At 33.6% G+C, this 144179-nt stretch overlaps 11 protein-coding genes across 12 annotated transcripts; 7 read left to right on the top strand and 4 right to left on the bottom strand.

Moving 5' to 3' along the window:
- Positions 1-13450: 13450 nt before the first annotated feature.
- Positions 13451-14564, bottom strand: LOC116140438. Its single transcript, XM_031426068.1, has one exon. It carries the CDS (start codon positions 14298-14300, stop codon positions 13800-13802), a length of 501 nt encoding a protein of 166 aa, XP_031281928.1. The 5' UTR covers positions 14301-14564; the 3' UTR covers positions 13451-13799.
- A 3560-nt stretch (positions 14565-18124) lies between these two features.
- Positions 18125-21385, top strand: LOC116140442 (peroxisome biogenesis protein 7). The gene is made up of 3 exons (XM_031426071.1): positions 18125-19627; positions 19718-19780; positions 21285-21385. Exon 1 carries the CDS (start codon positions 18402-18404, stop codon positions 19353-19355), a length of 954 nt encoding a protein of 317 aa, XP_031281931.1. The 5' UTR covers positions 18125-18401; the 3' UTR covers positions 19356-19627; positions 19718-19780; positions 21285-21385.
- Positions 21386-27038: 5653 nt separating this feature from the next.
- Positions 27039-29171, top strand: LOC116140391 (F-box/LRR-repeat MAX2 homolog A-like). The gene has a single exon (XM_031426032.1). It carries the CDS (start codon positions 27093-27095, stop codon positions 29169-29171), a length of 2079 nt encoding a protein of 692 aa, XP_031281892.1. The 5' UTR covers positions 27039-27092.
- A 13668-nt stretch (positions 29172-42839) lies between these two features.
- Positions 42840-43368, top strand: LOC116140445 (abscisic acid receptor PYL11-like). The gene has a single exon (XM_031426074.1). It carries the CDS (start codon positions 42868-42870, stop codon positions 43360-43362), a length of 495 nt encoding a protein of 164 aa, XP_031281934.1. The 5' UTR covers positions 42840-42867; the 3' UTR covers positions 43363-43368.
- A 21383-nt stretch (positions 43369-64751) lies between these two features.
- Positions 64752-65529, top strand: LOC116140439 (abscisic acid receptor PYL12-like). The gene has a single exon (XM_031426069.1). It carries the CDS (start codon positions 64819-64821, stop codon positions 65422-65424), a length of 606 nt encoding a protein of 201 aa, XP_031281929.1. The 5' UTR covers positions 64752-64818; the 3' UTR covers positions 65425-65529.
- An 11979-nt stretch (positions 65530-77508) lies between these two features.
- Positions 77509-81118, top strand: LOC116140432 (low-temperature-induced cysteine proteinase-like). The gene is made up of 5 exons (XM_031426062.1): positions 77509-78099; positions 79404-79636; positions 79715-79852; positions 79951-80469; positions 80634-81118. Exons 1-5 carry the CDS (start codon positions 77604-77606, stop codon positions 80778-80780), a joined length of 1533 nt encoding a protein of 510 aa, XP_031281922.1. The 5' UTR covers positions 77509-77603; the 3' UTR covers positions 80781-81118.
- Positions 81119-86745: 5627 nt separating this feature from the next.
- LOC116140427 lies at positions 86746-90541 on the top strand. Of its 2 annotated transcripts, none has more exons than XM_031426057.1 (4): positions 86746-87092; positions 87711-88932; positions 89042-89992; positions 90093-90541. In XM_031426057.1, exons 2-4 carry the CDS (start codon positions 87949-87951, stop codon positions 90129-90131), a joined length of 1974 nt encoding a protein of 657 aa, XP_031281917.1. In that variant the 5' UTR covers positions 86746-87092; positions 87711-87948; the 3' UTR covers positions 90132-90541. The 2 variants fall into 2 exon arrangements, with proteins under 2 accessions (XP_031281917.1, XP_031281918.1); XM_031426058.1 differs by having other exon boundaries at positions 87615-88932.
- A 2398-nt stretch (positions 90542-92939) lies between these two features.
- LOC116140428 lies at positions 92940-106099 on the bottom strand. Its single transcript, XM_031426059.1, has 8 exons — positions 105820-106099; positions 97385-97450; positions 95072-95480; positions 94837-94913; positions 94694-94730; positions 93800-94013; positions 93387-93684; positions 92940-93298 (listed from the first exon to the last, which is right to left on the bottom strand). The coding sequence occupies exons 3-8, from the start codon at positions 95448-95450 to the stop codon at positions 93158-93160; spliced, it is 1146 nt and encodes a 381-aa protein (XP_031281919.1). The 5' UTR covers positions 95451-95480; positions 97385-97450; positions 105820-106099; the 3' UTR covers positions 92940-93157.
- Positions 106100-113101: 7002 nt separating this feature from the next.
- On the bottom strand, positions 113102-115302 carry LOC116140446 (plant cysteine oxidase 4-like). Its single transcript, XM_031426075.1, has 5 exons — positions 115122-115302; positions 114846-115009; positions 114540-114696; positions 113478-113681; positions 113102-113364 (listed from the first exon to the last, which is right to left on the bottom strand). The coding sequence occupies exons 1-5, from the start codon at positions 115219-115221 to the stop codon at positions 113270-113272; spliced, it is 720 nt and encodes a 239-aa protein (XP_031281935.1). The 5' UTR covers positions 115222-115302; the 3' UTR covers positions 113102-113269.
- A 6284-nt stretch (positions 115303-121586) lies between these two features.
- Positions 121587-127677, top strand: LOC116140441 (protein MALE DISCOVERER 2-like). The gene is made up of 13 exons (XM_031426070.1): positions 121587-121977; positions 122069-122201; positions 122382-122453; positions 123204-123347; positions 123429-123572; positions 124231-124332; positions 124431-124492; positions 124584-125054; positions 125986-126176; positions 126308-126440; positions 126537-126694; positions 126787-126978; positions 127063-127677. The coding sequence occupies exons 1-13, from the start codon at positions 121878-121880 to the stop codon at positions 127321-127323; spliced, it is 2163 nt and encodes a 720-aa protein (XP_031281930.1). The 5' UTR covers positions 121587-121877; the 3' UTR covers positions 127324-127677.
- Positions 127678-131946: 4269 nt separating this feature from the next.
- LOC116140408 (protein DOG1-like 4) lies at positions 131947-132675 on the bottom strand. The gene has a single exon (XM_031426047.1). It carries the CDS (start codon positions 132673-132675, stop codon positions 131947-131949), a length of 729 nt encoding a protein of 242 aa, XP_031281907.1.
- Between the last annotated feature and the right edge of the window lie 11504 nt (positions 132676-144179).

Genomic DNA, 144179 nt, shown 5'->3' with positions numbered 1-144179 from the left:
TCTAGGGTACCCTGTAAAAAATCAATTACCCCCCTATTAGTTTAAAAAATAACAAAAACACCTTATAGTTTACAATACACCCCTAACAAATTTTCATTATTCATTCATTTGTGTCCATGTAACTCATAACCTGTAATCTCTAAGCACACTTGAATTGTTAATCATTAATTAAGTATTGTAATATTGTTTATAATAGAATGTTAATTAATTAAATAACATACCATAAATTTATACATAATGTTATAATAATTTGATTAGTATTGTGTAAATTAATAAATTACTAAGGTTTATAATATAATGTCATAATCAATTAAGTAATCATTAATTATGTATGTTATATTAATTATATGATTATACTATAAGTATAATGTAATGTTATAATGAATTAAGTAATCATACTTAAATCTATAATTTAATATTATAATTAATTAAATTTCAAATCATTTAATTAATACACTAATGTTTATAATGGACTATTATATTGATTAAGTAATCATATTACAAATATATAAGTAATGTTATAATTAATTAAATTTTTAATCGTTAATTAAGTTATGTAATAGTATAGTAAATTACTAATATTTATAATGTTAATGTTAAAATTCATAACTAATTAAGTAATTATGTAATCATTTAACTATATAATGTTATAATTAAGTAAGTGATCATAATATAATGTAATATAATATTATATTTTATGAGTAATTATTTAACTATAATGTAATGCTTAATTAATGTATAAGGTAATGTTATAATAATTAAATTTCTTATCATTTAATTATTATATGCTAATGTTTATGTAGTAAATTAGTAATTACTATATTTAAAACATAATATCATAACTCATAATCAATTAAGTAATCATTTAATTAGTAATGTTATATTAATTATATGATCATACTATATAGTATAATGTAATGTTATAATGAATAAGTAATTTATTATAATCTAAAATTTAATATTATAATTAATTAAATTTCAAATCATTTGATTAATATACTAATGTTTATAATGAAATGTTATATTGATTAAGTAATTATTATAAATATTAAGTAATGTTATAATAATTAATTTTTAATCGTTTAAGTAAGTAATGTAATAATATAGTAAATTACTAATGTTTATAATGTAATGTTATAATCATAACTAATTAAGTAATTATGTATCATTTAACTATGTAATGCTATAATTAAGTGTGATCATAATATATAATGTATATAATAATATTATAATTTATTGAGTATAATTTAACTATAATGTAATGCTTATTAATGTTTATAGGTATGTTATAATTAATTAAATTTCTTATCATTTAATTAAATATTGTGCTAATGTTTTATTTGTAAATAGTATTACTAATGTTTAAAACATAATATCATAACTCATATCAATTAGTAATCATTTAATTATGTAATGTTTATAATTATATGATCATACTATAATAGTGTAATATAATATTATAATGAATTAAGTAATCATACTTAAATCTATAATTTAATATTATAATTAATTAAATTTCAATCATTTGATTAATATACTAATGTTTTATAATGGAAGTTTAATTGATTAAGTAATTATATTATAAATATAAAGGTAATGTTATAATTAATTAATTTTTATCGTTAATTAAGTAAGTATAATATAGTAAATTAGTAAATTACTAATTTTATAATGTATGTTTAAAATTCTAACTATTATGTAATTATGTAATCTTTAACTATGTATGCTATAATTAAGTGTGTCAAAATATAATGTAATAAATAATATTATAATTTATTGAGTAATTATTTAACATAATGTAATGCTTAATTAATGTTTATAAGGTAATGTTATAATTAATTAAATTTCTTATCATTTAATTAAGTATTATGCTAATGTTTTGTAGTAAATTAGTAATTACTAATGTTTAAAACATAATATCATAACTCATAATCAATTAAGTAATCATTTAATTATGTAATGTTATATTAATTATATGATCATACTATAATAGTATAATGTAATGTTATAATGAATTAAGTAATGATATTATAAATCTATAATTTAATTTATAATTAATTAAATTTCAATCATTTGATTAATTACTATGTTTATAATGAAATGTTATGATTGTTAAGTAATTATATATAATATATGAGGTAATGTTATAATTAATTAAATTTTAATCGTTTAATTAAGTAATGTAATAAATAAGTAAATTACTAATGTTTATATGTAATGTTATAATTCATAACTAATTAAGTAATTCTGTAATCATTTAACTAGTAATGCTATAATTAAGTAAGTGATCATAATAATAATGTAATATAATAATATTATAATTAATTGAGTAATTATTTAACTATAATGTAATATTTAACTAATGTTTATAAGTAGTATGTTATAATTAATTAAATTTCTTATCATTTAATTAAGTATTGTGCTAATGTTTATGTAGTAAATAGTAATTACTGATGTTTAAAACATAATATCATAATCATCACAATTAAGTAATCATTTAATTATGTAATGTTATATTAATTATATGATCATACTATAATAGTATAATGTAATGTTATAATGAATTAGTAATCATACTATAAATCTATAATTTAATATTATAATTAATTAAATTTCAAATCATTTGATTAATATACTAATGTTTTAATGGAATGTTATCATTGATTAAGTAATCATATTATAAATATAAAGTAATGTTATAATTAATTATTTTTAATTGTTTTAAGTATGTAAAATATATATTACTAATGTTATAATGTAATGTTATAAATTCATAACTAATTATGTAATTATGTAATCATTAACTATATAATGCTATAATTAAGTAAGTGATAATAATATATATGTAATATAATAATTATAATTTAATTGAGTAATTTTAACTATAATGTAATGTTTAATTAATGTTTATAGTGAAATTTTATAAGGTAATGTTATGATTAATTAAATTTCTTATCATTTAATTAAGTATTACGCTAATGTTTATGTAGTAAATTAGTAATTACTAATATTTATAATATAATGACATAATCAATTAAGTAATTATTTAATTATTTAATGTTATAATTAATTATAATCATACTATAATGTAGTGTTATAGTGAATTAACTATTAAGTAATCATACTATAAATTTTTAATGTAATATTATAATTAATTAAATTTTAATCATTAATTAAGTTTGTACTAATGTTTATAATAAAATGTTATAATTGATTAAGTTAATATCTATAAATCTATAACGTAATGCTATAATTAATTAAATTTCTAATTATAAGTCAATTAATTAAATATTTAATTTGTTAACTTATAAAGTCAATTAATTAAGTAGTAATCATTAATGTAATGCTATAATTAATTATACTATAAATCAATTAAGTAATGTTATAAAATTATAATTAATCAAGTAATCATTTAACTATAATGTAATGTTATAATTGATTAAGTATGATATTTAACTAGTAATAAATTTATAATGTTTATCAATTTATCATATATAATTAATTAATTACTAATTTTATTTAGATATACTTAGAACTTGATAATTGAAGTAAATAACTAAATATATTATTACTCAATCAAATATACTATTTTATTCAAAAATAATTCTTTTAATAACATTAAAAATGTAAAACACTTTTAATTGGATCATAATTTCAATTATTCACTTAATTGATCAAAACTTTAATATTAATGTATTATAATTATTAAGCTTTTAATATGGTATAATTTATATATAATAGTATAATTGTATTCGTTATTTAATTAGGTTATTCTAAAAATTTAACTTTTTCTATTTTAATTTTTTTTATATGTAAAATAATAGAAACTCCCTCATATTTACATTTCACAAATATTTCATTATAGTCCGGTTCCAAAATAAGTTCTAAACAGGTTCTAAAAACGGTTCCAAAACGATTCCAAACAGGTTCTAAAACAGGTTCCAAAGCAGGTTCCAAATAGGTTTCAAAACAGGTTCCAAATAGGTTCCAAAATAGGTTCCAAACAGGTTCCAAAACAGGTTCCAAACCGGGTACTCCCTACAGGTTCCAAACAGGTACCCTTTTTATAGTTCTGGTTCCGTTCCGGTTCCTCCACATGCAAGAACCGGAACCGGAACCGCACAGTAGCGGTTCCAAAAAATTGGAACCAGAACCCTACCGCACAGTGCAGGTTTGGTAGATTCCGATTCCGGTTCCGGTTCTTACCCCGGTTCCGGTTCTACCCGCTACCCGTGCTCACCCCTAGTAGCAAATATGACAATAAAAAATTAAAATAAAAAAAAACAGTTCAACTACATTGCCATAAGGCCCATAACCATGCCATTGCTCCACGTCCATATAATATGATTCATGCTCAATGTGAGAGCAGATTCAAACAAAAAATTTGAGTTCATTAAGAGTTAATATGATTCATACCAATATGATTCTACTTAAAAAGAAGAGAGAAGCAAGACTTCATCTGCAAGTATTAACTATCCATCTCTAGGTAGTAACATTATGACCATAAAAAAGACAGTTCAACTGCACTGCCATAAGCCCATAACCATGCCACTGCAAATGTAATATCTTTTCTAGCTATTATACTTGGGAGGTATAAATGAAAACTCACTAAATATATCATAGAAAAACATATATGGACATATGTTTAAGGTAGTGGGCCCAAAAATAGCATTACTTTTATATACAAATCTCTACATCAAGTACCATACTCACAAAAATAAACTCAAAAATACAGTTCGACAGTGTTGCCTTTCTCCTTCGCTACTTGACGTCCCATTTGACCGCATCTCATCTACTACTTGCAAAAATAGTGAGATCAACGGGGTGAACACTAATTGCTCAGTAAGTAAACCCACAACACTTCTATTCTTTCTCCGTTACTCAGATTCTGAATTTGCTTTCCTTACACCAAGCTTCTCTATTCTTCTTTGTTTTCCACGATTCTAGTTTCTCACTTACTGATATATAAGCACAAATAGGAAAACTAACTCGGGATAGTAGAAATGACATGATGCATATGCACAGATGCATAAACTTTTTCTATGTAATGCATTTTCTTTTCTGTTTTTCTATTTTCTTATCCCGTTTTTTTTTTCTTTTTCTGTTTCTCTTCTTTCTTTTTTGTTTTTCTTGCTTTTCTATTCTTTCTTGCTTTTTCTATTCTTTTCTTTCTTTCTTTTCTATTCCTTCTTTGTCGATCGGACTCGGTTGAGGCATGGATTTGGAACCGTGGCCATGTGAGTGTATTCTCAAATTCTTTCTTAGGTACAATCCTCATCCACATGCACTTCTTACGGACTGTACAAATTCTTCTTTCTTATTCTGAGGCCTCTCACTAAAGGTGGCGTGCATGGGGGGTTATTCTTCTCTGTCACTCACGGGCTCCCCATCGCAACAACCTTCTCTTCTCTTATCTTTTTATATTTCTTGAACTAAAATTTCAGATTGAATTGTTCTTTAATTATATGTCTTAAAACAATAATTCTACATTTAATTGCTTTTCTTTCTTTTTCTTTATTCTTTAATGTTCTCATACATGTATATGTGCATGTAAATATGCTCATTCTTTACTATTCTTTCTAAATGTAAATGCTCAAATGTAAGAATGCATTATGGCATATAAAGATATCATCATGGAACTAGTATTCTCTACCAACAACATTTCCATAATAAAGTAATAATCCAACATACTCTTGTATATGCACTTTCTTTGACATTTCATCAAACACCTTACATGCACATACAAACCCTAAATTGGCTACACTTCCACATATCTCTCAAGTCACCAAAATTGGAGCAAACAACTCCCTAAAGCCAACAATCAACCTAGCTGAATTTCATCCTCCACCTTTCTACATCCATTCTTTCATTTTTCATCCAAAATCTCATCAACTCAACACATACAAATACATCACTTCTCATCACATACCAATAAATAAATTCTCATTATATACTAATAAATCAATTCTCATCACATACTAATAAGTCACTTCTCATCACATACTAATAAATTACTTCTCATCACATACTAATAAATTACTTCTCATCACATATAATAAATTACTTCTCATGGCCATGAAATTCACATATCAAACAACCTCAATTTTCATTCCATAATTCTCATCATCCAAACACACATAAAACATATAAAAATTTCTCTACACAAGTATTTATCTAATCAAAGGTAAAGTTGGATTTACTTACCTTGAATTTGAGCAATTCCAACACTATAAACTCTCTTTGGTAGAATTCACTTTCCTCTTAAACCCTAAGCATATAAAACCATAAGAATTCAAAACTTTAAAATTTAATCTCATATCTTGGTGCAAGAATCTTACCTTTGGATGCTTAGGATTGAAAATCTATCAAAATTGAACTAAAANCAATCCATAATTCTCATCATCCAAACACACATAAAACATATAAAAATTTCTCTACACAAGTATTTATCTAATCAAAGGTAAAGTTGGATTTACTTACCTTGAATTTGATCAACTCCAACACTATAAACTCTCTTTGGTAGAATTCCCTTTCCTCTTAAACTCTAAGCATATAAAACCATAAGAATTCAAAACTTTAAAATTTAATCTCATATCTTGGTGCAAGAATCTTACCTTTGGATGCTTAGGATTGAAAATCTATCAAAATTGAACTAAAATCCTATGAATTTCCTTGAAAATTGAGTTAATAAATTTGAGATAATTTAGGGTGAATGTGGCGTGAACTATGGGTAGAGTGGCTAGGGTTTCTCTTCTTGAACTCTTATTACATAATAATATATATATAGTTTTCCATTTTACCTTTGCACTTTCTAAAAATTCCATCTATGTCCCTTAGTCAATTACAAAAATATGCTCATTTTTATTAACTTCTCCATGTTATTCTACTTCTTTTCACTCCCCACTTTTTCAACTAATTATGAGTGAAAAGACCATTTTACCGCTAATGAAGGTATAAGGAATTTTTTTCATACTTGTTCAAGATAACTTTAACAAATTCAACTAAGGGTATTAGGGCAAAAATAAAGCTACGTACCTTGATGTAGGCGTTGTTGAAATCATCATGCAACACAGGGTATTAATGAAAATCAGCTTTATTTGCTCCATGTCTTATTCTAGTCTTAAAAAGGTAAACTATGATGCTTAACCATATACATGAAAAATTAATGTTCATCATTAGAAAACAATAACTTAAAAAAAAAACAATTACACGAATACAGTGATTTGAGGACTAACCTTGCAATAATGGTATAGTTACCTCTTCTCCACCAACTCTTAAAATGTTGTCCTTCAAGTCAATCATATATTGCAAACAATGTCTTAGTTAAAAACAAATCTAGGAAAGCATTATCAAAGGAAGCATGAAAATGTACAGGCACATCAGATATTAAATGGACTGATACATCAAATAGATACTAAATATCTATTGGCTATCTCAGCCTATCCCATAATTCAGGGAAATGTGACATTTGCAATTAGTTATGTAGAGGCTATTATTCTTGTCTTCTCATGCTCTAATGCTAACAATTTCAATGCTAATAAAAGAATATTATGAAAAGATATAGAAAAGCAATTTTAAATTCTTACTTTATTGGCTTGGTTTATTTTCTTTAGAGCGTTTTTTCTTGATCACGGAAGACATCTCATAATTTCCAAACCTGATTGGGTGATTAACTCACTACTTTGTATGTTTAGAGGGAGAAACTTGAAGACCTGACAAGTGAGTTCTCTTCCTTTTTCTAAGGAGTTGCTTAACTTCACGATCCTCACCCATATTAGACATGCACGATGATGGACCAAAAAGCTGAGGACTTCCACTCTCTCCTAAATCTTCTTAAAAGTTCAAACTTGCTTCAACGTCATCCATAGCCACCTCAGTGTCACCTATAGCCTCATCCCCCCAATTATCATCTTTAATAGCATCAACAGATAGCCTCTTCAGCAACCTCGCCAATAGCATCAACAGGATCACCAACAACATGTTCTATAGCATTGTCAGTAACCTCGTCAGCAACATCATCCTGTTCTTTGACCAGCCATGCCTGGTCTTCTGTAGAGGTTCTGACAAGTGTCTTGTCACACCAATGTTTAAGATTATCTATCATACCTACAAATTTAGTGGGAGAAAATGATTAGCTAGCATATGCAAGAACCAAAGAAAAAAAATTAAAAAAATGGCAGCTTTGATTAATAAAAAAATGCAACAAAATTTCTTTTTTAAAACAATTACAATCTAACAAAGATTTTTTTTTTTTTTTTTTTTAAATGCAGTTTTAAGAAGAAAAGATGATAGATTTTCCCAAATAAAGAAATAGAATACTTACCCGAACCCCTCATTCCTTTGCCTAGTTTAAACGGGATTGAGTCATGCGCATTAAACCATTGCTTCATAGCAGAAACCTGATCAGGCTGCAAATCATGCTATAAATGAGCCTTGTGTGGCACATGATACAAACGTGCATCGAAGCAAAATAGCGGGAGGACAAACAATGTCATGTATCTTTATTGCCTCAAACGGGCTAGAAGAAACGTTTCAGACAATCTATTGTATGGCCTTCATGTAATATCTTGCACAAAAAAGTAGTATCTTATTATATATAACATCTCATTTCATATTAAAGTAATTTATAATTTGTTCAAATTAAATGACATTATGTATATATTTCTATAGAATGTATACTAGCTCTTTGAAAAAAAGGGTATTACCTAAAAAGTCATGCATTTAGCCTCAGGCTTGACTAGTTGAGTCGAGCCAAGTAGATTACGCCCCTAGGGCAGTCATGTATGTTTCTTCAAATCAAACCCTCTTCGAAGGACAAAAATCCATTCATATTACACTTGCAAGTGACCGAATCCACTCTCTAAGCTAAATACCCTTTAACTTAGAGAGTAGGAGACAAATTGTATGGGCCAAAAATCGTATTGGACCAAAAATCGTATTGGACCTTACAAGGTCCAATAACGAAATAAACATGTTGCGGCCCAATGCCTTAACTCAATTTTGATTGGGTCTACGCTTAATCCATCTCACTATTTTAAAACTTGGCCTGGCCCGACCTGTTTAACCGGAACCTGGGAGCTTCACCGGGCCAGGTTAACATTTTTCCTATTCACCCAAAACCCTAGAATTTGGGATGATTATCAATGAACAATTGAAGGCTAGGATGTTGGGGCTTTTGAAGAGGAAGTGTTGATGAGTGCAATGGTGGTGACAAAGTTGATTTCCGATGAGTGAATTGATCAGAAATAAAAAAAAAATGGCGGTGGCAACAATCGGCTTTTGCCAATGATTGGCGAGGCTAATAAGGGTGGGGTGAGGGGGTTTTGGTCGAGAGGAGGAGGGGAGTATTTTTGGGGTGATGGTGGAGGTTGTTGATGTAATAGCTTCTTTCTTTACATTCTTATGCATATGTAAATATATGCATGTGGATGACTCATGCTCATAATTCTTTCTTAAACCATCCATGATTGGAGTAAAACTCCCTTGAATCATCACAAATCCTGGCTAGGAAAATACACTTCAAATATTCTACTCAAATTCTTTCTAAATTCAACCAAACTTCACTTGGTCACCATTATACCAACTCCACTTCTCATGGCTTAAATCTACTCATCAAAAGCCATATACTTAACAATAGTATGATTCTCAACAATCAATTTCAAACTCATAGCATATCCATGCATATCAACACATTTGCTCACTTCAATCTTAGCTTAGGTTGGATTTACTTTCCTTTTGCTTGAGTAGTTCCACAAAAGCTCTCAATCTTTGTGTGTTCTTTCTCTCAAACCTTGAGCATAAACTCTATAAGAATTCAACACTTGTACAAAATTAATCTCATAACTAGAGCAAGAATCCTTACCTTTTGATGCTTAGGATCAAATCCCTATCAAAATCCAACCAAAAGCCCTCAATTTCCTTAGCAAATTGGATGAAGAGATGAGAGAAATGGAGAGTGGAAGTAGTGTATGGGGTGGAGAGAATGGGAGGGTTTATGAGACTAAGCCCTTAGTAGCTCATATAAATAAACATCCTTTCCTATTTTGCCCTTACACTTTCTTGCAAATTCCATCTTTGCCCTTTAATTCTTTACAAATATACCCCCATCTCCAATGCATTCTCCATAAAATTTCTTATATTTCACTCCCCACTTTTCCTGCTAATTAGGGGTAGAATGGTCACTTTACCCCTATGAAAAATTCCTCTAGAAACTTCACAAGAAAATCAGTCGACTCTTCGCCCTAGTGAAGATTTTTCTTTGCCTCGGCGAAAAAATACAGAACATACGTTGCTACGGCAAGGCTTATTCTTCGCCCCAGCGAAGTCTATAAGTCCCTAATTCGCCAAGTCTTCACCAAATTCAGGGCAACCACACAACAATATCACCATACCAATTTAACTAAGGGCCAACAAACAACATTTAAAGGCAAATAAACATGAATAAGCTATATACCTCAAAGTGGGTGTTACAATCAATGCCAGCGTCGGTGAGATCTTGAGTAGATTTTTAGCGAAATGGGCTCAAGGGATGATTGGGATTGCATTTGGGGTGTCACCACCGCCAACCACTCACCGGCCAATTTGTATTTGGGGTGTGTTTGTTAAATTTCAAGGCTATAGAGACTTAACTGTAATTTTTAGGTTTGTATTTGCTGAATTTTAAAGTTTTTGTCACCCGGTTTGACCGATCAGTCAAACTAGTTAAATAGGTCAACCCAAGACCAGTCAACTTTGCGGGTTTTGCCTCGGTTTGGGTTTTAAAATATTGATTTATCTTGTGAACTGACCACTCTATAAGTTGGGCTATACTGCGAGTTAAGCTCAATCGGGTTCTAGCCCATTAGCCCACATTCATCCCAAATTAGGAATCAGAATCCTATTTACTTTCCACTTTAGTCAAGATCCAGAATCTTACTTGAAGTGGTAACCCTAATCCGATAAAAGCAAGTCTCAAAACTTCCTTCCTAATCGGAACTCTTCTACCAAATAGGACTCAGAGTCCTACTAGGACTCCAAACTACTTAGTTCACCATATAATCAGGGGCAAACCATCTCATTATTCATTTAGAAATCACTCATAGGTTTAGCTTCTAAATTCTTACTCTCAAGAATCATTGTTTTCCCCTGCTATAAAGATTAGTTCTGACTAACTTTACCATCTTCAACGTAAAGTTGTGCTCCGGTCACTTTGTGTTAGTCTGGCCCTAGCGGCATTATAACAGTAAACCTTTCTTGCTCTCAACCCTTACTAAAATACCTTCAACTTCGCTACAACTTCGCTAACTTGAGCATCAGAGTGCCTATGACAGACACCACACTGGTGTCACCTAAGCCTTCACGTTCTTTTTGTCTTTTTGTGCAGGTCTATCAGATTACTAATGGCTCGCTTCTCACAAGATTCGTCCCTTTCGAATCAACTATAGATTTTACCGTTTACACATATTCATAGTCTTGAGAAAATTATATTAGGATGTCTTGATTAGAGAATTTTTGATAATTTGATATGAATAATTTATATACGTGTGGGAAAGAATGAAATGATCTATGTATATGAATCAATTCAACTGAGAATAATATTAGTAGGATTGTTGTTTCATTTGATATATGATTTCACTTGGTAATTCTCTTCCATAATATTAGCAATATTTAACCCCTAAGAGGTTGGTCTGACGATCGAGAAGGTTTGCTCCCTTCATTAATTTATTGGGTTCAAACCATCTTGGGGCCATTTATCATATTTCTTTAGAATATTAGGCTTATAGGGTATTTAATAGACCTCAGAGATCAGTTAAAGTGTACGCAAGCTGATTTGGACACCCCGTTATTATAAAAAAAAAAAAAAAAAAAAATGGTTAGCCACATTAGCTCTAAATAGAGGTGGAGCTTAGGTACACCAAAAGAAAAGTTGCCAAGAGGAGTAGGTTAATACGATGGACCCATCACCTGATCTGCCACATGTAAAGACAACACGTGACGACAAATTTGATAATCCAATTTTGAATCATTTCATTTATCCAATATCTACCATATATGCCAATTTTAATAGGTACAATTTATATTCAAATTATGCATGAGTGCTACTGCTACTGCATATAATAATATAGGTATATATACTCATATCAAAAGGTTGAGATTGCGACCTTTGCCCTTCCACTTGATGCTCTAAGTGAGTGGCGCCGCTTGAATTATTACTATTTTATTCCACTTCTAGTATTGCGTACCACAAAAGGAATAAATAATCTCTCCCATTAATTTTATAAACTTTTGGAACCAATCACAGCATGGGTCGATTTCAATATTAATATTTATTATATAGTTTTTAGGTTGTTAATTACAGTGGGATGAATTATTTTAAGGTTTTAAGAAGATTATGATTTGCAGGGTTCCAGGGATTTTATTAGCATAAAACATGCAATGTTATTTGGATGATTCTGCATGGAGTAGCGTCATTAAGTTTAGATTAACTGATTAATATTATTGTGATTCTATATTTATAATTTAATGAAATAGCCCAGCAATTAAACTGGATTTTCCAATCAGTGAATAATTCCTCTCACAATGTGGCCTCCAACCTATGTCGTCGGCAAAAGAATTTTGAAAGAAGAATACAACAAATCAGAAGCTGGGTGTCACTTTTCATCCAGCTTCATGGGAAAATTCTGCAGTAAATTAATTTATCATAAAGGAAAAAAGAAGTGAGACATTTACATCTGGTAGTCTGACATGGCAGAAGCTGAGATATATCTAAATTCTAATGGAGGAAATAATAATAAGAATGCTGCAGGGGAAATGTACATATAAGGTCAAACTCTACTGTAATTCGCTTTACAGGATGCTACGGGAAAGAGAAAGAGGAAAGATAGAATTTACAAAAAAAATGCTTAAAGACATCCCCCACTTTGTTAGTGCAACTTATAATTGTTGTTATTTATATTCTACGGTGGAAAGTTATGTGGGGACTATTTATTCCATACACCTCAAAATCAATTTGATTTTCTTTTCATTATATATTACATCCTGGATCCTCCTCTATCAACATCCATCACATGAGCTGTATGTATCTTCACTATTAACCTTTTAATTCTTTCTAATTATTCATAATTAATCTTATTACCATATTATACAAATAGAATTATAATTAATCTCATGATTTTGATATTTTTGAGATGACATAGGCATTGCATCATGATTGGTAGATAAGGATGATGACAAATACCTAAATTTCTTTATACTTAATAATTAGGGTTTAATGGCACATGCATGGGTACAATGGTAATTATACAATGGTAGAATGCCATCATCATCATCATCATCATTATCATATTGTTCATAACAGTTCAAATACTAAACAGTAGAACTGGAATCTCAGTCTCTCAATAACATCACTTCTCAGCAACGACAACAATAATATAATCTATTTTTCTAATATAATCAAAATCAAAATTCACAATTCACAAAACCTTCTTTCTCATCAACATTACAAAATTACAGCTTTCATCATCATCATCAGCATCAATTTCTGGATAATTGTGACTCAAGATTCAATAATTCAATATCATCATCGCTAACCACGTACCATTTTGAAGCCATAATATGGAAAGAGTTTTAACATCGATATTATTTTTAATTTCTCTATGCCTCTATATATACACCAAAAAGGAGAGAAAGGATAGAAATTACAGGAACAAAGGAGATTTTTGAGAACCCTTTTGGATATTGAATCTATTATAAAATGAATCATAAGAAGTTGTAGAAGAAGAAGAAGAAGAATGGAGATTTGAAACCTGCTGATGTTGATATTAAACATCACTAGGTGACTCAGATATGCTCTCTAAATGAGGTCTCCACACGCCAACACGGCCTCTTCTTCGATCCCTCTGCGTCGATATTTTTTCAGATAGTATCTCACTCAAGTACTGATCAGATACAAGAAGATTCGTGGTCGTCATAGAAATATTGTTGCTTGTATTATTATTATTTTGGGACTCTCTTCTTTTCTTCTTGGAGGAGGACTTTGATCGAGTTTTTTCAGGCGCTGAAGGTACAGGAATGAGAAAATAAATCTTTCCACGTTGAAGCTCAGCATCCGGCGGGACAATAACGATCTTCGGAACAACCCCGTCATCGGAGGGCGAAGAGGGTTTCTTAAGGACGTGTTTTGGATGAGCCTTCATGATCTCGCTCGCTCTGATTGTGCCACTGATTTCTTCCACGCGGCCATTAGAGTGAACTATTCGAATCACGTCAAGAGCTCCACAGGGTAGAATGCAAGAGATACAACACCTGATCGTGTTCTTCATGGCGCTCTTTTCTCTCTCTCTAAAGGTCTCTCATATAGAGAGAGGGAAAGAGAGAGAAGAGAAGAGGAGAAGAAAAGAGAATACTAAGAAGAGAAAGAGAAAGAGAGAAAGTCTCTTTTCTTTTGAGTTTTGGGTAGATAGGTATTTCAAGTGAGAATTCTCTTTTGGTACCAAATGATGATTTTATTATAAGTTCTTTTGCTCTTTGCTTTTTTATTTATTTATGCGTGTGGGGAGAAGAATTTTTACGATCTTTGCTTAGGAAGAAATTCATGGCATGAATAATTGCACCTCACTTGTGTACTTTGCCTTTTGGATCCATCATTCAGGTCCCTCCTCCGTCTCCCTTCCCCTTCCCCTTCACTAATTTCAATAATTTGGGTTGGTTTGGGAGAATTATGGGTGACACATGTTATTGCATGATTGGAACTGTCAAGTAAGCAAAAAAACATATACAAGACCCTCTTGAAGAGGGGGTGACTTTGTACACGTGCTTCAATCATAGATTGACATGTGTCAAAATGGGGCCAAATAAGCCAGCAAGATTAGGTAAAGGAGGGCATGATTGTGGGTCAATTGATGAATAATAAGAAGAATGGAATGGGTTTATCGTTTAGAGATGTGAATTGGGAATTGGGTGAAAATGGGGTATGGAGAAATCTTCTTTTGAGGGGTGTTTGTGATCTTTCAATTTTCAATATCCCCAAGCAAGATCATATAGTGTTGTGACTTTCATTGGAAAGTGAGGTGTGACATAGACTTCCTTTTACTTTATCTCTTCTGGTTTTAGGTTTTAACAAGTGCTTTGACTCAAAGTGATCGCACTTGTCTACTTACCTTCTTTTGCTTCAAATTGAATGAATTCTCAATTCTCTAACCCTAACTTGAAGCACTTGCACATTTTAGACAAATGAAAACAAGTAAACCATTTTTTNCACGTCAAGAGCTCCACAGGGTAGAATGCAAGAGATACAACACCTGATCGTGTTCTTCATGGCGCTCTTTTCTCTCTCTCTAAAGGTCTCTCATATAGAGAGAGGGAAAGAGAGAGAAGAGAAGAGGAGAAGAAAAGAGAATACGAAGAAGAGAAAGAGAAAGAGAGAAAGTCTCTTTTCTTTTGAGTTTTGGGTAGATAGGTATTTCAAGTGAGAATTCTCTTTTGGTACCAAATGATGATTTTATTATAAGTTCTTTTGCTCTTTGCTTTTTTATTTATTTATGCGTGTGGGGAGAAGAATTTTTACGATCTTTGCTTAGGAAGAAATTCATGGCATGAATAATTGCACCTCACTTGTGTACTTTGCCTTTTGGATCCATCATTCAGGTCCCTCCTCCGTCTCCCTTCCCCTTCCCCTTCACTAATTTCAATAATTTGGGTTGGTTTGGGAGAATTATGGGTGACACATGTTATTGCATGATTGGAACTGTCAAGTAAGCAAAAAAACATATACAAGACCCTCTTGAAGAGGGGGTGACTTTGTACACGTGCTTCAATCATAGATTGACATGTGTCAAAATGGGGCCAAATAAGCCAGCAAGATTAGGTAAAGGAGGGCATGATTGTGGGTCAATTGATGAATAATAAGAAGAATGGAATGGGTTTATCGTTTAGAGATGTGAATTGGGAATTGGGTGAAAATGGGGTATGGAGAAATCTTCTTTTGAGGGGTGTTTGTGATCTTTCAATTTTCAATATCCCCAAGCAAGATCATATAGTGTTGTGACTTTCATTGGAAAGTGAGGTGTGACGTAGACTTCCTTTTACTTTATCTCTTCTGGTTTTAGGTTTTAACAAGTGCTTTGACTCAAAGTGATCGCACTTGTCTACTTACCTTCTTTTGCTTCAAATTGAATGAATTCTCAATTCTCTAACCCTAACTTGAAGCACTTGCACATGTTAGACAAATGAAAACAAGTAAACCATTTTTTCCCACCCAAGTAATGACTTAATGACACTTTCTTATCCACAAACTTTTAAAATATTATTTTATTACTCAAATTTATATTCTGTTTTCGATTCTAGTATTGTTATGACCCAACACCACCACCATTCTCTTCTCCGGTCATCATTCATCAAAACCCTTCAAACCCTACTCCAGCTAACCCTGTTGATCACCGAAAATTGAACAATTAGGGTTTGCATAACTGTTCTTCCCAAGTTAAATTTCAATCAATCACATCCATCAAAATCTAACATTCTGCTACCAAAAGACTCATTGTCCTTCACTCTTCAAAAGCCTCAACAGTCTGGATTGAGTTTGCTCTCTGTTCACCACTGGAATATAAATTTGGATAATAAAAATGGTATTTTGAAAGTCTATGGGTGAAAAATTATTATTAAACTATTATTTAGGTGATAAAAAAGTCGTTAACTCAATCAAAATCCTTCAAACACTTGAACACTACCTAAATTTTCTTAAAATTTCATTTCACTTTTGCAAAGTAAATGATAAAATTCAAAAGTAGGATGATTAGACCAAGAGAAATTCTTCATGTTGATCTCTTGAAGAAGATCTTGATTGGTTGATTTGATGGGTATTGACAAATTAAAGAGCCCATATTAAGTTTTTATTTTTATTTATTTATTTCTATAAGAAAAGAGGGTAGTTAAAAACTGTTTAAGTAGTTTGATTGCTAGTTTAATTTGAGTAATGTCCCATCCATAATATGGCCCGCCCATTTAATGGTTGTGATGTAGATGTTAGTGGGCAACATGTGAAGTATGGAGATGGAGGGTCCATATGTGGGTTATTTTTTTTTTTTTTTCTTTTTTTAGTCGTGGTGGTCGTCTTAATTTAACTTATGTTTATTTTAATTAATTTATTAATTTTTAAAGTTTATTGGACACTTTATAAACTTAAATAGTCAAATAAACCATAATGTTATTATGATGAATAGTCTCAAGATTTGAACTCAGAAATTTAAAGAAAAAAGTAGATTTCCTTGATTACCCGATCAACCGTTTTTTGGTTGGAGTTTTGATTTTCTATTTCTTTCTTTCTTCTCTAAATTACAAAATTCTATCAACTTTGAATGTTGATTCATCTATTAACCTAACCTTTTATTATCTGTACAATGTTCAATCTTCATAAAAACAGAATCAAAACAATCACGTGTGTGATTGGACAAATGAATTCATCACCACACTGTGGGTGAAAAATAATAACAATAATGGAAATGGAAATGGAAATGGAAAAAGAAAAGGTGAAAGGATATTAATGAGGGTGATTGAGAAGGGTCCAAAATATGGCCAGCTTGAATCCAACCGAATTCTAAAAATGCGGGTTATGTGTGTTTTAGTGCCCCCACAAGTTGAGTACAAGTATTTATAAAATCTCTTTAGAAAGCCAATTATTATGGCAACCCAAACCCATTCTGCCCGTTTGCTTTTATTTCTGTCAATTTCTTCTACTGTACAAATACAAAATCCCTTTTATGCCCACTGAAGAAGTTTAGATTAGATTAGATATTGAAGCAAATTGGCATTTCCTGTAACTTAGTTCTATCATATCTTCCCATTTAGATACAGAGTTATTAATGGCAAAGAAAGCAACATTAACCCAAAACAATAATTTAAATAATTGAATGATAATTTATAATTTCCGGTAAACCTGAGCTTGAATTGGACTGAGAATTCTTAATCTTCTTTAAAGCCCACTAAATGTCGTGGGCTTCAACTCTTCAAATGGGCCACAGTCACCACCACTTGTTGTTAGGCCTAAAATTTCTTGCTAACTATACTAAGTTTAGAACTCATTTTCTCTTAACTTTATACGAAAAGTTAGATTAAAGCTAACGAGATTGTGTTTTTAGGTCAAAATGTGACTTTGTTAGTTGAAGTTGTTATATACGAAAATATGATGTTAGAGTTAGAATGTGTTTTGTATGTTGAAAAAGAGGGTGTATGTATAATTAATATAGAGAAGAACTGAGTCCAACTAATATTGTTAAAAGGCGTGTAAACAGTGAAAAACTCCATTTACCATAATCCTTTTCCCTCGATGAAATCGAAATCAACTTACCCCAAAATAGATCCTTATTGAAAATCGAAAAAGTCAATCAACTCAACTCAATTTAATCCAATCCAAACCAAACTCAACCATGCCCGTCTTCAAAACTCCCTTCAATGGCTACTCGGTCAAATTCTCTCCCTTCTACGAGTCCCGCCTCGCCGTCGCCACGGCCCAGAACTTTGGTATCCTTGGCAACGGCCGTCTCCACGTACTCGACCTTTCTCCCACCTCTCCCACTCTCTCTGAAATCGTGGCATTCGACACTGCCGACGGCGTTTACGACGTCGCCTGGTCCGAATCTCACGACTCCCTACTAATCGCCGCCGTCGCCGACGGCTCCGTCAAAATCTACGACACCGCCCTCCCACCTGCCGCCAACCCCATCCGCTCACTCCAGGAACACACTCGCGAGGTCCACTCTGCCGATTACAACCCTACGCGCCGCGACTCATTCTTAACCTCCTCCTGGGACGACACTGTCAAACTCTGGACCGTTGACCGTCCAACCAGCGTCCGTACTTTTAAAGAACACGCGTATTGCGTGTATAACGCCGCGTGGAACCCACGCCACAGTGACGTGTTTTGTTCCGCGAGTGGGGACTGCACGCTTCGTATTTGGGACGTGAGAGAGATGGGGAGTACAATGATTATACCGGCTCACGAGTTTGAGATTCTGGCGTGTGATTGGAACAAGTACGATGATTGTTTGCTGGCGAGTGCGTCAGTCGATAAAAGCATTAAAATTTGGGACGTCAGGAGTTACAGAGTGCCCATAGCTATTTTGAACGGGCACGGCTATGCGGTTCGTAAAGTGAAGTTTTCGCCGCACCGGAGGAACTTGTTGGCGTCCTGTTCGTACGATATGAGTGTGTGTTTGTGGGACTTTATGGTGGAAGATTCTTTGGTGGGGAGACATGATCATCATACTGAGTTTGCTGTTGGGGTTGATATGAGTGTGCTTGTTGAGGGCTTGTTGGCGAGTACTGGCTGGGATGAGCTCGTTTATGTGTGGCAACAAGGAATGGACCCGAGAGCGGTTTGAATCAAACGAGAATACTTGTTTTTGTTTTTGTTTTTTGATTTTGGTTTTGTTATACATTAACATACTTTTATAAACATGTTGAATGTGATGCTTAATTGGAGGTTAGCAATTGGACCTCAGTAAATTGTGATATATATATATATATATATGAAACAAACAAATTGCAGCGCTCTTGTTGAAGTGAATAAACCTTGATGTCATAACTTTGTTTAATGTTGAATGACTTGTAGTTGTAGATTCTCAAGTTCCAAAGTCTAAATTGTCAATGCCAGGTACAAGAAGTGAGTTGGATTTTTTTGTTATTAGTTTCTTGTTTAATAATACAAATTTATTATGGGTTCATACACTAGTTTCTTATGCAGAATGGGGTTTCTTATTGTGTGACTTTCGGCTGTTGTATGTATGCTACAGAACATTTGTAACTTGTAAGTTCTACCTGAAACCTGCTTTTATACCTTGTATTGAGTCTTGAGAAATAATGGTTTGTTTGATAAACTGCAACCACCAAATCATTGTCAAACTTTAACATGAATGCAGCGTATAGAGCTCCAATTAGTTGCCGAGTTTTTTGCTATTTATTTGTCATAGAGCTGTGAATTTCAGTTCCTGGTTCTTTAGTTGAAAGAATTTCAAGTTTGAGAGATTGAAGCATACAAAAACCTAGTTGTTTGTTAAGTACTCTTCTTATTATAATTATTTGACTTATGTTGGTTGTCCTAAATGTTCAATTCTGGTTTGGTTTGGACACATTTAGCCGTGTATAAAGTACCTATTAGGGTAAACAATGTTAAGGTTTGTACAGTTTTGGGGTCTTTTTAGCTAATCATAAATGATTGGATGTGTTCTACTTTTGAATAGCCTTTCATGGTGAAAAGAAGACTTGCTCTTTGACTGTTTTGGGGTCTCCCTTCCCTGGGTTCTTTAGGGTTGGCATACTGCTGGTAAACAATAGTGCTGCCCCCAATTTCATCAATTTCTAGGCAATGAAATGCTGATATGGGTTTGATGTTTCATTCTTTGACTATCAAGTACAACTTCAAAACTTCAGAACTTTGAAACAAAAAAATCCTTGTTTTCTTTAATATAAAGGAGCGTTACTTGGGAAGTGCTTGGAAATTCTAGGATAACTACCTACCTGGATTTACAGCTGATTGATAGTACTAATTTGTAGAGTTATTCAATTTAAGAATAACTTTACATCGAGCAATCTTTAGTTTTGATGGTACTTGGAGGCTTTTCTAATGATCTCAGGCTAGGTTTGACTGTCTTGCTCTCTGAAGTTAAATAGGTCTTGTTGTACCTATAAAATGTTGAAGCACTCAAAATATAAAGAGCTTTTACAGGTTACAATTATGGAGGGTGCACTAATTTGAAAACCGCCTACATATAAAATTTACTGTTAAAGCAGTTTTCCTCTTGACCAATAAATTCTATCTTATTTCTGAGGTGGTCAATTGAAGCTTATGTTTGCTTGGTTTAGCCTGAGTGATCACTTTTTTGGGTTGTGCTCTAGTCCTGTCATGAATCAGAAAAGCCAAGAAGTAATTTTACTTCATGTTACTCAAATCTGCCAAAGGAAAAAGGTTTTCTGGTTCATTTAATTGTAGTTCATGTTCTATTGAAAATGTATATGTCTAGCTGCTCAATTGAAATTTATTTTGTAATCCATTCTATGGTGTGTCTGTGTTTTCTTGGGTTGAATTAAATAGGCTGACGTGTATATATATACAAACTCCTATAGCTTATATGGCAAGTCGCTATTTTCTTGGAGGATTGACCTGTGATTGTGATATTAGACGTGTCTTAGATATGAAGGTTTGAGTACCATCATGATTTTGAAATACCAAGTCGCAGGTATAAAATTACAAATGTTGATAAGATACTTTGATGAACTCATAGTTGTTTCTACTAATTGTGGGATTTTTTCAGCGAACAAAGTTATATGGGCATGTGAGAATTCAGTTTGGAGTGGCTGTTGTGAGATGTAAGTTCTGGTGATAAGAGGTCTTGGCTTGAGAACTGACTGGTGAAAATAAGGAAAGAGGTTGTAAACTCTGTTGTTGGATATATTCTTGCAAGTTGGATGGTCATCCATAAACAATTGGGTATCTAAAAATGCTGAAATAGATTGGAGTTATAAGGAGGCACAAACCTTGTTTTTTCTATCACCATTACCAGTTTCTTATTTTCATGGTATAGGCTTATGTGGATTGAGCAAACTCTGGTTGTGCTCTATGTTGTAATACGAAAAGCCTTCTGTAGTGACTGCCTCCTACTTGCAGCGTAGTGACTGCTTCCTACTTTTAGCAAGGGGACAAGAGTCTTTTCAAATTGTAGTATGTGATTTTACCTAACAAGAACTCTAAATGTAATTCTACTAGTCAATTATTTGTTGGTTGGACTGTTTCCTGTAATCATTCTTTTCCATCTAACAATCAGTGAATTTAAATATTTGAAGGATTGTGATAGGAACCTCTCCCAGCTCAATCCAACCACAACAAGAACAGTGAACTGCAATCAAGATAAACCCAGCAAAAATATCATCAAACAGTAGCCCAAAACCCAGAAAATAACAGTCACTTGTATTGGCTGCGTTTTTTCCAGTTTTGGGAATACTACTTTTAGTATTTCCAAAAAAAGTTAAACAGTAAAATACCCAAAAACTCAGATTTTTAGGAATACTACTCCCAAGTCCCAATATTATTCAACTTTTTTTAAACCCCTTAAATTTGATAATTTAATTAAATACCCCTAAATATTTTTTTTTAAATTACAAAAACACCCCAATAATCCACATTTACCAGATTCCGGCCACCACCACCGGAAAATGATCTGAATCTGGTAGGATGGCGCACTACCGGCTGAATCTGGCCGGTAGTGCGCCGATCTAGCCTTTTCCGTCCAGATCCACGGTGGATCTGGCCGGAAAAGGCCAGATCTAAGGCCAAAGATCTAGCCGTTGACGACCAGATCTTTGGCCGTAACAGTCGGTCACGACAGCCAACAAACGGTTGTCGTTGACCATCAACGATGACCGTTTGTTGGCCGTCGTTGAGAGCAAATATGGCCAGATCTGGCCGTCCTGACCGTAGATCTGGCCTTTTCCGATTAGATCCACCGTGGATCTGGTCGGAAAAGGCCATAGCGACGCATGACCGGCAAGATCCAACCGGTCATGCACCCATACGGCGACTCCAGCCACCTCTGGTGGTGGTCGCCGACTGGGGGTGTTTGAGGGTGGGTTAGGGGTATTTTTGTTAACTTTTAATGTTTTATTATAGGGGGTATTTTATAAAAAAATAAACATAAAGGGTATTTTATTAATATATAAATTCTACATCGTAATACCCGCCCAATTCAATTTTTTTTTAATTTTTTTCAAAAAACTTTTCTCAAAACCCCCAAATTTTGAACCAAACGGAAGCCATTGATATTCTAACAAACAAACTACAGAGTCAAATGAACTAACAAAAACTATCAACTACACAATCAAAACTCAAACAAAAGAACCCAAGATAGTGTTGGACTTTGAGGGCCAGCTCCTCCCTATTTACTAGACTCTGAGCGCTAGTTCCTCCCCAATTTCTTCTCTGCCCTAGTCTGCTTTCTCTCTCTCTTTTTTTCCTCCAGCTCTCTCTCTCTCTCTCTCCCTAACTGAATTCATTTGCTGTCCCAACCCAGAATCGCCACCTGTCTCCGTGAAAACCCATGGAAATTTCCTGGTAGCTCCTTTCTATTTCCCACACCCTCATCATATGGGTCTCATCAGATTGCAACTTGCAAGTACCCTGGGATAGAAATTAAGAGTTTTAGCCTAGCAACTTCTAGAATGAGTCTGTCTGTCCTATAGAATGTTGTGTTATGTTAATAGGCATTTAAATGATGAAAAGTTTGAAAGTTTGAAGTTAAAGTGAAGGATTCTTCTTTCTTTCTTGTTTTTTTCTTAAAAGTGAAGGATTCTTATTTAAATTGTGCTTAGTGTTTTTTTCTTAAAGTGAAGGATTCTTCTTCTTCCTTCTTTATATTATGTGCTGTCATATCGTTGAAGAGAAATTGACAGCATGATCAAAAATTGGTTGAAGTCTCTATCCCTGTAGAACTTGTACAGAATTTTATTGGGTTCCATGTTTTGAAATTTTCCGAATCTCTCAAGCCAAGTTGTGAGCTCATTTTTACAAATACAAAAATTTGTTGTTTATCTTTCAGTATAATTCTGTATGATGTGCGATAGCTCCAAGTTGACAGCTAGGTGAAGGTGATTTCTCTATTCTATTTTCCTGCCTGCTAACTCAACTTTGCAAATCATAGCAATAAAATTTAACATCTTAAACAATTACGCTTGCACATTCTTATGGAAGCCAAATTCTGATGCTCAAAAGATACGAATCAATTATGGTGTAAATGTTCAATGTGCAGAATTTTCTTTTATGCAGATGCCAAACGGTTCCTCTCCTCCATTTTGACAACTACTTGGTGGGTATCTTCTAGCCTCAGTTCAATCCTCAAAGAGAGAGAAAAAATAATAACAATAGCAAATGACTATGGTTCAAGTTTTGTATGCAAGTTAATGTGAAATATAGGTAATACCATCCTCACTAACTTTTTTTTCACAAACACTACTTGATAGCTCACAATTAGTCAGTTTATAATGAGTTTTATCTCTCCAATAATGAATCATGTCTAACTAATTGTGAGCTATTATATCACGTTTGTGAAAAAAAGTTAACGAAAAAAGTTTATCAACCTATCTTTATTAGTAAAATATTTGGTGTAAGCCTTCTTTATGAGTGGAGCTATTGATACTTTATTAATATACTAAAAAAGCACCGTTTCTTAAGACACCCCATTTTAAAGTTTTAAATTTTTTTTAAAAATTTTTTACACCCCATAAATTATACAAGTGCCCTTCATTCCATTTTTTTTTTAATATATTTTAAAGAGTTAACATTTTATTCCTTTTAATTATGTGATATAGTCGCCATCATCTTTATTCTTAAAATAAAATTTTAGATAATTAAATTGAAAGTTTAGAAAAAAATTAAAGCTAAAAAAATTCTTAAAAAAATCCCAAAAACATAATACAGTTAAACAAACATAAAAAATATAGATTAAAAATAGATACCAATACTTTTAAGAAAAAATAACAATAAATTCATATTGAAGCTATTAAAAACTTAAAATTTTGTATCCAAATCCCAAATCTTCTCTCTAAACTTTTTGCTCGAAAATGATTTGAAAATAGCATAAAAAATTAGGGTTTATGAGATAATAGTGGGATGTCCAAAACATTTGTAAAGAATATAAAATTATAGTTGATTTTTATAATTTACTATAGGGACAAATTTGTCATTATAAAAATTTGAGGTTTTTTAATTAGTACATTAGTGCAGTGTCAATAGATCCGTTTTTATTTTATATATGTTAGATGTTCAGTGTGGAGTATTAATAAACCTATTTTTATTTTATATATTAGATATTCAATCTCATCTTTTCATCGCAAAATATAAATAAATGAAAAAAAAAATAAACTTTTTTAGTAATTTCTCAATGTGTATTGGGAAAATAAAAGTTAATTCCTAAGGTATAGGTTCAGTACCATTTTAATCTTATATAATATTTTAGTAACGTTTTAATCCTCATTAATCGTCGTTTTAATTATCTAATAAGTGGACAAAAGTCTTTTCATCAAAATTAGGGGGTCAAAATGTCTTTTTCTATATCTACTGTCCCAAAAAGTAAAGAAAGAATCTTCGGCTTCGTTTGGTTGGATTTTAGGAATACTACTTTTAGTATTCCCAAAAAAGTTAAACAGTACAATACCAAAAAACTCACAATATTATTCAACTTTATTCAATATTTTTTAAACCCCCTAAATTTGTTAATTCAATTAAATACCCCTAAATATTTTTAATATTTTTGTTACGGCGACTCCGGCCACCCTCCGGCGGTGGTGGCCGGTTGTCCGTATTTGAGGGGTGGATTGGGGGTATTTTTATTAACTTTTAATGTTTTATTATAAGGGGTGTTTTATAAAAAAACAAACATAGGGGGTATTTACAATTTGTAAATCTTACATCGTAATACCCGTTCAATTCAACACATTTTTTAACTTTTTTCAAAAAACTTTTCTCAAAAACACAAAATTGTGAACCAAACAGAGCCTTAAGGTTTCAAATTTGCTGATATGTTCTTGAACGGTTGAACCAATACAAAATAAGCAAAGGGTCCCCACCCTTATAGTTTCGAGGGTTGCCACAAGATTTATGATATTCACACATTCTTTCAGTATTTTGGTGCCACGAATTGGTCCTTACTCATAAAGTTTTGACACTCGTATTTTTACTTTGTTAGATTCTATACGTGTTTTTGATATGTAATGACGTAGAGTTGTATTTCATTATCGAATAATATTATTCTGTTTATCTATCATTGGGCTATGATCCAATAGTTTGGAACGAGAATTATGGTTATGATACAACCATATAAAATTGTAGTATTATAAATTTAATAAAGATTAACTCACAATCAAATCTTACAAATTTTTTTTTTCACAAACTCAATGTGATAACTTATAATTGTGCTCATGGGATCCATAACAGACAGGCAAAACCCATTTATGAGTTGAATAATTATGAACTGTTACGTCGAAAGTTATAAAAAAAAATACGTGAGATTTGGGTTATAAATGTAATATTACCCTTATAAATTTTATGTTTTAGTTTACAAGTTTCATGCCAGAATATTAATATGATAATGTAGTGTAATGAAACCCTGTAAAAAGATATACATAACCCTGTAAAAATCAAAGTCCAAGATGATAATTGTATTGCAAATCTTATCATATAATTGAACAAGGTCCGTTAAATTAATAATCCCAACAAAGTTTTGTGTGATGAATTAAAGATTTTGAAGGTTAAATGAAAAAGAAATATAAAGTGGAAAGACTAGAGATATTATCTTCATCCTCAGGCTTACAGTCACATGACAAAATATACGTAATATGTATGTATTTGCTACAACATATGAACTCTTCTTTTCTTAAGGCCACCAGTTCCCACGTCCATTCTCTCTCTCTCTCTCTCAGCTCTTAAGGCCACCAGTTCCATAAGTGTATCTTTATCTTAAACCCTTGAATTACATCTCATATTTTGCATATCAACATCTTTTCGTTTCTTCAGTCCATCAGTTTCCCATAACCCGTATCTTTATCTTCATTTTGATTCCTTGTTAATTGATTCTTTCTCTCTCTGTTCTCCCATTAACCACTCGTCTTCTTTACTCTCACATACTGTAACTGTCCTCCTCTTCTCTCTCTTTTCTCAAGTAGTTTTAGTTTCTCTCTTACGCTTACGTTATCTTCCTTTCCACATCACATAAAATATATACGTACCTTCAGCATCTCTCTCCCCCCTGCCACCTATTTTTATTTTCTTTCTTGAATCCTTATCTTCCTTCATTCTCATTCCTCCTTTTCCTCCGTACTAATTCTCCTTATCCCCTTGTATATAAAGACCCTATGTCTCAGTCGTTGAATATTATTTTATCAAAGATATATATGCTCACTTTCTTTGCTATCTCTCTGTCCTCTCTCTTCATCACTACAGAGAAAGATAGTATATTTATTAACACAGGAGTCTCAAGATCTTCATCAGCTTGGGATTTCTAACCTGTTTTACAGTTGAGTTGTGTTTATTTCAAGAGTGATCAGCCAAAGGGCATGCAGTAATATATGCCAAAATGGCCGCAACCCAAAATGAAGTTCATTTCTGTGACATACCCGATGCCATTCTCTCAAATATATTTTCCTTAGTTTCTGATACCCGTACTCGCAATGCCATGTCTCTTGTGTGCCGTAAATGGTGCAAACTAGAACGATCAACTCGCAAATCCCTCGTTCTCCGTGGCAATATTCGTGATCTCTACCTTGTCCCTGTCTGCTTTAAAGCTATCACCAATCTTGACCTCTCTTTGCTCTCCCCTTGGGGATACCCTCTTTTAGACGTCTCCAATCAACCACTTCTCCTTGCCAAAATCCTCGGTAATTCCTTTCCATCAGTCGTTTCTCTAACCGTCTATGTCCGAAACCCTCCAATCCTTCATTTACTTGTTCCTCAATGGCCTAATTTAACTCATGTTAAACTTGTTCGCTATCATCAGCGGTTTAATGCTCCTCTAGGTTCTGACTTTCTTGCATTGTTTGAGCATTGTCATTCACTTGCTTCACTTGATCTCGCTCATTTTTACTGCTGGACGGAAGATGTACCGCCAGTACTTGAAGCATACCCCACCATTGCAGCTTCTCTTTCTCATCTTAACATCCTCTCTCTTTCTGAGGGATTTAAGTCCAATCAACTTCTAGACATCACTGGTGCTTGTCCTAATCTCCGTGAATTGCTTGCTACATGTATATTTGATCATAGATTCATTGGCTTTATTGGCGATGAAACTTTGATTTCTATTGCTTCAAATTGTCCCCGTCTTTCCCTTCTTCACCTTGTTGATACCACATCCTCATCTAATACCGGGGCTGATCGTGACGATGACGGCTATGCACTTGAAGATGCTATGATCCGCCATACGGCACTTGGAGACTTCTTTACAGGTCTTCCATTGCTTGAAGAGGTAGTTCTTGACGTTTGTAACGATGTTGGAAACACTTGGCCCGCCCAGGAATTGCTTAATTCCAAGTGTCCACGGCTTAAGTCTTTGAAGCTGGGACACTTCCATGGAATCTGTAAAGCTTTAGATTGCTGGCCGGATGGGGTTGCTCTTTGCAGAAGGCTGGAATCCTTGTCAATCAAGAACTGTGCTGATTTAACCGATTCTGGATTGATTGATATTTCTCTTGGCTGTTCTAAACTCACTAAGTTTGAGGTTCAAGGTTGCAACAGGATCACAGAAATAGGAATGTGGAACTTTTCTCACATTCTTCGGAGAACTTTGATTGATGTGAAAATATCTTTCTGCAAAAATCTCAGTGCTGTTTCCTCATTGAAGGCTTTGGAACCAATTCAAGACCAGATACAACGATTACACATAGATTGTGTGTGGGAAAGTGTTAACCAACCAGAAGGAGAAGCGAGCACCTCAAGCAAATTACCTGCCGAATTCAAGAATTTCCAAACAGAAAAACGAAGCATCATATCGGAAGAAACAAGCTCGAATAAGAAATCCAAACATTCCGATAGAAATGGTAATGATTTCTGTTCTAAAAATTGGGCCAATCTGCAACATCTTTCGCTTTGGATTGCTGTTGGTCAGCTGCTGATCCCATTACCTTTAGCAGGACTACAAGAATGTCCTATGCTCGAAGAGGTTCATATAAAAATTGCAGGTGATTGTAGGTATCAACCTAGACCTTCAATGCCTGCATTTGGATTAAGCTCTCTTGTTTGCTATCCTCAACTTTCAAAGATGAAATTAGACTGTGCTGATGCCATAGGGTTTGCACTTACAGCTCCCGTAGGGCATGCAGATTTGAGCTTGTGGGAGCGATTTTACTTGAATGGGATTGATGGTTTGAATCTCAAGGAGCTCAACTATTGGCCTCCACAAGATATAGATGTCAATCAGAGAACCCTTTCTCTTCCCGCTGCAGGATTGCTTGCACAATGTCGAAATCTTCGAACACTTATCATCCATGGGACGGCCAATGAACACTTCATGATGTTCTTTCTCAAAATACCAACTCTCAGAGATGTACAACTCAGAGAAGATTACTATCCTGCACCAGAGGATGATACCACCACAGAGATGAGAGTATATTCGTGTTCTCGATTTGAGGATGCGCTCAACAGGCGTCAAATTCCTGACTAAAATTTTCAACTTATAGCTTACTTAGCTTATGTTGAATTACTTTCTGCTTAATAAAGGGTGTAATGAACGTAGAATAAGTAAAAAAATTGGATTCCATACGTCTGGGAAAATACTCTGTATTAAAAACACAATTCTGATATAAGCTTTTAAAGTCAATCCAAAATCTAGGAATTGAAGTTTGCAATAGAATCTCCCACAGGTGGTTGTATATATAGGTTTCAACCATTAAATTTGGAATAAGAATCAATGGTATATGAGCGTGTTATTGTTTTTAGAATGTTCTTTGATGAATGACTGGAGCATCCATTGGTTTTGAAAGCATTTTAATTATAATGTACAGAAATTTAAGTTACAGTCTCAGCACTATAGTACTACTAATTTGGTTTAAAGCTTATACATTAAGCAATAAATTTCTCCAAATTACTAAGCTTACACATCAAATTGACTTGTGATTTCTAGTTGATGTTGCTGTATTCATATTCAAACAAAACTGGGATTATTGGTGCATCAAGATTAGGTTTCATGTATAAATATATTTTAGATTTTAATTCAACAAATTCACCTTTAATGATTATATTAATTGTCTAACGTTACCGGGAAGAACATTCTCTAACCGGATCGAAGTCCTGAAATTTCATGGTTAAAGCATTGTTTTGGAAAGATAGAATTATTGCCAAGGAACAACGAAGAAAATAGATAGAATTCAAACATTCAATAACCAATAGAGCAACCAGGGCTATTCTTCATTGTATATATGCACAAAAAAAACAAAACAAAACATTAAAGAAAAAGCTCCTCATTCTCATTCCAACTTCCATAACCTTGTAAAGCTATATGAATAATCAAAGTTTAAAATGTGAAAATTTCACCATCAAATTGAAAATAAATACAAAATAACTATGTTTTTTGTCGAAAAAATTAATTAAAAAATATTAGTCAATATTAAGAATTAAAGATAGACAATTATTAATCTTCATCCAAAGTATTTAGTACAATAAACTAAAGCATTAATACAAACATAAAATAAACCAAAACGGTTTTCTAATGAATGGTAATTAGAGGTATTAAATATCATTAATTACCTTAGTAAACCTTAATGAATTGTAAAATATATACATATTTAATAATATTAGTACTATGGTCAACATTAATATCCACTAACTTAATGTCATTTCATCAAGATATAAAGTACTAAAAATTCATTCAATTGGTAACATGTTATAAATATAAAGTTAAAGTCATAAAGTGTTGATAGATACTAGATGTCTTTATTTCCCTGTGTTTAAATCATATTTCCTCTCTCATTTATTGTATATTTTTTTAATGAAAAATGAAGCCTCAATTTATAGTTTATTGACAATTACAATTATCAAATACATACAATTAATATAACAAACTCCCATTTAAAACCAAAAAAAAAAAAAAATCATTCAATAATACACAAAATCTAAACTTTGCATCATCAACTATCTCTAAACACATCAAAATCAAAACTTCACCTCATCCTACATCTCCAACCACGTCACAATGATAAAAAATATAAAATCAAAATCCAAAATTTATAGGTCTAGAACCCAAGCAAACCTAAAATATGACAAAGAAATCATGGTGACTAACCAATGGCCTTGTAGTGTCCTTGCTGTAGTGTAAGCTGCATCAACCATTGCCCAGGCAACTGCCGCGAAAGCCTAGCATTGGCTGCGCGGCTGCCGCGATGGCTTGGCCTTGCCTCGCGGCCAACAACATTGGCCATTATCTGGATGGTCAAGTTTAAACGGTTGAAATTTAAAATAGAGTGGAACGTTAATAGTTTCAAAACTTGGATGGAAAGAGTTGATTCGTCAAACCTTAGGTGGGAAAATGCGTTTGGCCCAAAATGGGGTATCAGGCTATGTGATATAAAGTTTAGACCCAGAGCATTTTTTTTTTTTTTTTTTTTTGATAGTCTAGTTTCAACGTATAAGAGCCACTGGACTTCTGGGTTTGTCCTAACTTTTTTAATTGATGGATGCTGCTGTCTTCACTCCTAAATTATAATATAAAGTTTTTTTTGGTAAGTCACGTACAGAAATAGGATAACCTAAACAGTGGTTTATACTTTATATTGATAGTCTAGTTTCAAAGTATGATGAAGAGACTTTATTGAAGAATCTGTTAAAGAAATAAATAAGAACGTGTTCATTTGAAAGCCACACAAACTGATGGTGTAAATTGATGACAACAAAACTACAAAATTTTGCTCCCTCGGACACTCTATTACACGTACCCCAATGCTTTGCCACGTTCTTTGCTTATTTGGGCAACCCTACTTCTTTAGTATTGAATTATATAGATTACATAAAGGATATGTTTTTCATTTGTATAATATTTGATATCTTTGGAAGATTTATTAAACAAATTGAAATGGTTGATGAGATAATCATGCATGACTGTCACACTAGTTTGTATTAAATTAATTTTTATAATATTATGCAATATCTAAAAAGAGATGTTGATTTTATTTAATAGCAACAATGTCATTATTACTATACTATATAGAAACGGTTTTTTTCCCACCCAAGGTTTGCCTAAATGACATTTCTTGCCCAAAAAATTTCAAAATACCATTTTTTACCCAAAGTTTGTATTCCGATAATATCCAAAATACATTTCACTTTCTTAGTCGGGCGTTCGATGAGTTATTAGGAGCCAAGATAAGAGAGATTTTGTAGAGTGGAGGCCTATAGATCTAATGGTAGTGACCAATTGAATATTTGCCATCTGGATCAGTCAAAAATCAACTAAGAACAGAAAACCCTAGTTTTACGATAACCGACAATTAGCAAGAAATCAGGTATCAGAGTGAGATGAGTTTTGTAGAGAAGAGACAGAAGACTCAATTGAATATTCGAAGAGAATTTTTGTTGTTGGCAACAGTTGGAATTGACTTTGGGGACATTAACGGACTATAAACTTTGGGTGGGAAAGTGATATTTTTAAACTTTTTGGGTGGGAAAGCGTCATTAAGGCAAACCTTGGGTGGGAACAGTTGTTTACTCTTTTATATCTAATAAAATTCTTAGATATAACACTAATAAATAAAGATTCACTTTTATTTCCTTTTTATAAGGAAAGGTTCTGAGATACTTGCGCAAACTGATCCGGCAAACGCCTTGTGAAATTAAGTCTAAATTTTATCATACACATATGAGAATTTAGAAAATAGAAAGTTTATGTCCAGGATGTCCATGAGGGAGAAGAAATATACATTCATCTCTATAGTTTTTCCGAATAAGAAGTGAAAACTTTGCCTTTTTTGTTTGGGTAAACTCGATAATTGTATAAAGAATAAAGAATAATATACAGAATCCAAACTCTTGGATAGGGCCAAGAGATGATCTGTACAAACAAAAAACAAAAGGAAAGAACCCCAATCCTAATTCCCAAAAGCAGCCTGACAGGCACCAAAAAACATTTGCTTGAGTCACCAACTCTAGGGGAGAACAAAAAAGCACAAGCAAAGGAGAATAAAATAAAACACAAGCTGAAGGGCAACCAACAACGGCAAGCCAAATCAGATATTTAAGAATAGCCAGCAAAGAACAAGAGGCAGCCCACCATCATAACCATATCTATCAGAAAAATCTTAATCCAGTCATCAGCTATATCCCCTTTAAACCTCAACAACCTAGTGTTCCCAAACCACCAATCTTCAGAAAATCTGAAGAAGCACAGCCAACAAGGAAACATTATAAACCTGCAAGTAAAAATCTGATATATAAACATAAGAGATTCAAAATGGATAAGTAAAATTAAGAGCATCAAGTAACCCAAAAAAAACATAAAGGCCATAGTAGTTAGCCAAAGTGTCAAGCATCAGCCCACTAAAGATCTGAAGGCTCTCATAAAATATCGACTTTATAGCATTGGCAATCTTCAATGTTATCACCAGCTTAAGCATGACGCAAAAGTCACCTCTTGTACAATCTGCCTATTTCTTTCAAAAATGCATCTGCAAATCAGTGAGACCTATGAACTATTTCATAAACACATTCCTTGGGAAGATTTGATTCCTCCACCACTCTCTAGATTCTTCCCGTATTTTTAAAATGCAAGCTGCACAATCGAAGTCTAACAACCTCTATGACTTGTCGCTTCACTAACTCAAGGCTCTTGGCTTTTCCTTGAAAAAGGCGTAGATTCCTCTCTTTCCATACTAAGTACACTGTCGCCACAAGCAGAAACTGACTTATAATAGCTCTAATGTTTCTCCTTTTGAAATTGTTTGTAGACCAAGTGATAATATTGTCCCAACTAGTCACCGGAGTGAAAAAATTACCTTTGGTCCGGGCATTCCTCCAAATGACCTGGGAGAACGGCACTCGAAAAACAGATGGTTATGGGAATCCATGACATTGCCACATAATACGCCAGCAAGATCCTCATATCTACTCCAAGTTTGCATCCGGTCCTCAGTCAATAATTTCTTTCTGATGGCAAGCCATAGAATAAAAGAGTGATGTGGGATACAAGTACTATTCTATACAATAAAACACCAGGGCCCCGCAATATTCCTTGTTGACAAATCCCTCCATGTTTGGCATGAGGAGCATCTAGTTTTTCTTCCATCCGCGGTCTTCCAAAAGATTTTATCAGACCATAAGGGCCCCGAAATAGAAGGGACTTGGTCCACAATAAGAGGGAATCTTTCCCTAAAAAAATCAGGCCATCTCCATTGCCCTACTCTGACGTGGCCCTATGGCCCAGTCCTGACTCATAAAATATCTGTTGTGATTTGATCCAATTAACTATCAAGAACAGTTCTTGCAAACAAATCAAAGCAAACACACAAACAACACACAAGAATTACCGTGGTTCACCTATTCAAGAGTGAATAGGGTACGTCCACGTTGAGCTCCGCAATTGATAGGGCTCTCTGCACTAATCGATTCAAATATCCATATTACAACTCAATCAAGACTCAATCTCTTTACACAAGCCCAAATCACTCTTCTCAAGACAAAAAACAGATCCGTAATCAAACCTAGGAGAAACTCTAACCTGGAGACCCCTAACCCAAGAGTAATCTACCCACTAAGAGTAAATTTCAGCCACACTCAATTGATTATAGCAGATCTTTAGGAAGAGCAGAAAAATACAGAGCAAGAATCACTCAAAAAACACAGCAAAAACGTGAGCAAAAGTGAGAGAATATATGATATTTTGTTAACTTGAAATCTGGGAAAAGTAGGCTACTTTTATATTGCTGTAGATGTGGCTGAATGAGAGGTATGAGATCTTATTGGGAATCAATGGCTGGATGTGTGTTTTAACTTTAGGCAGATATGGCAGCATTTCCTGACTTCACTTACAACAATCTCCACCTAGAAGTCAGATCTCTTGAACTAATGTAGCAGTTTTCAGTAGTGCAGAGGACCAAATCATCAGATTTCTTCTCAGCTCTTTCCATGGCTTCTAGGCAATATGCAATAAATCCAAGCAATGCTTGAATTTTGTAGCTATAATCACCTTGGTGCCCATTTCAGCAAGGTTGTCTTTGGTTGGAATTTTCTTGAGGTCAATTACCCCTTTTGTAACCAGATCCTTTACAAAATGAAATCTGACATCTACGTGTTTAGTTCTCTCATGGTAGATGGGGTTCTTGCTCAGGTGGATGGCATTCTGGCTGTCTGAATACACAGTGGCAACACTACCTACTAGCTTAACTTCCTTCAAGATTCTTTAGAGCCATAAGACCTCTTTAAAGACATTAGCCACTGCCACATAGCCACTGCCACATATTCAGCCTCTGTTGTGGACAAGGCTACAAGTGGCTATAGTTGTGACTTCCAACTAACATAGTTTCTCCCTAGGGTAAAGTGATAGGATGTTGTAGACTTCCTTGTATCCCTGTCATTTACAAAATCAGAGTCTACAAAACCTACAAGATCAAGTGAGTCACTTCTTTTAAAGTAATTTAAACCAACATGTGAGGAACCATTAAGATATCTCAACACCCATTTCAATGCAACCCAATGTTCATTGCCTGGATTTGACATAAACCGACTAAGTAATGAAATTGCAAATGCTAAGTCAGGTCTTGTACTAATCATGACATACATTACAGACCCTATAACATTAGAATAAGGAATATTTTCCACTCTAATCATCTCTATGTCAGATTTAGGGTACTATAATTTACTTAGGATAAAATGACTTGCTAACAGCATAACAAGTTTAGAATCAGATATGCCAAACTTCATGACCAGTTTTTTTAGATATGACAATTGATGAACCTTTAACTCATGCATTTTTCTATTTCTATCTATTATCATTCCCAAAATCTTCTTATTAGACCCTAGATCTTCCATATCAAACTCATAATTCAGTTTTGATTTCAATTCACTTATCCTGGATTTAGACTTACTAATTAGGAACATATCATCAACATATAAAAGCAAGTAAATAGGCATATCATTAGTGGAAGCATAATAAAAGCAGCTATCATACTCACTCCTAGAAAATCCAATACTTAATATAAAGGTTTCAAACCATTTATACCATTGCCTAGGTGATTGCATTAGACCATACAATGATTTATGCAACATGCAAACATGATTAGGCAATTTTTTGTCCAAGAATCCATCAGGTTGAGTCATAAAGATTTTTTGTTCGAGTTCACATGTAGAAATGCTGTTTTAACATCTAGTTAATCAATTTCTAAATCATGGTGAGCTGCTATAGCAAGCATTAACCTAATTGTTTTAAATTTAACAACAGGTGAAAAAATGTCATTAAAATCTATTCTAGCCCTCTGAGTGTAGACCTTAGCAACCAAACGAGCCTTATGCCTAGGAAGATCAGTAGGAGACATACCTTTTTTGTATTTAAATAGCCATTTGCATTCCACAAGTTTATGGTCTTTGGGTTTAGGGACCAAAGACCATGTGCCATTTACCTTTAGGGACTGCATCTCCTCCTCCATTGCTGATTTCCATTTCTCTTTCTCTTTGGACCTTATGGCCTCATCATATGTTTCTGGTTCAGACTTCTGGACTTTTGTACCTGTAAGCAAAGTTGTGTAGAATAAATCTGCATATGAAAACCTAGCTAGGGTTCTTATTTCCCTTCTAGTTCTGTCTCTTGTCAGTTGGTAATGCGACAGGTCATCTTGTTGAGGTTCTTCTACATCTTCAGCTTGAACAAGGTCATGTGATATGGTTTCAGCCTCTGGTTCAGGTTCCAAATCTTGGTGAGATGGTTCAGTTTGCTGTGGTGTTGACTCCACCTTAATTGGAGTAACATCCAATTGATTTTGTTTAGTGGCATTATCATTTAGATCAGTTTTAGTCTTGATAGTAGACTTACATGGAAAAATATTCTCATTAAACACCACATCTCTACTAATTATGACTTTAACCACTAATGTATCTCTATCTCACAGCCTATAACCCTTGGTTCCTTCTTGGTATCCTAGGAATACACACCTTATAGACCTAGGTTTCAACTTCCTATCATTTGTGTGTGCATAAGCAACACACCCAAAGATTTTCAGATAGCTTAAGTTCAAATCTCTCCTTAACCATTTTGATTTTGGGCACTTAAAATCTATGGCACTAGATGTGCTTCTGTTTATTAAGTATGTAGCAGTGGTAAGGGCTTCTCCCCAAAAAGACTTAGGCGGACCCGAGGTAAGTAGGAGACATCTTACCTTCTCTAGGAGAGTTCTATTCATTCTTTTAGCAAAACTATTTTGCTAGGTTATTCTCCTAATTGTCCTATGCCTTAGGATTCCCTGGTCATACAATACTTATCAAATTCCGCATTACAAAACCCCATACCATTATCAACCTAAGAGCCTTAACCCTCGAGAGGAAATAACTATTTTCTCCATGGGACCTAACCTGTTCAGGTCCCTATAAATCAGCATTAAGCTATTTTAGACAATTAGTAACTAGATGGGTTCCTTTTGTGAAACTAACCCTGTGTTGCTTGCCTAGCACGCATGTTTCGTAGAAATCCAAAGATTTAATAGTATCTTTGCCAAATAGCCCTTGTTGACCTAAGAGATCCAACCCCCTTTGACTCATGTGACCTAATCTTAGATGCTATTTTTCCATTACATTCAGGTTTGAAGAAATCAGTGCACTATTGTTTTTCCTAGAGTAATAGTCCCCACAAAAAATATACAACCCATTTCTTTTCAACCCCCTTAACACTAAGTTGTTATTCCTGTATACATTGATGCAACCATTTTCTGCCCTATAACAATAGCCAGCTTCATCTAAAGTTCCTCGGGATATTAAGTTTCTTTTTAGTTCAGGAATGAACCTAACCTTAGACAACCTTATTAGTTTACTATCTTCCAGTTTTAAGGTTCTGTTACCTATTCCTCTAAACTTACATGCATTATTATTCCCTATGAAGATAGTCTCGTGTTCATCATCCCTAAACTCTTGAAACCATTCCTTATTTGGGCTCATATGGAAGGAACACCCTGAGTCTTGGACCCACTCTTAAATCTGGTCTAATCTAGACACGGTGAGGACATCCGAGACAACAATGTCATGACTAGTGGAGGCTACATTACTCTCAGTGTTTCCTTATTTTTGCTTTTTAATCCACTTAAGATAATTTTTCTTTAAATACCCAATTTTGTTACAGTAAAAACACTTCATAGTCTCCCCTTTTGTTTTACTAACACCTTTCCCTTTCTTCTTATTCTTTGAGCCATTATTACACTGCATGTTATACCCTGACTGCCCTAAGTCTACTTTACCCTTCACAAACAAATTATTGCCATTCCTCTTCTGGACCTTTAACTCTAATTCTCTAGCTTTTAATTCATCAATTATTAGGTCAACACTGGGTACAATATTAGTGTATTGAAGTGCATTTTTAACAACTAGGTACTTATCAGTTAGGGAATTCAATAAAATTATTGCTAAACTAGTATCACCTAACTCATGATCTGTTCTATTTAGAATTATAGTCATTTTCAGAAATTCGTCCAAATTATCCTCTAAAGACTTTGAGTTATCCATTTTATAAGAGAAGAATGCACCTTTAAGAAAAACTAAATTTGAAGCATACAATGTTTCAAGTTTACCCCATAAAGTGAGAGAAGTTTCCATACCGTCTACCTTCCTCAGCACATTGTTTGAAAGGTTCATCACAATCAGATTGTAGGCTTTCTTATCAACCTCAGCCTTTTTCTTTAGTTTTTCCTCTCGCCACTTCATTGAGTCTTTCTCCAGAGCAATTGCAACCTTGTTATGCGACAACAATGCCTTCATCTTCTTCTTCTAGCTGTTAAAGTCAATTTTCCCATCGTATTGGGAAATTTCCATCTGTGTGGTACTCATAGTGAGGTGTTTGTTAGACAATGTTGATCACTCTAAGAACCCTATAATCTACAAATTGATTCTGATCTCAAACGATTGAAACACTAATTGAACAAAGCAAGAACCCTAGATTATCTAAGAGTAGTCAAATTTCAAAGCCCCCAAAAAATTTCAGTAAACCTTAGATCTTCAAGAGAAATTTTTTAATTGGAGAATCTTTTGACTTAAATATAATATCTAAGAGCCCTATAGTGCTAAGGAACAATCAGATCAAGAAAGCCCAAAATTTCTACGAAACCCTAAAATATGAGAAGCTCAATTTGATTTACCCAAAAGAATTCAAGAAAGAGTAACCTTAGAAGTTCTAGCTTTGATACTACTATTGTGATTTGATCTAATTAACTACCAAAAACAGTTCTTGCAAACAAATCAAAGCAAACACACACAAATAACAAACAAGAATTATTATGGTTCACCTATTCAACAGTGAATATGCTACGTCTATGTTGAGCTCCACAACTAATGGGGCTCTTTGCACTAATCAATTCAAATATCCAGATTACAACTCAATCTCTTTACACAAGCTCAAGTCCCTCTTCTCAAGACAAAAAAAAAAAAAAAAAACAGACCTGTAATCAAACCTAGGAGAAACTCTAACCTGGAGACCCCTAACCTAAGAGTAATCTACCCTCTAAGAATGAATTTCAGCCACATTCAATTGATTACAACAGATCTTTAAGAAGCTACAGCCACGAAGCCTATATGTGTGAATCCATTTGACTAATAAGATATCCTTCCTAAACACCACATTCCAAACATGATACGTCATTAGGGGCGCATTCCACATAGCCAAAGGTCGAATGCCCAAACCTCCCGCTGATTTTGCAGAACATAAGTCCTTCCAAGCCACCTTAGCTTTACCTTTCCCCAAATCAGAACCTGCCCATAGGAAATTTCTGAGGATCTTCTCTAGAGCCCTTGAAACAGAGGAAAGAAGAATGAAAACTGAAGCCCAATACACCTGCATGGAAGACAAAATAGAGACAACCAGCTGAAGTCTGCCAACATATGAAAGGTACTTGTTCTTCCCAGAGGATACCCTTTTCTCCACTTTTTCAATAAGAGGAATACAATCTTTACGGTACAAGCGAGTAGTGACCAAAGGAAACCCCAGGTATCTCACAAGCAATTGAGCCATTTCAAAACCCATAATGGTCTTAATACAAGAGCCATCATGTTGACTAATGTTACACATGAACATGGAGCTTTTGGCATGGTTAGGGTGGAGTCCCGATATGGCCAGGAACTCTCTCAAAGCATCCTTAAGAGTCACAACCGATAAAGGGTCACCATGACAAAAAAGAATAAGTCATTGACAACACATAAATGAGTAATTTCCTGAGTAGCCATCTAAAATGATATTTAAAATCTACTTTTTCTCACACTTTCCTATGAATAATCAAGGAGAGCACTTGCATCACCAACGTGAAGAGATAAGGGGACAATGAATATCCTTGCCTCAATCCTCTTTCCCTGGGAAGAACCTATAGAGCTCACCAGTAACAAAAATAGAGAAAGAAGTTGTTGTAATACACTCCCAAATCCACTTGATTATCTATGGAGGAAAACCAAACATATGAAGAGTTTGAACCATAAATCCCAAATCCACACAATCATATGCTTTTTGGATATCAACCTTGAAAGCACACCTCGAAACTCTACCATTTTTATGATAATTCCTAAAAAGCTCCTATGCGAATAACACATTATCACTAATCTGTCTTCCCCGCACAAAAGCAATCTGAAATTCATCCACCAGGTCAGCCAAATAGGATATTATTCTATTAGCAATGATTTTTGAAATGCACTTGTAAAGGACATTACAACATGATATAGGCTTGAAGTCACTTACTCTTAATGGCACCTCCACTTTCGAAACAAGAACGATAACTGTCGCATTCACTTTTTTAAGCAGCCTGCCATTGTTAAAAAAATCAATAATAGCTTTAGAAGTCTCCTCCCCAATAATACTCCAAGATTCTTTGAAGAATTTGGCCAAGTAGCCAATATCAAAGATGGCTTTTTCTGACCTTTTCCATTGTCATTGGACGTGTCATATAAACGCACTGATGCTCTTGGACTTTCTTGGTAAACATAACTTCTAAACCTTGCATAGAAACCACTGGATGGGGCTGATCCAAGCAAATTTTAGTAAAAGGAAATGAAAGCACTCCCCAACTGGGTACCCTCAACCATCTCACCCGAATAAAAAAGAATATGATTCACTCTTCTAGAATTATGATAAGATTGGAGAGATCTATAGAAGAATGTCATGTTTTGGTCTCCCACACTTAACCATTGGATCTTAGATTTCTGCTTCAGGAATCTCTCCTCATCTAATAGTGCTTCCCTGAAAGCTCCATAAAAAACAACCTCACAATCTCTTAGATCTTGGTTATGAGGATCCATATCTAAAGCCCTTTGAATTACCTCCACTTCCTTACGTAAAACTGTGACTTTCTTACTTAGATTCCTTTGTTGTTGATTGAGAGCTCGAATGTGTGGTTTGAGAGCCTTCAGTTTTTTGACAATCGAGAACATGGGCACACTAACACTTCCCATGGACCGAATTCTTTGCACTAATGGTAGAAATTCTTCTTTATAGGCCAGGTAATTAAAAAACTTAAAGGGTTTTTTTATCAACTCACCATGCATGGGAAAGGCTGTGACTAAAGGGCTGTGATCACTGATTCCCGGGGGCCAAAACAAGGAGTTGAGTCTCGGGAACCGAGCAAGGAAATGAGCATTGCCCATAACTCTGTCTAGTTTTTTAAGGACTCCATTTCCTAAACTCACTTGACAAGTAATGCTAAAAAATTTGTCAACACTCATAAATTCTTGCCTAAATTACAACTTTTAGACTCAATTGTAGATTAATTTGCACCTAAAATCTGAACTATAGGGAGAAAAAATATCTTGATAATATTTTTCCACTTTTTTAAAGACGAAAAACGTGTTCCAAGTTTTTATATTACTTTATAAAGTGATATATGTGAAAAATTTTAAGTGCAAAACCTAAATTTTGGAGTTAAAAAGTACAAACGAAACAAAACTAAAGGTGAAGTAATAAACATTTTCAGCTTTGATTTATGTGTAAATTTTTTAGGCGACGAGTACCATTAGACTTGAAAATTACTAAATAAACAGTACATATGCGCATGGACTTAGCTAGTATATAAAATATGGGTTTAATTGAACCCTTTCAAACTTTGAAAAAAATTAAAAAAAAAATTATATTTTATCTTATTAACAATTTTGATCCCACATAAATTTATATTGATCCCACAAAAAATTGTATTAATTAACAATTTTTCACCTTTTCTCTCTTCTTTTTTTTCTGTCTTTTTTTTTTTTTTCATAGTTTCTTCTTTTTTTGGTTGGATTACTCAAAAAAACTACTCATTTAGAGGTTGCAAGGTAAGATGATGCTTTTTTTTTTTTTTTTTTTTTTAATTTTGCTTAAAAATCTTTTCTTTTAGTTTTCTTAATTGATAAAAAATCATGAGCTATAAGTTTTTGTTGAGTTTAATAAATGAGTTTAAAATTGGAAGATTAAATTCCTGGATTTTAATGTGAGTTTTGATTTAATATTGTTTATGTTGAGGTATGTGTTAATTAGTTGTTGTTTTAAGTTGGGTTTAATAAATTTTGGTTAATTTTGAATGAGTTTAAAGAATTGATGAAACTTTAAGTTGTAAAGATTTGAGTATTTGGTTTAATTTTGATATATTGGTTTATTGCTTCATAATTAGATTCATGAATTGAATTTTATTGGATTAGTAGAAATTGTTTGAAAAGTCTAAGTTAAAAGATTTGGAGTTTCAGTTAATAATTAATGTTTTGATCTCACTGACTAAAAATCCTGAATACGTCCCTGTATATGGATCAATTTCAAAATTTTATTATATATATTTGTTTGATAAATTTGTCACAAATTGCCTTTTTGGAAATAAAAAATGTGCAATAGGCTAATAGCTAGTTGTAAAGTGGCATTTATTTGTTTAATAATTAATAGCTAGTTGCAAATTGGCATTTAAGAACCAAATCTTATTAGACGGTGAAAGAAAAAGACAGAAGTCCCAAAGCCGTAAAGCGGTACCCAATTCAAGAAAAACAATAAACAAACATAGTTTCGAATGAACCCAAAATTTCAAACATATCTTAATTCTTAGCTAAAATAAGGGTTTATATTATTATATAGAAAAATACGTCACCCTCAAACTTTATCAGTATTATAAATATAAGGCCTTGAAATTAATCAGATCATCAATCTCATCAGAAAAATATCTTCAAATAAAATTCATCAAACTACGATGGTAAACACTCACCATATCCATGATACGTCACAAAATCAATGTGGGTCGAACCTTGTTCAGACCATAGACGCACCAATCTCTCTAGTATGGGCAATCCTTCGACGTTTTGATGAACCACAAGCCTACAAGAATTTTATAAAGAGTTGCACCATGTTTTGCGGCAGTGGTGGTATAGGAAGTGTGCGAGATGTGAAAATCATCTCTGGCTTACCGGCAACATCTAGCAGGGAGAGGCTTGACAAGCTTGATGATGAGTTGCATATTATGATGGTTAGCATAATTGGTGGTGACCATAGGCTCTCAAACTACCATTCGACAACCACTTTGCATGAAACGGAAGGAGGGCTGAAGACGGTGGTGACGGAGTCGTACGTGGTGGATGTTCCGGCGGAGAATAGCAAGGAGGATACTTGCACGTTTGCTGATACAATAATAGGGTCGAATCTTAGGTCTCTGGCTAGGGTTACCCAGAACATGTTCAACCACCTCTAAAGTTCATCATTTGTTTTCTAATACTTTAAGATTATTGTTTTTTTTATTATTATTTTATAGAAAGAATATAAATTTCATTATTTCGTATGAAGTTATGTTACAAAGTGAAATACGTGGCTAAGGTAATGAGCATGCAGAGTGACAGCAAAATAATGTTTCCGTGAAGCAAGCTACAAACTGCACATACGGAGAAAGTTTTCTATATTCACATTTCACCACCGAACTTTTCTCGCAATAGCCTTCACATGTAGTTAAATTAATATGAATTTTTAAATTAAATAAAATTAAAAAAAGGGGAATGGGATTATTATAAAGAGTTAAGGACTTTTTCCCTAACTCAAATAATATCTTAATGACACTTTTCTACACACACTTTTAAAATACTACTCTCCCACCCAAAAAAAATCACTACCACAAATTTTTAATTTAGTGACGAATTCAGTTTTGTAACAGAATGGTAATTTAGGGGACTAAATTGTAATTTTGTAAAAAAATGTTTAGCACTTAATTTCCAACCCCCACCAACATTTGATTTCACCAATCATATGGAGGGAAGAATGAAATTAATAATATGAAGGGGAATCATTCTGAGATGAAATTTATTATTTTTGGATAAAAAAAATCTTAGCTAAAAACCTTAATTTTTGGGATGAAATTTTTTGTCCCTAATTGTACAAAATTTGGAAAACTTATTAGGGACAAAACATGATTTTGTCCTCGATTGCAAAAAATATATTTTTAGGGACGAAATTTGGAAAATTAATTAGGGAGGAAATATTATTAGTTCTAGGTAAATGTAAAAACACTGAAATTCCTTTTCTATTTCATTTGAAACAAAACCCAGACTTGCTTATTGGTGAATCTCGATCTCTTACTCTAAAATTGATTGAAACCCAAGATAAAAAATTAAAAATTAAGTGCAAGTGGCGTATGAGGATCGGTTGAAAATGGCAGGAAGGCATGGCGGGTACATTTGAGGATCCCAACATGCTCTAAAGAGGCTGTCGTTTTCCTCTTTCTCTTCATTTTGCTCTTTGCTTCACCTCTACAACTGAATCAGGTTTCTTATTTAGTCGCTTCTTTTCTAGGATTCTTATTTTAACCAAACTGATTTCGCAGGATTTGCTTCCGGCTTTAATTGATTGTTTACGGAAATATTGAACTACGTCAATTTTCAACTTCTTATTTTCTTTTCTCCATTAATTTTTCTAGGGGATTTTGAGTTTTTGTCGTGGTTCTTGGGTTTTTCATTGTTTATTAAGTTCTTGTTTAACGAAGTGGTTTCATTTTTATTGTTCAAAACTTATGTAATTTATTTATATGTATTATTTTTTACAGGATTTTGAAGAATTTGCAGCTGCTAGGTAATGTATAGTTTTTACTATTGAATTTATAAATCTGAATTTGTTAATTTTACATTCTCATTTTTGTTAAAAATTATTGTTAGAACTCTGAAGCAAGTGGAGGAGAATGTTCATGACATACATTGTTCAAGAGAAAGGAGTACGGCGGCATGGAAAATTATTGAGGAGATTAGCACAATGTGTACAATTTATTAGACATATGATATGAATTTCTTGGTTTTATTGTTCATACCAAAGAGCATGGTTGCTACTTGATGTTTGGTGCAGTATTTGATGCCCTTTGTGGTGAAAGATGCTATCAGATTTCAACTAGGTGTAGATTTCACCCTGATAATGATTTGTTTAGAAATTAGGAACAACATAAATTCCATGTGGATATAAATGAATTACTTTTGGAATTGTTATCTTGGGCTTGAAAATGAAGATGGATTTTGGTTAGAATTTATGATTTTGTGTTTTTGGGATTATAATTGACAAAGGTTGCTATCGTGATAGTGTTCATTTTATTTGTTTTTCTATAACCTATGTTTTTTATATTTGGGCATTGACTTGATCATTAAACTGGTGGTTCTTATATTCGCTGCTTGTGGATTTGCATCGAGGCTATGAGATTTGGGGTTTATGCTACATGCTAGTTGTGAGATAAACAAAGTCCATGAAATAAGTCATAATTTTTCAATACAATATAACTATTCTTTATTATTTATTCGTTCTATTATCTTTATTTTGTTTTTTATCTTGCAAGTTTGAGTGAAAAAATATTATTTGCTAGAATTACTTGCATTATTCAATGTATTTTCCAATTAAATTTGTTTAAGATTAGTGTCTTCTTCATATTGAATTTGGCATTCTGGTATGGAAATTCACGGGGATGGCAAGTTATTTTTATTTCAGAGAAAATATATCAATAAAGTTCTTGAACGCTTTGGTATGTAGAAGTATAGTTGTTAGTATCCTATGATATCCGATATGTATCATACGATACGATTCGATACAGGTCGTCAACGATACGTATCAGAGAGTGTATCCTAAACATTTCGATACGTTGATATGTATCCTACGATATGATACGTATCCGTTCGTATCCTTAAAAATATCGATATAAATCGATAAGACTTTATTAATTTGGGCCAAAGGCCCAAAAAAAATTTCGGATCGAAACCGGGTCACCTAACCCGATTCACTAAAACCTATCCAAATTTATCCATTTTGCATGAAGAAAGTGAAGAGGAATATGTATTGCCCATTTTACATTATAATAATAATATAAGTGGAAATATAGATATTGACATTGATTTTGGAAATGATATGAATGGTTAAGAGAAAATAATATAAATTCTTAATTTTGTGATTAATTTTGATTATGTAATTCCGTAATTTAAAGCTACTAATACCACAAAATTCTTTAATTAATCTTGGAGATGATATTAATTTTTAGAAAATTTTGATTATTTTATTAATTTTTTTGAAAAAGGCGTATCCCACGATATGATACAATACGATACACAATACACGATTAAAAAAATCAGGTTTTTGATACACAATACGATATACAATTTGACAACCATGTGCAAAACTGTAAGCCTATGACTACTCCATTAGCCGCACATTTTCATGTTTATATTTAGTGTAACTTTATTTGATTAATATAAAATTTTAATTTAGTTTAGTTTTTAAAAAACGGAACCATAATTTATTCCATTATAAATGGTTTCTTTAATTCATAGGCTACAACCCATCCAACTCAGTTACTAAATTAATACACCCAACCCAACCTAATATATTTACTAAATACACTTAATATAAAATAAAAGATAAAAAACTATATACACCCAACCCAATAGGTTTTGAAATTTTCAGTGAGTTCACAAACAAATAATATTATCTATGCATTGAATGAAATAATTTGATTATTGAAAATTAACATATATCTTACATACATTAATTATATCAATCGTAATTCCACAGTGATCCTCGATGACCATTTGACTTCCATTTCACATACCCAACCTTTTGATTAGTTTTGTCTGACGACTCTTTAGCTCCCACGACCCATTCTGGCGGTTGTCCACCATTTTTAGTCTTTGGTTATGCAATGTCTCTTTCTAGCTAGTATACTTGGAAAATATAATATGATAAAAATACATAAGCATAAAAATGAAAAGTAATGGGCTCAAAAATCTTCTTTACTATATATATTAAACTCTTTATATAACAAAAGTATCATATACATTAGCTTGAAAACTATGGACAGTAGTGCCATTTCTTTCCGCTTCTCGACGTCTATCCGACCGCTTCTCATCTATTTCCTACAAAAACATTTAGAAACAATGGGATGAGCACTAGTTGCTCAGTAAGTAAATCCGCTACGCTATCCGTTGCTCATATTCTAAATTCTTTCCTTACATTACTCTTTTTCTTCTTCTTGATTCTCTTTGTTCTTTTGTTATCACTTTCTTTGTTCTTTCTTTCTAGTTCTCTCTATTCTTTCTTTATCACTTTCTTACTACCTACGATAGAAATCATGGTATCATGCATAAGTATGATGCAAATGCACAAATGCATAGAGATGCATTTTCTTTCTACTTTTCTGTTTCTTATTTTGTTTTCTATGTTTCTTTCTTCTTCTCTTCTTCTCTTTTTCTTTTCTATTCTTTCTTTTCTTTTCTTATTCTTTGCCGATCAAACTTAGTTGATGCATGGATTCGAAACCCTGACTGTGTAAGTGAGTACAGTCCTCATCTACATACACTCTTACGGACTGTACGAATTCTTTTCTTCTTAGGCCACTCATTCAAGGTGGCGTGCATATAGGTATATTCTTCTACGTACAACCCTTATCCACACACACTCTTACGGGCCGTACAAATTCTTCTTCTTATTCTTAGGCCACTTATTGAAGGTGGCGTGTGTGTGGGAGTATTCTTCTTCTTATCACCCACGGGTTTCCCATCGCAACAACCTTTCTTTTCTCTTCTTTAGCACTCTTCTTTCTTTCTTTTCGTTCTTTAGTGCTTTTCTTTCTTTCTCTTTATTCTTTAAGTTCTCATACATATGCATATGATTGCATGTAGATGATTCATGCTCATTATTCTTTCTAAATGTAAATATCTAATGCAAGAATGCCATGTAGCATAAAAATAAGTCTTTCTCTATCATCTACAAGCTCATGTTAAGATCACAAATAAATACACTCATGTATACACTTCTCTTGGACATTTCATCAAACATTATGCATGCATACTCAAATTCTAATTTAGCTATACTTCTACTTCTTTCTCAAACCACTAATATTTGAGGTAAAACTCCCTTAAAGCAAAATTAAACCTAGCCAAAAAATACACTCCATAAATTATACTCAAACTCTTTCTAAATTCAACCCAACTTCCATCAATTTCTATCAACATAACCATCCCTTCTCATGGTGTAAATCCAATCATGGATCATCAACAAACTCAACAACAATTCCATCAACAAATCCCAAGCATATAAATTCATATAAGAAAATCTCTACACTTTTATTGCTAAATCAAGGATTAGGGTTGGATTTACTTACCTTGAACTTGATTACTTCCACTAGAATCTCTCTTTCTTTGGTAGACTTGTTCTTTCTCTAAAATCCTAAGCATAAAAACTATAAGAATTTAACACTAAATTAATCTCATGTCTATTGCAAGAATTCTTACCTTTGGATGCTTAGGATTAAATCTCTACCAAAATCCAACCAAAAGCCCTCTAATTTTCCTTGGAAATTTGATGAAGAGGTTGAGAGAATTGAGAATGAAAGTGGCGTGTGAGATGTTGAGAATGGTAGGGTTTGTGTGCTTGAACCCTTAATATCTCATATTAATATTCATACTTTCCCATTTTGCCCTAACAATTTCTTAGAAATTTCATTTTTGTCCTTTAGTCAATTACAAAAATGCCTTCATCACCATTGCATTCTCCATAAAATTTTCTTACTTTTCACTCCCCACATTTTCAACTAATTAGGGGTAGAGCGGTCATTTTTCCCTTGAGAAAATTTCTCAAGAATTCCATCTAGCTCTTATCCCCGACGAAAAATTCCAGAGCATACGTCACCGCGGCGAAACTTGCAATTCCCAAATTCGCCAATCTTCCACCTTAAAACCAGCAAAACTAAGGGCAACCAAGCAACACTAAGAGCATATAAACTTAACTAAGGGCAAACAAACATAAAATAAGTTACGTACCTCAATGTGGGCGTTACAGGTTAGGTAAGTTTTGAATCTTTATTTTCCATACTTGTTCGTCTCTAAATTTAGTTGATCTGACTATTTTGGTAAGTGGTTATATTTTTGTAACCTTATAGTTGTTAAATCATGGATAAGACTTGGGTGAAGGAAAAAAAATGGTCGAAAATATATGTGGAAGGAGTAAGATCTTTTTTTTTTTTTAATTTGCGGAGAACAACTTAGGTGGGGAATGTGATATTAGATGTCCATGTACAAATTTTCTGAATTTGTACATCCAAAGGCAAAAAGTTGTTTGCGATCACCTAGTTATTTGAGGGATAGATATTGACTACATTAGATGGATCTATCATGGCGAGCACTCTAATTTTGATATCGCTTCTTCTTCTCATCCTAATGGTCATTATGATGAGGAATATCATAGAACACCTAATAATGAGGGAGAGGATAATGGGATCCAGGAGATGTTAAATGACTTTAAGAATTTAAGAGATCTTGTATGGGAAGTGGTCCTTGTGGCGATGTTCATAGTGAGGCAGTAGGGCATTCATATACGAGTTTTGAAAAGCTGCTGAGGAAAGCTCAACAAGAGTTGTATTCGGGTTGTTCAAATTTCACAACATTATCATTCATGGTAACGTTGTTTCATTTGAAGGTGTATAACAAATGGAGCAACAAATCAGTTGACATGTTGCTTGATTTACTTAAACAAGTGAAACCAATTGGTGAGAAACTTCTAAAATCTTATTACAAAGCCAAAAACATGTTGCGTGATTTGGGTTTAGGATATATCTCTATACACGCATGCAAGTTTAATTGTGTCTTATTTTGGAAAAATTATGAGCGTCATGAATATTGTCCTAAGTGTGGTACTTTTGGATGGGAAATAGATGATGCGAAAGGCAAGAAAATTCCTCATAAAATTTTGCAATACTTCCCCTTAAAGTCAAGGCTTCAAAGGTTGTTTATTACAAGAAAAACAACTATAGAAATGAGGTGGCATAAAGATGGAAGAATAGATGATAGAATTTTGAGACATCTAGTTGATTCTCAAGCATGGAAAGATTTCGATAGGGATTTCCCATGGTTTGCACAAGACTCTCAAAATGTACATCTTGGCCTAGCAACTGATGGATTCAATGCATTTGAAAATATGAGTCACTCTTATAGCATGTGGCCGATCATTCTCATGCCATATAACCTACCACCTTGGAGATGTATGAAAGAAAATTTCCTTATGATGTCATTGTTAACTCTAGGGCCTCATGCTCTAGGGAGGGACTTTGATGTATATATGCAACCTCTTGTGGATGAATTAAAAGAATTATGGGATATTGGTATAGATACATATGATGCATCTAGTGGACAGATTTTTCATATGCATGCTGTTATTTTGTGGTCGGTACATGATTTTCCCGCTTATGGTACTATGTCTGGATGGATGACAAAAGGATACATGGCATGTCCGATTTGTAATAATGACACATCTTCCCAAAAATTAAGAAGTAAAATTTGTTATATGGGACATTGTCAGTTTTTTACCAAAAAATCATAGTTGGAGAAATAATAAGAAGTTTAATGGTAAAATAGAATGGCGATTAGCACCCAATGAGCTATCCAGAGACGATGCATTGCACCAACTAGAGAATTTGAGAAGGGACTCTTTTGGAAAACACCCAAATAACAAAAAGAGAAAGCACTCAACTAAAGAGTTAAATTGGACAAAAAAGAGTGTTATTTTTTAATTGCCTTATTGGCATACAATAAAGTTGAGGCATAACTTAGATGTAATGCACATTGAGAAATATATGTGACAATATCTTAGGCACATTGTTGAGCATGGATGTGAAAAATAAATACACAATCAAGGCGAGGTAAGATTTGGAGGACATGAATATTAGAAGGGGGCTACATTTAGTGAAAAATAGTAATGGGAGTTTCCAGATGGGTATGCTTCTTATATCTCTAGGTGTGTAAATGTAAATGATGGAAAAGTATCAGGACTCACAAGCCATGATTATCATGTCCTTTTACAAAGGTTACTCCCTATTGGCATTCAAGGATGCTTATGAAATGATATCTCTTCTACCTTAGCTGAGTTGGGAGAGTTTTTTTTAGAAGATGGTTTCAGTTTTACGATGCTGCTCCAAGGCTAAGGGGAAATCTGCAACTAATCCTTCTCATGCATCAACTAGTGGTACAATTATTTCACTTAATTCAGTTGAAGATGTTCCTCAGGTTGTCTCTTTGCAAGATGAGCTATTTCAGCCTACTCCTCCCATTGCTCCTTCTATTACATTATCTCATTCAGAGGATGTCACTCTTCCTACTACAGGTTTGGGCTTTCATTAAATTGCTTAAAATTTCAGTCTTCCTTATATGTTTTCATTGCATAGTATAAGTCTTTTTACTACTAATGCTAAATTTCATTTTTGTCACAATAGATTTCACCTCAACCAAAGTCAAAAGAGGTCATACACGAGGAAAAGGCCTAAGTAAAATGAACAAAGCCTTTGGTAAGAAGTTGAAAGTGCATGTTGATTTGGATGAGGGAAGGCTAGTAAATAGAGTTCAGTCGGCTAAGTTGTCAAGTCAACTAGGACTATTTTCTTAAGAGTGTATACCTATACCAATTAAATGGAAGGATATGGAGGTTCGTGATTTCAAGCTTGCATTGGATAACTTAGACATAAGTTTATTCATTATTTATTATCTTTTTATTGGGAACAATAATTCTATTTTCTTTTACTTGATATGATTTGAGAAATAGACACATATTACGTTATTTGATCATTCTTTATTAGATGTACTATTTATTAATAGAGACATAGATACATACTTGGTTTATTTGATCACTATATAGAGTCACCTAACGGGTATTATATACATAGAGTTTCATATGTTCTTATTCTTTCAACAAGCAGCATGCGTACTTGTTTTCTTTCTTTCAACAATGACAATTGCCTATAGTAATATAGTGTAACCTATTATTTGTTTAGCTCCATGTGGAAATTGAAGACATAGGCGATGAAGCAATACAAGAGTAGAGGTGGAACATATGGGCCGGGTTAGGCGGGCCAACCCTAACCCGGCCCGCCAAAAAGAGGGCTCAAACCGGCCCGCCTTCATGGCGGGCCGGGTTGAGCCCAACCCGCCAGCCACCCCCGGGCGGGCCGGGTTACACTAAGGTAACCCGCGGCCCGCCGGGTTGCTATTTTGGCCTCTTTCAAAGAGGCCCGCAACCCGGCGGGTTGCTGGCGGGTTGGCTGTTGCCAACGGCCAACCCGCGGGTTGGCTGTTGCCAACGGCCAACCCGCGGGTTGGCAACGGCCAACCCGCGGGTTGGCCAAAAAAAAAAAAAAACAAAATTATTAATATTTTTTATTTTTTTCAATTACACTTTTACCCTTGAAATCTAGCCGTTTTATAGCCGTTGGAGGGGTCTTTTTCGTCATTTTCTTTCCCTATTTTTTTCTATAAATTGGACCTAAACTCTCATATTTTTCTCACAACTCAAATTCTCTCATTTTCTCATATTCTCTATTCTCTCAACTCTCAAGTCTCAATTATTCATTTATTCTCTTAATATTTTTGTTATCAATTTGCTCTTATTTTAATTTTTATTAGGTTTTGCAATTTTCAATTCATATTTCCAATTTCCATATTCCAAATCTCTTTCTTTAATTTTTATTTCTTCTACATCATTTTTTTTTTCAACTACAAGTCTACAATGGATAGATATTTCTCTCCCATCAATTTCAATGAGGAAGAAAACTATTATCCTAGTCCTAGTCCCGCTGATTTTACTATGAATGCAGGAGATTCAAATAGTCCCGCTGTCCCAATCCCAGTCTCAGAATCCGATACACCTCAAAATATGGCGTCGATTCCAACAGCGCCCGGTGGTTCTAGAAGTCGTCCTCGTAATCGTCGTCCTCGTCCAACTTCATCTCAAGCTGAGGCGGGATCATCAACTGCCGTCGAAAGCGAAAACAGACACACATCAGACGTTTGGGCGCATTTCGACAAGTTTTACGAGACAGAAAATGGCGTTCAAGTCAAGAAAGCAAGATGCAAATATTGTGCAAATGTTTATAAAGCTGATTCAGGTAATGGTACTAGTACTTTAAAAAGGCATGCTAATAAACATATTAATCAACATGGAAATAGAGAAAGCAATCAAACTCAAATAACTAATATGGGTACTACTTGGCGTTATAATTCTGATGTATATAGGGAACAGTTAGCTTTATATATTGCTGCATCTGATCAACCTATTAATATGGCAGAAGATAAATATTTTGAAAGATTTGTTCAAAATTCATTTTTTCCAGGATTTAAAAGTTATTCTAAAACTGCAACTAGAAATGATTTAATAAAATTGTTTAAAAAAATGAAATTAGAATTAAAAAATAAATTTCATACTTGTCATATTAGTGTGGCTTTAACTGCTGATATTTGGAGTGGTAGAGCTAAACAAGATTATATTTGTGTGACTAGTCATTATTTTGATAATGAATTTAAATTAAATAAATCTTTATTAGGATTTAGATTAATGGATGTGGATCATAGTGGTTTAGAAATCTATAATAAAATTATTGAAGTTTTAGAAGATTATGATATTATTGATAAAGTGATAAGTTTAACTTTAGATAATGCAAGTTCTAATAGTAAAGCTATAGAATTTTTTCAAAATAATTATCTTTTATATAATAATTTGAAGTTTTTTCACCAACGTTGTGCATGTCATGTTATTAATTTAATTGTGAAAAGTGGTATGAAAACAATTAAAAAAAATATTGATAGAATTAGGGAATCTTTAGCTTGGATTACTAGTAGTAATAAAAGAAATGCTGAATTTCAAGAAGCTTGTATAAAATCAAATATGTCTCCTAGAACTTTTGCATTAGATATGCCTGTTAGATGGAATAGTACTTATTTAATGCTTGATTCATGTTTACCTTATGCTAATATAATTAGTTATTTTGTAGCAAATAATAGAGGTCCTCATCATTTGGTAGAAAATGATTGGAAGATAGCTAAAGTATTTCATTCTTTTCTCAAATGTTTTTACCAAGCCACTTTACAACTTTCTGGTGTGTATTACCCTACTAGTCCATTGGTAATACATGCAATTATAAAAATTTCCGAGTTATTTACAAAAAACAAAGATGATGAAATTTTACATGCACCAATAAAGGCAATGGAAAATTTTTTTTTGAAATATTGGAGACCCGTTCCTTTTCTTTATTGTTTAGGTGCTATATTTGATCCTAGAATTAAATTAGCACGTTTAGAAAATGGTCTTGACAATTTAAGTGAAAATTTACAAAACGAATCATATATCAATCAAATAGGAGAGGTAAAAAATAGTCTTTTCGAAGTATATTTCCAATATGAAAACAGGTATGGGAACCCGCAGTCGCAAAGAGGCGAAATATCCAGAGAAGCTGTAGCAGAAGAAACAAATGAAGACTTATTCTCTTGGAATGCACTGAATAGGCCGAAGAGGACCCGAGTCCGAAGCACAGCCTCCTCTTCAGACGCACCACCACCAACAACAACAACAACTAATATGCTGTCCTCCATGGAGTCGCAGAGTAATGAACTTCAACAATATTTGGCAACCCCCGAAATGTTTTCAACAGGTCACTTTGATCTCTTAGAGTATTGGAGAGCCAGAAAATGTATTTTTCCGGTATTATCAAGACTTGCCTTGGATGTTTTCGCTGTTCCTGTCTCAACCGTCTCATCCGAACAAACATTTAGTGCAAGTGGAAGGATTTTAAATGAAAGGAGGACTAAACTTGCTCCAAAAATGATTGAAGTCCTCACATGTCTTCGAGATTGGGAACGATCGCGCCATCAAGATCAATACGAGGTTATCGACAATGCTTTAGTAGAATCATTTCAATTTTGTAATATAGATGATACAGATGAGGGAGGTCCTAGTGAACCACCCCCAATTTAGTTGTTTTGTAAAATGTAATTTGTAAATTAATTGTCAATTATTGCACTCTTTTTTCTTTACCAAGTTTTTCTCCCATTGGGTTTTTCTTGGTGAGGTTTTTAACGAGGCAATAATTGTTGTAATTTCTTATTTTATTTTTTGATAAATGAATAAGTCTAATTTTTCTTATATTACAATTTTATTGTATTAAAATTGAATTAATATTTGAAATGTTAACAAAAAAAAAAAAATTGAATTGAATTGAATTATTGATATTTGAAAAGTTAACTAAAAATAATTATATTTATAATTATTTATTTGAAAAGATAAATTAAAAAAACAAAAAAAAAATAATAAAATCGGGCTAACCCGGCCCGGACCGTGCCTAACCCGGCGGGTTAGGGCTGGCGGGCCGGGCTGGGCCAGCTTATTTCCCTTAATTGGCGGGCCTAACCCGGCCCGCCTTTGTTGGCGGGCGGGTTGAGCCCAGCCCGCCAAAACAAGTAACCCGCCGCGGGCCGGGCCGGGCCGGGCCGGGCGGGTTACTTTTCCACCTTTATACAAGAGAATATTGAGCAATTGTTGATGAATCAGCTTAGGAATGCACGACATAAGTTGCACAACCATTTTAAGAAGTTTACAACACTTGAGGAGGCACAAAGAAACAAGCCAAAAGAAAACAGTTTGACACAAGGTAATTGGAATTTACTTTGCAAATATTGGTATGATCCTAATGTCAAGGTATAAAATCTTATAGTTGTATTAGACCAATAATCAATACAAGGAATTTACAAGATTCACTATTTTACCAATTTTGTCTCATGTAGGCAAAATGTGAAAAAAAAAAAAATGTTGAGAATCGAACCATGCATACTATGCCACACAACCAAGGATCTATGACTTTTGTGGTGGTCCACAATAAGATTGTAAGTACTCTAAATAGCCTTCATTTTTAACCTGGATTGTTTTCGTTAGTTTACTACAAACATATATATAAATCAAATTTGATTAGTCATATAAATTTAGTTATTTGGAATTTTAAATTGTATTGTGACCAATTTGGATGTACATGAAATTAGGACAAGAATGAACGTAATGAGGAGGAATGTGATTGAATTAGTTTTTTTAAATTCACTCATTTCAAAGAAGGAAAGGGTTGGATGCCCCTAAAAGCTGAGGCAAAATATGTAAGTGAAATTAATTAGTATTCAATTGATTGTACATAACCACGTTGTGTTTGCTTACTATGATTGGCATTGTTTAACCTAATTTGATGTTCACATTGAATGTACTAAAGTGCATAATGAAATGATAGAATTGAAGGAAAATATTTCATTAGATGAAAAACAATTAACTGCAGATGAAATTTGTGATCAAGTGCTTGGAACTCGATCAGGATAGATTAAGGGACTTGGGTATGGTCCAGAGCCAAAGAAAAAAGCAGGACCAAGTCTTCAAATTAAGAGACCTATAAATGCTCTTAAATAATCTGAAGATATGTTTAGAGAATCAGAAGAGAGAAATCTCAAGTATCAAGAGAAAATAGATGAACTATCCTTACACTTAGAACGACAAGAAAAGATGTTTGAGATGTGGCTTGCTGCTGGAAATCATCCACTTGTTCTTTGAAGGTAGAAATCATTAGCAATATGTCTCCCTAACGTTTTATGTTAACTTTATCTTACAAACTTTAGACAAATATATAGTTGAGTAATTGTTAATAATGATTATTGTAGACTTGTTTGACATGCATATACCTAGACATCCAGTAGCTTCAACAATTCGTTTTTTTGCTTCTTTTGACATGCTGCTACTATAGGAGTACCTTTTTTTGACATCTAAGTATTAAAGAAAATAGTATATATTTTGACATCCAATTAACAAAGAAAGTGTAGTTATTTTACACTAATGGCTAATACATTCTATTAAAATTAGGCAGGGACTAGACCTAACCAAGCTCGGGTCTGGGCCCGGTTGGGACCAGTCTTCATGTACCTGGAACCGGTCCTAAGGCTATGAAAAATATTAGGGACCGGACCGGTCCTAAGCCTATAGGACCGATCCCGGTCCCAAGACCGATCCTATATCTCGGTCCCTGACCGATCCTAGGCCCATAGGATCGGTCTTGGGACCGGTCCCATGAGCCTAAATAATTTCATTTACCCCATTTTTTTTTTTTTTATCTATTTAGGGATTTAATCAAAATTATATAAGGGGTTTAATGTAATTTTTTAGGGGTAATTTGTAAATTTTTTAATTCATTAATAAAAAAAATAATTAAATATAAATGAATGATTAAATGTTAATAAATAATGACTTAATTCTTAATTGGTTATAAATTTATGATGTTTTTAATTTAAACTTTAAGGAAATAATAATAATCGAATTTTAAGTTTTAACGTAAATATTGTAGAATATTTATTTTTGCCAAACTTATGACTTGTGTGTGCACAATAGTTATGTGTGCACATTGGTTGTTAGACTTATGTTTAGGCTTGTTTCATATCAAGTGTGTGTGTGCACAACAGTTTGTGCTTGCACACTCGCTTCAGAGATTTGCAACCTAGCATGAGTTGCATGTCTGATAAAGTAGCAAAGATATTTGTTTATCTTTATTGCTACCTTTTTAGGAACTTTTGCAAGTGTCAATATATCCATATGTGATCTTACAGAATAATATTGCTTTTTTCCCTATTTGTTTGTGGTCCAAACCAAAAGAAGGAATATATTCCTTATTTGGACAAACATGAGTCAGCCTCTTGTTGGCTGACATGACACAAAGTGTTGAGCAAGAAACCCTATCTATATAATATCATTTCTTACGTTTATGAATCTAACCTTTGGACATTTTTATTCCTCTTTGTACGCTAAAATTTCCTTATAGTAATTTTCTCTTCAAAGGTTCAAAGATTCATTTCATTTTGTGCCAAACCCTCACCTTATCATACTTGCCTTGATAACTATTGGAACATGGTTTCTTTGTTTATGTTGGTGCGTGGCGTCAGTGCTTAAAGCTTCAGTAGTTCTCAAGTTGTTCTTAGGTGTGTTCTCGGTGTGAAGAAGATCCAAGGAGCAACTATACGTTAAAAATTCAGAGTGTGGTGCTAAGTGTAAAGTTGAACTGAGAGTTCTTTTTACTATCTCTTAGATCAACTTTAAACATTGTCTTGTAATGTGTTTTTGACTTAGTGGATTGCTTAAATTTGGACAAGATCCCATGGATATAGGCTAAAAGTGGATTTTAGCTGAAGCATATATATGATTGTGTTCTTTACTTTATGCATTTGTGGATGATGTGTTCAAATAAGAATCTCCTAAACTACTTGGTAAAAATATTCCGCTGCACTTAAAAATGGGTAACATAACTACAAAGTGAGTTAACCAACTCTAACAAATATAATATTCACGCAGTCATACTTCACAAATAAACAATTAAATAAATTTGATTTTATTAAATTATTAATTTACATCGTCAATAATATTTATATCCTCCAAATCTGTTTCTGAAGAGGTTGAATAGTTCGGGATCTTTAAGGTGTTGTTGATCTTTTCTGTCTACATGAGTCCAATCCCGTAAACATGTTATGACTTCAACCATCTCATTAGTTAAAGAACATCGTCTCTCTTCAACAATGGGGCCACTAATTGAGAATGTTGACTCGGATGCAATTGTCGAAACTAGCACTGATAAAATGTCACGTGCCATTTGGGCTACTATAGGGAATTGACTTGCAATGTGGTTCCACCATTGAAACACATTAATCTCATGCTTCTCCTTCGTGGTCATGTAGGACATGTCCATTTTTAGGTATCGACGCAGCTCATTTGGTCCAAGTTGTCTGTACAAGCTACTACTTCCACCACCATTGCTGTCGTGTTCCACAAACCTCTAAATGCTTGTTCCTTGCCATCCTTGGTCTTCATCAGGGTCTTGCTGCTTGTCTCTGCTGGTGCTGGACGCTCCAATATGTCTAGTCTGATATAAAAGAAAAATGCTTTCTAATTTTCTTTTAAATTCTATCAAATAAGAACTACAGTCATATTGTAAATCATGGCCTATCTCAGCAACCGTACAATTAAATACGCTTGATTTAAATCTATGATCTACAATAAGACCTAATCCATATAAAAATGGAATATTTAACCAATATTTCCGGTATTTTTTTCCATTGGAACAACAATGTCACACAAATCTTCATTATATCTATATGTAGCAAAAGTGTAAAAATTCGAAGTAAAACATCTAATGCTATATTAGTAGTAGGATAATAAATACCACTTAACAAATTAGTGGAATCGTAAAAACTTTTAAGAAACGAAAAAAATAGTTCACAAACCATCCAATCGGATTCGTTGACGACTTCCTCCGAATAGTTCTTTATGTTGACGAACTCTATAATTTGTCTTGTGGTTGGTATAGCGTTTTCCAACATCACGTACGTGGATTCCAACGGACAGGCATGTTTTTACATAACATCTTTGGTTGAATCGACGGATCCTCTTGGAAACAATATTTGCAGAATTTAGTCCATCTTGAATTGCTACCGACGATGAATCTGATAGCCGCGCACATCCTTTCAATCCTCGAATGTATAGCTTCTAAACCTGCTTTAACAATCAAATTGATGATGTGGCAAGCACATCTATGGTGAAAAAATTTGCCTTCACCAAGCGGATCCAATCTCTTTTCAAATAAAGAAATTGTCGAGGTGTTAGCAACTGCATTATCAAGCGTTAGTGCCGCAACTCTGTTAGATAATAAAAATTCTTGCAAAACTTTAATAATTGTAAAATAAATAGTTTCAATACTATGTTTTTCATATAATGCTTTAAAACCTATCAATTTTTGTTGTAAATGTCAACCATGATCTATATAATGTATTGTGACACTCAAAAAAATTGTTTTTGATTTAGCATCCCATATGTCTAAAGTAAGTGCAATAGATATATTCCTAAAATTTTGAAATTCTTTTTTAAGTTGATTTTTTATTTTATCACAAAGGTTTTTTATGTCCTTTCTAGTTGTAGCTCTACTAAAAGGGTTAAATGCTGGACAAAAAACAATTTTAATCATTTGAACAAAATAAGGATTTTCAGATAAAGAAATAGGGGAGTCCTTAGCACATATGAATTTTGGTATTTCCTTTCATGCTATGAGTGCATTGTAATTTCATGTTGAGAGAGTTGATGATTGTGGATTAAAATTAAATTAAGTTTGAATTTTCCTACCTGGTGTAGTTGAACCTAAACTGGACTAGCGAGACTACTGCATTTGTTAGGGGTGCTTCTTCTCCAAGTGTTGCCGCATCGTCAAAGTCCTATTCTCAATGCCGATAACAGTTGAACAAAAATTACATTCCCCGCACATCTCTTCCCCCAACCCATTTAGCTTTAGCCGTTTTGATTTGGTGAAGAATTGACATACCCTAGACACGACCCTCTTTGATGGTCGGGCCATGGAGTCACAATTCGCTTGTGCTTGGTTGGACCCAATCCTGACCGTTTGTGGTTGTGGAATTGGAGTTGTTGCCTCTTGAAAAGGTAAAAATGGATCGAACCCTTCCATTTTTTCGGTAGATGGAATGTAAAACTCATTCGGGGATTATCCTCCGAATGCATAATTTCAAGAATCCATTATGAATTTATAATAAAATAATAAATAATTAAAATCAAAGAAATTGAATAATAATATGAATAATAGATGAAATTAAAAAATGAAAAAAAAATTGAATAATATAAACAATAATATGAATAAATATAAATTGAATTGAAGATAATTTGAGAATTGGAGTAGGGAGATTGAGAGAAGAGAATACATTGAGAGTTGAGTTGTGAAGAAAATGGAGGTTTAGGGGGGTTTTGATAGTTGACGTTTAGAAAGGGGGGGTGGGGTACGTGGGTTGTGTGGGGAGCTCACGTGACCATTGATTGAGTAGCCAACAGTCAGTTTACCGTTGGCTGCTCAATGCAATATTTTATTTTTTGTTTTTTGTAAAATATCATTTTAACCTCATATTTATTATAAATTTGCAAATTTTGGTAATTTGCCAAGGGCATTTTTGAAAAAAAATAAAGTTCTAGGCCCGAGCTTGGGGCTGGTCCTTGGCCCATGCCTTGGTTCGAGCCCTCCTCTACGGTTTGGGTCGGGTTTTAAATCCGGACCCCCTAGGACCAGTCCTCGTAAGTACTAGTCCTAAGCCCGAGTTTTTGAGTGGGCTTTTTGGGTCCGATCCCGAATGCCCACCTCTACATTCTATAGTTTTTGTTTATATGTTAGTTACAATTGGATATGTTTATGATACATGTATAGATATATAATATTTTGTTATTACTTGGTTATTTGTTGATTTGTAGCAGTGTCAATTTGACATTAATTAATATTTTTCACTTAGGTAAAAAGATGTTTCATATGAATTTTTTGACTTTGAGAATCAATACATTTGTTAATTTTCAATTAGGAACAAATTCTTGTTGTAATTCATCATAAAAGAAATGACGAAATATGTTATCCCAAAATCTTGATACAATCAGGGATGAAAATTTTCATCCCCAATTCACCACACAAAAAAGGACGAAAACATTTGTCCCCAATTAACGACCCAATCAAGGACGAAATTTTTCGTCCCTAATTGTGCTTTTTTTTTTTCAGACGAGAATAAAAAATTTTGTTGCAAAATAAAAAATCTTTAATTACGAAACCATATTTTGTCCCTAATGACGTGGCTTTGGGGACGATTTGGTATGTCGTCCCACATTACTTTTAGGATGAATTTTTCACTTTCTGCGATGAAAATTTTTGTCACCCTTTTTTGAAATTTCTTGTGGTGGATACACTTTCCGATTCAGCAGTGAACGAAAAGCAAACTCGTTCTATACTGTTAGGGCTTTTGAAGAGAAGTGGTCGATGAGTCTTTTGGTGGTGAAATGTTGGATTTTGGTGGTCGTGGTTGATCAAAATTTGACTTTGGAGGGTGGCTGCAAAACCCTAATCGATCGATTGTCGACGATTGACGGGAGTAAGGTTTAAGGGGTTTTGGTGAGTGATAATCGAGGAAGAGAATATTGGTGGTTTGAGGTCACAACGAGGCCAAAATCGATCAGCTATTGGCCGGATAGGTGGGAAAGTGTCATTAAAAGGTATCATTTGGATGTGAAAATGGTATTTTAAAAGTTTGTAGGTGGGAAAATGTCATTAAACCATTATTTGGGTGGAAAAAAATTATTTACAGCATTATAAATAATATTTAGCTTTTAAAGAATCTGATGTGTACAATGGTAAGTATTGTTATAAATTTATCATTGTAATCAAAATGTTTTTGCTATACCACTCTAATGAGTAGGTGAAAAATGATGAAATGATATAATAAATTTTTTAATACTACTTAAAAATTTATGTATGACTCAAGATTTCTCTATTAAGCTATATTTATTTATTTATTTTTATCGGGCAGTTAAGGACTTGTTAGAACCTGAAGCAGATTTCCAACAGAATAAGGCCAGTCTATTGCACCTCCACTGAACGTTCAACTACAGGCCTAAAATGCTCAGAGACAAGAGCCTGTTGGTCCATATAGTGCTGAAAAGTTGTTCGTAAAATGAAGAAAATTAATGAGTAAAACTAGAAGTGGGAGTACTAAAGACTAAAAGTATTGGTGTGTAACATTACATTACCCAATCATCAACCATGGAATCTTTTATATACTCTTCCGATAATTCGACAGTTCCAATGGTTGAGATGAAGAAACACTTGTGGTAACATTACCCCCATGTATCTATTCCTCAACAATTAGCTACATATGACATTCTATTTTATTCTCATGCATGGAATATACATGAATAGTTACATACAGTACTAAGTGGCCTTGATTTTTTTTTTTTTTCCCTGACGTTTGACTTAATTATTATCTGTAATTTTGAGTTCGAAAAATTGCTAGGATTTGAAAGTCGTTAGAAACTTTCTTTAAAACCGTGAGAATCCTTCTAAGAAGTTTCCTAAAATAGCCAGTCGCCCCGACTCAGCAATGAAGGCAGTTTGAGAAAAGTTCTTGCAGCCTATTTTCTAAATATAGGTATACAATTTAGGTTGGGTGGATTTATTCGGATGTTACTAAATCTTAAGTACTTATGAAAACAAAAATAAAGCGAACAAATGACAAATAAATAAATCACACAAACAAACATAAAATTTATAGTAATTCACTTTCCATATAAGAATTACATCTACTTTGCCGTCTCTCAAATGCCTCACAAATTAGTTTTCTCTCACTAGACCTTTCTTGATGTCTCTCACTCTCTAATTGTGGTCTTGTCTTCTATCATATATCTCTTTTTATAGGTAATACATATGATACTATTTCTAATAAGACTCAAATCTCATATCTTAATTAGAGCTGGACATTTGGGACCGAGCCCAAAAGCCTAGCTTTAAAACCCGGTCCTAGGACCGGTCCTTGAGAGGACCGGACCTAGGAGGCCTGATCCCAAAATGGGACCAGGCCCAAGGAGGAGGGCCCGGGCCCTCCACTGGGCCCTCGTCCCCGGTCCTAGGCCCGGGCCCAAAAAATTTTGTATTTTTTCAATGTAGTCCCCTACCAAATTACATAAAACCCCCTGTTAATTTTAATATAAATATAAATTATGAGGGCTAAAATAAAATTTTACAAAATTTAAAAAAAATAAATCTTACAGGTCTAAAAAATTTATAAATTTTACTTCTAAAAAATACTAAAAACCCCCTATAAAATTTTGTTTTGCCCCCAAAATATAAAAAAATTGAGGGGGGAAAATAAAATTATCCAAGACCCATGGGACCAGTCCCGACTAGGCCTAGGGCCTGGTCCGGGTCCTGGTTTTTCTCATGGGCCTGGGACCGGTCCCAGGCCCATGAGTGACTGGTCCTATTTGGGACCAGTCCCAAACGGGCCCAGGCCTGGGCCCGCAAGGGACCGGTCCCTTGCCCACCTCTAATCTTAATAGAAATTTTATTTTAATTCCTAATTTTATTCATAAAGAAAAACAATTCTACCTAAAAATATATTAAGAAAATTCATGTCCTACTACAATACTAATTTAGATTGAATTTGGTTCTACAATCTCAACAATTTATACTCAATTCGACCAAATCTCTTAATAAGCTTAATAAGATTAATACCCTTTTAAGCATATGATTAATAGGTGAAAGAATATATAGAGTTCAGACGAAGTGAAATAATTAAAGTAACTACCTCTAGGTAGTTTAACGGTTTGCTTGGTACTCTTGGGTTTATTATTTAAAAGGTTCTGAGTTCGAATCCCCACGACTACTAATAAGGGGTAGCCATTGGAAGCTTACCTAACCGTCAACTTCAGGGTCCCGAGGAATTAGTTGAGGTGCACACAAGTTGGCCTAGAAAAACTTGGATACCAAAACTTACATGACCATTAACTTCAAAACCTCAAAAGACTAGTTGAGGTGTGTGCAAGTAGGCTAAATATAAAACAAAAAAGATAAAAAAAACCTAGTCGTCAACTTTAGGGCTTTGAGGGATTAGTTGAAGTGTGTGTAAGTTGACTCGAATAACCCTAGATACTAAACTTATATGGCTGTTAACTTCAATATCCCAAAAGACTTGTAGTTGTATGCGCAAACTGACCCAAATTAAATAAATAAATAAAATAAAATAAACCTGAAGAGGACAAATAGAGATGATGATGATACGTCTAATAGCACATGGCAACCTGGCAACTTGATAAAAACAAAGGGGCAATTAATGACAATTAATGCAGACCAGAACCAGCCGATGAAGATAGAAATATAGAAGTCTGGACGCAATCGAAAGAGCCAAAGTTTTCAATCAAAAATATCTAAAACCTCAAACTTTGCTAGTTTTGGGAAGTCATCTCTGTTTTATTAGAATCAGCAATACAAGAAGTTTATCGATATTTCTACATGACATGGAACTCATCTGAAATTAATAATATTTATACGGAATTAACCAAATCCACACTCAATACCAATCTCAAACTTAAAAGAAACTTTTTACTACAAGCAATAATGATGAACGATTGCCATAGCCACCATCTTTTACCAAACCAATGTGGCTCGAGCCTAGTTCAAACCATAGACGCACCACTACCACTTGTTTGGTCCATAATTCGTCGTTTCGACCACCCACAAGGCTACAAACGATTCATAAAGAGTTGCATCATGCGCAGTGGCGGCGGCGGCGTAGGAAGTGTACGAGAAGTGATGATTATCTCCGGTTTACCGGCCACAACCAGCACGGAGAGGCTTGACGAACTTGATGATGAGCTGCATGTTATGGTGGTTAGCATTATTGGTGGAGATCATAGGCTTGAAAACTACCATTCTACCACCACTTTACATGAAAGTGAAGGAGGGTCGAAAACAATGGTGACAGAGTCGTACGTGGTGGACATTCCGCCGGGAAACAGCAAGGAGGATACATGGACGTTTGCGGAAGCGATTATAGGGTGGAATCTTAAGTCACTTGCAACCGTTTCCGAGGACAAGGTTAGGAATTGTGAAGCTTAGAGTTTTAATTTATATATTTGTAAGCCTCTCAAATGTTTATTACATTATGTTTTCATTCCTTTGTTTCTACTTCGGAGGCTGTAGATAGAGGATGTTATATAATATATATATATATATATATATGCATAGTTTGGTTTAGTCTTATTGAGATGAAACAATATCAAAGTATAGGTTGAATGTTTCTATATTTTATTTTATTTTATTTTAATTATTTATAATTGGATCAAATTACTTCATATATTAGTTTGTATATGATAAGCATAAGGAGATGTTAATAGATAAGAACATAAAATTAATATTTAAGTTCCATAAACCCCTTTATATGGAACTTGGATTTATGTTTTAAACAGTTGAAATATGAGGATTGAACTTAAGACTTTGTGCGTTTATAATATATTATCATCGATCTAAAAGCTTAAACGAAAAAGTATATATTTTAACTTTAGTTTTTAGTTAAACAATAAATTAGCATGGTATCAAAGTCAACTCTTAAAGTTTACAATTATCACATTTCAGGCTATTAGTTTAAGTTTTTAAATCATGTGTTAACAATTATAATTTATAAGTAATTATGTATGAATTTATTATAATGTTCTTGGTCTTTAATGTTTTATTCCCATATCTCTTATTGTTAGTTGAATGATTTCTTATTACTTGAAGTAATTTTTCAAGATTATTTTGGTTGTAATTAGAACTTGATTATTCCTTCTAAATAATATTATACTAACAAATTGATATGATAAATAAACAATGCACCACATCAGTTTGTAGATAATAATAAGACGGTCAGTATAAACCTAACATTATTAATTAAGTGGTAAAGAGATTTCTCAATGGACTTTCCCACATGGGCATTTGGTCCAATAACCCATTGCTTCTTTTTATCATTTTTTAAACGTTTTCAGTTATCTAATTTATCAGATTTCTGCAGTGCAGTCCATGTATATGCTAATGTTGATTATTAATTAATTAGGTCTTCCGGCTATAGCTAGACCAGCCCAAAGCAGAAAAACCTTTAAATTATTAATAAAATATTGTAAAGCTCAATTAATACTTATCTTAAAGGTAAGACTAGTAGGTAGACATATACATACAGTATATATATCAAAGCAGTTATGGTCCAATCAATATTTTAAGCAAAGATTAAGCTTTTAATTAATTAATTTAAATAGAGTAGTTTGGAATTGGGATAAGATCAGAATTAAACAGTCTACAGAATTTTATAGAAGTATGTGAAGCATCAAGAACGTTTATTCCATTTACATACAACGAACAAGATGGCAATACAAAATAAATAAAATAAAATATTTATTTGAGATAATGATTTATATTTTAAATTTGTTATTATATTTTTTAACTTGTAAGAGTTTAGTATTATACTTATAATTTGATCTGTATCTTCAAGTTTTAAATATATAATATGACATAACTTAATGAGTAATACTAGTTTTATAAAGGCATATATAAATAGGACATACAAAGATAATTCTTACCCTTGATTTTTATGATTTCTCTTTCTCTCTCTCTTTTTTTGTTTTTTCTTTATTTTTTTTTCTTGCCAATATCAAGTATTTGTAACATAACATTTTTCTAACTTAATTAATATAGTACATATCGATTACATATATCATAAACAAGGATATATACGTGTGCACTGACTTAAGAGAAATGGGCTTTACAGAAAGAAGTGGTGGCAGTGGCCTATACGTGTCTCTCTTTATAACTTTTATCTTAAACCGGCCCACGACTTCACACCAGATCGCCCTTTCTTCAAATTCTTTAAGATATTCTAAGTTATGCTCTTGCTTAGGTGTTAAGAAAAGCCTTTAATATATATCTTTTTTTTTTTTTTTTTACTAAGATTTATTTTAGCATTTAGAATAATATTGACAGCTGAAAATTTTGTTGAAAGAGAATAAATATCTACCCACATCCACATTTTTACTTACCATAAGTGATTACATAGATTGCATATTAATTATCATCAATCGAATCGGGGCCTTCATCTGTTCGAACAATCATTAAACCAAACTATGTCATTTAACCCGGATTGACCCGCGGTTGAATTGGTAGAACAATAGCGAAACGTTGGTTCAACTGGTCTAGGATCAAAACCGAGTCACTAAAAGTGAAAACTCATAAAGGTTTTATTTTTTTACTTAAAATTCTTTTCTTTTAGCTTTCTTAATTGATGAAAGATTATGAGTTATGAATTTTTGTTAAGTTTAATAAATGAGTTTGAAATTGGAAGATTAAATTCTTAGACTTTGATGTGAGTTTTGATTTAATCTTGTTTATGATGAGGTATGAGTTAATTAGTTATTGTTTAAGATGGGTTTGAAAAATTTTGGTTAGCTATTGAGTTAATTTTGAATGATTTAAATAATAAGTAATACTACACATACAACATTATATGACAAAATATGATTGACTGATTTTAAATTAAAATTAAACTTTTACCGAATCATCTTTTACCACATAATGTTATATGAGAATTTTGTATGTGTAGTATTATTTCTAAAGAATTGATGTAACCTTAAGTTGTAGAGATTTAGAGATTTGGTTTAATTTTGATATATTGATTAATTGCTTGATATTTAGAGTTGGATTAATGAGTTTTCATGGTTTATGAGTTAAATTTTATTGGATTAGTAAAAATTGTTTGAAAAACCTATGTTATAAGATTTGGGGTTTCGGTTTATCAACTTCGATGTTTTAACCCCATTGAATAAAAATCCTGGCTACGTCCCTGTCATCGAGTCCGGTAAAAAGTGTTTACCATGAGAGAAAATCTAGTAACGAAAGGACGAAGATCTTGCCATTGAATGAGAAGATTTCTCCTTTGTGACTTAGATGATAAACAAATGCCTTTTAATTGCAGTATTTGTTCAAGTTGATTTGGCTTATGTTCCCGATTCTATGCATTATCATTATTTGAACTTTGAAGAACTTTTACTTTAGTCCTTGACTTGTTTGAAGAACTTTTACTTTAGGCTGTGCATTTTCAATACTGCAACAATGCAACTTTTTCTCAAGTACATGCTTTTTTACTAATTTTTTTTTTTTTTCAAGTAGATATATCTGAAGTTAAAAGAGTTCAGTTGCTGCTCTAAATTCTCTCAAGGATCAGTGGCAGAAGCTTCAGACAAACTGGGTTGGTGATGATCCTTGCGGCAGTTCTTGGGAAGGAAATAGTTGTATCAATTCAAGTGTGATCTACATGTAAGTTCATTTTTCCCTTGAACTTCTGGTGCAAGCTCGCGTGGTGTGGCTGCTATTCTTCATTTTTCAATGCTTGAGAGTGACCTGAGGATTTTAATTTTCTGGAGTACTATCAGGCATGGACTTGTGAGGGAACCTGTTTGCATACATTTAGAATCTACCTGAAGTAAGGAAATTGTTAAGTTCTATCTCCACCCTTTTCGTTTCCCTGATGCAAAGACTACAAAATTCTCAAGTTTTCAATCTTCACTGCAGTTTATGCGTGATAGATTCTGTATTTTAGTTGTGAGATGCGTCTTGTGGGGCTTGTTTTATAATCCAAGTGAAATACATAGTTTCTTCCTGTGAATATTGCTTGACTTATTCGATTTCTTTTCTATTCATCTATATCTCATTGGGGATTGTTTTACTAGAATCATGAAGTTCCTGTAGTTGGATATATTTTACTATTTTAAGGGTTTGTCTTTTTGACAATTTTTCCATTTGTCGCTTTTCTAGGCAAGGATCTTCAGGCTTTGGCACAATCAACTCTTTCAAAGAATATTCCACCATTTGAACCTAAAGGTAGCTCCACAACCCTTCCCTTTAACCTCCATGTTCTGAAGATCAGATCTTTTTACTAAGACACTGCTATGTTGCTCATGAAATTAATGAATTATTCTAAGGTGGGAATCTTCAAGAAAAATATAAGACCTTTCTCGACTCCAAGTTTCAAGAAATACCTCAGGAATTCTCATTTTAAGCTTCAGGTAGGGAATGCTAGAGATTGTTATATAATTTTCTTTTGTGGTAATGCAGATATTATCAGGTCCGATTGGCACACTTTTATTATCCTATCATATTCCACTATCATATCTTAAAAACCTAAAAATGCATCTGTTTTAATATTCTCAAAATTCAATCATATTTTATTCAACTCAAAATATTTGGATTATTTTAACTTCTTAGGTTTGTTAATTTAACTAAACACCCCCAATAATAAAAATTTATAAATTAACAACAACACCCCCACCCACCTATATATTGTTGGCAGCCGGCCACCACCAACAGAAGGTGGCCGAAATTTGTCAGAATGGCTTGCATGACCGGCTGGATCTGGCTGATTGTGTGCCAATCTGGCCTTTTGAACTGGCTGTTGATGACTAGATCTGGCCACATCTGATTGTTGATGACAACCATATCTTGGCTGTCAACGTCCAGATAGACATTCAGAATCTATCAGGCACAAAGTTATATGCATTTTGTTATGCTAATTTAGAATCTTGTACTTTGGATGCATTTTGTTATATTCAGATTCTAGCATTTTGTTATGCTACTTAATGTTTAAATATGTAGTTCCTAACTTCTCAAGTTTCATATTTTCACTGCAAAGTTTCAAACAGAGTTATATTTGCAGAGTACTAAAGTTTGGTTAGAAATTCTAAGTTTGTAGAATATTTGCAGAATATTAAGTTTGCAAACTACTAAGTTTGTAGCATACTAAGTTTATAGAATACTAAGTTTGTAGCATACTAAGTTTGTAGAATATTTTCATAATACTAAGTTTGTAGAATATTTGTAAAATATTTGCAAAATACTAAATTGAATCTAACAGTATGATTGCTTATTGGTTGCTAGGGAAGAGATAAAGATAGAGAATGTCATCATCTGGGTCTACGCAACACTCTACGTCTATGGGTGCTTCCTCACAATGTAACGCCCACATTGAGCTACGTAGATTTACTTATGCTCTTTTACCCTTAGTTGATTTTTGTTAAAGTTATTTTGAAAAAAGTGTGAAGAAAATGCCTTAAAATTTCATTAGGGGTAAAATGACATTTTCACTCATAATTAGTTGAAAAAGTGGGGAGTGAAAAGAGATAGAATAACATAGAGAAGTTAATAAAAATAAAGGCATTTTCGTAATTGACTAAGAAACATAGATGGAATTTCATAAAAAGTACAAAGACAAAATGGGAAACTATAAATAATAGTATGTCATATCAAGAATTGAAGAATGAAACCCTAGCCATTCTTCATCCATTTTCACGCCACTTTTACCTTCAAATCCTCTCAATTTCTTCAATTCTTCTTCAAGGGAAATTCATAGATTTTGGGTACTCTCCTGTGTCTCATATTCAGATCCCTCTAAGTAAAGAAATACTTCAAACTTTTGTGGTCGGTGTAGATATTACTCTTTGCACCATATAGGTAATGCCTCCATATCTTTAATGCAAAGACTACAGCTGCCAACTTTAAATCATGTGTAGGGTATCTCGTCTCATACTCTTTCAACTGTCGAGAAGCATAAGTTATCACCTTACCCAACTGCATCAACACAACACCAAGTCCCTGTAGTGAGGCATCAGTATAAATGTCATAATCCACACTCTCCTGTGGTAACACCAAAATGGGAGCTATGGTTAATGTCTCATATTCAGCTCCCTTTGAGTAAATATCTACAGAGAAATTTGGGTACTCGATTAGTATTTAGTACAGCATACCATCCTTAGACAGATGGCCAGATTGAGAGAACAAATCAAATACTTGAGGATATGTTGAGAGCATGCTGTATGGATTATCGAATGACTTGGCATGAGATGTTACCTTTGGTGGAGTTTGCCTATAACAACAACTATCAGTCTACCATTAAGATGGCTCCTTATGAAGCCTTGTATGGCAAACAATGTAGATCTCCATTACATTGGGATGAGATAGGAGAGAAAGATGTGTTGAATACTGCTCTTGGGCTGAAGATGACTCAGAAAATGATAGAGGATATCAAGTTGATCAGAAGTAGAATGAAGCAAGCCTAGAACAGACAGAAAAGTTATGCGGATTCAAAGAGAAAAGATGTTGAGTTCGCAGTGGGTGACAAAGTGTTTATTAAAATTTCCCCATATAAGCAAGTAATACGTTTTGGCAGTAAAGGAAAGTTAGCACCTAGATACATTATCCCCTTTGAAGTATTACAACGAGTTGGAAAGGTAGCTTATAAGTTGGGCCTACCACCTAATATGGATAGGGTGCACAATGTGTTCCATGTTTCGATGCTCTGCAGATATGTCAGTGACCCCTCCCATATACTCTAAGTAGAGGAAGTGGACTTAGAAGAGAATCTTGTTTATGAGGAGCGTCCAGTACAGATATTAAACAAAAAGATTAAATAGCTCCGAAACAAAAGTATTCCACTCATAAAAGTCCTATAGAGGAATCATAAGGTAGAAGAAGCAACATGGGATGTAGAGCAAGACATGTGGAACCGCTATCCTGAGTTGTTTGTTTGAATTTCGAGGACAAAATTTCTTTTATGCATATATATGTTTTATATGAAGAATTGTTAATAGATTTGGTGTTGAATGATGATTATAACTTATCCATGAGAAGTTGTACATGTGTTGGTGTATTTGTTGTTTGATGAATGTTTGGGTGAAGTTTGGAAGAATTGGAGTGAAAATTTTTGAGTGTATATTTTGGACAGGTTTGGCGTTAAATATGGAGGGTTTTATTCCCAATTTTTGGTGGCCTAGAAAAGAGATAGAAATGTAGCCAAATTAGAGTTACTTTGTGCACATAAGTTGTTTGATGAAATGTCAAAGAGAAGTGTTTGTATGAGTATGATTATGTGTTAGAGAGTTGGTTCAAAGAAGATTTTTAAAGTGTTGGATTGCTCACATATAAGGTAAGTAAATCCTACCGTAAGTATGATGTAAGTAATATTGTGTAGAGAATTCCTTTTATGCATATATATGTGTTTTCTATGAAGAATTGTTGATGGATTTGGTGTTGAATGATCATTAGAACTTATCCATCAGAAGTAGTGTTGGTATATTTGATATTTGATGTGAGTTTGGATGAAATTTGGAAGAATTGGAGTAGAAATTTTGGAGTGTACATTTTGGACTTTGGCGTTAAATATGGAGGATGTTATACCAAATTTTTGGTGGCTTAGAAAAGAGATAGAAGTGTAGCCAAATTAGAGTTGTTTTGTGCACATAAGTTGTTTGATGAAATGTCAAAGAGAAGTGCATGTATGAGTATGATTATGTGTTATATTGAGATGAGTTTGTAGATGGTAGAGAATGAAATGTTTGCATTCCATATTGCATAATTGCATTTAAACATGTGAATTTAGAAAGAATTATAAGCATAAAACCATCTACATGCATACATATAAGAGCATGAAAAAGCACTAAAGAATGTTAAAGAGTAAATAGAAAGAAATGAGAATATTAAAGAAGTTCAAATCTAAATTTTTATTTAAAGAAGTGTAAAAAGATAAAAAGAAGAAAAGGTTGTTGCGATGGGGAAGCCGTGAGTGACAAGAAGAATTTTCCCCACATGTACACCACCTTTAGTGAGCGGCCTGAGAATAAGAAAGAAGAATTGATACGATCCGTAAAAGTGCATGTGGATGAGGGTTGTGCCCAAGAAAGAAGAATACACTCACATGGCCAAGGTTTCAAATCCATGCCTCAACCGAGTCTGATCGGCAAAAGAATAAGAAAGAAAAGAAAGAAGCACAGAAAAGAAAGAAAAACAGAATAAGAACATAAAAGAAAGAAAATGCATATTTTATGCATTTGTGCATTTGCATCATATATATGCATAATACCATGCCTATTACCTAAGTAGTGGGAAATAAGAATAGAGAAAGAACAGAGAAAGAACAAAAGGAAAAACAGAGAAAGAATAGAGAGAAAAGCAGAGTAAGAGTAAAGAAAGAATAGAGAAGAATGGGGAAGTGTGAAGTAAGGAAAGAAATTCAGAATTTAAGCAATGGAGAGAGAAGGGTAGCATAGCGGGTTTACTTACTGAGCAATTAGTGCTCACCCCGTTGTTTTTAATGTTTTTGCAGGTAACATGTGAGATGTGGTCACTTGGAACATCATGCAGCGGAAGGGTTGGGCAAAACTGTCGAGTTACTATTTTGAGACTTTATTATATTATGTAAAGATTTGTATATAAAGAAAATTAAATATGAGCCTATAGTTTTATGCTCTTTTATATGTATATTTTCTTATATATATTTAGTGAGTTTTACTATTATTTTACGAGTATACTAGCTAGAAAGAGAGTCATCACACACAACCTTTTTTAGCAAGGAATGATGTAGCATGGGAACATATTGTTGGGGGCCTAAGTTAAAATGGAATGAAGATATTAACATGTCTTTATTGTGGCAAGGTAACTAGATGTGGAGGTATTTATTGAATGAACTAGATCTAGCAGGAATAAAGTGGGAAGTTGGAAAATGCTCAAAAGTTCCTTATGATGTTAGATTCCAAATGTAAGATGCACTAAAAGAAATTGGGGTAAAGAATAAAGAAAAAATTGATTTTCATAAGTATGCAAATCCTTATGGTGCTAGTGTACATGGATTTGAGGGCGATATGTTAGGTGATAATTGTGAAGAGGTCCCTCCATGAGAAATGACTACGAATGAAGGTGTTACTAGTAGTAAAAAAAAAAAAAAAAAAAAAAAAAAAAAAAAAAAAAAAAAAAAAAAAATGTATAAGCACTAAGAGAAATAGACCTATTGGGATTAGTGATTAATTATTTTGCTCTAAGGACTACTCTTGGATCTCAACCCTCAATTAAGAGTGTTTTGGCTAGAAAAGAAGTTACATGGAGAGCAAACATGAATATTGCAAGGTTCTTTTATGATGCTTGCATCCCTATTAATGCTATAAATTCAATTTATCTTCAGTGTTTGGTGGATGCTATAGCTGTAATGGATTGTGGGTATAAACACCCAACTTTAACTTATCATGCTATGAGTGTAAATTTATTGAGAGATGCTAAGAAGGAAGTGCAGTTACTTGCTGACAATTACAGGAACACTTGGTAAGACGTTAGATGTACATTAATGGCTGATGGCTGGACTGATAATTCACAGAGGTCACTTATTAATTTTCTTGTGTATTGTCTTAAAGGACTTTGCTTTGTGAAATTAATGAATGCTTCAGATGTTGTAAAGGATGTCGGGACATTGTTCAAATTGATTGAGGAAATTGTTTTATGGAGTGGACCAAGTAATATTGTCCATGTTGATTTGCATTGTGAAATCAGTGGATGCTTCAGATGTTGCAAAGGATGTGGGGACATTGTTCAAATTGTTTGAGGAAATTGCTTTATGGATTGGACCAAGTAATATTATCCATATTGTCATTGACAATGGATCAAATTATAAAGCAATTGGAAGAATATTGTGTGAAAAATATGAGAGTATTACTTGGTTGCCTTGTGCAGCACATTGCATATATTTGATGTTAAAAGATATAGATGACCTGGATCACATATTGCGAAACGTGCATCTAAAGTGACACAATTTCTATATAATCATACATTTTGATAGCTTGGTTGAGGAAAAGAGAGGGTTGTAAAGAAATTGTACGCCCAGGCGCAACTTGTTTTGCTACAACTTTCATTGCATTGAGAAGCCTTCATGAACACAAACATGACTTGCAAGTTATGGTGATGGAAATTTTTTTTTGTGGATTCTCAATATGCAAAAAGTTAAAAAGGCAATGATGTTATTCTTATAATTCTAGATAATCAATTTTAAGATGATATGTGTACAATTTCCAAAGTTGTGGCTCCATTGATGCATTTGTTGCAGATTGTAGATTCAAACGAAATGTCTGCAATAGGATATGTGTATGATGAAATGTACAGAGCAAGATTGGGGATCAAGAAGCTGTTTAAGAATAAGATGAGATTGTACAAGCCTTATATAAGATTTATTAAGCTGCGTTGGGTAGGATGTTGCGTCATGATAATCATGTTGCCACTTATTATTTGAATCTAACTTTTCAATATGACCGTGCATCTTTTAACATCAAACTAGAGGTCATGAGTGGTCTTATTGATGTTATTGAGAGTAAAGCAAGTGCGCTCAAAGTGTGCAAGTCAAAGTTAGTCGAGGAAAGTAGAATATTTCGAGACCACGAGCGAAGTGTTTCTCATGAACTTACTATTCAAACCTGAAAAATTAACCATAGGACATGGTATGTAATAGTTATTAAATTTCTGAGTTTTTAGTCTGATTTCTGAGTTATGAAAAATGATTATTTCTTATGTTTAATTTTCAATTAGATGAAAGGTGGAGAAAAATAGGTATAAAACATTGACAACTTTACAGTTTACAAATTACATTAATCTTTTTCTTATTATCTCTTATTTTCCTTGATATTTTTATTTGTCATGCTTTTCATATTTATCTCTCTTTTAGGAAGTGTTAAAAGAAAAAGAATTTTGATCTTACTGATTATGAAAGCATTGATAAAACTGAATTTTGGATAGTTGATGATTAAGGGGATGATGGTGAACTTAATTATGATGAATTGGAAGAAATACCTTATGGAAAATGATCTATTCCTGTCAATGTTGGTGATCACCCTTCTTATTATGATTCAACAGAAGCTTCGAAAGGTTGTTTTCAAATTTTTGAGCAACTTAGTAGCTATTTTAAATTAAATTAGTTTACAATCAAAAGTTTTAACTATGATTTTCATTTTTTTGCTGAAATTTTTATAGGTGATGATGATGTTGATGATGATGACTCAAGTGATGGTGTGGAAGATCAATTCAGGATGAAGTCAAGATCATTGGTTGCAGCAAATATTGCCTCGGCTCTAATAATGGAAATCAACATTGAAATTGAAATGGATTTGAATTTATTTTATTTACGTTATACTTATATTGTTGTTTGAATTTGGATTTTGAATTTATTTTGTTTATGACTTAATCTTTGGAGTTTGAATTTGGATTTTGGATTAATTGTATTGGTTATAGTGTTTTTTGGATTTCAGATTTGATTGGATTTAGTTTAGAAATTTATTAATTATCAGGGTTTATAATTTTTGGAATTATTAATTTTTAAGGTTTGTTGACATCATGCGACCCCTTGGCCGGTCAATCCCCAGGTTGGATAATGGATATTAAAACATTGAATCCAATAGATTAAATAAATAAAAGAAACACAACTAATTTGAGTGGATGAATTCGTGAATCACTGTGTATGTTTAACAGTGATAAAGTACAAATTACTTTCAAAGTATTTATACATAATAGATAGAAAATGCTACATCCATAACCCTTTCTCATAAACTTTCTTTCACAATCCCGACATGACAATTTGTAGTTAGTCAGTTCGTAATGGGTCACACCTGAGTCCCACCTGATAAATTGTAGTTGACTCATTGCGAGTTACCACGTAAGAATTTTTATAGAAAGTTGTGGATGTAGCATTACTGATAATATATATATTCGATATGTTATTATAACATACATAATTGTCAGCACCATTAATTGAATTCTTTTGCAACGTGTTTCAGAAGCTTTAAAAAGATGAGAGTGATGACCAGCTACACCATTGTGGTGTAGATTTTTATTTGGTTGGAGGTGTTGTGTAGAATTGTTCACCACATGGTTTGCAGATCGCACATCTTTATTGTAGTAATATGCCCTGTTATTCTTATCTAATTCAAACCAACCTCTCATCCTATGGAAAAATTATGAAATTGTACCTTGTCTCTATACGACATTTATTATTTTTTGTTGGCTGTTTGACTGTTAGATATGTGAATATCTACCCTTAAGTCAAACGGTCTGAATGGTGGACACAGACCAAACACCAAATTAATTTGTTGCTAACAAGAAATACTGAAATAATACTATTAATCTGCCACCCCAATAAGTCTTTATCATACTCTTAATATTCAGAGTTGGTAATTGCAACTACCAATTTGCCCTGCATCCAGCCAATTATTCTGTCACTTCCAACTGTTATTTTGGTCTCTTTGGGACACAAATTTTTGGACAGCAAAATTAAATATCAATTGGCGGAAGCAGGAAGTATTGGTGTTCTTCAATCTTCAGCTGACTGGTAGGCCTTGAAAGCTGATAGTCTCTTCCTTATATACAATTCACAATGTAGATAATAGATCAACATTATCGGTAACCCAGTTGAAAAAATGGGTTCCCAAAAACTTCAATGTGCTCTTCTTTTCTTTATCTTTGCTACACTATGTTGCCTCTCTTCTAGTTCCAGTTCCAATCTCCCTAGTGAGTACTCCATTGTTGGACGCGATTTTGATGAGCTTGTTTCGGAAGAAAGAGTCATCGAGTTGTTTCAACGATGGAAAGCGAAGCATCGGAAAGTGTACAAGCACGCAGAAGAGGCAGAGAAAAGATTCAAGAATTTTAAGAATAACTTGAAGTATGTTATTGAAAAGAATGCAAAGAAAAAATCAGGTAAGGGACATGCTGTGGGGTTGAACAAGTTTGCGGATTTGAGCAACGAGGAGTTCAGAGAAAAATATTTGAGGAAGATTAAAAAGCCTGTAGGAAAAGCGTTTGGCAATGTGAAGAGTCGTATGAATAAGAAGGTGGAATCATGTGATGCACCATCAAGCTTGGATTGGAGGAAGAGGGGAGTTGTGACTCCTGTTAAGAACCAAGGCGACTGTGGTACGTTTTTATCCCATTTTAACTTACAATTTAATCCATGATATTATTCCTTGTTCATTCTAAGTCAAAAGAACTAAAATTTACAAGTCAAGCCTTATCCCATTTTAATCTGAGGTTTCTGTTGTGGATTGAAGTATTTAATCCTCTACATAGTGTGGTTTGTTGAGTTTGGTGTGACATATTTCAGTCCATAAAGGCTCCCAGTTCAGTAAATACTATGTGTCTGATCAGGCATATGAAAGGGCGTCCAAGCTCCACATCTCATTGGCTGTTAGGTTCAAAATTAGGAGTGGAGTGTGGACAACACATTGGCAGCATTGCTCCATCATTCATTGACTTTCAGATTATTCTATTCTTTATTTACTGTCAGATTTCTTTTTCCTGCAATACAGTGTATGAAATGGTAAAGATACAAAAAGTCTTTCAGTTGACTGTTAGGTATGGTATAGTTAGAACTTAGATGTTCAGCTTTCTATATACAATTTACTAACAATAACCCAAAGAATAAGCTTTCAACCTAATTGAGGTTTGAGAAAATAGGTTCCGGAAAACCCAAACTTCTCTGGTGTTATATTAGATGAAACTATTGTTATGGTGCCATGATGAGTAGGTAAAACAGATGATGCAGCTTACTGGTTCCGGATTTATTGGAAAAGATCAAGTTGCATACTTATGTTTCCATATGAATAACAGAACTAATATCTTACAAGTTTTAACTGATTGTTAATTAAAACAATATGGAGTAATACAAAATCAAAACAGTAATCACACACAAATCACACATTAGTAAAGAGAAATGGTAATATGCTCGATTTTACCCTTGAATGCGTCTACGTAGCCCGTTATTGTTGAAGTAGTCGACAACTCCAACACTAATTACATAGCCTATGTTTCAATGGAGAGGTGAATAAAGAAAGAATTTTTACTGTAGCAGACAAGGGTCATTATTGAAAAGATATGATTTTCCGTTTTTTTTTTTCTTTTTTTTTTTTTTTTGCATTCCCTATGATCAAATGTTCAAATCAATTAACCACAACATCCCAGTTTTAAAATATTCCACCATTGTATCCTCAACATGGCAGAAATAGAGAATCAGTAGTGATATAAGTGAAGTTATGACAGTGAATCAAATTTACCTATGGAACCTTTCTAATTCATTATTGAAATTTTACCAAGCTTGAGATTCCAGCTCTTTGGGTGAATTTATTCATCCTCGACTCTTATTTGATAGAATCATAAGATTCAACATATTTCAACATCACTTTGATAATTTCTTGACTGTCTGTATGCAATTTTGTTCCCAGGAAGTTGTTGGGCATTTTCTTCAACTGGAGCCATTGAAGGAATAAATGCCATAGTCACCAGTGACCTCATTAGCCTTTCAGAACAAGAACTTGTGGACTGTGATACCACCAACGATGGATGTGAAGGAGGCTATATGGATTATGCATTTGAATGGGTTATAAGCAATGGTGGGATCGATACAGAAGCTGATTATCCTTACACTGGTGTGGATGGTACTTGCAATACCACCAAGGTTTGGTTCCAAATACTGTTAAATTCCCTTCATCTGTAAAAATTCCCTGTCTGATTTATGCTGTTTTGATATTATCAGGAGGAAACCAAAGCGGTATCTATTGATGGTTACACAGATGTAGCAGAATCAGATAGTGCTCTATTGTGTGCTACCGTTCAGCAACCAATTAGTGTTGGTATGGATGGCTCTGCTATTGATTTTCAACTATATACAAGTGTAAGTTTTTGCCTCATGGTATTTAGGTTATTAGCTATTTACCCTTGAACAATTTCTAAATAACGTCCACTCGACTGAAAATTATGTGATATGATCAGGGTATCTATGCTGGTGACTGCTCAGACGATCCAGATGAGATTGATCATGCAGTTTTGATTGTTGGTTATGGTTCTGAAGATGATGAAGATTATTGGATTGTAAAGAATTCTTGGGGAACAAGTTGGGGAATGGACGGATATTTCTACCTTAAAAGGAACACAGACTTAGAATATGGTGAATGTGCGGTCAATGCAATGGCCTCTTATCCGACCAAAGAATCATCTGCACCAGCTCCCTCTTCACCACCGCCACCTCCTTCACCACCGCCACCACCATCACCGCCACCGCCACCACCACCTCCACCATCCCCACCACCTCCCTCGCCTTCACCAAGTGAATGTGGGGACTTCTCATATTGCCCAAGTGATGAGACATGTTGTTGCCTATATGAATTCTTTGATTACTGCCTGATCTATGGCTGTTGTTCATATGAAAATGCTGTGTGCTGTACTGGAACTGAGTACTGCTGCCCCAGTGATTATCCTATTTGCGATGTGGAAGAAGGGCTCTGCCTCAAGGTATGAAAATTCTACCTAAATAAAACAAGAAGTCTTTACCCTAGTATTTAATAGATTAAGGCATCAAAGAAAAGTTAATTCAGTGGTGTAAATGAAAAATCAGTTACAGTGTTGTTCATTTCCTTGCATTATAAGTAACCATATTTCTAATGTTTGTCGGACAGAGTTCCGGAGATTACCTGGGAATAGCAGCAAAGAAGAAAAAGATGGCTAAGCACAAGCTCCCATGGACTAAATATGAGGAAGCAGAGAAGAGGAAGATATACGAACCTCTCCAGTGGAAGAGGAACCAGTTCGCTGCAATGCGCTAAATGAGTGAACAACATTTTTAGTCTCTTTGAAGTTTGATGGTTGTGTCACTCTTGCTATTTCATTTTTTTTTCCTCACAGGGACATTCATTCTCTGAGTCTGCATTGGACATATGTTTTAATGGAAATTAAACGTATGCAGCTGGCGAAACTGGAAAGATAAAAGGGGAAAGAGTTGTTTCTTTAGCTTGTTTATTGGAATTTCCATTTGGTATAACTATGTTTCATTTAGATGTCCTGGCTTGTAAGATTGTTCAAATGCAAGCCATCTCAGCATTGTTTTTCAGACTGTAATATACTTATGGGGTTTACAATAAGTGACCTGTTCTGCATTTTAGTTTGTTTTCTCCTAACCTAAAACCAACATATCTAACTCGACAAAGGAGTAGCCGGAACGTTTAAATTCTTCAAGATCTGCTTCATTGCTAATAAGTAAGGCTGAGGTTAGAAAAAATTAACTCCGGACACGAATATTCGAAGACTTCCAATATTATTTAGATTGAGATATGTGCTGCAGCATTTTGCCTCACTATATAAACTGATTAAGCACTGTAGCATAATACAGCAATGTTGATCAAATCAATTAATCACTTGCCAAAATGATCACTTTTGAGTCTTCATTCTAACATTCTTTACACTGAAAGTTTTTATCTGCCTAATGTATTGAAGGCTAAATACAATATGGTTACTTGAGTATATACTAAAACCAACAACTCCATCCCAAAATGACAAAGATTTCATTTCCATCTTCACATAATGCCCTCCTAAAATGATGCTGGTGGTTCGGCAGACTCCCATTCTATCATAATTTCTCATCATTTCTTTGGTTTTAAACATGAATGGAGCTATATCATTTTTGTTGCCAAAATCATACAAGTAGGTCAGCTCAATCAATATCCTTAACTTCGCAATGCGGTTAATTATAACTGAAGATATGACTGCTTAATTATGCACATTCTATGATTAAGGAAACTTAACTCCATTGTTCTCTTGAAGCAAGTACTGAGATGCAGTAAATCAATCACTACATCAAATCGGTTAGAGGCTTCGGGCCCAGACTCAACTCAACTCCACTCCAATGGATACATACAATACAAACCTGACAGAACCAAACCCAGATGGGTCCTCGTACAATTTGGCCCAAAAAGAACCAAACTCGGCATGTACAGTTCTGTCTTGTCGACATCCTCTTCGGTATCGATTTGACTTGAGATGTCCCTACTTCCAATCTATCCACATTTTCCTGCGCGGCATCTGGAAGTTTGGCATAATCATAATCTAATCAAAACATACCTTCTCCGTACGTACAGACAATGTTAACATAGTCAAATTAGCAAGAAAAAAAAATTTAGCTGGGATAAATATGTCACGTTAATTCTTGTATTGAATAAACAGTCAGTGTCAGACATAAGGATGATCGAAATGGTCTTGATTGTTTGCTACAGTAAATGATATTTTGTTGGCGCAGGGATAAAGTTGGAATGTGACTAGTGAGTGAGTGAGTGGCAAGCGGATGGTGATAAGGAATACAGTGGGGCAGGGGTCGCCTCTTCTTGGCATAGCGTGTCCCTTGGGCAAATGGCGGTGGGGTAAGATTTTAAAAGCAATAACAAATGAAGCAGTTTCTGATGTTCTATCAAAAATGACTTTTGCTTTCGATTGTATTTATACCACTTAATTTCAACATTTTTTTTTTATTATAAATCATTGATATAGAGTTACGAACAAACGAAGAATTATGAAAAATGATGTCCATATTTGTTATACTATTCTGTTATCTTATTTGAATTAAAAAAAAAAAAAAAAAAAATATGTGTTTGTTTACTTATTGAGTCAATCCAATTTGAAAATTAATCAAACTCAGATAAGACTTTTTTGTCTAAAATGAAAAGAGGGTAGGATTTGTTTTCAGATTATCCAGTTCTATTCAACTAAAAACATTTTTCTTTCTCTCCTTCTCATTTTTCTCTCCTTCTAATCTGAAAATTAATCCATCCAAGACCACCACCATCTGCCACCTTCGATTGACGTGGCTAGAACGATGCACGACCGATCAGATCTAATCGTTAACAACGGCTAGAGATCTAGTTGTCAAGTCAAATTCTGGCTATAGATCTGACTGTTTTTTGCTAGATCTGCGATGGATCTAACAAGAAATGGCCATATCAGTGCATGACTGGCCATATCCAGCCAATTGTGTGCTGTTTCAACTACTATCGGCTGCCGTTCTCTTAGGTGGTTGAGGTGCTTTAGTTAATTTTTGAACTTTTATTGTAGGTATGTTTAGCTAAATTAACAAATGTAGGAGGTTAAAAAATAATTGTTTGGTTTAATATTTCTATCCATATTCCCAATCTTATTCCCAAAATATTTGTTTGTTTAATTATTTAGGAAATATTATTATATTTTTTTAATTACTTTTAGACCCCTCAAGTTTATTAATTTCATTAAATACCCCCAGAAAAAAATTTAAAAATTAACAAAAACACCCTCACCCAGCCATAGTTGCCAAATTCCAGCAACTACCGTCAGTGGTAGCCGAAATCTGTCACAACGGCCTAAAATGACCAGAAATGGCTAGTAATTCGCCGATCTAGCCATCACAAAGAAATGGCCGTCGTTGACCGACAACAACGGCCATATCTTTGGCTGTGGTTGACAGCCAGATCTAGCCTTTTGCGGCCGTTGACGACCAGATCGACACACGTCCGGCCAGATCCACTTAATCTGCGTCGTAACACCAGATTCTGACCAGATTCCGGCTGTGGTGGCTGAAATCTGGCACTATGGGTGGGTTAAGGGTGTTTTTGTCATTTTACAAATTTTTTATATATTAGGGTGTTTAGTTAAATAAGCAAACTTAAGGGGTTTTTTTATAAATTTTTAAACTTGACCTCGTAATAATCACCCTATTCAACTATCCAATACTATCTCCAAAATCTTATCTAAAATAATAAACCAAACGCACCCCAAAATATTTTCAGAAAATGTACCAAACAACTATTTTGTCTCAAAAGTCTTTTTAAAAAAGTTTCTCAAATAATTATTCAACATTTTATTCAATTCTGACACAATTTTCAAATATTTTACCAAACATATTTTTATATTCAAATCCAATTCGATTTGATTGAATTCAACTCAACTTAAAACACTTTTTTAGAATAACATTTTTAAAAAAGTGTAACAAACAGGCTCGATACTATGGGTAGTCCCGAAAGTCAAGGTTTTCGCAGAAAGGCTGAAATGAGAAGGCATTAAGCCATGAAGTCCATAAGATGATGGCAAAGATTTGCTTGAATTAATGGGTCGATATATCTTAATAAATTCACAAGTACAAATACTAATTTAAATGGTCAGTTTGATCTAAATAGTAAATACATTCACAAAGACAACACACATGTTTCGTGAATTACAGGGCTCGTGGCATGGCCCATCTTTGAGTCAAAAACTAAATAATTTATAATATCATGGGGACATGAAGAATGGCAGGCCATCATCAGTCATCAGAATCACGAGAGGCAATCTTTAGGGACGCCAAAATTACTTTTAAAAAAAAAAAAAAAAATTCTGCAGGCATGTTTAGAACATGGTGCTCTCCGCAAGTTAAGGCAGTTTTGAAAGAAAATGCCCAGACAAATACATGTTTGAGACCATTTGGACAAAAATTCTGGTGGGTAGGTTTTTACTTTATTCCAGGAGATTATTTGAATATGAAATATTCCATTCAGGAGTCACACCTGTGTTTAGATCCAATCTGTGAAAGTTCAAATCCAATTAGATCCCGCACATCAAACGTAACTTCAATGTGTTAAATCCATCGTAACTCCACCGTTTGAATTTGAAACAGTAAAAAAGTTAATTTCAGTATGGGAGTATTATGAGGTTAGGTTAATAGTTTTAAATCATGTAACCAAAAGACTCCAATCAATACTTACTATTCTTAGACTTAAATCATTACTGAGGGTAAAAATGTAATTTAATAAGTTTGATTGTTTAAAGATAGTTGAGTAAACAACTCTGCCCACCCAAATAATGTCTTAATGATGTTTATCCATCCACAGACTTTTAAAATACTATTTTACTACATAAATTCTGTTTCTGATTTCAACATCGTTATGACTTCATACTATCAGCATTCTCTTCTCTGATCATGACTTACCAAAACCCCTCAAACCTTACTCCTTCTGATCGTACCAATTGCTAACAATCGAGATATTATGGTTTGCACTACTACCCCTCTTAAGTCAAATTTCAATCAATCACAACCATTAAAATCTAATATTTCACCATCAGAAGACTCATCGGCTTCTTCTCTTCAAAAGTCTTAACAATTTAGAACAAGTTTACTCTTTGTTTGCTGCTGGAATATAAATTTGGATAGTAAAGTAATATTTTAAAAGTTTATATGTTAGAAAATGTCATTAAACCATTATTTAAGTGGAAAAAAGTCGTCAACTCATCATAGTTATAATTCAAAATTTATATTTAGATAAAATTATTAATTATGATATAAAAAAAAAAAAAAGTTACTGCCTATTTTCACAAAAAACCCATGATCTTGAAGTTAGCCATCTCAGGCAATTATCTGATAAATTTAATTATTATGTCAAAATTTCTTCACCAGAAAGAATCACCGTCCATTAAATCTTTATTGATTAATGGTGGATGAGATTGAAAAATGGCAAAAAAAATAAAGTGGGTTGGTCCACTCTAACCAATGGACAAAAAATTAAAGTCGGGTGGCTTAACCACCCTCAACTCTCCCGACTGTATGTCCGTGACCACTCTCATCAATTATTATCATAATAAGTATCCATTCCTTTCTAAAACTTTCAATCGCCTTACCATTAAACTTTGGAATCTCTATTTAATTATTAGAAATTTAGAATTACAACTTTCTTATTTCCTTTTTNCGTCCATTAAATCTTGATTGATTAATGATGCATGGGATTGAAAAATGGCAAAAAAAAATAAAATAAATAAAATAAAGTGGGTTGGTCCACTCTAACCAATGGACAAAAAAATTAAAGTCGGGTGGCTTAACCACCCTCAACTCTCCCAACTGTATGTCCGTGACTACTCTCATCAATTATTATCATAATAACTATCCATTCCTTTCTAAAACTTTCAGTCCCCTTACCATTAAACTTTGGAATCTCTATTTAATTATTAGAAATTTAGAATTACAACTTTCTTATTTCCTTTTTCTTTTTTTTTGGGATAAAATTTATTACATTATCATCAACATTTTAATACTCATAATTTTAAATTCAAATTCAATTATTCATTCATCTTAATCACATTGATGTAATTTTTTTTTTTTTAATCACCGGAGGTGTCTAAGTCCCTTGGGACCTGATACTTAAACTCGATTGCTATAGTACCGAATTCGAGTTTGACAGAGTCTAAGGAATCGAGCTTGAATTCGATACTTGAAATTCAAACTCGGTACCTGAAATTAGAATTCGAGCTTGACTCAAAACTAAGTCAAGCTTGAGCTGCTCGCTCGATTTTCATCCTTAGTGGTCACCCCTTTTAATGCTTGAAAGGATTTGAATTCAATAGCTCATAAAATCTCTTTTACTCTTTTACCATCGGACGGTCCATACGATAATTACATTGATAGAAATTTATATTTAAAATATCACAATCATAAAAAATTTCAGTTATTCATGTTTCAATTAAGCTTTTAAATAAATCATAATCTTAAAGGGGGAACGGAAATACTTAAAAAGACAGGAATATGAATAGGCGCTTATAAATTGATGGACTAGTAACCTAATCATGATTAAAATAATTTAAATTTAAATAATCATGGTGTTTTAGTTGGAGCAAACAGGTAAAATCTTGGGGCGTGAAAAACGGCGTTGTGGAGAAAGCAAAAGCGTCAACAACTTCATCTCCCACTCGCAGCCTCTGCCTAATCTAAATTCTACGCTTAAAAGTCTCCAGCTTTGTCTTTCAACACATTACAAATACGCAGGCAGCCACAAAAGCTAAAACCCCAAAAAGCACACTCCCCTCCTCTCATTCCTTCTATCTTTTTTACTTTTCTTTAGGTTTACTCATTCCCTTAACTCTTGGCATCATTTCAGGACCCAGATAACACTCCTCTTCTCTCTTAGTCACTGTTTTTTTTTCCTTCAACAAACTATCTTCTTCTTCACTGTTAATACCTTACTTTTCTTTATAACATTCTTCTTCTGCACCACTTTGTCTCTGTTTTTGGGCTACAGAGTTTGTTCTGTTTTCATTACATTGCGGTGGAGTTCATAGCGTCAGATATTTAGTGCCCACTTGATGTTACACTACTGGTAAGTTTGTATTTATGAAACTATTTATGGGTTTAGTTTTTTTGTTTATCCTGACAGGAAGATGTACTCCTTGGTAAAATCACTTTGGTAGAGTAGATAGAATTCACCTCACTCAGTTATTGTTCTTTTACGAAATTCAATCTCACTGTCTTTAATGGCATAATTGTGTTCATTTAATACAACTGTGCTACACAAATTACTTTTGCAAACGAATGAAACTATTAAAAGTTGATTTTCGGATCCAAATATCTGGTTTTGATATTTATTAGAGTAATTTAATTTGGTAGAGTGTTTGACAGATCTCATATAATGAAAAATAAAGAAATGCAGGGTTTAATTTAATGTTTGTCCCAGCTTTAGATAGCAACCGACGGTGGATGGCAATTTTTTTTTTTTTTTTTTTTTTTTAACCACGGAGGCAAGAACAATAAATTCTCTAGCTTTTGAAGTTTGCTCTATAATTGCTTGCTTATTTAGGGAAAATATGTGCTAAATTAATATGTTCTTTTTAAGTATTTTCAGATTCTTTGAAATCATTCTTGGTTTATCATATGATGTTTGTAAAATTTGAGATATGGAGGGGTTTACCATAATCTTTTGAGCGGTCTCTTCTCACAGGATATGAAAAGTTTGCAGTCGGTGAACTTTAAGTAAAAGAGGTGGTGCAGATTTGTCGGTACTAGTTACTTCAATTGATTGATTGGTTCTCTTTACTGTGGCTGTAGAGTTCTTACGATTGTATTCTGCTCACACAAGGTGGGAGTGGTTTGGTTAAATTGGTTAAGTTTGGAAAAAAATAAAATAATAATAAAAAAAAAAGAGGTGGTGCAGAAAATTTGTTCTGTTGTTAAACGAGATGGAGGAAAGAAAATTGAATTTTAATGCACCACTTTTATCTGTGAGGCGATTTTCAACATCAGTAGCATCTTCAGATGGGAAGAATGGGAAGATAATTGAGGATTCCCGGCCCAACAGACGATATACGATACCATTTTATAGGTCAGACTTAAACTTGGAGCAGGTGACAGAACCAGTTGCGGTTCCATTTTTTTGGGAGCAGACCCCCGGACAACCAAAGGACGGTGGACCTGAGCCTCAACAACTTGAGGAGGCTTCTGTTACTCCAAGACTTCCACCACGGAGGGATCTGGATATTATAAAGTATCCTTTGGAGAAAGAAGTCGAAGATAGGCCAAAAATTGAGTCATGTTCTTTGATTGATGGTGTGACTAGATATGATTGCTCAAAAGAGGGAAATGAGGAGAAGAACTTATATTTGGAGGATGATGATGATGTTTATTCCGATGCAGTTGATGCACTGTCTCCAACTGATTCATTTTCTATGAGTTGTAGTGTAAGTGGTGTCAGTGGGTCTGATGGTCCGGTTATAAAGCGGGCAGGAACCTTTTCTACGGATCCACAAACTCGAGATTTCATGATGAGTCGTTTCTTACCTGCAGCCAAGGCAATGGCTTTAGAGCCACCTCAGTATGCTTCAAGGAGGCAACCTGTGGCAGTTGAGCAACCAAGACAGGTTGTGAAGGTTATTAGTGAAGATAGGAAGCCTCCTTTTAACGAGTCTATTGTCATACCGCATTATGGTGAAGACACAGATGAAGGAGAAAGTGAGGATGAAGTTGATGAGTATGATGAATCTGGCAATTTATCAAGTAGAGGTTGTGGTTTGTTTCCTCGGTTATGCTTAAATAAGTCTTTGTGCCTCTTAAATCCAGTTCCAGGTTTGAAGGTTAGAACCCACTCTTCAATGTCTTCAACCTCTGAGGTCAGAAAGTCAGGCAAAGCAACTTATGCTCAAACTCACAGCCAAACTATCAAGAAGGTACTTTGGAGATTTTTTGCTTTTTCCTTATTTATTGTTCAATGTTCTTGCTCCAACTAATAGACATTGCCTTCATTGCTTATGTGGTTATGTTCTTGTATCTTCTCAGCATGCCAGAGATTCTGTTTATAAGCATCAATCAGACTCCGGAGTTCAATCACCAAAGCTTATATTGGGGATCGAGAATAAAATGACCAATGGATCCAATCGGTTTACTTGCTCAAATGAGCAGGATATGTCAAATAGGTCATCTCCTTACAGGCGTGGCATTTCTCCCTACCGAAATGAAAGACCCCAGTCTCCCTTTCGTGGAGTGGGGTTTCTTGGTGTTCCTAAAGAAACTGAGAACATCAGAGCAACTAGATTGAATTTGTCTGACAAATCTAGTAGCAAGTCTCAGGAATTATTACCCTATCAGAGTTTTAAAAGAGGGTCAGGCTCACTGAGCCCCGCGGTTGAGAAGACACTTTATGTAGATACTGTAAAATTTGCCAAAATATCGTCTTCGAATTCATTTTCCTCAGATACCATGGGGCAAATGGACCTAGTGCGCAAGAGTTTTGAAACCTCAATGGGAAGAAGAGGGATAGAAGAAACTGCTAGTGCAGAATCCCTTTTACAAGATGTGAAGTGCCTGAACATTGCAAAGGGAGGGAACATATTAGAAACTAAAACCGTGGGTTCCATGAAAGCCAAGCAGTCTTCTTTCTCTGGAATATTGCATCCTGGAGAACTGAATCAGGAATGCAAGTCTTCGGAACTTGTAAAAGTTGTTGATGATGGAAATCTAAATGGTAGCAAGGAGCAATATTTAGAGAAAGATGATCCAGGATGTCTTAACAGTGATTTTGAACAGTCTCCTCTTCCCCCGCCTTTACCTCAAAAACCTTCCGAGTCCTGGCTTTGGCGTACTCTACCTTCAGTTTCTTCACAAAATTCTTTTTCGCCTTCATATCGCAGCAGATTTCATCCTAAAAGGCAGGATTCTAATACTAGTACCAAGTGGGAAACAATTGTAAAAACTTCCTATTCACATCATGATCACAAACGTTACTCAGAGGTAATGTTTTAACTTCAATGGTATTCTTTCATAAAAGTCTTAATGATTAGATAAAAGAACTAACTTTCATTTCTGTATTTCCTCTGTATCTCCTTGACAGGAATTAACTGCTCACTTTTCGCAGCAATCCAAAACATGAAGTGTGTGAAGATCCTCCTCAAAGTCCTTGGACTACAGGATCTGTTTGAGCAGTTTTATTTGACAGTAGTCAGAGGTAGCTAAAACCTTCCAGCTAATACTTTTTTCCCGGGAAGATTATCATCTTATTACTTCTTCCAGTGTATACTAGGCCTGTGGTATTTGTGTGCCCGGTTTCAGTATCTGTATAAGCTTTGTAAGTCGCTGTTGTGAATGTCTTTTGCATAAGTGTGGGCTAATTCAGTAGTTATATCAGGTTATATTTAATTTCTTGGAATGGTCATAAATCTTTTGAAGATCAATTCTCATACATCGATCTTCCTTCATACTTGTACTTCACAGAAATCACTATACTGTTCTGGAAATGAATTGAGATACAGCTTCCTGAACATTTACAGCTACATATACTAAGTGCCAAATTATATGTAGGTTGATTTTGCTTGAGTTTCCATTGGAACGATTTTAATGTAAATCATAATCTGGTTTATTTATGGGTATTTCTTGTTGGAGTTAGGCCTAACTCCTCACCCAAAAGGTTTTATTGAGTGAGAGGATTGTCCACTCTTATAAACTCATTAGCTTGAGCGTGCCTAGTCGACATGGGACCTCCAACACTCCTCGTTACGGTCAAGCCCATATGGTCCACTTGCCTATGAATGGAAGTAGTTTGGCAACTCACTGCTGGTTAATCACTCAGCTCAAATGGGACTGGCTCTGATACCATTTGTTAGAGTTAGGCTTAACTCTTCACCTAAAAAGCCTTATTGAGTTGGAGGATTGTCCACTCTTATAAACTCATTAGCTTGAGCGTGTCTAGTCGACATGGGATCTCCAACACTCCCCCTTACGGTCAAGCCCATATAGTCCAATTGTCTATGATGGAAGTAGTTTGGTAGCTCACTGCTGGTCAATCACTCAGCTCAAATGGGGCTGGCTCTGATACCACTTATTGGAGTTAGGTCTAACTCCTCACCCAAAAAGCCTTATTGAGTAGGTAGATTGTCCACTCTCATAAACCCATTAGCTTGAGCGTGTCTAGTCGACATGAGATCTCCAACATTTCTGTGGTGCAATCAAATCAACATGGTTTTGCAAACAATTTCTTTAAAATAAAAAATTCTAGAGAGTCTATAGAACTAATTTAGTAAATAAACGAAACAAATGAAAAAATATAATAATCCTTTTTGGTAATTTATATGTATAATATATTTTTTAAATTTAAAAAATAATATTAAAACTTAAAAGGAATTTTGATTGGGGCTTGAATAACAACTACTGATATTGTGGGTCAACTACTGATATTGGATCAACCTGAGAAGCTCATTTCTATATGTCCCCTACTGAAATATATCTTTTATTTTCTCTTTTCCAATTTTATTGTTATTTTATTTAAATTAATCATAATATATTGTATTAATAATTTAAAAATGGAATTTCTTAAATTGGTAGTTGGCCAAATAGAGCAACCCCTTTTTTGTGTTATTTAAACCCGCAAAAATTTGGATCCTTCTAGAGGCAGAAAGTGGCCATTTGCATTAAAGGCAGCTCTAAACCCACTCCACGGAGACTGGGCCTATTGGGCTATTTTTCTGTGTATTGTAAGCATTCTTCATTATTTTTCAAAAATAAATCCTAATTAATAAACGTTAAATCATTACCTAACTCTCCAAGCTCGACTTTTAGATGCTTCAAATATTATTTATTTAGGCGAAAATGAAAAGAAGAATTGTATCAATTCGATATATAGGTGTGCATTGAGTTCCAATATTGAGAAAAAAAATAAGCTCCTAGACAAAACAAATATTGTCTATTTAAAAGTTAAAAAGAAAAAAAGTAGAGTAAACGACTTTTTCCCACCCAAGGTTTGCCTTTATGACACTTTTCTACTCAAAAAGTTTTAAAATATCACTTTCTATCCAAAGTAATATATCTGTTACTACGAAAAGTTATTCCAATGAAAAAATTCTCTTGTCATAACATTTGAACCTTCGATCTCTTTTCTACAAAACCCCTCTCACTTAACATTTATTTCTGCAAATTGTTGCCATCGCCAAGTTAGGGTTTCCTGTCTTAGTTGATTTTCGATGATTCTGCAGCGAATATTCAATCGTCATCACAATCATCCACGGCCTCCACTACAAAAAACCTGTTAATCTGACTCCTGATAACTTGTTGAACGCCATGAGAAAGGAAGTATATTTGGGTATTAACGGAATATAATTGGGTGGAAAAGTATATTTTGAAACACTTTTGTGGGAAAGTGTCATAAGGCAAACCTTGGGAGGCAAAGGGTCCTTTACTCAAAAAAAATAACTAATAATAATTATACTTCCATGGCCTTAATTATTTCAGTCCCATTCTATATCAAATAATATTACACATATAAATGCACCATTAAAGAAATTATCCATCAATAACTCAAAATAGAATGAACATTAGAGTAATTTATGGAAAATTTCCAACATAATCAATAATATTTTACGTTTGAATGTGAAAAAGAATAGTTTATTGTGATCAAAGTGAGATATATAATATTATAATATAGATATAATATATATATATATATATATATTAGGATGCAAAAGACAACAAGGAAATTAGAGATTTTCTGTAATTATTTTGTAAAAAAAGATTCAAATATATAAATCTATGCACATCATCATGAATATATTAGATCAATTTACAAATAATTAAGAGGGAACGACTCAATCGATTACAAACCTTAATTTCCAGGGTTTACTTCAATCATGCAAAACTGGTTATATATACATATTCCGAAAAATAAAATAAAAAAAATTTTCATCACCATACTTATAAATGGCTCTAAGACAAAGTACCTGAAAAGATCTCACTGTCCAATGATTTTCTCAAACATAGTCGGATCCTTAGTAAGTACTTAGCTTTAAATGGCCTTGCTGCAATCTATTTGCGTGTAGATGTCTGGTTTAATTTGGTTTGGAGATCTTTATAAATTTGTCTCAATGTTGTCGGTTGTTATTAATTAACTTTTGCCTCCCCGAATAAGGGCTAAGAAAGTGAAAGCTTAGTGTTAATTTCTTCAGTGTTTTTACAATGAGTCTTCTCCTCATCAATTCCAACCCTTTGGCTCAGTCTCAGTTGCAGGTCTGGCAGCCATTCCTTCTCCTTGGATGTTTTATCTCCTGTCAACTGCAAAAAAGCTAATATTAACTTTAGGATAAAGAACATTTTTATTCACCATAGACAGCTTCGCATCTGAAAAATCCAAAATCTTTACCTCAAGCCGAAATGGAGGTTGAAACTCTGGCTTAAAGTTATTGAAATTGCCCACAGAATTGTGGGGATTGGATAGAAACTGGCTGATCATTGTATCATTTCCAGGGTTTCTAAAAGACCTCGGTTGCATGGTGGAAAGTCGATTGGCCTTCCATCGACTGTTAATCATTTCAAAAGGAGGCCACCTCTTTTCCTCAAGAAATCGACTAGGTCTCATTGGCTCAATCCCCATTGCATGATCTTTGCCTAGTAGAGAACTTGGCCTTACTGTTGGGTCATCAGAAGCCCACCGTTGTTGCCTTCAAGTAGAAAGAAAGAAGTCTATAATTAAGGATAATGCTCGAGTGGATGATGATTTTAATTGAATTCATCAGTACTAGATGATTATATGATTTCCTTTAGCTTTGTTATTACCTAGAAAAGTTAGCTCCGAAGTGTATTGGTCGCTGCAAGAGAGGCGATTGTGGACGGTTGTGATTGATGTGACTGTTTTCATGAAAATTTGTGGTGAGAACAATTCCACCGTTCTCCATTCTGAAGTGTTGATGAGGACTGCTCATAACCGGCGGGTGAAACATGCCCCGAATGTTGTCCCTTCCTTGCATCGTTCTGTACGTACGACTTAGCACTGCACAACACAAACCAAAACGTTTTCTAAATTCTTCAGAATTTGGTTTAGATTTTCTATGTTTTTTTTTTTTTTTTTTTATCTATGAATTGTTCTCTCTATTAAGTAAGGTACACATCAATATTTTCTTTTCAAAAACCCTTATAGTGCATACTTTTGTTAAATTCATTCCTGTTTTAGTTTAAAGAAAAAAAATATCATATATTAAAATATTAAGTATATATTGGACATATTTCATTTTTTTTTGTTCTTAAGAAACTGTCTTTAAAATACACCACAAAGATGTTTTTTGAGATTTTGAAATACAATTTTTTTTTTCAAGAACAATTATAAAAAAAAAATTAATTAATTAATTAAATCAACCTATGATAGTAGAGGGAAAAATTAATGAGAACACTTATATGATCATGAGATTATTCATAATATATATACCAAACCACAATATTGTACCAAGATATCTTAGGACCTGCAGAAACATTCAATTTAATTAATTTTTTTTCTTCATTTCTTTCTCTTAAGAAACTGAACAGTGTCAAGTTTACAATACGCAGGGTACTAACACAAAAATCCTTGGTAAAAATTAAATGATGCTACTTTGTTAACTTATTAAAAATCATATATGTACTGCTAGGGCAGTCATAGTTGCATTATATATGAGAAGTAAAGGGAGCAAATATTACCTTGTCCAGCCTCATCAAGCTTCTTACTGCGATACATCTGATGCATGGAATACAAATTTACACAAAATGAACTAGGAAATAAAATATGGAAAAAGAAAATTCGAAAAAAGATTAAATATAATTCCCCAATAATTAATTGTCACCTGCAAGTGACTCTTTACATGAGCAATGCTAAGTCCCCGCACATTCATTAGCTGAAGAACCAATTTGGGAGTCGCTTCTGCTCCAATTCAAAGAGAGTGAAAACTAGTTAATTGAAAAGGAAAGAGACAATCCTCTCTCTTGTATTATCTCTTAGGATCATGCAGGAGAAGAGAAATATGAACCGACACTCATTTGACAGGAGGAAAAGTAAAACATGCATCAAAGGGAACTTACTCTCTTGTCCACCAAGACTCTCAACAGCGTGCACAAAAGAGAGATGGAGGTCAGGAGTCCATCGGAGCCTAGGCATTTTTGAGCGGATATATTGCCTAACAGCAGGCCTTCGTTCATTTCCTCCTTCGTTAGTGAGATTATTATCAGAAGAACTCCCTTCTGTTCCTTTCTCATCATCTTCAACGCTTAGTTCTGCAACCTTGGCAAAACTATCCTCTTCACTGCTGGCTTCTTCATTCAAGTCAAAGGATGAACACTTTTGGGAGGACACTCCGGATGTGTTTTCAGCTTGTTCTTCAGTCCTTTCACTCTTTTCTTGACCATAGATCTCTGAATCTTCTGTCATGGCTGTTCTCAATTCCTTTTGACCATTTCTCATATATAATCAATTTCTTCAATAGTTGTCAGTCTGCTAAGAGTATTATACAAAGGTTGGAAATTGTTTGAAAATGAATTAGGAAATTAGAGAAAGTTTAATTACACATAAGAAAAATTAATAAGTTTTAAGTCAAATAATGTTGGCATGATTCTCAACCATCATTTAATTAGTTTCTTGAAAAGCTGTTTTAATTAACTCTCACATTCATATTGCAGCCATGTTATGAAAATGGCTGGATACTATATTTCCTAATTGAGTAATATTACACTCATGACTTAATCTCACAACCTTCTCTTATAATTTTAACGTGACAGCTGAGTTGACCATTATCATATCAGCTTTCACTGCACCCAAGACACTAAATGACTTTGATTAGACACGAACAATTGCTTTTTAGCGATTCTTTAATAACGAACAACTGTTTCTTATGAAAAAGCAGTCATTCCTTCGCAAGGAAAACCATTCATTCATGAGGATTGGTTATTCCTTATGAAGGAACAATCATTCTTTCATAAAAAAATTATTGTTTTTTATGAATGGAATAATTGTTCTTTATGAAAGGAACAACCTTTCGTCTTTAAGGAGACGATCATTCATATTTAGTCAAAATCTTCTATTAACGTGATAATGTTAACTTTGTTGTCATGTTAGAGTTGTAAAAGAATATTGTGAAATTTGGTTATAAATGTAGTATTTTTGTTCTTAATTCTTAAAGTATTTTATAATACAAGAACATAACATATTTTTATATAAACAACACAGTATTGCTAGCTAAGTACTAGCTACTCAAAGAATTTGAATGGCCTGTATAACTTAATAATGTTAGAGATGTACCTTATAGATAATTGCGTGGTCCATGAAACAAACAATATATAATATATGCATGCATGGCAGCAGTTATATTATATATTCCACTGGATGCTTTTCTTACGAACCCTAATAACAAGGGCATTGACCTGTTTATAAAGTAGCGCTAATATCCAAGTGAAGATGATGTATACAACATAGCATATTTGTAATGAAGATAGCTAGTATTTTGTGTTCCTTCGTAGCATTTAACTACAAGAGGTAGTATTCTTAAATATTAATTTCCTATAGTTTATGGCTGTATGCTGGCATATTTCTAGGCTAACCTGATGTATACAACATAGCATATTTGTAATGAAGATAGCTAGTATTTTGTGTTCCTTCGTAGCATTTAACTACAAGAGGTAGTATTCTTAAATATTAATTTCCTATAGTTTATGGCTGTATGCTGGCATATTTCTAGGCTAACCTGATGTATACAACATAGCATATTTGTAATGAAGATAGCTAGTATTTTGTGTTCCTTCGTAGCATTTAACTACAAGAGGTAGTATTCTTAAATATTAATTTCCTATAGTTTATGGCTGTATGCTGGCATATTTCTAGGCTAACCTGATGTATACAACATAGCATATTTGTAATGAAGATAGCTAGTATTTTGTGTTCCTTCGTAGCATTTAACTACAAGAGGTAGTATTCTTAAATATTAATTTCCTATAGTTTATGGCTGTATGCTGGCATATTTCTAGGCTAACCTAACCTTTTAAATTTATGCAGATTCGCTCAACATTTGGTAGAACATTTATTGGTGAAAACTATTTCACAAATTGCATCACCAACCCATATAAATGGAAAAAATGTTCATTACTGAATTTGATTCAAAGGAATTACATTTTGCTTGAACAACATCTAATTGATTCTCTTTTAAATCAATCAAACAGATATGCATGAAATGAATCTGGGTTGCAATGACTTTCTTTAATTCATGACAAATTAAAGTTGAAAAAATAGAAAAATAAAAGACTGAAAAAACTCAATCTAAGAGCTCCTAGCCTTTTCAGGTAAAGAAAATAGCAATGCTAACAGAAATGAAAAAAAAAAAAAAAATCATATTATGCCAGGCTTACATGTTTACAATTCAATGCTTGAGATAGATATAGGCCAATCCTTCTGCTTCTTTTCAATCTTCAATTCTTCTGCACCAAATTGTTGTAGATGTTAATTAAGAATCATTATATTAAATGTATTAATTGAACTTATTAAACAGTATACCCTAGAAGGCATGAAACTAAATTGGAAATAAATAAAAGGATCAACATAGAGCTTTATTATGAATATGTTGCAAAATTAAAACATTTAAGTTAGTTTAGTGTGGTCTGTAGGAGCTGCAGCATAGATTAAAGACTCAAAAACATCAGGATTCTTATCTGATTCTGTTCAATAATCGTATTTTCCGATTGAGTAACTTTAAGAGTCTAGTATTAATTTCAACACATATAAAATAACTTGTGGATGCTTGCAAAAGTTTTATGAAAAAAGAAAAAGAAAAAAAGAAGTAATTGTTGGATATGAATTGACATTGGAGCTACTCTGTGTAGAGAGAGAAACGGCCATTCATCAATCAGAAGCATCTTTCTGGCCTCAAGAAAACTGAATATATGACGAATTGTTTGAATTTAAAGCGATATATATATACTTATAGGTGTATGTAAAAGAAATATTTGTACAATTAAGGAAACAGCTGATAGTTATTGAACAAATAGTTTGTATATTAAATTTTTGCTAAGATTAACGATACTAGATCATCGAAAGACTTGAAGAAGGAATATCCAATTTATTGAAAGAACTTTGTAGATGTAGCTGAGTTTTAGGAACTGGAAAATTCGCCTAAGATCATATAAATCTTTTTCCTCCTTTTTCCCCAAAAAGGTTGGAAAGCGAGAGTAATATACTTTTAAAAACTATAGATATATATATATTAATATATATATATAATATTCCGAAAAATAAAATAAAAAAATTTTCATCACCATACTTAATGGCTCTAAGACAAGTACCTGAAAATCTCACTGTCCAGATTTCTCAAACATAGTCGATCCTTAGTAAGTACTTAGCTTTAAATGGCCTTGCTGCAATCTATTTGGTGTAGATGTCGGGTTTAATTTGGTTTGGATCTTTATAAATTTGTCTCATGTTGTCGGTTGTTATTAATTAACTTTTGCCTCCCGAAGGCTAAGAAAGTGAAAGCTTAGTGTTAATTTCTTCAGGTTTTTACAATGAGTCTCTCCTCATCAATTCCAACCCTTTGGCTCAGTCTCAGTTGCAGGTCTGGCAGCCATTCCTTCTCCTTGGATGTTTTATCTCCTGTCAACTGCAAAAAAGCTAATATTAACTTTAGGAATAAGAACATTTTTATTCACCATAGACAGCTTCGATCTAAATCCAAAATCTTTACCTCAAGCCGAAATGGAGGTTGAAACTCTGGCTTAAGTTATTGAAATTGCCCACAGAATTGTGGGGATTGGATAGAAACGGCTGTCATTGTATCATTTCCAGGGTTTCTAAAGACCTCGGTTGCATGGTGGAAAGTCGATTGGCCTTCCATCGACTGTTAATCATTTCAAAAGGAGCCCACCTCTTTCTCCTCAAGAAATCGACTAGGTCTCATTGGCTCAATCCCCATTGCATGATCTTTGCCTAGTAGAACTTGGCCTTACTGTTGGGTCATCAGAAGCCCACCGTTGTTGCCTTCAGTAGAAAGAAAATCTATAATAAGGATAATGCTCGGGTGGTGATGATTTTAATTGAATTCATCGGTACTAGATGATTATATGATTTCCTTTAGCTTTGTTATTACCTAGAAAAGTTAGCTCCGAAGTGTATTGGTCGCTGCAAGAGAGGCGATTGTGGACGGTTGTGATTGATGGACTGTTTTCATGAAAATTTGTGGTGAGAACAATTCCACGTTCTCCATTCTGAAGTGTTGAGGAGGACTGCTCATAACCGGCGGTGAAACATGCCCCGAATGTTGTCCCTTCCTTGCATCGTTCTGTACGTACGACTAGCACTGCACAACACAAACCAAAACGTTTCTAAATTCTTCAAATTTGGTTTAGATTTTCTATGTTTTTTTTTTTTTTTTTTAATCTTGAATGGTTCTCTCTATTAAGTAAGGTACACATCAATATTTTCTTTTCAAAAACCCTTATAGGCATACTTTTGTTAAATTCATTCCTGTTTTAGTTTAAAGAAAAAATACATATATTAAAATATTAAGTATATATTGGACATATTTCATTTTTTTTTTTGTCTAAGAAACTGTCTTTAAAATACCCCACAAAGATGTTTTTTGAGATTTTGAAATAATTTTTTTTTTCAAGAACAATATAAAAAAAAAATAATTAATTATTAATCAACCTATGATAGTAGAGGAAAAATTAATGAGACCATTATATGATCTAAGATTATTCATAATATATATACCAAACACATATTGTACCATATTCTTAGACCCTGAAGATTCAATTTAATTAATTTTTTTTCTTCATTCTTTCTCTTAGAAACTGAACATGTCAAGTTTACAATACGCAGGGTACTAACACAAAAATCCTGGTAAAAATTAAATGATGCTACTTTGTTAACTTATTAAAAATCATATAGGTACTGCTAGGGCAGTCATAGTTGCATTATATATGAGAAGTAAAGGAGCAAATATTACCTTGTCCAGCCTCATCAAGCTTCTTACTGCGATACATCTGTGCATGGAATCAAATTTACACAAAATGAACTAGAAATAAAATATGGAAAAAGAAAATTCGAAAAAAGATAAATATAATTCCCCAATATTAATTGTCCCCTGCAAGTGACTCTTTACATGAGCAGGCTAGTCCCCGCACATTCATTAGCTGAAGAACCAATTTGGGAGTCGCTTCTGCTCCAATTCAAAGAGTGAAACTAGTTAATTGAAAAGGAAAGAGACATCCTCTCTCTTGTATTATCTCTTAGGATCATCGGAGAAGAGAAATATGAACCGACACTCTTTGACGAGGAAAAGTAAACATGCATCAAAGGGAACTTACTCTCTTGTCCACCAAGCTCTCAACAGCGTGCACAAAGGAGATGGAGGTCAGGAGTCCATCGGAGCCTAGGCATTTTTGAGCGGATATATTGCCTAACGGCAGGCCTTCGTTCATTTCCTCCTTCGTTAGTGAGATTATTATCAGAAGAACTCCCTTCTGTTCCTTCTCATCATCTTCAACGCTTAGTTCTGCAACCTTGGCAAAACTATCCTCTTCACTGCTGGCTTCTTCATTCAAGTCAAAGGATGACACTTTTGGGAGGACACTCCGGATGTGTTTTCAGCTTGTTCTTCAGTCCTTTCACTCTTTTCTTGACCATAATCTCTGAATCTCTGCCATGGCTGTTCTCAATTCCTTTTGACCATTTCTCATATATAATCATTTCTTCAATAGTTGTCATTCTGCTAAGATATTATACAAAGGTTGGAAATTGTTTGAAAATGAATTAGGAATTAGAGAAAGTTTAATTACACATAGAAAATTAATAAGTTTTAGTCAAATAATGTTGGCATTCTCAACCATCATTTATTAGTTTCTTGAAAAGCTGTTTTAATTACCCTCTCACATTCATTTGCAGCCATGTTATGAAAATGGCTGGATACTATATTTCCTAATTGAGTAATATTACTCACACTTAATCTCACAACCTTCTCCTTATAATATTTTAACGTACAGCGCTTTTTTTAAATTTAAAAAATAATATTAAAACTTAAAAGGAATTTTGATTGGGGCTTGAATAACAACTACTGATATTGTGGGTCAACTACTGATATTGGATCAACCTTAGAAGCTCATTTCTATATGTCCCCTACTGAAATATATTTTTTATTTTCTCTTTTCCAATTTTATTGTTATTTTTTTAAAATTAATAATAATATATTGTATTAATAATTTAAAAAATGGAATTTCTTAAATTGGTAGTTGGCCTAATAGAGCAACCCCTTTTTTGTGTTATTTAAACCCGCAAAAATTTGGATCCTTCTAGAGGCAGAAAGTGGCCATTTGCATTAAAGGCAGCTCTAAACCCACTCCACGGAGACTGGGCCTATTGGGCTATTTTGCTGTGTATTGTAAGCATTCTTCATTATTTTTCAAAAATACATCCTAATTAATAAACGTTAAATCATTACCTAACTCTCGATGCTTGACTTTTAGATGCTTCAAATATTATTTATTTAGGCGAAAATGAAAAGAAGAATTGTATCAATTCGATATATAGGTGTGCATTGAGTTCCAATATTGAGAAAAAAAATAAGCTCCTAGTCAAAACAAATATTGTCTATTTAAAAGTTAAAAATAAAAAAAGTAGAGTAAACAACTTTTTCCCACCCAAGGTTTGCCTTTATGACACTTTTCCACCCAAAAAATTTTAAAATATCACTTTCTCATCTAAAGTTAATATTCTGTTACTACGAAAAGTTAATTCCGATTGAAAAAATTCTCTTTATCACAACCATTTGAACCTTCGATCTCTTCTCTACAAAACCCCTCTCACTTTGACATTTGATTTCTCGCAAATTGTTGACCATCGCAAAGTTAGGGTTTCTTGTTCTTAGTTGATTTTCGGATGATTTCGACAGCGAATATTCAATCAGTCATTACAATTTAATCCATCGGCCTCCACTACACAAAAACTCTGTTAATCTGACTCCTGATAACTTGTTGAACGCCAACTGAGAAAGTGAAGTATATTTTGAGTATTAACGGAATATAAATATTGGGTGGAAAAATGGTATTTTGAAACACTTTTTGTGGGAAAGTGTCAATAAGGCAAACCTTGGATGGGCAAAGGGTCGTTTACTCAAAAAAAATAATTATACTTCCATGACCTTAATTATTTCAGCTCCCATTCTATATCAAATAATATTACACATATAAATGCCACCATTAAAGAAATTATCCATTCTAATTAACTCAAAAATAGAATGAACATTAGAGTAATATTTATGGAAAATTTCCAACATAATCAATAATATTTTACGTTTGAATGTGAAAAAGAATAGTTTATTTGTGATCAAAGTGAGATATATATATATATAAAAGATTAGGATGCAAGAGAGAACAGGGAAATTAGAGATTTTCTGTAATTATTTTGTAAAAAAAGATTCAAATATATAAATCATGCATTTTCTAATTCAATCTATGTACATCATCATGAATATATTAGATCAATTTACAAATAATTAAGAGGGAACAACTCAATCGATTACAAACCTTCAATCATGCAAAACTGGTTATATATATATATANTTAATTGTCACCTGCAAGTGACTCTTTACATGAGCAATGCTAAGTCCCCGCACATTCATTAGCTGAAGAACCAATTTGGGAGTCGCTTCTGCTCCAATTCAAAGAGAGTGAAAACTAGTTAATTGAAAAGGAAAGAGACAATCCTCTCTCTTGTATTATCTCTTAGGATCATACAGGAGAAGATAAATATGAACCGACACTCATTTGACCGGAGGAAAAGTAAAACATGCATCAAAGGGAACTTACTCTCTTGTCCACCAAGCCTCTCAACAGCGTGCACAAAAGAGAGATGGAGGTCCGGAGTCCATCGGAGCCTAGGCATTTTTGAGCGGATATATTGCCTAACAGCAGGCCTTCGTTCATTTCCTCCTTCGTTAGTGAGATTATTATCAGAAGAACTCCCTTCTGTTCCTTTCTCATCATCTTCAACGCTTAGTTCTGCAACCTTGGCAAAACTATCATCCTCTTCACTGCTGGCTTCTTCATTCAAGTCAAAGGATGAACACTTTTGGGAGGACACTCCGGATGTGTTTTCAGCTTGTTCTTCAGTCCTTTCACTCTTTTCTTGACCATAGATCTCTGAATCTTCTGCCATGGCTGTTCTCAATTCCTTTTGACCATTTCTCATATATAATCAATTTCTTCAATAGTTGTCAGTCTGCTAAGAGTATTATACAAAGGTTGGAAATTGTTTGAAAATGAATTAGGAAATTAGAGAAAGTTTAATTACACATAAGAAAAATTAATAAGTTTTAAGTCAAATAATGTTGGCATGTTTCTCAACCATCATTTAATTAGTTTCTTGAAAAGCTGTTTTGATTAAGCCTCGCATTCATATTGCAGCCATGTTATGAAAATGGCTGGATACTATATTTCCTAATTGAGTAATATTACGTCCACAACTTAATTTCACAACCTTCTCCTATAATCTTAACATCTTAACGTGACAGTTGAGTTGACCATTGTCATGTCAGTTTTCACTGCACCCAAGACACTAAATGACTTTGATTAGACACGAACAATCATTTTTTAGTGACGATCGATCATTCTTTAATAACAAACAATTGTTTCTTATGAAGGAGTAGTCATTCCTTCACAAGGAAAACCATTCCTTCATGAGGATTGGTCATTCCTTATGAAGGAACAACCATTCTTTCATAAGAAATGATTGTTCCTTATGAATGGAATAGTTGTTCCTTATGAAAGGAACGACCGCTCATCTTTAAGGATACGACCATTCATATTTAGTCAAAATCTTCTGTTGATGTAATAGTGTTAACTCTGCTATCACGTTAGAGTTGTAAAAGAATGTTGTGAAATTTGATTACAAATGTAGTATTTTTGTTCTTAATCCTTAAAGTATTTTATAATACAAGAACATAACATATTTTTATATAAAAAACACAGGATAGCTAGCTAAGTACTAGCTACTCAAAGAATTTGAATGGCCTGTATAACTTAATAATGTTAGAGATGTACCTTATAGATAATTGCGTGGTCCATGAAACAAACAATATATAATATATGCATGCATGGCAGCAGTTATATTATATATTCCACTGGATGCTTTTCTTACGAACCCTAATAACAAGGGCATTGACCTGTTTATAAAGTAGCGCTAATATCCAAGTGAAGATGATGTATACAACATAGCATATTTGTAATGAAGATAGCTAGTATTTTGTGTTCCTTCGTAGCATTTAACTACAAGAGGTAGTATTCTTAAATATTAATTTCCTATAGTTTATGGCTGTATGCTGGCATATTTCTAGGCTAACCTAACCTTTTAAATTTATGCAGATTCGCTCAACATTTGGTAGAACATTTATTGGTGAAAACTATTTCACAAATTGCATCACCAACCCATATAAATGGAAAAAATGTTCATTACTGAATTTGATTCAAAGGAATTACATTTTGCTTGAACAACATCTAATTGATTCTCTTTTAAATCAATCAAACAGATATGCATGAAATGAATCTGGGTTGCAATGACTTTCTTTAATTCATGACAAATTAAAGTTGAAAAAATAGAAAAATAAAAGACTGAAAAAACTCAATCTAAGAGCTCCTAGCCTTTTCAGGTAAAGAAAATAGCAATGCTAACAGAAATTAAAAAAAAAAAAAAAATCATATTATGCCAGGCTTACACGTTTACAATTCAATGCTTGAGATAGATATAGGCCAATCCTTCTGCTTCTTTTCAATCTTCAATTCTTCTGCACGAAATTGTTGTAGATGTTAATTAAGAATCATTATATTAAATGTATTAATTGAACTTATTAAACAGTATACCCTAGAAGGCATGAAACTAAATTGGAAATAAATAAAAGGATCTACATAGAGCTTTATTATGAATATGCTGCAAAATTAAAACATTTAAGTTAGTTTAGTGTGGTCTGTAGGAGCTGCAGCATAGATTAAAGACTCAAAAACATCAGGATTCTTATCTGATTCTTTTCAATAATCGTATTTTCCCATTGAGTAACTTTAAGATTCTAGTATTAATTTCAACACATATAAAATAACTTGTGGATGCTTGCAAAAGTTTTATGAAAAAAGAAAAAGAACAAAAGAAGTAATTGTTGGATATGAATTGACATTGGAACTACTCTGTGTAGAGAGAGAAATGGCCATTCATCAATCAGAAGCATCTTACTGGCCTCAAGCAAACTGAATATATGACGAATCGTTTGAATTTAAAGCGATATATATATACTTATAGGTGTAAGTAAAGGAAATATTTGTACAATTAAAGAAACAGCTGATAGTTATTGAACAAATAGTTTGTATACTAAATTTTTGCTAAGATTAACGATACTAGATCATCGAAAGACTTGAAGAAGGAATATCCAATATATTGAAAGAACTTTGTAGATGTAGCTGAGTTTTAGGAACTGGAAAATTCGCCCAAGATCATATAAATCTTTTTCCTCCTTTTTCCCCAAAAAGGTTGGAAAGCGAGAGTAATATACTTTTAAAAACTAATTTAAAAGGAGGAATTAAGATTACCCAAAAAGGTTGGAAAATTGAGAGTAATATACTATTAAAAACTGATTAAAAAGGAGGATTTGAGATTTACTTTTAAAGTCAGGAGGAGCTTGAAGTAGAGTATAATAAAGTTCTTATTACAAAAATAAGATCTTTAAGTAAGCATTAAAAACCTAAAAAGAGTGAAATTTGTAGTAAAGAAAACAAAAAAGTTTTCGTTTTTCCTTCATGTTGATACAAACCATTTGTTTGAAGCTAGCTAATCTTCTGTCTCCTCCTTCCCAGTCGTTGATGATCAGAAAAACTCTTAACTCAGTATATATTCAAACCGGTCCCAAGACCATGCCTTGATGCCCGGTAACCTGGTTTATGGATTGACGTGGATTGATTGTTCAAACAAGTAATAGAGGGTGAGGGTGAGGGTGAGAGAGAGAGAAAGAGAGAGAAAACACAAGGTGCAGGTAATGTTTTTCTCTAGGATTTGGATGTTGTTGTTTCATGATTGAACCGTAGAATTTAAGAAATCCAAAAATTAGAAATATATTCTAATTAAGAGTCTTTCATAGGGTAATAAAAATCAACGATATTCTGAGCACACCACTGGAGCTCTTTATAATGAAATAAAACTCACAATATGGATACAGATGCGACTGTTGGATATCATGTGACTACACTCCACCCTTTTTCTCCATTGCCTGCTTTGACAGTTGTCCATGCTGTAAAATCTCTCTCTTTCTCTCTCGTGATTATCTTAATTGTTTGACCTCTACAAGAGACTCCTCTCTGTTGTTAAATGGTAAACTAATTAATTAATTTGTTTATTAATAAGTTTAATTTGTAAGAAATGTGCGTGGGCCATTTCTTTCATCAACATATCAATTCTTCCTACCTAAACAAAGACTTTCTACTTATATCAAAATACTGTTTTCGTGTCCCCATGTTCTTCTTGTAAGCTTTAATTTGTAATGTCATTTTGATGCTGTGACTTTGATGTATTATTGGTCCAATCGAAAAAATCGGTCGTATGATTATGTACCAGCATTATGTGGCTGCCAATGTCAGATAACTCTAGAAGTTGGTCAATTTTGGTGGACCTACGTATTCAAACAAGTGGCATAGATCGTTTTCTGGACATTTTCTATTGCAAATGGTAAGAATATGAATTGTCTTACGTTCAAATTTGACGACATATTACTTAATATTTAACTATTTAAATAACACGGGATTGTCCCTGCAGCTTGACTTTTTTTTACCTTCACACTTCGTTGGGAAAGAAAGGGTACAATAATACCTTGAATACTTATTTGTTAGGTTCCAATAATACGCTACAAGTTAGAAATTAGAACCTGGGCATCATCGATCGAGTCAAATGGTATTTCGTGACTGTAGAAAATGCTTCCTCCATTTTGCACGTTTCGATGACCTTAAAACTATGAATATTAGATTTTGTATAGGATGATGCATTTGAGATGGAAGGGTTTACCACAGCTGCCCTTTTGACAGCATTTATTTTTGCTTTGTTCTACAGCCAATTGCATGTGAGAGAAAAACTCACTGTGTTTATTTTCATTTATGTCAATAATAATTACTTCAATTCTTTTCTACGAGCAGGTGAAGCTAAAATTAATACAATTTATCATAACTGTCTCTTGAAAGTGGGGGGGATAACATCTTAAAAACTTATTAAACTGACCAAAACTAAGTAGTTGGAGAAGGATTAATTTTAAAAAAGGAAAAACCAAAACAACACAAAGTTGATGATCAAATTCATGGCCTTGAACAACTTCATTATTATTATTATTATTATTTTGGAAAAAGTAAATTTAAAAGAGAAACTATACAAAAACTATGGGTATTCTCTCATAAGAGGCTTAAAGGAAATCATAACAGATGTGTTCATCTTTTTGGACAAAAAAATAGAAACAATTATCCAAAAGAAAGCACGCAAACTCCAAACAAATGATAGAAACAGGCTTAGGCACCCTAACAAAGCTCAAATGTTCAAAGCAAACATAAAAGAAAAAGGGGCACAAGCACTCGACCGGAGTGCATAGGCTCGGAACAAACAAGACCAATCAGTTAGACAGACTCCAAATGACTTTAAACTGAGGATGGACCACATACTTGGAGGCTAAGTCAGAGGCTTAATCTCAAACAACAAACATCACCAGCATTGTTTTCGAGGTTTCTCTTCTTTGAAAAAAAAATTGTACGCAAGCAGAAGTTAATTATTATTATTATTAGAGGTTATTGAGAGTAGAAGACTAATGAAGCTCGACTTACCCGGGAAAATTATTGAAGTTGAATTTTACTCCGTGATATCAGCATGATCTACCAATGACGAGCATGCAACAATTATTTTTCCATATTATAGAACTAGAAAGCTCATCTGGGCACAGTCAAGTACAAACAAAAAAAGGATTAAAAAAAATTGCATTTTGATTATATTTAATTAGGAATTCTGAATGAAGATCAGGAATTTTGATCATCTGATTAAATTCCCAAATTTCATCCTTTAATTATTTGTCTTTTTCCTAACCATCCAAAAGGGTTTACTTTTCGAGGTGAGGCTCATTAGTCATTACCACAGAGGGTTTGGATTATATTTCGTCCCTACATTGCAAAGGTGGGTCTTCTCTCTTGAAAGTCTTCAGGTCAGTACAGCTCGAGGGGAATCACTTCAAGGTTTTAGGTTTTACTAAAAGACACATAAAACTGGCTGGATATGTGTGACATGTGCATATTTTTGTTGCTTACAGAGAGGAGACAGATTCTAAGCATTAAACTAAAGAGGTTTTAGCAGAAAAAACTACGTGGATGGAAAGTAGGAAAATAGGTTTATATATATTAAATTATAACTTAAAAGAAAATGAGACACTCCAATGCCTACCGTACATAGAAAACATTTGATTCTTTGTCTTCTCGTATGCATGGTGAGTTGACCTCAGTTTTATTATTTTATAGCTCTTAAGAATCTTTCAAAGAATTGCTTCTTTTTTGTAGTATTTTCATAGATTAAGACATCCGACCTAGCAACACTACACATATCTTGGTCTTTAAAAATTATATATGAAGAATAATATATTTTATTGGCATAAAGGAGAATAATGTCTGATAACTGCATTAATCAACTTTATTATCAATCATCTCTAGGTATTTTTCTGTTTGTTTTTCTTCATAGCTATTTAGGACACTATTTTGGGGCTCTTTGGAACTCTGATTCGATTGCTACCACCATTAATGGAGTGAACAGAATCACGTACCGAATGGTGTGTCTCGGGTACTGTTTCTCATTCATTCTTAATATATGCTTGGCAGTCTGAATTTGTTAGACATGGGATTGAAGATTAGATTTAAAAATAATGACCAAACAAATTACCAAGTGCTTATAAATGGCCGGTCGCAGTATTATTGGATGATGCTTAGCATATATAATGCAGGTTTGAGTGAGTTTAATTTTTAAATCAATTAATTCCAAACACGGGCAAACCACTTAATATCTTAATTTATTCTGGTTAACTGTTTTTTAATCTCTGATTAACTACATGCAATCAGTGGGAACTCATGTTAATTACATAAGTTATTATGATATGAGCCTTATTATTAATTTGATTCTTACCAAAACACACAATCAAGAATCTGTACACACACAATATAAACAAGACACGGAGATTTTTACCATAGTTCACTTATTTAAGATTCGATGGACTACGTCCATGTTGAGCTCTATAATAGAGGGGCTAATTACACTAATCGTTCAATAGTTACATATTACAAGAATATCATATCAATCTCTCTTACCATCACTATCCACCCAAATACAACATAGTAATTTCTATCTTAAGAGAAACTCACACTAGACTCTCTAAACTTGAAGAAAACTCAACCCTCATTAAATGATTCAGATAATCACTCAAAGAAATTACAAGATTTGAGCTAAAAAGTGTAAAATCTTAGCAAAATAGATTGTTCATAAAAAAAAAAAGATGACTTGTTAATTGCAAACAGGAGCTTCACTTGTTTATATATTGTTGACCAAGAGAATTGATGGCAGCTGTTAGATTAGAAGGGGGAAGTGATGGTCAAGATTCTTAGTAAAAGAGATTAAAATATCAACTTACTGATAAGCTCCATACAACATCATTTTGCGCTTCACTTTTAACATAAGCCATTATCTTAAACAACTGTTGTATATATAAAGATGCTTTTGCAATACGATACTCGTATCATATATTGCCCGATTAGTCTTCTCTACCATAATTTACTTCATTTGGTGTGAAAAGAATAACTGTGTTTAGTCATGAGAGCAAGGCCTCGCATGTGATCACTGATGAAATCGTTTCCATAGTCTGAGATCAACTTCTAACCTAACATCCAAGTATGTCGTCCATTCTCAACTTAGAGCCATTTGAAGCCTACCTGACTAATTGGTCTTATTTATTCTGAGCCTATGTGCTCTTGTTGGGAGTTTGTGCATATTTTCTCTTTTTTGTTTGGTTTGAACCTGTGAGCTCTGTTAGGGTGTCTGTGCTCATCTCCCTCCTTGATTTGGAGCTTGCATGCTTTCTTTTGGACGTTTGTTTCCATATTTTTTTCCAAAAAAAATTGGCACACCTGTTTTAGCCTTCTTTAGACCTCTTCTAAGGGTATGTTCCTTATTTCTGTATAATTTCTCTCCTTTTATAAAATTTAACTTTCCCAAAAAAAAAAAAAAAAAATTAGCATGCCATCTGTGATTCTTCTTCACTTAATTAAAAGGACAACGTTAAAAGATAAATTTGTTCGGTTATATTAATCCCATCTAAACTCGCACTCTATTCTTTATATATGACTGTAAAGGAAGATAGCTAAAATCAAATAGGTGGTATCGAGCTGACCGACAGAGAGTTTAATAGATCTGTAAAACATAAAAAAAAATATTTGAGTACTTAAATTCTAAAAAACGTTCATCGAGCCAACCATAAAGAGCAATCAATAAGGAAGAAAGACGTCATATCAATGGTTTTGGTTGCTCCAGATTTTTAATTTTATAAAGTTCATTTGACATGTTTTACATACTGCCTGTAAAATCACTTGTATCAATGTAACAAAACAAATTCCATAGCTGGACATCTATTTTATAGATCGATGGCTGTGAAAAATGAAGGATTCAGGGTGTATATGTACATGTATTATAATATAAGTACGTTCAAATTAAATTGATAACAAATCAATTAATGTTCACTTCATATAAGAAAATATATTTTGATGAATTCTGTCACGTGTGAACTTTGGGAATATATATGTTAAGAAAACCTATTATATGAAAAGATCTGTAAACAAGTCTATACAGGAAAATTATTTCTCTTTCCTGAAATTAAGTTGCCGGAATTCTTGTTGAGTTGACCTTGGAAAAGGATAAAGGAGAATGCTTATAAAAATGAGTAAAAAAAAAGCTGGATTTATGACTCGAGAACTACCTCTGTTTCAGTTGAAGTCAGTATTAAACATTTAGTCTACCACCTATTGGCGGGCCTAATCATTTACAGCTGACTGAAAGTAGTACAAGGTTTCTCTCTACTCGAATTTGAATTAACTCTATATTTTTAAGACTCTTTAACTGTCCACTTTTTCATCCATAAAACTTTAATTCACATCCTCACAACTACCTATTAATTATCTCACGCACCATTTCGATAAGGCTATGGCTTTTCCATGTCTTCCTTCTCATTTTGGGCTTGAACCTTTGATTTGATTACTCACCACATTGTAGAAGCATTTTTTTTTTTTTAAATTTTAATATGGTAAATGTGTATAAAAGAAAAAAAAAATATACAAAATACAAGAGACATACCTCGAAAGAATGTCAAAATTAACCAAAGTGGATGTGCTCATCTTTTGGACACAAGGCAAAAAGATGGTCACAATCGCTCCAAAAAAGAGCATGCAAGTTTTATACAAAAAGAGAGGGCGGGGGCACAAGCATCCTAAGGAGCACACAGGTTCTAAAAAAATAACAAAGCAAAATCAGTCTGCCAGGCGTGAGATGACTCTAAGTTGAAGAAGTTATTTTATATTATCTTCCATAATGTTAACATATTGATAAAAATTGTTAACTGAATTAAAGTACATAATCATTGAACGAAATAGAGACAACAACAGGAACAAAATATAATAGTAAAACAAATCAAATAGTAAACAAAGAAAAAATAATACGCGCGATTTACCCTGGTTCACCCAATATAGGCTACGTCCAGCTGAGTCAATATTATTGCAATATGCCTCACCTCTCTCGTTTACAATGAATGAATTGTTCTCTCACTCATAACAAGATAAAAGTATGTTTATATACTAGGTTTAAGAGATTAAACCTAGTTTTACAAGGATTCCTATTCCTAAGCCCAACCCAAAAAGGAATTAATAACTTAAAAAAAATCCTACAGCGGTTATACATGGAAAAGCCCAAAACCGCCTACGGGCTCGNTATTTTTCCCAAACCCTAACCTCAATTTTTATCCCATATTGAAGGTTTAACATGTTAAAATTGCCTTTAAATGAGTTAGATGAGTTTGGTTCAACTTATAAAAGTGGATTTCACCATAACATATTATGCACAGCTGAAAAGTTAGTATAATAAAATATTATGGAGTGTTAATTGCTCAATTATTGCTTAAAATATTTTGCGGAAATAGCTCAATTAATATTTAAAAACTATTTCTAAAATTAAAAATAAAAAAAATTGAAATTTATTAATATTTAAAAATAAACATTATTAAAAAAGGCGGGCTTGGGCCGGGCCTATGGTTATAAAAAACCCGTCGGGCCGGGCTTGGGCTTTGCCTATCATACCCGTAGCGGGCTCGGGCCGGGCTTGGGCCTGTGTCATGAGGTCGGGCTTGGGCCTGGGCCAAGGGGTACCCGGTCCCGGCCCGGCCCATTGCCATCACTAAAAAATTCATCCACTACCCAAATTTGGAAAGTTGACAATGCCCTAAAATGGTGTAAACAAATCCTGGCTAGCACACCGGTAAAATTAATATCCATTAAAAGATTAACCAGAAAAAAAGGTATATTGTTTTAAGAGTAAACGACTTTTTCCCACTCGAAGGTTTTCCTTAATGACACTTTGCCACCCAAAAAGTTTCAAATTATCACTTTCTTACCCAAAGTTTATATTCTGTTAATACCCAAAATACAATTCACTTTTTTAGCCGACGTTTGGCGAGTTATCAGGAGCCAAGGTAAGAGGGGTTTTGTAGAGTGGTGACCGATTAAATATTCGTCATTAGAATCAGTCGAAAATCGACTAAGAACAAGAAACTCTAACTTTACAATAGTCAACAATCGGTGAAAAATCAAGCGTCGGGGTGAGAGAGATTTTGTAGAGAGGAGACTGAAAGTTCAAATAGTAATGACAAAGAGAATTTTCACCATCGGAATCGGCCAGAATTGGCTTTAGGTAGTAACGGAATTTAACTTTGGGTGGAAAAGTGGTATTTTGAAACTCTTTAGGCGGTGAAAATCATTAAGGCAAACTTTGGGTGGGAAAAAGTCGTTTACTCTTGTTTTAATTGCATTTATCACTCAGCCAACGAGTATGTTATGTACAATTCAATCCCTCGCATAGCCCACATTTAGTTTATGGCAGTTTTCCAGCTAAGGATCCAGCAAGCAATTTGATGACTCCTCCTTTTCTCAACCTAATCACAAATTTTAATGTCTAATCGTGGGGCCTTTGTACGCTCCGCTTCTTACCACAAAGTTTTCAGGAAGTTGAATCTCTTCTAGCCAACACACTTCAGCAGTACCTTTTCAACATGACAAAGGAAAAGAAACAATTATTTTCAGGAATTAAAATAAGAGAAAAGAACATATGCTATAAAAATTTAAGAAAAAAAGGGAATGCAAGTAATATATATACCTTGTAGATCTCTCCTGGGAATCAAGCGAAAATATGAGCAATTTCGCTCATCCTCTGAACAGTATGGAGGAGAAAGGACATCGAAAAGAGCACAAGGAGTTAATGCTTTGAAAGAATGAATGTTGCCACCACTGGTTGGGTAAAGAACTGTGGTACCACAAGGTGCAGTCATTTCACAATCTCTAACAAGTTTTGCAGGTCTGGCTGTAAATTTTTCACCAATCAAAAAATGTTTATTTGATACAAAACATTCAACATTAAGCTAGAGCTAAAAACACGGATGCCGCTGTATGAAATGAGTAACTGAAGAACTGAAGATAATGTTGCAGAACAGTCAAATCATGACTCATTAAAGCATACATAAATTAAATAACCAAAGATAAAATATCGTTATAAAACTAAGGGTGTGATTTTGTTACAGGAATGCACTATGGGATGTAAAAATAACAACTTAAGGGGATGCAAAAGAGCAATATTTGAAGCAGCCTCCAATTACTTTCAGCAAACTTGTGCGCAAGCTGATTCGGTTTACCTATTGTAAGAATTTTTGCAAGATGTCACCAATCAACTGCCCGGATACAGAGAAAATATGTGTTTGAAAAAAAGGTGCTCAAGATGTTGTGTTCTACTGTACCCAGAAAACTAATCAGCCATCAAAATCATGAGTGGAAAAAGCAAATTGATCAAGCTAAAATTCTGCCTGGCTGTGAACATTCAGTATGTAAACTGTACTGTATACAATAAAATCTGAAACAAGAAATAAATTCTTGTTACATAGACATCGGGTAGAAGAATACCCGGATGATTTCACTCTCTAGAATAGACCCCAAGAAGTAAAAGAAATAAAACATATATACAAAAGCCAATTTATTTTTGAAGTCAACTAAAAAGTGACAACAGATTTCAATTGGTCTGTTATTTTTGGTACATCATTACATTCATTTGTTCATGTTCCTTTCAGTTTCACAGACACTGCATAGAACAGATGCAACGGGTAAATTAAATAAGTGATACTTGTTAAATCAAAAAGCCATTATTTACCAGTTCTAGCATCTTTTAAACCAAGAGGACCTTGAGTAGAATCACTAAGCTCCGGTAAGTCAAGCCAATCATAAGATCTGACTAACACTGAACCATAAAGAAGCTTGGTCAACACAGTCATACCAGGATGATTATGAAGCGGTATGATAGAGGAAGGAGGCATACAAAAGATTCCTATCTGCAACATAAGTCCAGGAATTAATTCCCAACTACACACCATGAGTCCAGCTTCCAGTTTACTTTGGAAACGAAGAGTATCCAAGTCAGAGGTTCCAAATAGAACATCAAATCAAAAGTTAAAGTCCTACTGTGATACAAATTGCTTACAGAAAATCTGTCACATTCATGCAAGTGCAGATACTTGATTGGAGGCGGATGTTGATGACCCCTGTTGCGTCCTTTTCTGTCATTGTCACCATGCACAGAACCTTTCCATTGGCGTGCCAATTGTGCCTCCTGCTCCAGACCCACATTTGAAGGTTTCATTTCATCTGAAATAGCATTACATAAAAGGTAAGGGGATAACATTATGCACAATTACAGAGGAAATTTCTGAAATTCATTAGGTAATAATAAAAGACTCAAAACTCTTTAGCAACGCACCTAGAATGGCACTAACTTTTCCAAGAGCTTCTTCTGATATTGGACCCTGAGTTGAGAAGGACACTTTGCATGCATCATACAACTTCTGAACAACTGGCATGATGTAAGTATTAAACAACTTCGTTTCTGCAACAATTCCAAAATCCAGCTCTACGTGAATGAATACATGATCAAATTCCAACTGCAGATCAAAACTGAGAAACATCAGAAAACTATTCTGATTAAAAAGAACAAACTGGCATATATAGACAAAACAGTGTTGCAGTGATACTTGTTGACAGTGATGATGATGTGATTGTGAGTTAGACACGATCAAACATGTTATCTAGCCTGTTCAATGATGATGGTGTTATTGCGGCCGTACTACGAAATTGCTCACTAGATTAAATTCAATGTATCTTCACACAGCCCCACCCTTGACCTTTTTGAAAGATAAAATTTCAAGCCCAAGTGCTCATTATTGCTCCATTAAATTATAAGTTGTTTTTATTATGTTTATGTCAGTGCATGAACTGAACATTTTCTTCATAGTTCGTGGTATGAAGACGTGAAACACAAAGAAGCAAGAGTCAGGAAATATATTTGTTTATTTATTCTATAAGTATATTTTTGCTCTTCAATAACAATATGTTTACTCACAAACTTATTAACTGTCTTATTCATCTTTATTTAAAATACATATGATACTCATATTATGCTTATAGTATCCGTATTATATTTCATATTTACATGCGTTAATAAGATAGTTAGTAAATTGGTGAGTGTAATTTGCTCTTTCTCTCTGGATGCCACGTCATATCTTTACACTTTCTTTTCTTCCTTGGGGGTTTATACCGTTGTTGGACTTCTTGAATTTGAGCTTCAACCTTCTTCTTGATCAGTCTGATTACATTTTATAACTGGACCTAGCCCGTTTAAGTTAGCCCAAATGTTTAAACTAAATTCATTTCCCATATGTTATTAGTGTGAAGTGTGAACTCATCTTTTTTATAATTAATTTATTTTCTTACATGTGAATTACCAAAAAAAAAAAAAACTATTTGATGTACATCCAGTAAAAAAGTTTTAGAATATAAAAAATATTAGAATAGTATAAGATATAACATCACCTATAATGCAAGTTAACATATAATTTTGGTTGCATGGTGTTGGAGTTGTCAACCACTTCAACAATAAAGGTCGCACTTTAGGGTCACAGTTAGTTTGCACGACGTACATAGGGGTCTCGGATTTAGGAATCAAGATAAATTGCGCATGTTTTCTTTCTCTTTAATAGTTCGATATTTGTGTGTGATTATTTGTTTCTTTGATGCCAAACGCTCTTTAGTTCTTTCACATGGAATTACAAAAGCTATTTTTAAAGTTTTTTATTATTATAATTTTGGTATGTTTATTATTTAACATTTTAAACAGTGGCAACAATTAACACTTTTAGGAGTAGTGAATTTATTAATTTTTTTAAAGCCATGAAAAATTGGTTGAGCGTAGAACAAAAAACATTTTGGGTGCGTTTGGATCGGGGGCATATAAGATAACGGGGGCAATCTTCATTTATTTTGCAAGATTCTGGTGTTTGGTTTGCAAGTAATAAAATATTACGAACATATTTTATTTTAAATAGTGTTTATTGTTAGTAATGTAAAGGGTAATCCGATATCCTCCCCCAAGGGTGGGATTAAAGATTATCGGGTAATCTGATTTTTATACCTATTTTTCCCTTAATTAAATACCATTTTGGACACAATTGCTCTTAAATGTCTACCAAATAATAATTATCCAACCCTCTTATATTTGAGAAATTAGCTAAAACACCCCAGTCACAAAAAAGTTAAAAAGTTAATAAAATACCCCCAGCCACCCAAGACCACCGCCAGCTGCCAGTGTTAGTCACCGTAATGGTGCACGACTAGTGGGATTTGGTCAATCGTGAGCAGATAAGGCATTTTCTGGCCAGATCTGGCCGTTTTACAATCAAAGATATGGTCATGAAATGGCCACAGATCTTTGGCCGTTTCTGGTCGTGAAATGGTCATAGATCTGGCCGTAAAACGGCCATGAATTTGTGATGATGGCAGGGAATGGCTTTGCCGGCGCACGATCGACCATATACGATTAGTCTTGCACCATTCTGTCGACCACCGGTAGTGGCTTGAGATGGGTGGAGATGATTTTGCTACAAATTAAAGTTTTATATGACTGAGGTGTTTTAGCAAAAATTCAAACGTAGGAGGTTAAAAGAAATGATTCAAAAAATAATATAATAAATAATATTATATTAATATTTAAAAAAGAGAATAATTTAGTAATCTATATCCTAGTTAATAAATTCGCGTGTAAAATACAAATTCATGTATTTTATCAGGGCTGCCAATAATTCGCGAATTATATGCCCCATCGGTATAATTCACGAATTTTTGCAGGCAAAAAAATCTTTAAATGATAAGGCAAAACAACGTCATTTTGGGTGAGGTTTGACTAAAATTAAACGAAATCTCGTTCTCCTCTTCACCAATTCTCTCTTCGATAGCTCGACATCTTCGTTTCTTCTTCAAATCTTCAATAGTTCAACTATCAAATATCAATGGATTGCTCTCTTTAACTCTCTTTTCTTTATCTCTTGAGTCTTGATCTCTTCTTGTTTTCTTTTTTTAACTCTCTTTGAATCTCGTATGTTAATGATTTACTTGTGTTTGCGCTAGTGTATGAGTAATAGTAGTAAGGGCTGGTGGATTGTTGGATTTGTTATGTTAGTGAATTTATGGATTTATTTGAAAGATATTTGATAAAATGCTCGTGAGAGTTATATTTGTATTTAAGCTGACTTTGCACGCATAGACAAGGTCAGTAAGTTTGAAATTATATATGTTTATGGAACAATGATTGGTATTCGAAATCCATTCACACCCTTTTGAAGTATTTAATTTTTCATCCACCAAATTCAGGACACATGTTTCCCCACCGCACTGCCAATAATTTTTTACACATATCACTTTGGCAATACTTTGTCTTCCTTCACCTGAAAATGAAACACAAAAATTCGCCCTTTGATGACAAGTGTGTGGCCAGGTTTCTTCTAATTGTTATTGTTTTTGTGAGATTTGGAACTAGTGATGTGAGTGACTTTGTTTGGTTTTGATTAAGTTGTTTAAATGTTTTGTTGCTGAGCCTTGTTAAAATTCAGCCTCAGTTTGCTCCTTCTGACATAATATTGGTCTTTTCATTTATGTTAAAAACTTTGCATTAATAGATTAATTGGGCATGAAATTATGATTCCTCTTTGTGTTAATTTCATGGATCCTGAATTCATAAGTGTTCTTTAGTGAAGTTCTGGTGTATATGCTAATATGGGGTTTATTCATTCACTTTATGACCCTCTTTTTTTATTGTTTTTGTTTTTTAAATCTAAAATCTGGAATTAATATTACATACATGGTGGTTGATTTCCTGTGGTTTCTTTAATTATTACAGTTTTAATTTGATGGTATTAGCTTCATAGCTTTCTAGACTAATTCATTTCGTTGGGTGTGAAAATTGGTGGACCTGATGAAAATTTGAAATTTCAGTTGTTCTAATGTTGCCGTTCTTTAAATCAGCGATTTCATTTAAAATGTTATATTGATTTTAACAAATGCTAAAATTATTATTCATATTGCTATATTTTTCAAAACGTATTATTGATAATATACCATATTAAACCCGTATATATATATATATCGTATTTTTCCCATATCCGAATTTTATGGCCGAATTTTTATAAATGTATTTTTCACCATTTATCATATCATACTCGTATAATTTCTATACCATTTTTTTGTCGTACCCTTATTTACTAACTAGGATCTATATAACATAACTACTCATTTATCTTCCCAATCAAACATATTATTCACCAATTTATTCGAACCAATTAAACATATTTTCTAAACATTTTCAATAATCTTCAAGGTGACATATTTTTCCGTTAATATAACATATCCTATAATAAAATATTATATGATCCAAACACCTCTTTGGGTATTTATAAGATTAGCTGAGAGAAGATAAAATGATTTAAAATAATATATATGATTTGCTTTAATAAGTTGTATATCCAATATAAGATCATAATCCATATAATTAACATTATTTAATTGTTAATATTGTGTGAATTGAATGGAATGTATCTTGCATGGTTTGTGGCTACCATGTCCTGTTTTGTTAGGTGGGGAGTCTCTGATATTTATTAATCAAATCAATCCAATTAATTTTGCAATTCAAATCTCAAATTATAATTTAAACTTGAATTGCATAAATCAACTTAATTTAGTTAGATAATTGTTATTTTGTTTTTAAATTTCAAATTTAGTTTATTCTTTTTTTAAAAAGGGTAGTAAGTTAACGGATAGAAACCGCACAATTTAACCTTTCAAAATTAGAATAATCGGATATGAAGTATTTTGACATTAAGATTAGACACATAATTACAAGAAAACGATGCCGTTTGAAATGATTGCTGGATTCTGAAGGAAACGGAACTTGTTGGAATAATAAGGTGATGTTGGCTCCCACGAACCGACAACTTATGTTCCCCTTTAGGATCCCTTTCCTAATTATCAAGCTAACCACATTTTATTATTACATTCAACTGCTTTTCTAAGAAAAATATATAATTGTGTAATAAAATTTTAGATACGCCCCAATAGTTAGTCAGTGATCAAGAAGGTTTACTCACTTTATTGACTTTTTAAATTCAAATTACTTTAAAACTACCTATCATGGTTGTCAAATTGCGTAGCATATCGTGTATCAAAAATCTAATTTTTCAAATTGTGTATCACGTATCGTATCATAGGATACGCTTTTTAAAAAAACAATAATAAAATAATAAATTTTTTCTAAAAATTAATATCATTCCGAAGATTAATTAACGAATTTTCTGATATTATTGGCTTTAAATTATGGTATTACATAATCAAAATTAATCACAAAATTAAGAATCTATATCATTTCCTCTCAACAATTCACATCATTTTTAAAATCAATGTCAATATCTATATTTCTACTTCTATTATTATTATCATGCAAAATGGACAACATATCTTTCTCTTCACTTTCTCTCTACAAAATAGGTAAATTTCGACAAGTTTTAGTGAACCGGGTTGGATGACCCAAATCCGACCCAAAAAAATTTTTTGGCCTTCGGCACAAATTAATAAAATCGTATTGATTTATATCGATATTTTTAAGAATACGAACTGATACATATTATATCGTATGATACATATCAATATAACGAAATTTTTATGATATGCTCTCTAATACATATCGTTGGCGACCTGTATCGAATCGTATCGTAAGATATGTATCGCGTATCATAGGATACTAATAATCATGTCATATATCGTATTTATGGTTTACCTTAGAATATTAGACATATAAAGTATTTAATAGAATTCAAAGATTAATTGAAGTACGTACAAACTAACTTGTATATCTTGATCATTAAAAAAAAAAAAAAAAAATTCTAAGTGTTGTAGTACTAAGAAAAAGATGTGTTATAAGGTGAAAGTGATGAGATGGCAAATTATATTTTTGGCGGATTTAGGCGTGGAGGCAAGACAAAGAGGGACGCACGAACAAAGCATAAAATTGTGGGCCCGGTCAACGCTTGAAAATTAATTGAAAAAACCGCGTCCGATTACAGCGGAACTGGGGGCCCGCATTACCATCCACCGTCTAATGACGGTTTACTAGTTCGTTAACTTTCCCGCCGAACCCAGTATGTTACTGTGGGACCCACTGTAAAAACCGTTATTTTATAATTATTTATTATAAGTAATAATAATATTAATTAGTTAAAAGTTTAAAGAAAATAGTGAGGACCCACTTAACTCACAATAATAATAATAACAGAGGAGATGGCTGGTGGGGGCCGTTTTGAAGAGAGAGAAAAACAGGAAAAAAAATTCAATTCTAAAGAAAAGAAAATTTGAGAGAGAAAGAAAAAAAAAAAAAAAAAAAGGGGCTAAGGCCATGAGAGAGACAAAAATGATGGTCGAAGAGAGGACGATCCTCTGAGATCATCCTTGGAAAGGGCAGTAATTGAAAAGAAAAAAAAAAAAATATATATCGACATTTGCTAGAATTATTATCAAGTTTTAATTTTTCTTTGCTGCCTTTGTGTCTCAGCTCATCAACTCACCACCACCACCACCCCCATTTTCTCCTTTCGTTTGTTTTGTTATTTGCATTGTTGCCACCACCGCCACCACCTTCAAAAGGGAGATTCTTTTGTACCCTTTTCGTCATTCTTTGTGGTAAATTATATTCTTTTTACTCTTTTTTTTTTTTTTTTTTGCTTGCTTGTTGTTGAGGGTATTCTTCATTCTTCGTTTCTTTTTGTTATTTTATAATGCTGAATCTTTTGTTTGTTATTCTTGGATGTTTTCAGCTGCCGTTTTTGAGTTGAGAGAAATAGGAGAAGAATAATCTTTGAAGAGGGTTGTACATTTCAGCCAAAAGGGTGAAATCAATTTAATTAAAAAGAATGAGAGACCCTGACATGATCATCACCGGAAGCAAAGTCTTTGGGTTTGAATTTGCGAGTGTTATTAATATAGGTTTTGCATCGTAGTCAGGAAATTTATTTCGCTTTTGGAAAACAAAGGAAGTATAGTTGTTATTTTTGTTGTTTGTATTGGTTTGAAGGGGTTGTTTTGTGTATAAAAACCTGGCGATTTTGAATACCATCCACTGCTGCATTTGGTTCGTCAAGAAATGGGGGGTAGATGGACCCCTATTGGATTCCGATTACTGCGGTTCTTGGTTTTGATTGTGAGTATTGAAATTCAAGGGTCTTGGTCTCTCAATGCCGAAGGTAAATTCTCCAATACCAATTGTAGAACGTTGATGTTGTTTGTCTGTTTGTTTTGTTTTGTTTTTGTTCTAAATGACGTGTGCAAATGCAGGATTGGCTCTCTGGGAATTCCGGGCAAGGGTGAATTGGGATCCTTATGGTGCCTTTGCCAATTGGAATCAAAATGACCGCAATCCTTGCCTGTGGTCAGGTGTTCATTGTCTCAACGATAAAGTGACAATGCTGTAAGTTTCTTTCCTCTAAATTTCCCCATTAATAAATGCTCAGCTATAGAGTTTTCATTGAGAATATAATTTCTTTTTGATGCGATTGTTTGACATTGAGTAGTTTCGATTTTGGAGATTTATGTAGTACAAGTTAAATGATAAATTATACTATTGTCTTCTTTTTACTTCTACTTGCAGGGATTTGAAAGAGCTTTGTTTGGAAGGAACATTGGCCCCTGAGCTTGGGATGCTTATACACTTAAAAATTCTGTAAGGATTCACATTTTTGCTTCCTCTGTATCTAAAATCAGTTTTTACTTTCACTGAGGAATTCCTTTTAATAATGTGGATCTTCTGCTTCTTTAACTCATGAGCCTCTTTAATTTATATGAGTATGGATGCATCACTTATTTGATTTCTCACTTACAAGTTCCAAAACAATGTCACGAGATTGTAAATGTAGTACTATCTCTGCATATCAATGGTAATGTAATGAAAAATCAACTTCCTGATTCCATTTTACATTGCTAAGATGAAATTTGTATGCATGTTGGAACGACAATAAGATAGAATGCAAGGAGAACATGGAAAAGTCATTTGCCAACAAGAGAAGGACAAGTTAAAGAAAAAGAACAGTTAACTCTTCAAACTTTTATCAGTCTGTAAATACATATCAAAACTTACAGTTTGACTAGAGAAGGAATACAAATATTGCTAACCTAAATTAGTTTAGAGATGACTTTATTTTATGATAATCATAATTTACAACTCCATGATCACATTTCATTAAGTGTGTTGAAGGGTGCATAATTATTACCTAGTTTCATGATGCTCTGGAATTAAGAAAATCTTTAAACTGATATGCCTCTGCTTATAGGTTATGATCTGATAAGGATTTTCTTAAATGATAGACAGTGTATCTAGCGTCTTAATATTTAGCTCAATATTTGGTAATGTTTGCAGTGCTCTCTGAAGGTGATTAAATTTTCTTGTTCTTGCTCTCTCCGTTTGCATTAACAGTATTCTCCAGAAAAACCGTTTCTCTGGTGCCATTCCTAAAGAGTTTGGAGAGCTTACAAAGCTGGAGCTTTTGGATTTGAGGAACAATAAGTTGAGTGGAACAATTCCAGTAGAAGTAGGTGGGATGCTGTCACTAAAACGCATGTGAGTTTATTGTTTTACGTTTAATATGTATATGATGCTTTAGGCCTTATGGGTACCTCAACTAACTCATTTTTCACATAGGTTGCTTTGCAATAATAACTTTGAAGGCAGCATTCCTCTGGAGCTCACAAGGCTGAACGTACTCTCTAAACTGCAATGTGATGAAAACCTTTTATCTTCTGTTTTTGCTGGAATTGACTGCATAAATAGGAAGTTTGGACACTGGTAAGACATTTACTCATCTTAGAAGATCTACCGTGACTCTACCAGTAACCCCTTTATTTTGTCCTTTGACCAGCAAACGTTCTTTAAGTTCCTGGTGCTTAGGTCTTTATTTGTACATAAAGAAATTTATGATAATGTAGCTTGTGAATGATCCTCTGATAATTCCAGTAACTGTGCCTGCTCAAGTGACATATGAGCTGGTTCAAATAATTGTTGGACTTGTAGCTTATAGCCAAGAAGAGTCTAATTAAACAATTAAATAATGTCTGATGAATTGATTATGTCTAATTCTCAATTGGCATGTGAGCTTGTAAAGAAGTTTGTTTATTTGAGCCCTGTTATGCTCCAATCATATTTTTTTTTTTTCTTTTTTTTTTTTTTTTGGATTTAGTCTATAAGATCTCTTTAACCCATGTGAAGTATAAGTTACTTAGAATTCTATGTAGCATCAGGTAATTGATCATCAACTATGCAATATGATGGCTCTACAAAAGCCAGCATCCGTTGGCTGTTGATAAGCATTATATATTTAACTGAGCTTACCCTTATAATTTTTTTTTCCCAGATCAGAGCATTCTTTTTTATCTCCTTTGCTACTTAAAAATTATATTTATAGTTGTAGATACCTAGTTTTCTGATTTTTAAATGTCTTGAACAGCATTTGGCATAGCAGTTTCAAGCAACTGAATAAGGCAGAATCATTTCTTAGCCCAATTAAGGGAGTTCTCACTCGTTATCTCAATATCTTGCCACTGCCAGTGTACGGAATAGAAATATTTCTTTATTATTACTTTTTTTGATATATTTCTACTTTTTTTTCATCTTCTCTTTGTTGAAACTGTTCACCATTCTTACAAGGTTGAAGCTTGGAAAAGACTCTCTGGGTACTTATGCAGACCATTGCTGCACTTACCAGCCTGGTGAGTAGAGATAGTTGTAACTATTCTTGGGTATTGCACATGAATATTTATGCTTGTGATAATTATTGATGTTGTCTTTTGTATGAAGCAGGTTCATCTGAGACACATATGGTTCGGTATATGCAGAATCTTGTCAATGTTGCACGTCGTAGGCTACATGAACAGTCCAGTAACCTCCCTGCTGCACCTGCCACCGGTGAGCCTTCCTCCGACCACATCATTGCTCTTCCAACTGCCCGAAGTAGTGGAACTTTCCCTGCTATACCAAATGCCAAAAAGAAACATTATCCTTCACCTGCACCTACACTGCAGCCTTTGGATGACGCTGGTTCAAAATCTCCAAGGAGTGACATTACAATTAACCAGCCTTCCCCGAGTCCTCCGTCTCTGTCTTCAGATGCCAGTGGGAGCATATGGAGGTATGTTTATATTGTTCCTAGTGGAGCAGCTTTATTCATATTTGCTGCTGCCATGGTCTTCATGTGCCGAACCCGAGCGGTGAGAACCATTGGTCCGTGGAAGACTGGACTAAGTGGACAGTTGCAGAAAGCTTTTATTACAGGTGATTTTCTGATTTGTAATTAAACTTTATTTACCTTTTAATGTGTTGGACACCTAAAATTGCTTGTTACATGTCAGTTTGAGATTTGCTAAATTTTAGTGTTTGTTTTCCTAGGCTGACCTATTTAGTTGAGATGATAAATCAACTCTAGCATTTCCATTTCGTTGTTGCACGTCAAGCACACTAACAAATAACTCCAGATCATGAAGTAGCATTTTGAAAGAATACTTTTTATTTTGTATAGTGATGGCTTTCCACTTTCTTACTAGTATAGAGTACAGAATGTAGTAATAGAGTACAGAATTTGGGCTTCGAGTTCTGGGCAATGCACAATCTGGCCATGAGGAAAAGGACATCATGAGTTTTCTGTACAACATAATGAGAGTTGGACCTAGAATCTCCTAAAAGTAGAAATAATCACATGGCTATAGGGGTGTGTATCCGTAAATTTAAGATGTCGAAAATATAACTGCTTTTTGGCTTGTTGAATAAACATTGTAGGCAATGAAAAGGAATCATAAAAATGAAATAAATCTGAATTTTTTTGAGGAAAATATGTAGCACCCTCTTTATTCTATAGTTTTTGCAGGTAAATGAAGGAAGATTGTTATATAATGAATCTTGGACATCATATAAATCTCTAAGATTCTTTAGGAAAATATATAGCATCCATTATTCAGCAAAATTCAGGTAAATAGGGTCAAATTACTATAACACTGTAAAGAGGATTGAATATGGGTTGACATGACTATTGACTATTGAGTCCACAAGTGTCCTGGACAAATTTTTAGATAGACATGGTCCTAAAAACGTACTTTATATGAGATGGCTTCTGTCTTATTAATGTCTGTGCCAGTATTGAAACCTTGCAATTCCCTGTAATTGTTTTGTGTGATATATGGAGAACTAAATTGTGCTGTATAAAATGCAGGGGTTCCCAAGCTGAATCGATCAGAACTGGATACAGCTTGTGAAGATTTCAGCAATATCATTGATACCATTGACGGTTGCATTATGTACAAGGGAACGCTATCCAGTGGAGTTGAGATAGCTGTTGCATCAACCACAATTACTTCTTCCAAAGACTGGCCAAAGAGCTCAGAGATGGTTTACCGGAAACAGGTTCAATGTTTCTGTGATTACTGGATATGATTAACATTTTTAAGACCAGTGGAATTGTTCAACACATTGTATACTTCTAATTCTTGCTCCAGTCCTTTTTTATTTTGACTGTTTATGTTTTACTACTGCAGATAGATAAATTGTCACGAATTAACCATAAGAACTTTGTCAATCTCATTGGCCGCTGTGAGGAGGATGAACCTTTCAATAGGATGATGGTGTTTGAATATGCTCCAAATGGGACTGTCTTTGAGCATCTACACGGTAATTCTTATTTTAGATGCATCTTTTCTGCTCGAGATCTGAGTTGGAAGCTTAATATTGAGAGGCTAATAAAATTTCTCTCTCTCACTTTTTCAGTCGAAGACATGGAACATCTTGACTGGAATGCAAGAATGAGGATTATTATGGGAACAGCTTATTGTCTTCAATACATGCACCATGATCTGGATCCACCGGTAGCACATACCAACTTAACTTCAAGTTGTATCTTTTTGACAGACGATTATGCTGCTAAGGTACATCACTTCATCTCACAATTTGAGCAACTTCTTCACACTTTGACCATTATGATTTATGTGACGTCTTCCTATTGCTCTTGCTTTCACAGGTAGCAGAGACAAGTTTTTCTTCACAATCTGTACTCCAGTCAAAGGTCTCAAGTGAAATGAGTATAGGGAAATCTGAATTGCCTCCTCTGGCTGATCCAGAAACTAATATATACAGTTTTGGCATATTATTGCTTGAACTCATTTCTGGAAGGCTCCCATACTCAGATGAACATGGGCCCATAGAGCAATGGGTAAGTTCCATTAGAGCAAAACCAAGGTGGAGTTCTATTTCCTTTTTATTTTTGAATAATTTGATTGACATTTAAAGTTTCCAGGCTGCTGAATATTTGGACTACAAGGAAAGCATCAGCGACATGGTTGATCCGAGCCTCAACTCATTCAAAGACAATGAACTTGATGTCATCTGCGATGTTATCAACGAGTGCATCCAACCAAATCCTCGGCATAGACCAACGATGAAGGATATAGTTGCCAAATTGAGGGAAGGGATCAGTATCTCGCCTGATCAAGCCACCCCAAGACTTTCTCCCCTCTGGTGGGCAGAACTTGAGATCCTATCTGCAGAGGCAACTTAAGTTCCTGTCTGACTCTCTTCTTTGTGTTGTAAGTCAAGTCTCCTATTACTTTTGAGTCTAAATGCAAAGAGTAGTTTTTTGCTCCGTAATTCCACCAACACAACTATATGCTGCCAATTCTTGTTTCTTAATCTTTTTTGCTCTCCATGATTTCATCTATACATAAAATATAATATATAATGTCCCATGATTGATTCATTCTTATTCCATTTTTTCCCACCATTTCTGTTTAGCTTTCCATTACATTAAGTGTGCTATAATTTTCTTTAAATTGGGTTGTGTTCCCTGTTTATACTAGACATATGTATCTTGTGATACGTTTGTGTGATGTAAAGAACTGACTTAGCACTGGGATCCAAGTCCTAGTTCAAATATTAATTTGTCGATATTATAGGTTTTTTTTTTTTTTTTCCTAAATTTTGTTTAATTATAAACCTACCGCGCCGGGTTTGATCTTTACTACCACCACCTTTGGGAAAATTAAATTTTGTCCATGAGCTTTGGCTTAATTATCTTTAGTCCAATATATTTTTTTAGTAACTTTTGGTTCTTGTCAGTAATAGGGGCGAAAAGCGAGCCAAGCCGCTTGCTAGCCACTCAAGCTCGAATATTGATTTGAGTCGAGTTCAATCACAGTACAACTCGACTCGTAAAACTCAATTAAGCTTGAAAGTCTCAAAAAGCTCGATTAAAACTTGATCATACGAGTTTGAATTCGAATTCGAACTCTAATTCCAATTTCAAATACCAAATTCAAGTTCGAACTCGATTCTTTAGGTTTAGTCAAGCTCAAATTCAAACTCGAATTCAATATTGTAGTAATTGAGTCGAATTCTAGTAATCGAGTCGAATTCGAGTAGCCAGATACTCAACTTGATTTTACCCCTAGTCAATAACATTTTAGTTCCTTATATTTGCATATGACGAGGACTCAAATATCACTGACAAATATCAAATGTTACTAAAACATTTTTGCTGGACTAAAAGCATTTAAGCTGAACCTCAATGATGAAATTGTTATTATCCCGACCGCTTTTGACTATCTAGCCTCCAGCCCTCCACTCTAATGTTTAAGCACAGATCATTTCATCTGGAAACATCTACCCATTAAGGGAGTGTTTGGAGACCGGGATTATGCATGGGATAGGATTGGTTTTTATAAAACGTGTCCAAAACCCATGTTTGGACCGCCATATGCCCATATAGGAGATCGGGATTGGACTTGGGATAATTTCTTGTCCCATGTTGGGATTAACTTGGTTTCTTCTTCTTTTATATATTAATTATTTCTATTTGATTAATAATAATTTTAAATTGATATTACAACTATCATTTTTTATAGATGTAGTAAATATTTTATATATAATCTATATTACTATATATTAACTAATTTATATATTTAAACAATAGTATCATTATAACAATATTTTAAAATTATAAATTATGTGATTAGCCAATTCTTCATTAAATTTATGATTGAACTTCAAAAGTATTACACTATATTGAATTATAATGAATATTTTTATTCATACTATAAAATCAATTAATTAAAATATCAAAAACACAAACTAAAATTAATGCGTTGATAATTAATATATTTATGATTCAAGTTTATTTCAATTAATTATTTATGTGAGGGTTGAGAAAATGTGAGTTAATTTTTTACACTTTTTGTGAGTTGTTAATCTTTGTTGATCTAATATTGATAATATAAAAGTTTAAGGTAGTTAAATTAAATACCAACTCAAAATCTCTCTTCATCGCTGTACTAAATATAAACAGTTTACTAGGAATGTCAAAAAATAAAGTTAATGAATCCTGACCCATTACGGTGAAAAGATCATAGTTATTAAAATAAATATTTCAAGATAATTGTTATTGAAATTAAAATAATGTTATTAAGTAAATTTTTGTTTTTATTCATAGTGACATTTCTAATCGAGTAATATATTTTTCGCTTACTATATACAGTATAATTATTACTCATTATCTAATTTATTTAATCATTTATTAATTTTTAAAATATTAGAAGTATTTAATAATTTAAAAATAAATGTTAAATTAATTTTAAAAGTTTTTAATTTTTTTTAAATATAAATATTCTTATCCAGTCCACACTTCATTAAACACAATATAGTGCGATTATAATCCAATCCTATCCTAAAAATTAATTATAATACAATCCAATCATGCTTCCCAAATGCAACATAAGTGATAGTTTTATAGGTTAAAGTGAGAATTACATTTTTCCACCCTATGTTTGGTGAACTGACGTTGATATCCCTGGTTTCAAAACCTATCACGGTTCCACCCAATTATCCGTCCAAATGAATTTTTCATTGACCAATTATGACCATCAGAATACCCTTTTTACCTTTACAAATCTTATTATAATAATAAAAAAAATAGACATATTACCAGTTAATACGAACTAACAAAATAAAATTTAGATGTCTTAAATTCAATCACTACCTTCCTCATCGCCGTGAGCAACCTTCTTCCCCATATCTCAATACACTAAATCAAAATATTCACATCATTAACTAGCTCCAAACACGCACACATAGGAGTGATCGGTTCCAGCCGGTACCTTGCATTTTTTTGAAAGAAACATCATTATATAGGAGTGGTCCTAGGATCGATCCTATGGATCTGAAAAATTTCTTTCCACCCTTTCAATTGGTCCTAAGATCGGTCCTATGGGCCTAAAAAATTTCTTTCTACCCCTCCAACTTTTTTTTAATATTAAGGAGCTAAATAATTTTTAGGGGCCTAGAAATTTTTTTTTACCCTAGAAGATTAGTAAATTTTGTAAAATATTAGTTTAACCCTCAATATTTTGGTAAATTTAAAATTATAAGGGGGTTTTGGGTATTTTCTAAATGACTTTTTGGAAAAAGTGCAAAGGGGTTTGGGCCCCAGCCTAGGACTGGTCTTAGGCCCGAGCAGGACCAGTCCCATTAGAGGAGGGCCCGATCTAGGGACTGATCCTTCCTTCATGGGTTTGGTCCGGGTTTGAGACCATGCCTCGTAGGATTGATTTTTTGGGACTGGTCTCAAATGCCCAAGTCTAGAATTGAGACTTGAGAGAAAAGGAAATATATTTGGGCGACCAATACGCTTGGGCAACCCATACCTAACCCACACGAGTTCCTTCGATGATGCAAATCTTTGGCAAGTGAAATTGCGACATTTGTCCTTTTGTAGAAGTCTCCATAATAAATACTATCTTATAATAAATTTAAAATTAATTAGTATTTGTTGAAATTCATGTTAAAACCACTAGAAAACGAAACAAAGTGCATTTTACAACAAAAATGAAAAATAATAATAATAATAATAACATATAGTAAGTGTTGATACAGTTTTTCATATCAACGGCAAGTCGCTTGATGAAATCTATGCAAGGTTTGTCATAAATCTGTGTTTTAATATTGAGTTAATGCAAAAATAATAAACAAATACAAAGAACAAAGAATTTTTAATTTGGTTTGTATGCAATGGTTTGTCGTAAACTTGTGTTATTTAATATTTGATTATTGCTAAATTAATAAATAAATATAAAGAACATATAATTTTTTAAGTGGTTTAGATTTAATATTTGAATTCTATTTTTATTTTTATCTTATTGTTTTTCTTTTTTGTTTTTTAATTACAAGCGAGTTCATTAATCTTTAACATATATAGTCGATTTTAACAAGATCCCAAAATTTGGGTGAGAGATCAGTATTTATACTATTACATTGAAAGACTTACTGATGAAGTAATCTTATCAAAGGATAACAGACTTACTGATGAAGTAATCCTATCAAAGGATAACATGCGACTTAGGATAGACTTACATATAAAGTAACCCTTGATAGGCTTATAAATGAAGTAGGCTTGTGAGGGAGTGGCAGATGACCTCGGTGACAGCATATCTTCAGACATGAATCCATGCAATGTGGATTTACGGCACAACAATAAGTTTTTTGTTTTTTAGTAGCCCGTTTATTTGCAACAGAAGAGCGAAGGAGCAACTAATTCAGAGATATTATCTTTCGATTTGTTTTCTATTTAAGTATTTTCATGCAACAGAATTCATTCTAGTTACGTCATGACAAATATGATCCATTATTTTGACTAATCTAATTTAATTTAAACTTTAGTATTAATTTGATATCAATTATCTTCATTTTATTTATTTTGATATTTAAATCTAATAAATATATTGAATTTACACCTATTTTTTGCTTTCTTTGGATCTGGAAAATATCCTCGTTTTTATTCTACAAAGATATGGAAAAGAGATTCAGAAATTTCCGAGAAATGTTTGATTCGATTTAATAAAGTTAAAATATTTTATAATCTCTCATTAACTATTTATAGTTCAAGAATAGAGGAAGTAATTAAGATTTGCATATAACTGGAGATTGGTTATGCATTAATTAGTTTTGAAGAAAGATTTCCAACTTTTTGTGTTTCTCAATGAAGTATTCTCTAGAACTTTCTGCAGAAACACACTATCAAATTAAAGAAACCACAGGCACAAACAAACTTAACAAACACTATGATCACTACGCTCATTCTAATTAAAAACCACATTGATTCTACTGTTTCTACAATTCAAACACTATGCCTTGTTTATAATTCTAAACCACCTTTCCCGTCCCTTTTCATGCCCCATAGCCGTAGCTGAATGTGAAGCATGCAAGTGCCAGCCAAGAAGTCGACACATTGCTTCGAGTTCAAGATGTCCAGAACGCCTTTCATTGTCTTGAGCCTAACACAGTCTGCACCTTTCATAACCTTTTCCAGTCCGCACTTTAATCCTTTCAATGCCACCTCCACAAGCCCGTCCACCTGAACCGTTGTGTCGCCATTTCCAGCTCGGCTAGCCAACCGAGATAATTCCACCATTCTTCTATCCCCCATGGAAACTTGTTGCCTCTCCATGTCTCTCTCAACCTTCTCCTCCTCTAACCTTATCTTCACTCTCAACTCCTCTATCTTCTTCAGCTGTTGCTCCGTCAACTCTGAAAGACTCGCTCCAGGGATTCGAGCCTTCCTCATAGACTCAACCAGTTTAAAAATCATCGACGGTTTCCACCCAGTGACCCATGAATAAGCATTCTCAAATGTGCTTATCCAACCCGGACAATAAAACACAAGCACGTCTTCATGAGCTAGAGCCCATTTGACAGTGTAGTATTCTTTTAAATGGGTCGTCACTTTAGACACCAACGCTTGTTGATCAGCTTCATTTGAAGTAGTCTCCTTTGAAACCTTAATGAGTTGTTGAAGGTGTTCATCAAGTTGACAAACCCACTTCTCGAAGAACTCAGTGAACCTCTCTTCAACTTGGCTTTTCATATTGTTTGATAAGTTAAATTTTCTTGGCATGTAAACATGAAATGGGAAGCATTTATAGAAGTGAAAGAGGGGGGCGGGTGATGAAAGAAACAGATGGAAGAAGGAGTTAAAGCCACGGTGATGGTTAGAATAGGGGAGGCTTGTGCATGGCTTACGCGCAGCAATGAGCTACTAGTGAATGTCAAGCGTTAAGTGACGCTTTGCAAAATCGAGAAAAAAAGGGGGATGATGAATTACATAAAGGAGGTTATTTAAGGGTTGAACCTTTGACTGTGGTGAAGAGTCATGCATGCGCCCCACCACCTGGTGTTCTGAGTTCAGGGTGTTTTGAAACGTGGCAACAGCAGAGAAAATCATGGCTACGACGTGGAGCTTGTCTAAGCTGTTCATGCTTCAAATCTTCAAGGTACATATTTTTCGTTAAATCACATATCCATAATAAATATTATATTATCCAAACACTCTTTGGTGTATTTATAAGAATTAGCTGAGAGAAGATAAAAGATTTAAAATAATATATATGATTTGCTTTACTAAGTTGTATATCCAAATAAGATCATACTCCTATAATTTAACTTAGTTTTTAAATTGTTAATATGTGTGATTGAAGGGAATGTATCTTCATGGTTTGTGGCTACCATGTCCTGTTTTGTTATGGGGGGTCTCTGATATTATTATCAAATTCAATCCAATTATTTGCAATTCAAATCTCAAATTATAATTTAAACTTGAATTGCATAATCAACTTAATTTAGTTAGATAATTGTTATTTTGTTTTTAAATTTCAAATTTAGTTTATTCTTTTATTAAAAAGGGCGTAGTTAACGGATAGAGACCGCACAATTTAACCTTTCAAATTAGAATAATCGATATGACGATTTTGCACATTAAGATTAGACACATAATTACAAGAAAACGTGCCGTCTGAAATGATTGCTGGATTCTAAAGGAAGGAAACTTGTTGGAATAACAAGGTGATGTTGGCTCCCACGACCGACAACTTTTTCCCTTTAGGATCCTTTTCCATAATTATCAAGCTAACTACATTTTATTATTCCATTCACCTGCTTTTTCAGAAAATATATAATTGTGTATGTTAGCATTACGCACTATCCACAGATTCTAAATCACACCATTCAACCCACAGAACCAGAGATTATCGTGTCACTTATCCTTTTAGGATAAGCTCCATCCACGTTGAACTAGGAAATGTATGAGCTCATGCACTTATTATTACCTGCCAAGAACTCACATTACAATACCTCAAGCCCATCAACATAGAACCCTTACACATATACAAATATCCTGTAATCAGCCCCAAGAGCTCGACCCTGTGACGAATGCCCTAACTCGAGAGCCAACACTCTCACCAGATGATTAAGACCCATACCCCTCTAACCTGAACACAAATACAGTCCGAAACTCTTGAACCCTAACTTCTCATCGCACAAAGAAAAACCCAACATGATTTTGTTTGTTATGAGAAAAGTTTAAGTTTATATACGTTTGACTAAGTGACTGATTCGTGCCGTTGGATCTGAGTGTATCATGCGGTCAGGATTCATCTGGGTAGTTGCTAAAATGAGTCGTCATTCTTTACTCAAAACGACCTGTTTCAGGCTTCCACTTCAACATGTAATAAATTCTAGATAACCCCTCAGGATTTAGTCTAGTGATCAAGAAGTTTACTCACTTATTGATTTTAAAATTCAATCACTTTGAACCGACCTATCAGGTTTTCAAATCGCAATCGTATCGTATTCAAAACCTAATTTTTCGAATCGGTATCGCGTATCGTATCATAAGATACGCTTTTAAAATAATAAATAAATAATACAAAATTCTAAAATTAATATCATCCCCAAGTAATTAAACGACTTTTTCTGATATATTGGCTTGTAAATTATGGTATACATGATAAAAATTACATTACAAAATTAAGAATTTATATCATTTCCTCTCAATCATTCACATTATTTCCAACATCAAATTCATATCTATATTGTATACTTCTTTATTATTATCATGCAAATAGACAACACATCTTCTTCTCACTTTCTCCATAAAAATGGGATAATCTAGGGGTTATAATGAACCGAATTGGGTGACCCAGATCCGACCTAATTTTTTTTATAATAAAGGTCGTATCGATTTATTCGATATTTTTAAGATATACGAACCGATACATCATCATATCGTAGGTATATATCAATGTATGAAAGATTTAGGACCGTTTTCTGATCATATCCTTGGTGACCCAGACGAATCTTATCGTCTATCATGGGATCTAATAATCATGTCACCTATCATATTTGTGGTTACCTTAGAATATTCGACCTAGGTTGTCAATCGTGAATCGAAAACCTAATTTTTTGAATTGTGTATCACATATCGTATTGTATCGTAGGATACATCTTTTTCAAAAAATAATAAAATAATAAATATTTCTAAAATTAATATCACCCTAAGATTAAGTAACAAATTTTGTGGTATTATTGAATTTAAATTATGGTATTACATAATCCAAATTAATCACAAAATTATTCATTTCCTTTAACCATTCGTATATTTCCAAGATCATGTCATATATATATCTCCACTTGTATGATTATTATCATGCACATGGTCCTCTTCCTTTCTCTACGTAAAATGGGTAAATTTGGACAAGTTTTAGTGAACTGGGTTGGGTGATCCGAATCCAATCCTTTTTTTTTTTTTATAAGTCGTATCGATTTGTATCGATATTTTTTAGAATACGATGGATACGTATTGTATCATATATCCATTCAACGATTGAAATGTTTATGATACACTCTGTGATACTTACCGTTGGCTACTCGTATCGAATCATATCGTAAGATACGTATCGCATTGTAATAGATACTAATATGTCTATTAGACATGTGAGTGTTTATAGATCTCGATGATTATTAAGTGTGTACAAACTAACTTTATCTTGATCATTTAAAAAAAAAAAAAAATTTGTCTAAATGTTGTAGTACTAGAAAAAGCTGTGTACGTGATTATCCTTATTTTTAAGGTGGAAGGTGGGGCAATGGCAAATTATTTTTTGGGGGATTTAGGGTGGAGGCAGACAAGAGGGACGCCGAACAAAAGCATAAATTGTGGGCCCGGTCAACGCTTGAAAATATTGAAAAAACCGCGTCCGATTACAGCGGAACTGGGGCCCGCATTACCATCCACCGTCTAATGACGGTTAACTAGTTCGTTAACTTCCCGCCGAACCCAGTATGTTACTGTGGACCCACTGTAAAAACCGTTATTTTATAATTATTAATAATAATATTATTAGTTAAAAGTTAAAGAAATAGTGAGGACCCACTTAACTCACAATAATAATAATAACAGAGGAGATGGCTGGTGGGGGCCGTTTTGAAGAGAGAGAAAAACAGGAAAAAAAATTCATTCTAAGAAAAGAATTTGAGAGAGAAAGAAAAAAAAAAAAAAAAAAAAGGGGCTAAGGCCATGAGAGAGACAAAAATGATGGTCGAAGAGAGACGATCCTCTGAGATCATCCTTGGAAGGGCAGTAATTGAAAAAAAAAAAAATATCGACATTTGCTAGAATTATTATCAAGTTTTAATTTTTCTTTGCTGCCTTTGTTGTCTCAGCTCATCAACTCACCACCACACCACCCCCATTTTCTCCTTTCGTTTGTTTTTGTTATTTGCATTGTTGCCACCACCGCCACCACCTTCAAAGGGAGATTCTTTTGTACCCTTTTCGTCATTCTTTGTGGTAAATTATATTCTTTTTACTCTTTTTTTTTTTTTTTTTTGCTTGCTTGTTGTTGAGGGTATTCTTCATTCTTCGTTTCTTTTTGTTATTTTATAATGCTGAATCTTTTGGTTTGTTATTTGGCTTGTGTTTTCAGCTGCGTTGTTGAGTTGAGAGATAATAGGGGGAAGATAATCTTTGAAGAGGGTATGTACATTTCAGCCAAAAGGGTGAAATCAATTTATAAAAAAGAATGAGAGACCCTGACATGATCATCACCGGAAGCAAAGTCTTTGGTTTGATTTGCGAGTGATATTAATATAGGTTTTGCATCGTAGTCTCAGGAAATTTATTTCGCGTTTGGAAAACAAAGAGTATAGTTGTTATTTTTGTTGTTTGTATTGGTTTGAAGGGTTTGTTTGTATAAAAACCTGGCATTTTGAATACCATCCTACTGCATTTGGTTCGTCAAGAAATGGGGGGTAGATGGACCCCTATTGGATTCCGATTACTGCGGTTCTTGGTTTTGATTGTGAGTATTGAAATTCAAGGGTCTTGGTCTCTCAATCCGAAGGTAAATTCTCCAATACCAATTGTAGAACGTTGAGTTGTTTGTCTGTTTGTTTTTTGTTTTGTTTTTTGTTCTAAATGACGTGTTGCAAATGCAGGATTGGCTCTCTGGGATTCCGGGCAAGGGTGAATTGGGATCCTTAGGTGCCTTTGCCATTGGAATCAAAATGACCGCAATCCTTGCCTGTGGTCAGTGGTTCATTGTCTCAACGATAAAGTGCCAATGCTGTAAGTCTCTATAGAGTTTTCATTGAGAATATAATTTCTTTTTGATGCGATTGTTTGACATTGAGAGTTTAGATTAAAGTTAAATGATAAATATAATATTGTCTTCTTTTACTTCTACTTGCAGGGATTTGAAGAGCTTTGTTTGGAAGGAACATTGGCCCCTGAGCTTGGGAAGCTTATACACTTAAATTCTGTAAGGATTCACATTTTTGCTTCCTCTGTATCTAAATCAGTTTTTACTTCACTGAGGAATTCCTTTTAATAATGTGGATCTTCTGCTTCTTTAACTCATGAGCCTCTTTATTTATATGTATGGATGCATCACTTATTGATTTCTCACTTACAAGTCCAAAACAATGTCACGAGATTGTAAATGTAGTACTATCTTGCATATCAATGGTATGTAATGAAAAATCAACTTCCTGTCCATTTTACATTGCTAAGATGAAATTTGTATGCATGTTGGAACGACAATAAGATAGAATGCAAGAGAACATGGAAAAGTCATATGCCAACAAGAGAAGACAAGTTAAAGAAAAAGAAAGTTAACTCTTCAAACTTTTATCAGTCTTAAATACATATCAAACTTACAGTTTGACTAGGAGAAGGATCAAATATTGCTAACCTAAATTAGTTTAGAGATGACTTTATTTTATGATAATCATAATTTACAACTCCATGATCACATTTCTTAAGTGTGTTGAAGGGTCATAATTATTACCTAGTTCATGATGCTGGAATTAAGAAAATCTTTGAACTCATATGCCTCTGCTTATAGGTTATGATCTGATAAGGATTTTCTTAAATGATGACAGTGTATCTAGCGTCTTAATATTTAGCTCATATTTGGTAATGTTTGCAGTGCTCTCTGAAGGTGATAAATTTTCTTGTTCTTGCTCTCTCCGTTTGCATTAACAGTATACCTCCAGAAAAACCGTTTCTCTGGTGCCATTCCTAAAGAGTTTGGAGAGCTTACAAGCTGGAGCTTTTGGATTTGAGGAACAATAAGTTGAGTGGACAATTCCAGTAGAAGTAGGGGGATGCTGTCACTAAAACGCATGTGTTTTATTGTTTTACGTTTAATAGTATATGATGCTTTAGGCCTATGGGTACCTCAACTAACTCATTTTTCACAAGGTTGCTTTGCAATAATAACTTTGAAGGCAGCATTCCTCTGGAGCTCACAAGGCTGAACTACTTCTAAACTGCAATGTGATGAAAACCTTTTATCTTCTGTTTTTGCTGGAATTGACTGCATAAATAGGAGTTTGGACACTGGTAAGACATTTACTCATCTTAGAAGATCTACCGTGACTCTACCAGTACCCCTTTATTTTGTCTTTGCCAGCAAACGTTCTTTAAGTTCCTGGTGCTTAGGTCTTTATTTGTACATAAAGAAATTTATGATAATGTAGCTTGTGAATGATCTCTCTGATAATTCCAGTAACGTGCCTGCTCACTGACATATGGGCTGTTCAAATATTGTTGACTTTAGCTTATAGCCAAGAAGAGTCTAATTAAACAATTAAATACTGATGAATTGATTATGTCTATTCTCAATTGGCATGTGAGCTTGAAAGAGTTTGTTTATTTGAGCCCTGTTATGCTCCAATCATACAGCACTTTGACTTTTTTGTTTTTTTTTGGATTTAGTCTATAGATCTCTTAACCCAGTGTGAAGTATAAGTTACTTAGAATTCTATGTAGCATCAGGTAATTGATCATCAACTTGCAATATGATGGCTCTACAAAAGCCAGCTCCTTGGCTGTTGATAAGCATTATATATTTAACGAGCTTACCCTTAATTTTTTTTTTCCCAGATCAGAGCATTCTTTTTTATCTCTTTGCTACTTAAAAATTTATTTATAGTTGTAGATACCTAGTTTTTCTGATTTTTAAATGCTTGAACAGCATTTGGCATAGCAGTTTCAAGCAACTGAATAAGGCAGAATCATTTCTTAGCCCAATTAGGGAGTTCTCACTCGTTACTCAATATCTTGCCACTGCCAGTGTATGGAATGAATATTTCTTTTATTATTACTTTTTTTGATTATTTCTACTTTTTTTTCATCTTCTCTTTGTTGAAACTGTTCACCATTCTTACAAGGTTGAAGCTTGGAAAAGACTCTCGGGTACTAATGGAGACTTTGCTGCACTTACCGCTGGTGAGTAGAATAGTTGTAACTATCTTGGGTATTGACATGAATATTTATGCTTGTGATAATTATTGATGTTGTCTTTTGTATGAAGCAGGTTCATCTGAGACACATATGGTTCGGTATATGCAGAATCTTGTCAATGTTGCACGTCGTAGGCTACATGAACAGTCCAGTAACCTCCCTGCTGCACCTGCCACCGTGAGCCTTCCTCCGACCACATCATTGCTCTTCCAACTGCCCGAAGTATGGAACTTTCCCTGCTATACCAAATGCCAAAAAGAAACATTATCCTTCACCTGCACCTCACTGCAGCCTTTGATGACGCTGGTTCAAAATCTCCAAGGAGTGATTTACAATTAACCAGCCTTCCCCGAGTCCCCGTCTCTGTCTTCAGATGCCAGTGGGAGCATATGAGGTATGTTTATATTGTTCCTAGTGGAGCACTTTATTCATATTTGCTGCTGCCATGGTCTTCATGTGCCGAACCCGAGCGGTGAGACCCATTGGTCCGTGGAAGACTGGACTAAGTGGACAGTTGCAGAAAGCTTTTATTACAGGTGATTTTCTGATTTGTAATTAACTATTTACCTTTTAATGTGTTGGACACCTAAAATTGCTTGTTACTGTCGGTTTGAGATTTGCTAAATTTTAGTGTTTGTTTTCCTAGGCTGACCTATTTAGTTGAGATGATAAATCACTCTAGCATTTCCATTTCTTGTTGCACGTCAAGCAACTAACAAATAACTCCAGATCATGAAGTAGCATTTTGAAAAACTTTTTATTTTGTATAGTGATGAGCTTTCCCTTTCTTACTAGTATAGAGACAGAATTAGTAATAGAGTACAGATTTGGGCTTCGAGTTCTGGCAATGCCAATCTGGCCATGAGGAAAAGGACATCATGAGTTTTCTGTACAACATAGATAGTTGACCTAGAATCTCCTAAAAGTAGAAATAATCACATGGCTATAGGGGTGTGTATCCGTAAATTTAGAGTTGAAAATAAACTGCTTTTTGGCTTTGTAATAAACATTGTAGGCAATGAAAAAATCATAAAAATGAATAAATCGGAATTTTTTTTGAGAAAAATATGTAGCACCCTCTTTATTCTATAGTTTTTGCAGGTAAATGAAGGAGATTGTTATTTAATGATCTGGACATCATATAAATCTCTAAGATTCTTTAGGAAAATATAAGCATCCATTATTCAGCAAAATTCAGGTAAATAGGGTCAATTACTATAACACTGTAAAGAGGATTGAATATGGGTTGACATGACTATTGACTATTGAGTCCACAATTGTCCTGGACAAATTTTTAGATAGACATGGTCCTAAAAACGTATTATATGAGATGGCTTCTGCTTATTAATGTCGTGCCAGTATTGAAACCTTGCAATTCCTAATTGTTTTTTGTGTATATATGGAGATAATTGTGCTGTATAATGCAGGGTTCCCAAGCTGATCGATCAGAACTGGATACAGCTTGTGAAGTTTCAGCAATATCATTGATACCATTGACGGTTGCATTATGTACAAGGAACGCTATCCAGTGGAGTTAGATAGCTGTTGCATCACCACAATTACTTCTTCCAAAGACTGGCCAAAGAGCTCAGAGATGGTTTACCGGAAACAGGTTCAATGTTTCTGTGATTATTGGATATGATTACATTTTTAAGACCAGTGAAATTGTTCAAACATTGATACTTCTAATTCTGCTCCAGTCCTTTTTTATTTGGACTGTTTATGTTTTACTACTGAGATAGATAAATTGTCACGAATAACCATAAGAACTTTGTCAATCTCATTGGCGCTGTGAGGAGGATGAACCTTTCAATAGGATGATGGGTTTGAATATGCCCCAAATGGGACTGTCTTTGAGCATCTACACGGTATTCTTATTTAGATGCATCTTTTCTGCTCGAGATCTGAGTTGGAAGCTTAATATTGAGAGGCTAATAAATTTTCTCCTCTCACTTTTTCAGTCGAAGACATGGAACATCTTGACTGAATGCAAGAATGAGGATTATTATGGGAACAGCTTATTGTCTTCAATACATGCACCATGATCTGGATCCACCGGTAGCACATACCACTTAACTTCAAGTTGTATCTTTTTGACAGACGATATGCTGCTAAGTGATCACCTTCATCTCACAATTTAGAAACTTCTTCACACTTTGCCATTATGATTTATTTGACTCTTCCTATTGCTCTTGCTTTCACAGGTACAAGACAAGTTTTTCTTCACAATCTGTACTCCAGTCAAAGGTCTCAAGTGAAATGAGTATGGGAAATCTGAATTGCCTCCTCTGGCTGATCCAGAAACTAATATATACAGTTTTGGCATATTATTGCTTGAACTCATTTCTGGAAGGCTCCCATACTCAGACGAACATGGGCCCATAGAGCAATGGGTAAGTTCCATTAGAGCAACCCAAGGTGGAGTTCTATTTCCTTTTTATTTTGAATAATTTGATTGACATTTAAGTTTCCAGGCTGCTGAATATTTGGACTACAGAAAGCATCAGCGACATGGTTGATCCGAGCCTCAACTCATTCAAGACAATGAACTTGATGTCATCTGCGATGTTATCAACGAGTCCATCCAACCAAATCCTCGCATAGACCAACGATGAAGGATATGTTGCCAAATAGGGAAGGGATATATCTCGCCTGATCAAGCCACCCCAAGACTTTCTCCCCTCTGGTGGCAGAACTTGAGATCCTATCTGCAGAGGCAACTTAAGTTCCTGTCTGACTCTCTTCTTTGTGTTGTAAGTCAAGTCTCCATTACTTTTGAGTCTAAATGCAAAGAGTAGTTTTTTGCTCCGTAATTCCACCAACACAACATATGCTGCCAATTCTTGTTTCTAATCTTTTTTGCTCTCCATGATTTCATCTACATAATTAATATATAATGTCCCATGATTGATTCATTCTTATTCCTTTTTTCCCCCCATTTCTGTTTAGCTTTCCATTACATTAAGTGTGCTATAATTTTCTTTAAATTGGGTTGTGTTCCCTGTTTAACTAGACATATGTATCTTGTGATAGTTTGTGTGATGAAGAACTAACACGGGATCCAGTCCTATTTCAAATATTAATTTGGATATGTTTTTTTTTTTTTTTTCCTAAATTTTGGTTGTTAATTATAAAACCTACGCGCCGGGTTGATCTTTACACCACCACCTTTGGGAAATTAAATTTTGTCCATGAGTTTGGCTTATTTCTTTAGTCCATATATTTTTTTAGTAATCTTTTGGTTCTTGTCAGTATAGGGGCGAAAAGCGAGCCAAGCCGCTCGCTAGCCACTCAAGCTCGAATATTGATTTGATTCGAGTTCATCAGCAGTACAAACTCGACTCGAAACTTAATTGCTTGAAAGCTCAAAAAGTGATTAACTTGATTACAGTTTGAATTCGAATTCGAACTCTATTCCAATTTCAAATACAATTCAAGTTCGAACTCGATCTTTAGGTTTAGTCAAGCTCAATTCAAACTCGAATTCAATATTGTAGTAATTGAGTCAATTCTAGTAATCGATCGAATGGTAGCAGATACTCAACTTGATTTACCCTAGTCATAACATTTTAGTTCTTATATTTGCATATGACAGGACTCAAATATCACTGACAAATATCAAATGTTACTAAAACATTTTTGCTGGACTAAAAGATTTAACCTGAACCTCAATGATGAATTGTTATTATCCCGACCGCTTTTGACTACTAGCTAGCCTCCACTCTAATTTTAAGCACAGATCATTTCATCTGGAAACATCTACCCTAAGGGGTGTTTGGATTTGGAGCCGGATTATGCATGGGACAGGAAGGATTGGTTTTTTATAAAAATTGTACAAAACCCATGTTTGGACCGCCAAATAGGAGACGGATGGGACTTGGATAATTCTTCATGTTGGGATTATCTTGGTTCTTCTTTTTATATATTAATTATTTTCTATTTGATATAATAATTTAAATTGATATTACAACTATTATTTTTTATAGATGTAGTAAATATTTTATATATAATCTATTATTACTATTTTATTATTTAACAATAGTATCATTATAACAATATTTTAAAATTATAAATTATGTGATTAGCCAATCTTCATTAAATTTATGATTGAACTTCAAAAGTATTACACTATATTGATTATAATGAATATTTTTATTCATACTATAAAATCAATTATTAAAATATCAAAAACAACTAAAACTAAAATTAATATATTTATGATTCAAGTTTATTTCAATTAATTATTTATGTGAGGGTTGAGAAAATGTGAGTTAATTTTTTACACTTTTTGTGAGTTGTTAATCTTTGTTGATCTAATATTGATAATATAAAATTTAAGGTAGTTAATTAAATACCAACTCAAAATCTCTCTTCATCGCTGTACTAATATAAACAGTTTACTAGGAATGTCAAAAAATAAAGTTAATGAATCCTGACCCTAACGGTGAAAAGATCATGTTATTAAAATAAATATTTCAAGATAATTGTTATTGAATTAAAATAATGTTATTAAGTAAATTTTTGTTTTTATTCATAGTGACTTTTCTAATCGAGTAATATATTTTTCGCTTACATTACAGTAAATTATTACTCATTATCTATTTTATTTAATCATTTATTAATTTTTAAAATATTAGAATATTTAATAATTTAAAAATAATGTTAAATTAATTTAAAAGTTTTTAATTTTTTTTAAATATAAATATTCTTATCCAGTCACACTTCATTAAACACAATAGTGCGATTATATCCAATCCTATCCTAAAAATTAATTATAATACAATCCA

This window comes from Pistacia vera, unplaced genomic scaffold (genome assembly GCF_008641045.1).
Source record: "Pistacia vera cultivar Batoury unplaced genomic scaffold, PisVer_v2 Contig372, whole genome shotgun sequence".
Taxonomy (NCBI): domain Eukaryota; kingdom Viridiplantae; phylum Streptophyta; class Magnoliopsida; order Sapindales; family Anacardiaceae; genus Pistacia; species Pistacia vera.
Note: the sequence above shows the minus strand (reverse complement) of the source record. Positions and strands in the feature narration are given on the sequence as shown.

Coding starts and splice junctions, on each gene's coding strand:
- LOC116140441 (XM_031426070.1), top strand. CDS start 121,878: ATGGGGGGTAGATGGACCCCTATTGGATTCCGATTACTGCGGTTCTTG. Junction 122,454..123,203: donor CTTATACACTTAAAAATTCT/GTAAGGATTCAC, acceptor TTGCATTAACAG/TATTCTCCAGAAAAACCGTT. Junction 124,493..124,583: donor TTGCTGCACTTACCAGCCTG/GTGAGTAGAGAT, acceptor TGTATGAAGCAG/GTTCATCTGAGACACATATG.
- LOC116140439 (XM_031426069.1), top strand. CDS start 64,819: ATGACATGGAACTCATCTGAAATTAATAATATTTATACGGAATTAACC.
- LOC116140446 (XM_031426075.1), bottom strand. CDS start 115,221: ATGCCAGTTGTTCAGAAGTTGTATGATGCATGCAAAGTGTCCTTCTCA. Junction 113,682..114,539: donor TTCTACTCAAGGTCCTCTTG/GTTTAAAAGATG, acceptor AAAAATTTACAG/CCAGACCTGCAAAACTTGTT. Junction 113,365..113,477: donor TCCCAGGAGAGATCTACAAG/GTATATATATTA, acceptor CATGTTGAAAAG/GTACTGCTGAAGTGTGTTGG.
- LOC116140427 (XM_031426057.1), top strand. CDS start 87,949: ATGGAGGAAAGAAAATTGAATTTTAATGCACCACTTTTATCTGTGAGG. Junction 88,933..89,041: donor ACAGCCAAACTATCAAGAAG/GTACTTTGGAGA, acceptor GTATCTTCTCAG/CATGCCAGAGATTCTGTTTA. Junction 89,993..90,092: donor ATCACAAACGTTACTCAGAG/GTAATGTTTTAA, acceptor TCTCCTTGACAG/GAATTAACTGCTCACTTTTC.
- LOC116140391 (XM_031426032.1), top strand. CDS start 27,093: ATGGCCGCAACCCAAAATGAAGTTCATTTCTGTGACATACCCGATGCC.
- LOC116140442 (XM_031426071.1), top strand. CDS start 18,402: ATGCCCGTCTTCAAAACTCCCTTCAATGGCTACTCGGTCAAATTCTCT.
- LOC116140432 (XM_031426062.1), top strand. CDS start 77,604: ATGGGTTCCCAAAAACTTCAATGTGCTCTTCTTTTCTTTATCTTTGCT. Junction 79,637..79,714: donor GTACTTGCAATACCACCAAG/GTTTGGTTCCAA, acceptor TGATATTATCAG/GAGGAAACCAAAGCGGTATC. Junction 79,853..79,950: donor ATTTTCAACTATATACAAGT/GTAAGTTTTTGC, acceptor TGATATGATCAG/GGTATCTATGCTGGTGACTG.
- LOC116140408 (XM_031426047.1), bottom strand. CDS start 132,675: ATGAAAAGCCAAGTTGAAGAGAGGTTCACTGAGTTCTTCGAGAAGTGG.
- LOC116140438 (XM_031426068.1), bottom strand. CDS start 14,300: ATGAAGAACACGATCAGGTGTTGTATCTCTTGCATTCTACCCTGTGGA.
- LOC116140428 (XM_031426059.1), bottom strand. CDS start 95,450: ATGAGAAATGGTCAAAAGGAATTGAGAACAGCCATGACAGAAGATTCA. Junction 94,731..94,836: donor ATGTAAAGAGTCACTTGCAG/GTGACAATTAAT, acceptor TCCATGCATCAG/ATGTATCGCAGTAAGAAGCT. Junction 93,299..93,386: donor AACCTCCATTTCGGCTTGAG/GTAAAGATTTTG, acceptor GCTTTTTTGCAG/TTGACAGGAGATAAAACATC.
- LOC116140445 (XM_031426074.1), top strand. CDS start 42,868: ATGGTAAACACTCACCATATCCATGATACGTCACAAAATCAATGTGGG.